This window comes from Metarhizium album, assembly GCF_000804445.1.
Source record: "Metarhizium album ARSEF 1941 chromosome Unknown scaffold_41, whole genome shotgun sequence".
Lineage (NCBI taxonomy): Eukaryota > Fungi > Ascomycota > Sordariomycetes > Hypocreales > Clavicipitaceae > Metarhizium > Metarhizium album.
Genome location: NW_024467615.1, coordinates 1 through 127,002, shown reverse-complemented (window position 1 = coordinate 127,002; position 127,002 = coordinate 1). Strand labels below are relative to the sequence as shown.

Sequence of the window (127,002 nt, the reverse complement as noted above, 5' to 3'; positions counted from 1 at the left end):
TAACACTCTAGTTAATTAGAAGAACCTTTATCTAGTTAAATATTTATTAAAAAACTACTTATTTAGCTAAATTAACTATTATTTAAGGAGCTACTAAACTAGAAGATTAATTATCTAAGCGACTACTTAATATTATAGATTAATTTAGCTATTTAAGCTCTATATTACATTATATAGCTAATAAAGCTAGCAATATAATTTAGGCTAGTAATACTGCTAAACTAAATTAGGAAATAGTGCTAGCAGCTAAAGAGCTAACTAAGCAAGCTTATATAAGCAGTTTTTTCTAAGGGGCCAAAGAGAGCCTATATATATTAAATTTGCCCCTAGAACTGCTAAAATAGTTAGATTTTAAGCACTATAAATTTAGCAAGGAATTTTAAAAAGCTGCTAAATAAGAATTTAGTATAAATTAGCAGCAAGAAACGTTTAAGCTTATTTAAGAAAATCTTGCTATATCTAAAGCTCTAGATACTACTTAGGTCTTTAAGTATAAGCTAGATAGATTTAGCTATCTAGTTAAGTTAAAAGCTAAATTATATATTAAAGGGGATTAATAACCTTATAACAAAAAAGATACTTATGCAGCTACTTTAGCTGCTAGAAGCTTTAGAGTTATTTTAGCTATTTTAGCTAAATTTAACTTAGAAGCTATACAGCTAGATACTATAAATACTTTTATAAACAGCCTTTTAGACAAAATAGTTGAACCTAGAGGACTTAAAATAGTTCCTAGGCATATAAATTATAAGGGACTAAGCTAACAAAAAGCTCTAGTTATCTTAAGACTTTAATATTAACAAAATTGCAGTAAAATTCCTAAATTCTAAGGATTTAACTAATTTAAGGGATATTTCCTACTATAAAAACCCTATTATTAATAAGAACCTTAAGCTTAATATAAGCCTAGCAAAAGCTAATAATATATATTAATTTTAAAGCCTAATTAGCTCTATAAACTACACTAGTGTTTAGACTAGGCTGAATATAGCTATAGCTTGCTCTAAGCTAGCAGAATACTTATTTAACTTAAGCAAAATATATATAGAATTAGCTATAAAGGTTATAAAGTATTTATATAATACTAAAAACCTAGCTATTTAAATTAATAGAAATTTAATAGTAGAGCTATTTATATTAGTAAATATAGCTTATACTAATAATAAAGGCTCTAGAAAATTAATATAAAGCCTTTTAATTTAACTATTTAAAGCCTCTATTATTTAGTTAGCAACTAAATAAGCTACTATAACAACTTCTTTTATAGAGGCTAAATTACTAGCTATTTTAGCTATTGCAAAAGAAACTATAGCCTTTTTAAGGCTTATATCTTAACTAGGCCTAAAATTAAAAGCTAAAAAACCTACTATATACTGCAATAACCTTTAAACTATAAGGCTAGTTACTCTAGACCTTTCTAGAGTTAAAATAGCTCTAAGGCATATTAATATATATAATGCCTAGATAAGGCAGGCTTATAAAGAAGGAAAATTCAATATAAAATACTTAAAAACCTTAGAAATGCCTACTAATAGCCTTATAAAACTCCTTATAAAGTAAAAATTCTATAATTTTAGACAACAGCTAGGCCTATTTAATATTAAAGGCCTTATTTTAGCTGAAGAAGCTATTAAAAATTCAATAAATTAGCTATATTAGCTATATCTATCTTTATCTATTTTTTATCTATTTATCTATTTATTATCTATCTTTATTACCTATTATCTATTTATTATAACTTACCTAGCTATATTTAATATATAGCTAAGGGGGTATATTAGCAGTAGATACTGCCTACTATAAAAAACAACCTATAAAAACAAGGGAAACAACTGCAATATATAAATTGCCTATAAGGAATGTTTATATATATTTTATATACATACAAGGATTTAATATACTTTATGCCTACATTTCTTTGCATATATAATTAAGGTTAAAAGAGGAATACTAGCTAGAATTTAACAAAAAGACTAATAAGCTATAAAGGCTAATCTACTTTATAGTAGAAAAGCAGCTATAAAAGTTATTTTTAGCTTCTAAAGTTATTTTAAGCTACTATCTATACTTAATTTAGCAGCTCTACTATAGAATTTACCTATAAATAACTCTCCTTCCCTCTAACTAAATAGAGAGGAAATTAAGTCTTTACAACTATACTCTTTAATATATACTATTATATATAATTTTATACTATATCTAAAGTTACTTCTATTATACCTTAAGAATCTCTATTATCTTATGCTTAGTAATTAACTAGATTACATAAGCTCTATCTATTATATCTATTATATTATAAAGAGTCCCTTAATTAGCCGACAATATGTATAGATAACTAGATTAAGAACAAGCTTGTGCTGTAACCTATATAGTGCTAGATTAAGCAAGCTAGAGCAGCTTGTTTAATACGTACTCTTTTAGCTTAATAGCTAAGAGCTCTAGTATTACTAGAATAACTACAGCTAGCACTTACTATAGCTTAATAGAGCTAGTCTATTATATTTAAACAAGCTTTCTAGAGTTGCAGGTTTAAGCTGCACAAAAAGAGAGAGTGCAAGAGATACTCAACCTAGGCTCACAAGAGCTACTGCCACCCTTAGGGGGTGCAAAGTATAGAGGGCACAGAAGGGGGCTATATTATAGTCTAAGCTATACTTAACCTTAAAGATGCAATATAATAAATACAATAGGCACTATATATATAGATAACTAGATTAGAGACAAGCCTATACTGTAACTTATATAGTGCTAGATTAAGCAAGCTAGAGCAGCTTATTTAATATATACTCTTTTAGCTTAATAGCTAAGAGCTCTAGTATTACTAAGATAACTGCAGCTAGCACTTGCTATAGCTTAATAGAGCTAGTTTATTACACTTTACTTTAGCTTAAGTACTTAATAGTATTACTTTCTTTTTTTTACTTATTATATATATATAAGTTTAATATATATTTAAAAAGTATTTAATAAAGTATTAATATAGTACTTTATACCTACTTAAGCCTATAGCTTAAGTCTATTATAAGTAGATATACTAGTTATATAGCTATATAGCTATCTAGAGTAATTAATATATAATATTATTTATTATAAAATACCTTACTAGCCTGCTCTAGTGTCTAGTACTACCTTTAGTAGTTAGAGTTTTGCTAGCTAAACTATAAAGTAGAGCGGGCACAATAAATACTTAAGCTTTGCATTATAATTCTTGTCCTTAAATAATATTTATTAACGTACTAGCAAACTAGGCAACCTTATTGTTGCAAGCTACTTATTTTGCCTAGTTCCCAGTTTACATCCGCTAAAAACTCCCTGCAGTTTAAAGGCGTAATGTAACTATACCAATATCTATCTCCATCATGCGGAGCTTGGGGGCTTTTCTCATTGCAAGCTAAGATGGTATTCTCGCTCTGTAATTCTCGTCGCTGCCTCTTACAACTACGCTTCTCTGTTTGGTCTGAGATATACAGCATGTCCTGCATTTCTTGGCGTGAGCTGAGCTCGTCTCGAAACAGACTAAAGGCAGATGAGTCGTGTGCTTTTGATGGCGTTATGTCGGGTACGAAATTAATAGCATCATCGGCAGGCTCAGCGTATTCTTTCCGTGCTCGCTTGGAAGGGTCTCCTGGGGGGTTATGAGGGGAACCATTGCCTCCACTCGAAAAGCTGGGGATGATCGGCGTACGACCTCTAGTCTCCCACGGGGAGGTGGCCCCTGAGACCGTCGATGCCGGGAGATTCTGAGACGCAAAAGGTTTCCACAAAAGCATCTCGGCAGCTATATTTTCAATGCAGCACATCTCGTAGTGATGACGCAAGGCTTTGCGATCAACAATCGAAGACAATTGGGCGACAGTATCATGATAGTCCAAGAGGACGTCGTACGGCATAAAGACACGAATTCGATGCGTTTCAGGATGAATAGAGAAAAGCCTGCAGTTAAAGGCCTCGTGGAGATGACTCAATAATAGAATGCCATTTTTCGACGACCAAGTACGATTCCAAGACTCACGCAGCCGCCGTGGACTGTATCTGCTGTCGCCGAAAGAGCTCGGAACTGGGTAGACGTGATAATGCTGCTGGGGCACAATATGGCATGCTTGCACAGCTGGGCCGACACTTGGCTTCATATACCACGATCGCCCTTTGCCTGTCACTGCGCATCTTGTACCTGCGCGGAGGCATGAATCGCGAAACCCCGCCATAATTTGCCGCGCTTGCTCGAAGGGAATGTCGAATGTAGGCTGAGCGACCATGTTCGTGATATCTTCAGCTTCCGCTTCCTCGATATTAGACCCGACATGTTTCGCTGGCGATACGGAGCCAGACGCAGAGCGTTTCGACGGGCTCTGGGACCCTCGAGATGGACGTATTGCTTTTCGATATAGAAACTGAGCGAAGCGAGGGTCACTAGATGCCTTGCTTGGGGGTAAATATCGTTCATCGTGACGGAGGCTAGGGAAAGGTATATGCTTAGCGCATCCGGCTGGACAAGATACCTATTAGCCATGAAAGTGCTACCGCTGAAACATGAGAACTTGCGTACAACGCAAATGAGCCGTGAGCGGCTCAGTATTTCCAATACCGCACTCTACATGTCGTACGGCATGCAACCGAGCTATAGGTAGTTGTGCAAGATCTGACAATAGACTCTCTTGCGGTGTGGAGACGGGTTCATCCAGGCATGAACCTGAGATCAGTCGGGGAGAAGAAATCGATGTAGGGGCATCGTCACTAAGTGGCTGCGAGTTGACACCAACAGAATCTCCGTATCCAAAAGCAATATTCGCCCAAGATTCGGCGCTCTCGTCGAGATCTGCCCTGGGGTCGATCGGGATATGGAAACAAAGGCGCAATTCGTTCACGATGTCGCGATAGGTCAGGCTGGTGCTGCCCGGCGGGTGGAACAGGCCTGCGAATCGGTCGCCTTCTGGGCCACAGAGAAGATGGACATTCCATCCAAGGGCGCGAGAATCGGGTGCTATCGCTTCACTAAACATGTTGTAGAGCTGCACGACAGAAGATCCTAACGTTACCTAGTAAACATGATGCTTCTTTTCAGTTGTTGACAGCAACCTCTCTGATGGAGCACAATTTTTTTGGCGTGGTGGACTCGGCAGCCCGATCATGTGGTGCAAAACCGTTGTCGAGGCAACGCCGCGCCCACCCCAGGTTCTAGCGGGTCGTGCTATTTGTGCGGCAGCATCGACACAATGCTATTATGCCTCCCTTGGAAGGGCCGCCGGTCATGTTGCGTCGTTGGAGATGCTTGAAGCCGATTGGAAGAAGCGTCCTGTCATCAAACATGACTTTGTCATGTGTCTCGAGGGAACGGGTAGGCAAGTAGCACTGGCGGGCGAGTACGAGGCAGCAAATTTACTCCTGAACTCGTGATACTTGTGCCCAGCACAGCCTGGAAGTAGATGGGAAGAAAGTAAACCAGGTTGTACATTAGCATGGAGTGTAGTGAGGTGATGGCAAAGCCACAGACGGATGTACGGTACGATAAGAACTTGGAAGGCATTGCCGGTTCCAGAATCATTATTGTCGATCAGCGGTAGCAAGCCCGCCCAGGCCGGCAAGGCCAAGTATGAGCGGCACCATAGTCCTCCACGACGACCATAGGTACTTGACACCGCCCCATGTAAGAGCAACAAGCACACTGGCCACAGAAGCCACCAGAAGAGCGTTGCCGCCAAGGTCGACGCGTTTTAAGGAGTTGCGAGCGCTGTCCTTAACATACTTGACCGTCAAGCACAGTGCCAGCATGACCCAGGCGACGGCAGCAATGGGCAGCTTCATGTAGAAGATCCATCTCCAAGAAGCCCTCTCGGCCATGAGGCCGCCAATAACAGGCCCAAGGACCACGGGGATAGTAGTGAAGATGAAGATGATGCCCATGTATTTCGGACGCTTCCGAAGAGGCACCAGATCGGCCACGGTGATGTTGACGAGGACATTTATACCGCCACCGCCGGTTCCTTGGATGGCGCGCCCCGCCACCAATGCGCCCAAGTTGGGTGATGCTTATCAAGTTCCTAGAGGAAGCGATATTCATTACAATGACGCACATATAAATGATCACCAGGAGCATAAGGTTGTGGCATAAAGCGCTTATACTGATTGACTCGCGACATGAATGTTGCTAGCAATTGGTATATGAGCGCCATGTACCGAGCGATTGGATCAGGATCAGGAACCTGGCGCGCACACTCATGCTAACACAGGCAGGCGGTTCTCGGGTATAAATAGGTGATGAGCGAGCGTATAGTAGATAGCAAGTCTAGCAGCTTGTTTTATTCTGTACCTAGATACTACACACACACACTCACATGAGCCCACCTTCGGAACTTCCACCTTAGAACTAGCAAGTGACAGTGATGAGAACAGGTCATGACTACTAATAGTTACCTTCCCAGCATAACGTTGCCATACCGTCTCTTTACACCGTAAGCCACACGTTGCCGCCCTGGGACACGCTGCCATACCGAGGCACACGATAATCAACAGAACTACAACTTCGGCAAAGGCTTGTCGCTTATGTGTTCTCTTGTAGCCAGTCGTCGCACCACAGCTCATTAGCAGTACTTCGTTGTTCCGGAGCCCACTGGAGCATCTTCCGCATGAATTCCAGGAATTGTCTTCTTTCGTCCCCAGAAAGAAGCGCCTCCAGCTCTTCTAGCGGTGTTGGGGGCGGTAGTTGAATTCCTCCAATATATGTGCCTAATAGGTTGAACTTGTTAGACGAAACCAAGACATGATGGATATATTGCGTATAGGGACTGCTTACCTTGATCCGAAAAGAATTTATTAGTGAGCTGGCCCCGTGAAAGGAGATCCTTTGGCGGAAGCCCTAATACCCCAATAATTTCTGCGAGATGGGCCCTCCTACGATACTCGAGATGTTCCCGGTCGATGGCATGGAATAATAAGTCACCCTCAAACAGATTCCAGGCCTGCATTTTTGGGTTAGAATAAGTAAAAAGAACCCATCCTAGGCGGCGGGCGACTTACCATACACCCGACATTCCAGATGTCAATCTTGTGATCCCAATGGCATTTTAGAATCACCTCAGGTGCCCGGTAGACGTGGGGCTGTACACAGGCGATGTTCTCGCGGTCTGCAAATACTGCAGCACCAAAGTCGCATAGAACTGGCGGGCCAATCCTGCCCGTGGATTTAAACGCCCGAGATGTATAGATAGTCCTCCCTTTCAACTCCTTGCGAGGGCAGGGAGCCTGTAGTTCTTGCCCCGCAAAGTCGGTTAAGATGGAGGGATCAGTGATGCAAAACATAATATTATCAGCCTTAATATCTGTTTTGAATAGTCAGTCTCTTGCGATACTATTATATAAAGGACGTGGGGTCCCGCACCGGTATGAATTATTTGACACTCGACGTGCAAATAATCAAGGGCAAGGAATATGTCTTTCAGAATATAGCGTAGGCCCGAGGGGGGGAGCCTTCGGGGGGAACTGCGACGGATGCCTACCTCGAGGCTGTCACCTAGCGGTGGATGGGCGAGGACTAAGTGTTCTCCATCTGGCCCGTTTACTTGAAAAGAGTCTAGTAAGGTTCTAATAGCGTTCCGACCTGCATGAGAAGATGGGAACTGCTCTATGCGCTTATATATAGATATTTCATTTTTAATACTATCACCAAGCGACTGGGAGCGTATAAAGACTTTGAGGGCGACATAGTCGTCCTGGCTATTATCTTATGTAAGAATTAATTTAGATAGACTCTATAAGCATCGTAACTGAAATACCTTAGATCGTGTGCTAGCCAGACTGTCGAGGTAGCGCCAAAGCCAAGCTTTCCAACTACTTGGTACCGGTCGGCAAATACTTCGCCAATCTGCACGGGGTAGTAACGCGCTGGGAGATAGTCTGGCAAAGTTTCCTCCTCTACTTTCTGTTCGGGTGGGATTCTAATGAAGTTAGGGTTGGAATATACACGGGGTCGCAATGGCGCCCTGCGACAAATTCGAGACAACGCTTTTGAAATGAAAGACATGTTCGGTGAGAGCGTTGGTTAGAGCGGCTTGGAGGAGGCTGAGGTCAAGAAATTAACTACGATTTGGAATCTTACACTAGTCACGTGACTTCAGCGGCTGCCTCGTGGCAGGATCTTGAGACCGGAGGGGCACCCCTACATATTGGTCCAGTAATTTCTCAACTGGAACACTAATACTCCGTAGACATAGCGAACTTTCGTCAGAAATAGTGGGCATCCTTTGACCACTGTCGACCTTCCGGGTCTTGTGATCCCTATGATTTATGATAGGAATTGCCTCAATCTTCACTAATGACTGACGCACAGTCCCCTGACCGTGATAGACCCGAAGTTGCTCTGTCGGCGTGGCCCATCTCTCGGATCAAATGGTCAATCACGCATGCAACTGGAGAGGAGGCAAGCCGCGGTGCTAGTCACGCTATGCCGTGCGGGCCTCTTAGCGCTAAGCTTGATTTGGCACCTTGGGCGCTTAATTCTGGTAGATCCGCTGCACTAATGCAGGAGTCGTTTGAGTGGGCGAGCAATAACCTTGGCCGTGCCAAGCTATAGCCACGGTGAATATTAATAGCGTCTCTACAACTCACCAATAAACGTGGTGCATTACCACTTACAGCGCTTCTTGAAACTTAGCTACGCGGCCTTTGTTTTATCGGGGACGCGCTGTCACATCACGCGTCAGCGAGATTCGTCCTCGATGTTGAGGAGTCAGGACCATGGTCATGTCGGTGTAAATTTCGCCTTGGAGCTTTGTACATACTATGTAGACCCTCTACCTGAAGCACATGAGAGGATTCTTAGAGAATAAGTATCATTAATACTAGCTCTTCTTTTCGATTTCAAAGTAGCGACATAATTAACTTACCCCGACTACATTACAAACCGCGATATATCTCTGTATATCTCTCCTTCTTTAGTCTCTAGAGCGCTCATTGGGTTTCTCGTTTTTCTCTTAACTTGAAATGTCTCGTTTCTTTTCTTCCTCGGCCGCGAATGCCAAGGCTGCTTTCAAAAGACTTCTAGGATATCCTCTTGAGAAGCTCGAACCACGGTGGAAGTTGGCTGTGGAGACTTACAAGAAAAAAGGAGGTCCTCGCGTTAGTTAAGTCAAGCAATATCTAATTTATTGTTCTTTCAAGCAAGTAAAGTGACGAACCTAGGAAAAATAAACAGAAAACTAGTCAGAATGTAGCTGATATTATAGTCTAGTAAGTTTGCAGCTCCACTATTATCTTTATATATTATACTAATACGCTACTCTCTGTTAGCTACCCGGCAGACGGCTCCAGTCCAGTCCATACCTCCCGATATAACCCGAGCGATACGAGACCGATACTCAGTGTTAAGCTTAAGTTGGCGGATGGCAGCTTTGCTCCGGACACCCATCATATCTTCAACGACGGTACGGGCACGGCTAAGAAGGATGATGATCCTGAGTAATCCAGGAAGGCGGTGGAAGAATGCTTGAGCTTTTCGGCGTTTCTATTTACATATAAGGAGAATTGATATTGTACTATATTGCCCCCTCTAACTTGTAAAAGCAGGAAGCTTGTAGCACACCAAGTTTAGACACTAAATACAAACCGATTGTAGTGCTAAACGCTCAAGTCCTAAAGGTGCAGCAATTGTAGTTTTACAGGGACGGCCCGTAGCACTACTGTTAATTTCGTCCGATTCGAAACTATCTAATAGCTGCAGTAGCGACTACTTTTTAAACTGCCTTTCTTCTATCCAATAATCGACTTCAGGTCTCTGAGGATCCAAGATCAATTTGGGGATCGAGGACCCAAGAGGTCTCTATACAAGAAGTGGTCAGGGGTAGAAGCCTCAGGCAGTCAGGGTCCTCGTGACCGTTGACGTTTTGTGTAACCGTGATGCTAGCCTAACCTACTTTATGTTAGCGTTATTAGCTTGTGTTACAGCTAGATGATCTTTACCGTGTAATATCCGCTTACTGTACCCTAGCATTGCTATTTTCTTTACTCTGTATTAAAAGTAACTTAAGTACTCTATATATGCTACGTAGATTTTAAACTTCTATTACTCTATTATGCTATGTGTTAATACACTTAGCACGTATAAAGAGGGTTCCCCAAGAAAGAGAAGGGGAATTAAAAGAGGCAATGCATACTTATCTTGCCGCCGTAAGAAAGTCAAATGTAGGATGCATAACACGCGCCAAGTATTCTGTTAGCTTGGACGGAAGCTGATCCGTCGCGAACAGCTCACGGAGAGCGACTCAAGTGCGCTAACTGCAAGTTAACTGACCAGCACATTGCTAGCTACTCTCTTACCTCTCTTACCAGGATCCTTATTCAACACGGCGCACAATTTAATACTACCTTTAGTAGTAAGAGCTTTGCTAGCTGAACTATAAAGTAGGGCGGGCACAATTAAATGTATTAAAACTTCTTGTACCTATCTAACGCTAGTTTGTAGTTTGCAGAATTTTCCCGGTTGTTGAACAAGCCTCAGAAGAAGAATAATCTGCTCGGCGGGGAGTACCCTCGATATGCCTTGCCTCGCCGAAGTTCGCAACAGCCGGTGCCCTCAACCCGCTTCTGCTCAAGTAATTCGAGCTAGTCAGACTCTACATTCGCTATTAGTCTCAATCTGAATGCTGCCGAATTTATTTTGTGATGTGCTCCAGCTTAGTTAGGGCCCAACCAAATCCGACCGTGTCTTTACTAAAGTGGGGTTCTCGAACTCCTCCTTAGGGGCGGATACGTCTTTGCCTTTTCATCCTCGACATCTATTCTACTTCATGATGGCCGAAAACGAAACGGCTTGCGGACATCTTGGAATGCAGCATCAACTCGTGCAGGACTGTTCTGGTACTACGCCTCCCGGCCACCAAGGCCGCATGCCCTTGACGCCGCCGGGCACTGCAGAACTACCCAGGCGAGCCGCACAAGCGCCCTGTGCAAACGCGTTGATTCGCCTACTTGACACAATCAACGCTCAAAGACAGACCGACGAGCCCGCGAGCTGGGTTGAAGTTACAGTTGAACGAGATTTATATCTATCACATCAAGAAAGAATCGAGCGATCATTCAGGCGAACTGATTACGACCCAAACCGCAGTCTGCTTAATCTTCGGATGCCTTCGCCTGTGCACGAGTTCTTCGCGAACATCCTAGCTCTTAATTTACAAATTCAACTTCATAGAATAGCCACCCAAGACAACGACACGGGTACTTTTGCCTCTAGAATTCGAATTGGAGGCTCGGCCACTATTCAACTTGCTGAGGGTGATTCTGAATTATTCCAAACTATTCAGCGTCAACCAGACGCACAATTTCGCCACGCAAATACCCAGTACCCAGGCGTTGTAATAGAGGTGTCCTACTCCCAAGATGGTAAAAACCTAAGGAAGCTTGCCCAGGATTACATCCTTTATTCAAATGGAGATATTAAAGCTGTTATTGGCATTAATATCAACTACACAGGGAAAGAGTCTACTGTGTCACCTTGGCGCCCGAAATATACACGCATTAAAAATAGCGATAGCGATATTGAAGAACTAGAATGTCAAGAGGTCATTTCATACGAGGTATGTAGACGCAGTAGGTATAATGTGGGTATAAAGGCTGACCCAGAAAGACGTTTCGATCCGTTGATGGATACGCACATAATGGGGAAAAACACCTCAAGCTCACACTCGGCGACTTTGCTACTGATGCATTGTCTACTTCACACAGTTTAGTGCCGATATCTATCTCTTACCGCAGGCTCTTTGATATAGTCCAGGAAGCCGAGGAGATGGAGCCAACCAAGGTGGCTAATGTAGCTGACAGTGTAGTCAAATCAAGAAGAGTAACAAGGAAACGGAGATTGTCATTTAGCTCCGCAGAACAGCTATGCTCAGAAGTCCAAGCAAAATACGCCGAGTCGGAGGAGGTTGTAATATCTCGAGCTGAACGAGATGACGAGGACTATGAAGAGCAGTCGACTAAGCGGCCGACTGAGCGGTCGACTAAGCGGAGGGGATAGACTTCTTGAGGCTTATTTCTAGAGAGTGGCTGTAAAGTTAATGCGCTGCTCTTGTTTGTAGATAAAACAGTATGGAAGGAAAAGGCGAACTGTAATGGGCAGAAATTTATGCACAGTTTAGTGGCAGGCTTGCATTACGTTCAAAACAGGCTGTTCAGGTTTGTTACCGTATAAAGTTGAAGTGCCGTAGGTGATCTCTAGGTGGTGTTTGCAAGATCATGTCTAGCATCAGCACCTAGGAATACACACTTTTTCTAGCCGACTTTCGTCATTATATATTAGCATTCGCCTAACAGGAAGCGCCAAGTAGTTTTGAAACTGCTTCGTCGATATTGCTGAGTTGGGGTCAGAAATTCTGCCGCAAAAATAGAGCAACTCAGCAATAAAGTCTTCAAAATCAATACGTGTCAGTCGGCTCTTGATATACTCGACACATAAGAACCGCATTTTAGGTGAAGGCAGGAAGGATCTGCCACTGCTTCCCACGTCGAAGCTTGGTCATTTGCACAGGCATTTTCCGCTTTGGTACCTGCATCCATACCACGATGACAGTCCCCCTGTCACAGCCAGGATTCATCTACAAAGACCAAATGGTATGTCTCAACCTCGAGTTCTCTGAGCATATACAGATAAGGCCCTGGATGTTATCATCTCGTTGGTGTGTGGTGTGGTGCATCTTTTTTCGTGGCAAGTCCTTCAGGGCCCTGCTGACAGCATTCTTTGATACGTTTCCGTTGAACTTGTTGAGGTAAGAGTCTACTATTTCCTCGGTATATAAGTCGGGCTCTTCATTCAGTAGATCATACAACGGCTTTCCTCATTGTGGTGTAGTGCCGTAACGAGGGCTGGTCACGAAGATCCGGGCTTGGAGCAACCAACTCAGGTTATCATACTCCATATAGTATTTTGGTCTCAAGGTCTTTGGTTTCTCCATCTGAAAGATCCGACCAACGAAGATGCCTGTGTGTGTCACACGACTGGATTACTGAGGCACAAAGGGGCTGGGGCCCCGTGCCTTTGTGCCTTTCATGCCCGGGCCCGCATGTGCCCCATGAGAGCATCGTGATAGGCAATCTTTGTGCATTGCAGCGACGTAGTCGTGGTGAAGACTACGTAGTCGTGGTGAAGGCTTGACCGCAAGTTTCGAATGCGGCTACGTCGGCCAGTGCGAGTTCTACGTCGAGGCATTTCCGCCGTTTCTCTCTCCGAATTCGTTGGACAACCTCGAGCTCGCATCAACCAGCCACTGTTCTGCGAACTTAGAACAGGATTTTAATCACCGAAACACCACCATGGCCAAGGGGAGAAAAGAGTCGTCACCATTGGCGCCGACATTCATGGTCTCTGCACCAGGGAAAGTCATAGCATTTGGCGAACACGCAGCCGTGTTTGGCAAGCCCGCCATTGCCGCAGCCATCTCCCTCAGATCCTGCTCCTTGTAGCCACCCTCTCAAAGTCCCAACGCACCGTCAAGCTTAATTTCAAAGACATCGGCCTGAATCATACGTGGAAGATAGACACCCTACCATGGGGCGTTTTCCATGGTCCAGAGAAGAAGAAGTTTTATTACTCTCTCGTCGACTCCCTCGACCCCGAATTGCTTGAGGCTGTTACACCGCATGCAGAGGCAGTATCCGAGCATCTTCCAGAAACGCAGCGAAAAATCCATGTACGATCTGCAACCGCCTTCCTCTACCTCTTCCTTTCATTAGGCTCCCCGCTAAGCCCTGGCTTATTTACACTCTCCGATCCACCATTCCAATATGTGCCGGTCTGGGTAGCAGCGCCAGCATTTGCGTCTGCCTGAGTGCGGCGCTGCTCCTTCAAATACGGACCCTTGCAGGACCGCATCCTGACCAGCCTTCCAAAGAAGCCCGGGTACAGATTGAACGTATCAGCCGCTGGGCATTCGTGGGCGAGTTGTGCACACATCGAGATCCCAGTGGTGTGGACAACGCCGTCTCTGCGGGTGGAAAAGCTGTGATTTACCAAAGAAACCACTCCGGACCGCCATCTGTCACTACTCTCGCCAAGTTCCCAAAATTACCGCTCTTCCTGGTCAACACTCAGCAACCCCGATTAACAGCTACGCTGGTGGATAAAGTAAAGGCATTTAAAAACAATCGCCCCGTAGTGACGGAGTCAATTTTGGAAGGAATTGGCCATCTTACAACGTCTGCACTGGAGCTTATTTCGTCTGCTGATTTTGATACCAGTGGACTGTCCGGCACTTTCGAACGCTTGGGAACTTTGATACCTATAAACTACGGGTTCCTGGTTTCACTAGGGGTCTCTCATCCTCGTCTAGAGCGCATCCGCGAGCTTGTGGACTGTGCAGATATCGGCTGGACAAAAACTTACTGGTGCCGGAGGTGGTGGGTGCGCTATTACACTTCTCCGACCGGATGCTAAAGCTGAAACAATTTAAGGGCTGGAGACGAAGCTCTCTGCTGAAGGATTTCAAAAACATGAGACTATCCTAGGCGCCAACGGAGTTGCGGTGCTTTGGCCCGCTGTGTTCAGAAGCGGCATTAGTGGGAAGGGCGGTGAAGAGATTAACCAAGAAATATTTGAGAATGCTGTAGGTGTTGAAGGTATCGAGCGATTAGTTGGAGTAGGAGCGCGTGAAGATCGAGAAGGATGGGAAATTCTAGACTCGAGCTGTTTGGGAGAAATAGGGATCAACGTACGACTGATTGACTTCTACACCAGGCAAGGACATGATGAGAATAGCAGAGCTGAATTATAATCGGAGGGATAGATTTAGTGGAGTTTAGTCCAACCTTGTTTTGGGTTTTTGTCCGATTTGTGTTAGGTTTTCCCCAAACTTTTATGCATGTGCAAAGGTTAGCTATCGAGACTCTGAATACATGTTTGTTGCGTCAATATTAGCCAGACAAAGAGCCAGACAAAGAGTGATCTGTGTGGCAAGCTGGCATCGGAGGTGATTTGCGTTCTCGAGGAGTAGCTGTAAGGCGTCTTGCTATTTTTTTTTTTTCATGTATATATAGTCGCTACTGATCCCTCTTGTTCTTCTAGCAATACAGAATCTTTGACATTCTACAAGATTATCTTTGAAATGAGCCTCTTTGTTCTCCAAGCCTTACACTGCAGCCCTTGTCACATCAGAGCTACAGCTCATCTTGAATCCTTTGTCGACAGACTAGAGCATGTAAAGGCTGGAGAGAATAACAACAGCTTGCCGAACATAAAGATGACAAGTTTTATTATATCCGTGACGAGCTCCCTTGGTGCAGCATGTCATGCTTCCCTGGTCATCCGAAAGCCTAGAGAGCAGCTAGGCAGTCTTGCTTGTCAGGACACCCTTGAACGCTGCCACGTCACATGCTCGCTGAGTTGATATTAACTGGAATACCACCTATCTGTTAAACGTCAGATTCGCCGCGAGTCGCTGTGGGAACCGGCGATATTTAGGTCATGGCTTATCGGCATACGCAGAGAGGCCAGTTTGCTACGTACGCAGCAACTGCTGTGCTGTCTCTGCAGCGTTACGCAGTAGTATTTTGAGATGATAACTGTTGGTCTAGAAGCGACGAACGGGCCTGCTCTTCATTCCCAGGCCCGTCACAGTTGGGTCGCCAACAACGCCCAACAACAGGTTCCACGACACAGCTCACGAGGCCACATCCTAGGCCGAAGGTGTTGGCAACCTCAAAAAAGGCGAGAGTGCTGGGTTGACCGACGCCTTATAGAATGAAGCTCTTCCTGCCTCAGAGGCTCTTCGAAACGAAGGACTCTGAGTACCAAGGCTAATTGTTAGCTTGAATGGAACCCTTGACTCCAAGCCTAGTCTTATCATTCCTTTCATAAAGCCGTGTCATCCATGACTGGGCGCCGCAGCGAAATTCCTGACTGTAAAGCATGCCGAGCTCAAAAGACTGTTGGCAAGATGAGCACGGATACATTCTTCGTTGCTCCATTCGTCACAATGTCTGTGTTAGTTGTGACTTCAACGCGTCACGGTTTTCAGGTACTTGGCCAGGCCGCTGCATGAAATAACAAGACGAGGGCCCGTCCTAGCCATAGTCCCTGTATTTAAGTGTGGCCGACATCTAAGTGCGCTCGATTGGGCAAGGACAGGGAATGAGAGCGGCAATGCAACTTGATCAACACTCGAAAACCCGGTAGCCATGCTGGAAAGCATATTGCGCTGCCATGCCATCAGTGCTAGATAATATTGCTCGGGCATGAACACGTCAAGCACACTTTGGTTAGACAGCACATGGATAGGAATATTCGTTCAGGAGCGGCTTCAAGCGCCGGCTTCCCCCCCCTTTCTCAGTCACCATCAGCGCATTCAGTTCTAGCGAGGCCACCTGTCAACCACGTACAGGTGAAGTTTATAGTAGCTCAAGTTCAAGTCGGGTAAGACAGTCATTCTCCAGACTACGACTGCTCCAAGACTCTAGTCCAATCAAACTTCCTCCAGCCTCGTTTCCACTCATCAACCCTCGCATCACCACGCACCCACCGGCCCTGCTTCTTGACGAGATGCGGTTCGGCATCGCAAATCCCGCCCAGCACTTCCCTCGCAAACAAGTCCCCCCGTGGCCAACGATCGGCATTCTCAACAATGTGCCCCAGCCCGCCATCGAGCGAAAACCAGACGTGAAAGTAGGGCATCTCCTTGGCGATGCTCCTCCTGAATGCCATTCTACCCATGCCGTCCCTGGCCCTGGCAGCCGTATCAATGACCTTTTTGTGCTGCGACCACTCCTCGTCACTCGATAGGATGCCTTCCTTGAAGTAGGCCGGGGCCGTGGCGCCTTCTTGGTAGGGAATAGGGGCGGCAACCATGGCGGCGTGCATCCGGCCATGAGGCGACGCGGCGTTCTCGTAAAAGATGACCTCGCGGCCTTGGTCGTGATACATGCGCGTGAGGCTCTTCATGAAGTTGCGAATCTCTTCCCACTCGTCGTCGTCGCATTCCAAGAGGTTGCGGTGGTGCGTAATGGGCACAATGACGGCGCCGCCGGGACTGACCTCGGGCTCCGTCGCGAGGGTGAGAAAGACTCGCGTTCCGAGAGACACGACGGGCGCCACGGGCGGCCGGCCTTTGTCTTCGTTGTGACACAGGGGGCACTTGTCCAGGGCGCGCGTCAGCTTTTGAAACTCGTTGACAGCCATGTTCTTCAGGTTGATCTCGCTCTTGTGTACGCGTCTGGCGAGCTTTTCCGCATTCTCGTCCATGTAGTCCAGGTCATTGTCGTATTTGCCGTCCTTGGCAATGCGTTCAGCGAGACGCAGCCCTTCGCCGCCAGATTGGTTCTTGGTGCGGCGCTCCTCCCTGACCATGTCCTCGACGGACATGTCGTTGTTCTCCTCCACTAGACCTCTCTCGCGACCGCGCCTGGTGTCGACGGCCTTGACTTCGCCTCTGGTGCCTGCTAATTGGCGGTGGTCCATGATGCCGAGGACGACGGCCTCGTTAGCATTGGGCCGGGGTCCGAGGGCAGCGGCGCGATTGTATTCCTCCTCCAGCTGTGCGGCGTTGGGGGCGCGGCGCAGCTTGGCCTTCATCATTTGTGCGCGCAGGCGATTGAGCGACGTCTGGTCCATGGCTGCTGGGCTCTGCGCTGCTTCTGCCCCTTGCGCTGCCATGACAGTGCCCGAATCTGCTTCTGCCGCAGCTGATTCGTCATGTGCCCTCGTCTGGTCGTCTTCTTGTCGAGCTCGATACAAGTCTCCCGTCGGCCCTTCCTTCTCCTTGTACCCTTGACCGTAGATGCTGCGCCGCTCCATCTCCTCCTTCTCTTCTCGTGCGTCATCAAAGTCTCGCAAACTGCCGTACCGCTCAACCGCGACGTCTTCGACTGGGCGGCCACTTGCTTGGGCAGTCGTGTACACCCCTCTGAGCTTGGTCATGCGCCATGAAGAACCAGAGTCACCAAAGACGTAGTCCACTTTTCTCTCAGCGGCGGCGGGCTGGTGCAGGTCCGACAGCGACGACTCTTGGTTTTGTTGCCGGATATCTTGATTCAGTTCGCGTGAGTGGACGATTCGCTTCGGCGGCTGCGGAGGCGGCGATGGAGGCTTGTTCCTCTCTGCACGATGTATGTGCTCGACTTCCATGGACGACGGTGCTCTCATCCAGGCGTCACGCACGGGAGCATCGGATGGGCCCTCGTTTCCCGATGGGCCCGGTTCCCTCTCGTGCCTGCGGCGTGAAGGGCGTTCCCGGCTGCTGTTGCCATGGTGTTTGTGTCCGGATGGACGGGAGTCGTCGGCGCGGTCATCGCGTGAGTGTCGGCTTCTCTTGTGTCTATGCTCATGGTCGTCTTCTTGGCGGTGACGATGTCGGTGATGCCTGTGCTGTCTGTCTCCGTCGTCGCCGTGGTCATGGTGCCGATGATGATGGCGGTGTTTGCCATGACGTTGTTGACGGTGTCCACCCTTGTCTGCCCTTTCAGCCTCTGCGCGCTCCAACCGTTCGGCGGCAAGGGATTTTTCAAACTCGTCTAGGCCGTCCATAGAAAGAAATAGGCTGGGCCATGGGCTCGCGACTGCGCAGTGAGTTTTGATGTCAGATGTGGATGAACTGAGCTGGGGAGCTACAAATGCTTTGCTTGGCCATGTGGAGGTGAATGAGGGTCTCGGGTGGACTCAACTCTCAACATACAATTGGTTGGGGCCACCACGCCAGTGCATGTGATCAAGGCTCTCATCCGGCATTGCCATGTTCCGTTCAGATGCGCAAGCAATCCCAAAGTCCGCAAATACAACAGCTCAACATCGCTTTGGTCAAGTACGGCCAAACAGATGAGCGCGAATCGTCGCCAAGCTCTGGATTGGAAACATTTTACAGTCCCGGACTCGTCCTACTCCTGCTCGCGATTCCGTTTCCATCACGCGCGTGTTAAGTGGCTATAGCTCTATGGTTGGCATCAAGGCGATCTTTGCAATGCACAATACTTTGCGCTGATCGAGTAATGCTCCCTTGCCGACTCCTGTCTCGCTCAGTTCCCCTTTCTCGAAAGTGGGCTTTCGCATGCCGATTACAGTTTGTGTTCCTTCACGATGCGGTCATACCGGCCTTTAATTTTCGCAGGTGCACGGTTCTTGGTCTCAATCTCTAGGCATTGCTGGTATCTTCTGGCAAATATTGACGTGGCCCCATGACCATCCAGTTTACTGTGAACAGCGTCAACGGCGTTAACGATATCAACAGTATCAACTGTATCAACTGTATCAACCCCAGTCCGCCCTCTATGCGAACGCCAAGAGACAATCTCCGTTCCGAGGTGCCTTGCAAGCTTGCCTAAGTCGCCCTCGTCCACACGGATCCGATTTTCTATCCAGGACTATACCGCCATCTTTCGTGGTTTTCTTTTACCCACCACCGTGTCACGAAAGCCGCTTCTTCAGCCCACTCGGCCGCCTCGGTACCGTATTTCTCTTCGACAGCTTGCAACAGTTTAGCAAAATCAAAGGATCTGATGGGATCATCTTCATGGGGGTCGTCTTCGAGATCACCGAACAGCCACTCCAAGTCCTCAATCAGGGGAGCCACCAGACGCCAGCGAGGCTCATCCATGCTGCGTACCGAGACCCCTTGACCACTGGGGCTCACGGCCGTGAGCTGCCACCGCTGCTCTGCATCAGGCGCCCGCCCCTCTAGTGACCGGATGAGTGACGGGGCCTCGTAGTTGCCAAGGAGGTCCCGTGCCGCCCGTTGCTGGGGCATCGAGAGCGAGCCGGTTTCAATGAGAAGGTCCAGTATGGTCGGTGCAACCGACATTGCCGTGACCGACTCCTGGATCTCAATGGCAGGCAGGCCGGGGTGAGAAAAGACCAAGGGTACCCGAAAGCCTCCAATGTTGGGGATTCCCCAGGGAGACATGCCGCCCGTCTCTGGCAAGGGAAGACCATGGTCCCCGACGAGCACTATCAGTGTCTCGTTGGTAGCGTCTTGTTCCTCTATCATGCGAAGAATCTTGGCAATCCAGCGGTCGACGTAGCCCACGGCGTTGAGATACATTGACATGTCGTTGGCGTAACTGCCACTGTCCTCCGGCGTAAGGGCGACGTACTCTTTGGCCTCCGGTATCTCGTACGGGTAGTGCGGCGTGCTGGTGAGGTGAGTGAGGAACAGGCGCGTATTGTTCTCCCTCGCCGATTCGAAGGCGTCGGCGATGTACTCCTCGAGCGCTTCCTCCTCCCAGCCCATGTAGTTGACGTACGGTCGGTGGGGGGGTTCAAAAACAGCCCGGTCGCCCTCCAAGTATTCCACGTCGATGAGACCATCTTCTGTGTACCCCATGGCTTTCATCAGTCGGTCCTGGCTGTCGTACTGGCCCGTCACCGACATGAGGAAGGAGCTGTTCCAGCTGTATTCGGTGTATGGTCGGCTCGCAGGGCCGCCGGCAGAGCCGTTCATGGCGTTGAAGAGGTTGATGATGTGTGAGAGGCATGGCTGGTACAAGTGGCTGTAATATTCGTGATTGCCATCAACGGCCAATGGGCTTATGCCGCAGAGAGTCCCCAGGCAGCTTTTCACCGTGTATGTCGCAGACGGGGTGCCGTGGACGGCATTGATGCCCCCACGACGCCTCCTCTCAGCGTGGTCAAAGCCGTCGTCGTAATCGCCTGTGATGAAGTTGGCAGACGATGTGAGATTTGCAAGTCGCTCTTCGACGTCATCGGGTATTCTTTGGTTTTTCCAAGTCTCTTCCAACTTCTTCCAGATGTATCCATCCTTCTTAAAGGGGAAGACGTCGTGGCGAGTGCTCTCCAGTAAAATAACCATGACATGTCGGATGTCGACGTCGGCAAGCTTCCCACGCAGGCCGCCAAGCAGGTCATTTTCGACGTTGGCCTGGCTCAAGGGATCTAGATCCGAGCTGTAGTGCTTTTTCTCAGAGTCATACCAGTCGCCAAACCCGGCCGGGGGGTCGTCCGTGTTTGGCAGCCAAGCCCAGCGACGGGGTTCCCCCAGCGCAGTCTTCCCCTCCCACCGTTGAATAAGATTCGGATTGTACACCGGAAGCAAGTTCGTCAGCGGGGAAGTGGTGCTGAGAATGTCGACGATGGGAAGGGCAACCGAAGTCCACGACAAGAAGATGAGAGAGCGCTCATTTGGCCTCAAAATGTACGCAATAGCCTGGGCTACGAGGATTGCGCCAGTCACGGCTTGGATGAGCCAGACAGCTCTTCGATGGCGACGTCTACAGCCCCGCGTCGTGTCCTTGCGCTCCGGGCCGTAGGGCTCCTCTTCGTCTCGAGGAACTTTGCCATATTTTGGGCGGGCCGGAATTCCACTACAACATCTCAACCCACTCACGACCACGGCTGAAGACGCCTTGATGACATGAAGCGCTACGCCGGCAAAGAAATAGGGGATCCCCATCAGCGCGAATGATGCGAACACGAGGCCGGCAAATGTCATCATGCAGGTGGGAAGGCCCTCGGCAAACGTCGACCATGTTGACGGATCTGTGATGATGCCGGCATTTCGCCAACGGGGCTCGGACCCGATGACGAGGAAAAATGCCGTGTTGATTGTTGCTACCGCCAGCTGTATCAGGGCCACGGTGGACGCGATGACGAAAGATGTAGCTTGCATGTAGCGGCTCGTGTTGCGAGGAGGCGGCCCAGAATGAAGAAGCAGCCTGAGCAAAAGTAAAATCGCAGTGTCTTGTGCGAACAGGCTGAGGGACCATATCGTGAGGTCGGCAGATGTGAGCGCCTTTCTGTGGACATGTATGTGCAAGCATTTGCTGGTCAGGGCAGAAGTAGCTGCGATGGAGAATACGAATCTCAAGGAGGCCGTGCCGACAGACAGCATACGATGGGGGCTGCAGAGGCAACGCCGAGCAAAGCGAGGTGCGTGGCTAAGAGTTGTATGTCTAGGAGACTGCATGGTGGTGAGTTTGGGTCCGCAATCTTCCTGACCTTGAAAGTCCTGTGCAATCGTAGCGAGGCTGAATGTTCCTTCGAGATGTGAAATAGGTCTTGGCCGCTGTGAAAGTAAGATGCATTATCCATTGGGCTGGCACCGTATGCCATGTTAACAACAAGGAGACTGGTGAGGTGCGGACGAGGTCTGGACATCTTCTCCAGCCGCAGTCTACACCAAGAGTCTAACGCCATTATGAATATGCATGCATTTTAACCATGGATTTAATCGGGATTTCCTTCGTGTTTGGAAAACAAGTCCACGTAGACCTGGGCAACTACTCGGAGAATTCACAAACTAGTAGTTCCAGTGTCGCGTGACGCAACTCACACCAGCAAATTGGCTGGTTGGCCATGCAAAGAGTAATTGGAGAGACCCGGGGGCCAGGTCCGATCCTAGTTTGAGACCAAGAACAATCGACTTAGGCTCGTGCCTCGATGCCGTACGCGTTGAGTTGCTCAGACGTGTTACCTGTTGCTTCGTCGGAACCAAGGCATCTAGCAACCAACTAGTAAAGACTCGACTAGATAAACTAGAGACAGTGGCGTTTGTCCGGACAAGGTGCGTGTAAGTAATGAGGTGAACCACCTCCAGATCGGCACCTTGGCATTTCTGGGCCCGAATTGTGGCTTCCCCAGATGCTGCTAGCGAAGTCAATCGCACAAAATTTGTGGCAGCAGCCTTTGATCCGCGTTTCAACGGACAAATCAATCCGAGACATGACTGCTCTGTTTCAGAATCAGGCGAATAGGATAACCCGAACCGGCGTCAGTTCGGGAAACTATCAAGCCCAGGGCTCGCACAACTATTGTCAAGCAAAACGCCTTGCGACGTCTCGACTCTTGGCTCACAACTTGGTCGGGACCGTACCTTTGTTGTGGGTTTTTCAACCAAAAAAGCCGTCTTTGACACGCGAATTGGGCGGTCCAGCAGGATGCCAGACAAGCTCCAAGACCAATGAGAAACGATGCCCAGATCATCTCAGCAAGCAGGCTGGAATGTGCATCACGAGCGCCGCATCGAGTCGCCGGCGAATGTTGTTCACCAGGTCCTCAAAACCTGCCGCTGGCGACTTCAACGCGGCTCAACAGCGAGACTCAAACCTCGTCCTCACCAGTCACGGAAACACAGCGCAATCAGAACGGGTCGAGGCAATTCTGTCCCACAGAAAACGCAAAAGGTCTGTCTCTATTACCAACCCTATCTTTACGCCAAGCAACGCCCCAAAGCTCAATCAACATGCGCGTAGCGGGGGCTTCCTCTGTAATCCCATTCCAACCGCTCCCCCGGTCTGCTATTCCGTACTAGTTGAATGCGCAAATCAATGCCGGGGTATCATTTGTCGTGGTATTGATTTCTGTGCTTCCGCTCAATGAGAGATGCATCGTCTGAAATCACAAAGTCCATGAAAAATCGAGGAGCGTCGGCCACGGTGCTGCTGCTACACCACACTCGGAGGATAAGTCGTGTCAAACACCCCAAGCCCTAAGCCCCATGGCGATTGAGTAATTCGCCATGTTGGCATCTAACGGGCAATCGTCCCACGCCGTCCCCTGTCACGGTCTTTTCGTCCATCGGCCCCCGTCACGCGCATCCAATCCTCCCACTCTTTGCTCATCTCCATCAAGACCGAGCCCATGACCGTTGCGCTGGCCATCAGACCGTGTCCTTCGCCTTCCATGACGCGCACTTCGCAGCGACGCATCGTCTTGCCGAGCCACTTGACATTTTCGACGGGCACTCGCGAGTCTCGGCTGCCGTGGTGGATAATCACGGGTCGTGTAATGTCAACGTAGCGAAATCCAATGTCGTGTCTTCTCTCCAGACAAACCAAGAGGTCAACGGCTGGATTGGCTCCTGTGGTGGCCAGCTCCCAGATGGCCTGAGTCAAGCGGGTGTCGTACGTCGTTTGCCGTTCCTTGTCTGTCGCGACATCAGTCGTCGACTCGGCGGCCGTCGAGCCTCTGTCCACAATGTTGCCCCCACCTGGCTGGATTTGGTCCATATTCTCGCTCATGTTGGGCGTGTCAAATCCCTTCCCTTGCTGTCTGCCTTCTGGCGCGTCCTTGCCTTGAGGGGTGTTGTTGAGGTCCTCCTTGTCGTTGACGGCCGTGGCATTGCGGTTGGCGGCGTTGACATCCCGGCCGTGGGTATTCGACTTTCGCTTGGTGCGACGTGAGTTCTTGGGCAATGAGCTCGTAATGGAGCTGCTGGTTGCCGTCATGAAGCTGCTGTTAGCCGCCTTCAGGAGAGGCGTTGGTAGAGCACGCAAAATCTTTTGGGACGTGGGAATAGCGTTGGTCGGGGGGAGCGTTTGGGATCCGCCAAATACGTTCATCTGAGATGGGGGGATCCATGGCGCCAAAAGATGAATGCGTCCGCGGATGTGCTGAGGCATTCGCAGCGCCGTGGCCAGAGCATAGATTGCGCCTGCCGAGTGGGCAAGAATGGAAAATTTGGTAATCTTCAACGCTTGGCAAATGGCATAGACGTCGTCTGCGCCACCGTCAGCAACCCGGACCGCTCTTCCACCACGCAAAGAGGTCGCGTCGCCCAAGGGAGGGAGGGGGGAGGGTACGTACCGGGCCAGCTCAGAGGCGTCGTCGTCCCATCGGCATATGGCTCACTATCACCGACCCCGGGGCGGTCAGGCGTAATGAGGCGCAGTTTCAAGGTCAAGGCCAGCTCGTCGTAGAAGGCCATGACGTACCTTGTCAAACCCATGCCGACGCAGCAAAAGACTGCCGATCCATTTGCGTCACCGACTTCTGAGAAGGAAATGACTCGGCCCGTCTGGGGGTGTCGAATTTTTTGAGACAGGCGTGGGGAACAGAGGTATGACTCGACCGCATCATCCACCGAGTCTGCAGATCCGGGTCGTTCGTAGCCCGCAGGATAGACTTGGTGAGCTTGCTGGGCAGCGGGTTCGGGCGAGGCGGCGGCACTCGTTCTCGTAGATTCGCTGCGGGGAGTGAGCGGGCCCGACAGGCGCTTCAGGCGCGAACTGCCGCCACGCTTGATTCGGAGGGCCTCTCTCGGAACGGGACTCAAGCGGCCGGACAACCGACTGCTGCTGCGTTCAGTGCTGTGGCTCTCCCGCCGTCTCTGCGCAACAGCGGGGAACGGCGCAGCTCCCTCGTCGTTGTCGTCGACAGGTTCCTTGTTGAAGTCTGGGCGGGGCCGGGTTGCCCTGGATGCCGACGCGGGGGATGCTGGGTAGTCGTCCGGGCTGAGCAGCAAGTGTTTTGCTGGTGTACCCGTCTCTGAGCCCGTGCGAGCATGCTGCTGGCGCGGCAAATTGCGGTCAATGACGTGTTCTTCGGCCTCTGGTATGGGCTTGGCTGCCGGGGCGTCGCCGTGCCGCTTAGATCGACGCGCGCTTGTGCGTTTCAAATGAGACCGCGACTTTCCCAGGCTCGACTCTCGCATAGGGATAGGCTGCGGCTGCGGCTGCGGCTGCGGTTGCGGCCGCGCGCTGCTCAATGGGCTTGGCCCATGCGGTTCCGGGCTGCCGCTATGGGAAGCAGGCTCTTCGTTGATGACGGTATCAGCGAGGGAAGAGTCCGGCCGGGCGCCGCTATTCATGGTGTGGTTCGGGGGGCCTCTACTTGGTTCGTTTTGGCCAATGGACCTCCCCTGCAATCGTTTTCTTTCAAGTTCTCTTTCGCCGACACGCTCCTTTGAACTCGTGTAGACGAGTCCCTTCGTGCTCCGAACGGATCTAGTTCCCCAGCTGTCATGCGACGGATGGTGTTTCAGCTCGGGGGACTCGGCAGATGTACGTTCTATCGAAAGGTTGCCTATGCTGTGGGCGTCGTCATTCTTGGACGCAGCAGAGGCCCGGGAGGATGGACGCGAGGCTAAACTGCTGGTGCGAATCAAGGAGCGCAGGCCCGAAGCGCTCTCGCGGCTGGGGCTTCGGGTCAAGGAGCTCCTTGAGCCTGTCAGTGGCGAGTAGCCGCTGGTTGGTTTCGAGGTACGAATGATGGGCGGACTGGCGGCGAGGTTGTCGAGGGATGCAGAGTCTCGAGCAGGATCGTCGGGCCGGCAACGAGTGTAGGCACCGTAATCGACGCCAAAGCTGCCGGTGCTGGGGCTTCTGGGGCCAGCGGGCAGGTCGAAGTTGATGGCGACGGGATGCGACTCGAAGTGGGCGCTGGCAGGTGGTGAGATGGCGCTGAGGCTCGTGATGAGGTTGGATATAACCTCAGGGGAGGCGGCAGCGGCGGCAGGGGCAGCAGGGACGGCGGAGGCGGGCGGGCGGGAAGTGCGCTGGAGCGAATTCCGGCGAGGGCTGCGAGGACTGCGAGGACTGCGAGGACTGCGAGGCTCTAGATGGCGTGGCTGTCTCTGAGAGAGGCGGAACTGGTGGTGGTTTGGGATAGGGGGCAGGTTCTCGTCGGGGTCGGCGGCGGCGTCGACGTTGAGATGCATTGTCACGCTTGGTTGTCTTTGGCTTAGCTTGGGCGGACTGGGCGAGGCGTCAACGGCCGGGCCTTGGTGCCCCCGTGATTTGGGCGCAGAGCACGGAGGATCAATGGATGAAGAATGGATCAATTGTATGGAGTCTGGTAACGTCGACGGCGGTAGGGTCCGGACGAGGCCAGCGCCAGACGGCGGCAACTTTGTGGGGGCGGCTGCGCCTCGGGCGTGCGGCCCCAACATTTTACCAGACCAGCAGAGCACAGCACAGCACAGCACAGCACAGCGCAGGTACCGCAGGCGCCGCACCGCAGTAACTACGTACCTGTACGTACCACAGCAGCAAGCAGGCGGGTCCATCAGGCGGCGGAACATGTCTGGTTTGATCAATCAATCCCTGCATCCAAGATCACCAAACTTCCGCGTCGCTCACATGACCAAAGGAAGAATGCGGTTTTGCAAGTCGCCTTGGCCAAAGCGACGATTCGTCAATCGTGCCCGCCGCCGCCGCTGCAACGTCATGATGCCAAAAGCGGCTCAAAATGGGACCACGCAGCCACCCTTCCCCAGATTGCCAAAATCCTGTTTGCCACGCCTCGCGCCTCCATCCTGGCCTCTGCTACGTCGTTGCCTGGCAGACAATCCGTCGTCGCTAAAAAGCGTCAATCAAGTCCTGAACATCAACAGCCTCTTCTTCTGCTTCTTCTTCATCTCCCCCTTCATCGCCAACGTCAACATCAAAACACCAAGCCGCGCGCGGCCCGCCTCGGACCATTCATTGCCCACAATGTTGGACCTCCTCCTCTCCATACCCATCCTCTCCTACGTCTTCTTTCCCACCACCGGGGCGTCGATATCCACCTCGGTCAACATCATCTTCTTCTACATGACATGGACCAGCCTCGTCTTTTCGCACCCAGCTCTCGAGCTGCACTTGTCCGGAGTCGTCGTCGTCCGCGTCATTTTCTGGCTCATCCCCTCCCTCGTCTTCCTCTTGTTCGACGCCGGCTTCCCCGGCCTCGCCGAGGGCTTCAAGCTCGGCGGCCGCAGCGCCCTGCCCACCCGCGATGCGCGCAAGCTGGCCAAGATGCTCGCGCTGGCCTTGCTCAACGTCCTCGCCTGCCTGGCCTCGGAGGCCGCCGTCAGCGTGGCATACACGTTGCTCTTCAAGCGGCACGTCTTCAGGATGAGCACCACCCTTCCGCTCCCCTGGACCATCTTCAGGCACTGCCTCTTCATCTTCGCCTCACGCGAGCTCCTCAATTTCTACACCCACCGATACGTTCTGCACGGCTCGTCCTGGCTCGCCCGCAAGCACATGGCATTTGCCCACGCCAACGCCGGCGCGCCCTTCAGCCTGCAGGCCTTTACCGATTACCCCCTGGCCACGCTGCTGCACCGCTGTCTGCCCGTCCTTCTGCCCTCGGTGCTCATCCACACCCACATGCTCACCTACTTCCTGGTCCTCATCATCACGTCCATCGAGGAGACGCTGGCCATGTCGGGCTACACCGTCGTTCCCGGCATCATCATGAGCGGCATCGCCCAGCGGACCGCCATCCACTACGCAGGCAAGGGCGCCTCCAACTTTGGCGCCTACGGCGTCCTGGACTGGGCGCACAGCACGAGCCAGGGCCGTGGCGTCCTGGACGACGTGCGCCAAGAGGCCGACAAACACCACGTCCAGGAGAAATCTGCAAACAAGGTGGACCATGGCGCCAAGACGGTGCACGAAGGTGTGGACTCGCTGAAGAAACGACTAGCCCGATCCAAAAACGACGAGTAACGGAAAACACGTTGGGCACATGCTTGGACGACGCTGTACTTTTGGACGCCAACACCAGACGACTAATTGAAACGAAAAAGAAGGGAAAAGGGACCACCTCAAGGGAAACAAGATGTGTAACATGACAGTGACGTGCTAGATACCCCAGATACAGTTTTTGCATAATGCAGACAGCAAGTAATGACATGTCTCGGCCAAAATGTGGAAGTTGTCGTGTAACCAACATCTATATAAATATACCAGTATAATGCCGCCATCCAATCGCCAATCGCAACAACAAGAAGAGGGAAAGAAAGAAGCAACGTGTCGTTTCCATCATCAGCCCAGCGCCGTCACCCTTCATTTACTCCAGTACGGCCCATCTATGTGTATCCAATGCCAATGCATGCCGGTCCCAGTCCTGTCTATTCCGTAATGTCAAGAAATCACGCCCAGCCATGCTTCTTTTTGAACCATTTCAGGGTTTCTAGCCCGCTCTGCACGCGCATGCCCACTCTTGCGTCGAGCACAAACGTCTCCCACGCTTTTACTTTTTCCAGGTGCTCCTGGCACTGGTTCGCCTTTTCGCGCCTGTAGCCGGCCACTTCGTCCGCTGTTCCGGCCGGCGGGTTGCAGCACTGCGTCCACGCAATCACGGCCAGCTCGTACGTGGCCACGGGCAGCACGTAGTCGTCCTTGTGGGTGCCCTTGAACACTGATCTGCAGCATCGAGTGCTATTAGCTCAGGAGGTGGAAAAAGAGAGAAAAGAGCAGGAAAAAGAAGAAAGGAGAGGCAGTAAGTGAGACAGTGATTGAGAGAGAGGGGAATAGAGAGTAAAGAGATAAAAAAAAGCCCCAGTTGACAACAACCTCCCTCTTACATAGAGAACCAAGCACAAAAAAAAAATGAAAATAAAAATAAAAATAAAAATAAAAAAACACTCACCCATCATACGCCAGGACATTGTCTTGGAGAATCTTTGCCGCATCGTCCATCTTCCCCTGCGCCCGCAACAGCGCCGCCATGCCAATCGCCCAAACGGCCACGTCGTCCCTTTCCCGCCGCAGGGCGCTCACGACGTCGGCGTCGGCGGTGCACCTCTCCCAGCCGAGGTGGGCAATGGCCTCGCCCACCTGCTCCTCCGACATGCGCTTCTGCCCGTTCCAAAAGTAGCACATCTCGACGGCGGGCGAGGGCCCAATGGCGTCGGCCAGGTCGACGCCGTGCGCCCTGGCCTGCTCCTCCCACTTTTGCAACTTGCGCTGGATAAAGGCCTCGAGCGGCAGCTGGCGGGCCATGAGGCGGTGCTTGCCAGAGACCTGGGGCGCCCGGCGGAGGTACTCGTGCGTCTTGGCCTTGTGCACCAGCGCCCCGGTCTCGTCGCCGGCGTGGTGGGCGTCGCGGTACAGCTCGAGGGACGCGCAGCCGGCCATGTAGTAGTACACGCCGTGGCTCCAGTCGCTGATCTCGAGACAGCGCAGGAAGGTGTCGCGCATGAGGGCCCATCTCTGCAGGATCATGGCGTTGATGGCGAGCTCAAAGTCGTTGACGGCCGTGACTTGCTTCATGGTGGACTCCTTGCCCGAGGACAGCACGTCGATTGCCTCGCGGACCTTTTTGTCGTTGGCGTGGAGGCGGGATTCCTCGACGCGCCACAGCCGCGAGTCTGGATAGCGGCCGCGCAGGTCGGCGAGGAGCTCTCTGCACTTGTCGCGTGGCGGGCCGACCGACTCGGCGTCTTGGTCGTAGTCGCCGGCGCTGGGCAAGATGTCGACGGTGCCCAGGAGGCTGTTGTAGTAGGCGAGCAGCATCATGCCGGCCATGGCGCCGTTGATGTTTTTGTGCGCGGCGGAGCGCCAGAGCATGCCGACGCCGCGGACCCGGTCGCCGCGGAAGCCCACCATGGACAGCATCCGCGAGAATGCCGGCGGCACCAGGCTCAGGATGAGCAGGATGAGCCCGAAGCACATGTTTGTGCCCGAGTGGATGAAGGCGTCGACGGCGTCAGTCACCTCCAGGTCCGTGTCGAGGGGGGCAGCCGGGGGCTCGCCGTTCGAGTCCCCAGAGGGTGGACGGGGAACGCTGTCCACATGCGTCGACGGCGAGGCGTTGTCGACATGGTTGTCCATGTCGCCGTTGGGGGTTTGCGCTCCCCGTCCCGGCGTTGACGAGCGCGAGCCGGCCGCCGCGGCCTTGGCCTCGACAGCCACTATGCCATCAAGGATGATAAAGGCCTTGCGCAGCTTGTAAAAGCTCTTCATGCCCTCGACAAGGCTCTCGTTGAGAACGCCCACGACGGCACTCATCAGCTGGGTCTGGGCGCGGACGAGCTCGTACTCGGTGCCCGGGGGGTACACCCTGCTCGCGGCGTGCCGGGAAACGGCGTACTTTTGGGACTTTTTGTAATCGGCCAAGGCCCTCGTCTCGCAGTCGGCCAGCTTGGCGGCCGTCTGGGCCATGACGTGCTTCTCGAAGCCGAGGATGGAGCGCATGAAAAAGGTGACTGCGGCTCCGAGGCTGTGGAATGACGACTCGCCCTTCTCCAGGCCTTGCCAGGCGCCGTCAATGTCGTCGTTCATGATGAGCCCGGTCCATTTCAGTGCGTCGGCGAGGTTTTCTCGCTCCCCCGCGACAAATGTTTCGGCGTTGAGCGAGTCGGCGCTCGTGTTGGCGCTGCGAAACCATCCGTTGAGAAGACTCATGGTGACGGCGGAGTCGCCAACGTCTGGTGCGAGATCCGCCTGGCTGGCGACGCGACGTGACGAGACGTGACGAGACGCAATTTTTTATTCTTGGCGGCCAAGGAGAAAACTTGACCCCGTCTCCTGGCCGGACTGGTCTGGTCTGATCTGGAATATAATGCTTCCCGATTGCCTCCCGAGGTAGATAAGAGGTCCTTGGGCTCGGCCGTGGGTAGCAGCCGTATTTGAACAAGCAAGCCACTGCGCCACAGGCCGTTTCGAGTGGTTCAAGACAGCCGCCGGGGTGAGATGCCGACTATGGAGCCCAGGGCGCACCGGCGTCGACCTGGCCGACGCCATTGGGGACCTTGGCCAACGTCCCGATCCATGCGTGGGTCGTCATAGTCGAAAGCCTGGCAAGGCTGACGCTCTTTGCGCGTGAAAGACGACGCTTACTGGCGCCTGTGAGTTCGTTGAACTCGTCGCCATCAAACACTCGCTGTGCAACATCCCCCATCCGAGACATGACTGCGCGTTGTATTCCGAGAGCACTACACTCGAGTTGCCGCGGCATGTGGTACGGAACATTCGAACTCTGTGCTGCGCAACAGACTTGTTGTCCGGTTCTTCTTGAGCTCGGCCTCACTATAGGAGACCAGGACTCGGAATGCTCCGACACAGTAGTTATATTGATCAAACAGAAAACTCTTGCAACGCCGCCAAATTCAAGGAAATCATCTAGTAGTGTCTATACGGGAGGGAGAATTCACCACGTCAACTAACCAACCTGCGGACACCTACCCTGTAGCAAGCTGGTCCGGCGCCGCGTTCTTCCGCCCCGGCCAGATGCCCGCACGGTGCACCTACTCCCAAGCTCATGCTCGCCATCGAGAGGTCGTCATCCGGCCACGACCACCTTTCTCCTGTCATCCCGAACAACAGATTCTCAGCACCCCCGACTCTTTTCGTCATCACAATCCCCTCGTGTCTCACCATACAAATCCTCAGTTCACTGAAACCTGCGCTCAGATGGCTTCAGACGCCAAGCCCGAGCCCCCGCCCGCCGACGAGAAGAATCCAGAGCAAAAGAGCACTGCGCTAGGCGAGGACGACGAATTTGAAGATTTCCCCATCGACGGTACACATCCCCCCCCCAATGCCCTGGCTTCCCTCCCTCTCACCTCGCCACCGCTCCATGGCACCAGGGAACCGTGGCTCGCCCATAGACTACAGAGAAACGAGCTGACTAAAAGCAGACTGGCCAGAGGACCAAACCGAGGCGGCCCAGGGAAACGGCGAGACGAAACACCTGTGGGAAGAAAGCTGGGACGATGACGACACGACGGACGACTTCTCCACGCAGTTGAAGTGAGTGCTGCGCCGACGCGTCCGTCGTCTTGATGACGAAAGAGAACCCCTTACAGCTCGTTGGAAACTAACCTGCGCAGGGAGGAGCTTAAGAAAGTCGAAGCCTCGAAGCGAAGATAGGATGAGAACGTAGAATGGACTAGATGATTATGAATATACACAATGGACCACGACGTGGAAGTGTATGTGTGCGTGCGTGCATGCTGCGCATGCGGTGATGGGCTTGCACCGGCTGGCTGGCTTTTGTTGACGAGCTCACTGTGTTCACCCCGACGGACGAGTGCGATTTTACAACTTGATTCATGTTTGAAACTAAAAAAAGCGACTTTTCTGATTGTTCTTGCCCGTCAATTGACCCTCAGCCACCATGTCTTATATAGTATTCGATGGCCGATGGTTTCTGGCTCGTCTGGTTTACTTACTCGAGAGAGCAACAACGCCAGGGAGCTCCTTGCCCTCGAGCAACTCCAGACTGGCACCCCCGCCCGTAGACACGTGGCTAAGTTTGTCCTCGACACCGTACTTGGCGGCGACGGTAGCGGTGTCGCCACCACCAATGATGACAATCTTGCCATTCTCGCAACCCTTTACGGCAGCGTCGAGGATGGCCTTGGTGCCGCTGGCAAACTTGTCGAATTCAAAGACACCCGCGGGGCCGTTCCACAGGATGGTCTTGGCCTCCTCGACGGCCTCTTTGAAGAGGGCGGACGACTTCTCGCCGCAGTCGAGACCCATCCAGCCGTCCGGGATACCATTGTCGTCCGTGGCGTAGCCAGACTCGGCATCTTTGGAGAACTTGTCGCCGGTGACGAAGTCAACAGGCAAGACAACCTTGACATTGTTCTTCTGGGCCTTTTCCATCAGATCTTTGACGTTTTTGGAGCCGGCCTCGTCGAACAGTGAGGAGCCAATGGGCATGTCGTTGAGCACCTTTTTGAAAGTGAAGGCCATGCCGCCACCGATAATCAGCGTGTTGACCTTGTCCAGCAAGTTGTCAATCAGCTGGATCTTGTCCGAGATCTTGGCGCCACCTAGGATAGCCAGGAATGGACGCTGAGGAGACTCGAGAGCCTTGGCGAAGTAGTCAAGCTCCTTCTTCATGAGGAAACCGGCAGCCTTCTGGGGCAGGTCAATGCCAACCATGGAGGAGTGAGCACGGTGAGCGGTGCCAAAGGCATCGTCTATTCAACCGGCTGGTTAGCTTCCTGCTGGAGAATTACCCCCCCGCCAAGGGAAGAGTGGGTTGTAAAATCTCACTGATGTAGACGTCACCAAGGGCAGTCAAGCCCTTGCGGAACTCCTCAACCTTGGCCTTGTCAGCCTTGGTCTTGTTGCCGTCCTTGTCCTTGGAGCTGCCCTCCTCCTCAATGTGGAATCGCAAGTTCTCGAGCAAAACAACAGCACCGCCGTCGGCCTTGTTGACAACGGTCTCAACCTCGGACCCAACGCAATCGGGAGCAAAGGTGACGCTCTTTCCCAGTAGTTTCTCGAGCTCGGGAACAACGGGCTGCAGGGAGTACTTTGGGTTGGGAGAGCCGTTGGGACGCCCGAGATGGGACATGAGGATGACCGACTTGGCGCCATGGTCGATGGCATGCTTGATGGTGGGGACGGCACCGACGATACGCTGGTTGTTGGTGATTTTTTTGTTCTCATCGAGGGGAACGTTGAAGTCGACCTGCATACTGGGTGATTAGCGCTTGCCTGGCTCTTGTTTTCGGCCACGCAGTTTCATCTTGCGACACTAAAGTGGTGGCTGAGAAACTCCGTTGCCCGCTTCCGCCGGCTCGCGCGGAGCATTGAAAGTCGACAATCGGTGCAGATTGAGGCTAGGAAAAAAAAAGCCCAGATACGTGCGTGATATCTCCTTGGTCTCGAGATCCCAAAACTACTACTCTCATGTCCATCTCGCGGGACGAGCCCATGCACTCAGACGCAGGGAGAACAGCTCATGGCTCCCGAACTCACCCGAATCAGGACTCGTTTGCCCTTGACGTCGACGTCGGTGATGGATAGCTTGTTGGCCAGGGACATGTTGCGGGATGCTCGGGATACGGTGAAGAAAGTAGACAGACGAGCTCGTAAGGACAATATTATGAGCAATGGGCTGATTTTACCGATGGTCAAGAACACGGAACGAAAGATGCGCCAAATGGAAAAGAAGCAAGTTTGAGCTATGGAGGGGTCGGCTCTTTGGCCGTTCGAGATTGGTGGGGGGGTGCAGAGGGGCAGAGGGGCAGAGAGCCAGAGGGGCGCCACGTGAACTTGGGCGGGGGCGCCGATTCCTCTACGTCCACATGTCCCATATTGTGGCCAATTCCCTTTGAACGAGAGGGAAGCACCAAAGATCCAACGCCACTGAGCTCGAGAGCAGTGACGTGATGCCGACGTCTTAACTGGCTAGACCACGTCCACTCGAGTTCAAACCTTGCTGGAGCTTGTGGCTGTCAAAAATCACCCCGACGCCGCCCCGTCGTTTGTTGCGTTGGTTGGATGCCGACGTCAGTCACGCTGAGCGGCTCGATGCGCGCTCGTCCATTTGTGAGTTTGTGCACACGGTTTCGCGGCCGAGGACACCAGACCCAACGTGAATGCTAGCAAATTCCAATTTGCACACACGAAAACTGTACATCAAAGTATGTATCACAAAACGGCCGGAATGCTCCAACGCCAAACCGTCAAGACGCTGCCTGTCCCAAGTAAAACGTCGAAATTGCAACCCGAATCAAAGACATCTAAATGTGTATGTGCCATGGCCAGTCCGATAGCAAGGCCCCATGGCCGTATTGACGGACCACGTGCTGCGGAATCCGCTGGCCATTCAATGTGGTGCATGTGGTGGACCGTTTCTGGTAGCTGCTCCATTTCACACGCATCTCATGCCCGATTTTTTAATGCATCTAGTCGGAGGCGTTGGTTAGAGACAAGTACGCCGTCCAAGCGATGCCAACAGTCGATACGAACGGCTACGCAGCGCAGATGCTAGTCAGTAAAATGGTGATTGATATGCCGAGGCCGGGGGAGTGGTCCATCATTCAGGGATGGACTAGTCAAACTTACCAGCTGAAACTGTACGGGCATGAGGCGGAAGTTGACAATCTGCACAGCCGGCCAGACCACATAGTTGGCCTTGAGGGTAGGTACATACATGTCGCGGAGCTTGCTGCTAATGGCGCGACGTCCACCACCTTCGGCAACGGTCATGGCGACAAAGAACAGGCCCACACCGAAGGGGGCATACACAAACTGATCAAACACGACGCGCTTCGTGGCTGGCCCAAATGCGCTGGTCTTGGTGATGGGGAAAGCTCGTTCAAGGAATCGAAACCATTTGAACTGAAGGGGCGCGACGCAGAAACCATAGGCCATGAAACGGGTCAACCGCTCAAAGTCAAAGGCTGCTGGCGGGGCCTTGGGGTTGGGAATAAAGTCGCGTTCAAAGTCTGCGCTTTTGCGGTTGAGTTCGTGGATCTCAATGGAAAACTCGTCCTTATCTGGGCCCAAGCTCTTCTGAGAAGCGCGTGTTCGTATAGCAGTGATGCTCTGGGCAACGGTGTCGGCGACGCCACCCAATATGGCATTGGTGACCATCATGGTCATGACTACATTTTGGGCAGTGGTTAGCCATGTCGGTGGAAATCATGAGCGGCAGGACTGTCTGTAGGCGCATGCATGCGTACGTGGTCGTTCTTCATAGTATGTATTGAATCTCGCCGTCAATCGAGCGATGAGGGCCATCTCGATTAAGAAGACGATGGCATGGAGAATCGGCTGGGAGAGAGGACGCGGGTTAGATGGACTGCAAAAGAAACGCCAGATCCAGGGACGCCACATGTTGACGTCGATGGGCTGAATCCAATCTCGAGGACGAGGATGCAGACAGTGGAGGCGTAGGCACATCCACGAGAACCGATACTTACTATGCGACCAAAGAGATACTTTTCGTTGATGGACCGGAGGAGCCGTCTGCTGCTGAGTTGCCAGGACATGGCGGGCGAAATTGGCGCGAGGGCAAGGGAGGATGAAAAGGCAGAAAAGGAAGGCGGGCCGAGACTGGGGACGAGAATCGCACCAGCGGGTGGATTCAGCGACTCGGCGATTCCCGATCGATGACGACGCCGACGCGGGCGGTGGTCTAAGGCTGCAGGTCGGACGTCTTTGTTGCGCGGGGTGAAGGAGGCAACAAAAGAAACAGAGGCAGAAGCGATGGAAGCCGCAACAGAAGATGTTGACGAGGCAGAGAGATTGGCGGCGATGGGGATCGGATTGCCAAGGTGGCCAAAAGGACTGACGACGGTCGGTTCAGGGTTTGTGGTTTGTGGTTTGTGGTTTGTGGTTGGTGGTTGGCGACGCACTGTACGGAGTACGGCCACCTGCCAAGCCGCCTGACCGCCTGACCGACTGCAGTGTGCACCGTCTGGATGGCACGGCGGCACGGTGGGGACATGGATGCAGTGACGACACAGTGGGGACATTCATCCTACGGTGGCTTGAGGCGCGTCTTTGATGCCTCCGTCTTTGCTTTCCTGCTCGAGATGAGCCGGGTTTGCAGGTGGGTATATTTCTATTTGACAGCTGCAAACATGTAAGGCCAAGTTTATCAAGGGCCAACAGTTGTCCTAGATCGTACGGAGTAAGTCGGCACAACCTATGAGCCGATTCGGGGCGAAAACCCAATGGGCGGAAAACAACCATCCAAGATGAACGAGTCGAGAGCACGCTTGCGCAGCTCCTTACTACCCTTTCTTTCGTTCACTTCTTATACGTTGACTACGTTTAAATTCGCATTCCTGCTCCGGCAGCTCATGCGTCTTCTTGACTCACCATCTAGCATAGCGAAAGGCGTTTTCAGCGCAGCTATGTTTTCAGAATCCGTCGAGGGTGCTCAACCGGTTAAAATCATTCTTGTCATGTCCTGCAACGATCTCGTTGGCAATGACTCGATTACCGCACCACTCCTCAATACAAAAACGGCAGTAGCTTGCAAGTGTTTCTTCTTGGTGTATGACTGTGGATCTTTTAGGAGGCAAGTCAAGACTTGGCATCACAGAATTAAAAAGATCAGAGCGTGCTTGCTTGTGATGTTGAGTTTGAATATTGATAGAGGGTAATTGAGTTTATTGAAACCTTGGAAGTATTCTTGTGTATTTTCCGTAGGTAGGAACTAAGCTCCATGCCCAAGTCAAAGCTTGGGGCATGGCATTATGACGCGGCTTCAACATCATTCATGTTGTGTAGTTGGTGCGTGGTCGGCGGACGCGTGCAGCGTCCAGACTGCCGCCCGGCTCTTGGGCATTGACAAGACAGTGAATGAAGCTTGGGGTAGGATGTTGGAGTGTTTGGGGAGTTTTACATGCGGCAGATTTGATCAAGTTATACGTCACTACAAGTCCACATTCCCACCCCCAGTGCCTGGCCTCGTTTGTCTTTCGGGAATGAATCTTCGCGCCATCGCAATTTACAAATGATTCATCCTCCAAGGACTGGACTACGTATGCCAGACACCTCGATGGACTGCCAACCGCACAATTTTACTGGTCGACGCGTCAAGGAATCGCAGCAACAGCAATATGGCACGCGTCCATCAATGTAAACCCGCTCGCAATCGGGCAATCGAGCAAAGAAAGTGGCCCAGATACCTCGTTCTCATGCAGCGCACCAACAAATAGGCAGTTGATCAAGTGCACGACATATACCCGCTAGTACTGGCACAATATCCAACCCCCTTGCTGCATTCCTGTCACGTCTTGTCCGCTCACGTAGAATGCCAGCATCTACAACACGCTCAACTTTTGACAAAATCTTGGTGCTGCAGCCACATGTACAGGAGGGATGGATCCAAACCAGGCCTGGCTGGAGAGTAGGAGGCCGACCACGCCTCCTGCACACATAACATCGTAACTATATAAAGGCAGTGTAGCCACCGACATGCTGGCACGGGAAGAGACATATAAAAAGAAGAGAAGCCAGCAAAAAGGGCCAAAAAGAGGGGGAAAGCAAGAAAGAAGAAAGACCTCATCACGAAGCAGAAGCAAAAACGACCAACAGGACTTGACACACCAATATTTTTACTCTTTCAGATCTTTTAAACACATATAAGACACACCTTGTACCAATTCTTTCTTCTTTCAAGCCGACTGCTCATCATGAAGTCTAGTCTTGTTGCCGTTGCTCTCGCCCTCTTGCCTGGCACCGCCGTGGCAGGTCCCGCCGCCGTGCGCCAGATACTAGCCATGGACAATGAGAAGGAAGCCCCTGGCCTCGCCAAACAGCAGACGGACGAGATTGACGATTTCGTGACTAGCCTGCGCAAGCGAAGTCCGCAGGCTCTGGATTCTGATGGCGACGGCATCGACGATGTCTCTGAGGAACCCGACGCGACGGAAACCCCAACTGATGCCCAAACGGGAGATTCCGATCCTGGGAACCCGGGCAACGATGGCGAGTCCGTTGAAAATGGCGGTGTGGATCCAGATCAAGCTCCGGTTGACGATTGCCCTATTACTTCATCTATTCCATCTGAGACTGACAATAGCGCTGTGACTGCTCCAGCAGCGGGAGCCGGTGACGGTACCGGCAACGCACCAGCTGGAGCCACGTCGCCGACGACAACAACAACAGTAACGGTAACGGCAATCCCAACGGCAGCCTCTGCTCCTGGTCGTGGCTTCCTGGGAGGTGGTTTCCCAGGAGGGGGTATCCTGGGCGGCAGCATTATTCCCGGAATTTTGTAAATAGAGATTAAACGCTGTACAGTGCTACCACAGGAGACGCCGTGGGCTCTGAAAGCTGCCGGACAGGTTTGGGATGAGAAATGTGACATACTTTTTTTTTTTTTTTTTTTTTTTTTTTTTTTTTTGGACCGCGTCATTGACTACGACGGTTTGCCATGCCATCGCTAGACGGCACGGCTGTCAGCCCGCAGGCGTCTCGTACTTTTGCTAGGAACTAATCTGTTGGCTTTTAAATAGCCCGTAGTCCGCCAACGTGAACCTAAGAATCACTTAAAAGTCAGTAATTGGTCATTTTGGTTCTGGGAGTTATTTGGCGCGCAGCCATGCTCCCTTCCTAGAGCATCACCATTGACATTTACTATATAAATGTGAATATTACTCGAACCCCCAAGTGGTCTCGTAGATCAATGGCTTAGATCGCGGCTTTCCGGTGGCCGAGGTTCCAGGTTCGAGTCCTGGCGGGATCGATTTTTTGCCCACACCACGGCAGTCCGAACTTGGTTTGCCCAGTCGCAAAGATAATTTTTTTAACGGCGTCCATCGATCGGTTGGTTAGTGCTATGATAATGCATGGATTCTCCTTGCCCCTTACAGCGACTCGAGGTACGTACTTGCAAGAGGTCCTCCTCCGAGCCGGCCCGTTATCGCGCTCGGCAGTCAAAGAGACAACGGCTACCTGGTGTTAGAGAGCTTGCGAGCATACAAGCATAGACGTGCAATGTAATAAAGATGATCCATCTCTTCTTGGCCAAGTCCGACATGCCGCATGCCCCAAAATACGCCGACGGTCCCGCAGTCCATCTTTTCCCGTCGGTAGGAGGAAGGAGCATCTGTCATTGCCATTGCACGTACGGAGTAGACGTTGAAAAGCATTCCACCGCTTCAACGTCTCGGTCGACCAAGCGTCGAGAAAAGCAGCATTCCTGGCTTTGTCCCCTCCGCCAGGACATGCCGCAAAGCAATAACGAGAGCGGGAATAAGGAAGAGACAGAACCATGGCGTTGGATTTTTCAAATCATGTTTCAACAAAGATGCGGCACGACTTTCTTGGCCCCCATCGCAGTGTCTCGTCGCCCCACATGTCTCACTCAATCAATCTGCGACAAGTTCGATGCAGAGAGCATCGTCTCGATAAGCCTACAATAGAGCCAAGCAGATCTGCCTCGGTGCCGTTTATGTAATCAAAACTTGAATTATCGGTTCCCATCCTTCGCAGCCCACACCCTCCTCGCTCTTCCCAGCTCTACGCAGCGGTCAGGAGTGGTGTTGGACTTCCAGCCCCTACAGGACAGGCGCAACGCACGACTCAAGCTGTTGTTCATTCCAAGCGCGGGTGTTTGAACCTTCAGCACCATCAAGGCAGGAGTTGTGCATTGCAAAACACGACAAAATCAGCAGAGACAGTGGGGAATCGAGCAGATGCAAGAGCAGATCAAAGACTTTTTGTTCCTCGGCATGATAGCCCTCGTGTAAATATCCGGGTGACATTGGCACGGGACCGTCCCTAAGCAACTCGGATTGGCAGCGTCTTCTCCTGCTGACCATGCCCCCCGAAATGCCCATCGCTGGGACTGTCAAGCGACGGGGCCATGATGCCGTGGATGGGCTCAAAGTCGGACTGCTCACCCAGTCCAGGCGGGGGGAATGCGCGATTCAGCCCCCAGAACACGACGAAGCCCATGGCCAGGCCGACTACAAAACTCAGGTTGTACAGTCGGATCCAGGCCGTCCAGGCCGGATCCTCAGTGGCATTGACAGAGGCCGCGAGACCGGCTGCAACAAGTCGTGTTAGCTGGCCGGACATGGACCTCCTGCACAAGTATGGACGGATGGATGCGTCTTACGGATCATGGGCCATGCGCCCATGGAAAAGGCCGCGAGGGCGCGCCAGTTGAATCCGCCGTCGTACCAGTAAATCGACGAACCGTCTCCGCGGTAAAGGTCGCCTATCTTGAGCTTACGTCGCCTGATGACGTGATAATCCGCAAGCATGATGCCGCTGCGTTGGCTGTCAGACACCCGCGCCGATTCTTCCTACTCTGTTATGGACTGTACTCACGTCAGGGGGGCCAGAAAGATGCCAAAGCCGCCGAGGACCTGGAGAAATTTGGCAGCAGTGGCGAGCAATTGCCACGGCCTGTTCCTTGTCAGCAGCTTGCCGGGCAACAGCCGCACAAGACAGCAGGGAGGTGAGAATTACTGAACGGCGATGCCAATGACGGCCATGAGGGCGGCTCCGCGTCGGATGTTGATGTAGCGAGGCCAAAGGCCGGCCATGTCCATGCCGCACGACATGGCGTTGAGGACGACGGAGATCTAAGATCAGCGCATGTGAATAGCCGTCAGCGGTTGCACGACGCTCGATATGCGCAGAGTCTCCGAGCTTCTTACAGAGAGCTGAGAAGCAACGAGGCCCAATCCGCCAAAGAAGACGCCGGCCCGAACGCCAGCGCCCGACCCGTAGTATTCCTGCATGGCGGCAAGCAGGTAAATGGGATTCCAAATGACGACGTCGCCGCCGAGGACGTCGCGTGAGGCGCTGGTAACCACGATGCCAATGATGGCAGTGACGGAAATAGTCAGCGGCGTTGCGACGAGCTGCGACGGCACCGGCGCCAATTGCCTCGTTGCATATCGAGTCCAGTCCGATTGGCCCAGAGTGCCTCCGCCCCAAGCTCCCAGAATGGCAGTCAAGCTGAACATGAAGGCCCATCCCAGGTTGGGTGCCGTCCCAGGCTCCTGGAACATGGCTCCGGGACCATTGGCCTGGCTGACAGACCTTGATTTTGTCCAAGTCAGCACAATGGCCCAAGCAGCGGTGTGTTGTAAACAACTCAAGTTCGGCCAATTTGGTCCTACCATGTGAGCAGACCGAAGGCGGTGCAGCAGAAAAGAACAAAGCAAACGGCGAACGGAAGCTGTAGCCGTTCGGGGCGGATCAGGATTGCCGGTACAAAGGCGCACATCCAAACCACCAAGCCGATAAAATCCTTCGTTTCGAGGTGAGAGCTGGCCGAAAAGGAGTTGGGCAGACGAGCGAGGCCTTGTCGAGTCTCGTGTCAGAGTCACGCCCGGCAGATGGCTTTGCATCAAGGCCTTGATGACCCATGGAAGAACTTACCGGGAATGACGGCTCCGATGCAAACTCGAGTAGCCTGGCCGCCCCAGAATGCCTGGATGCCGAACCACATGGATGCGATAAAGACGCGCAGGATAACAGGAACTGCCGGTTGGAGTCTGATTAGCTCATGGGCCCAACATGCCATGAACAGGGAACCGGGCGATGAACTGACAGTATGACCCTCTCATTCCCCACGAGAATCGACTGCAAACCGTATAGCCAATGTAGTGTTGGGCACCCATCCAACCACAGGCCACCGCGAGAAGACCGGTAATAACGCCGCCAAGAACCTTGGTTAGAACTGCACGTCAGTCACCGCTGGTAGTGCATGGACGCGCCAACCGGTACTTACCACGGCCGCGATGGCTTGTTGTGGAGTGAGCCCGAATGCCAGCAGCGTGCTTCCGACGCTCCAGGCCGAGATGTTCGAGCCCGAGACGGTCCAGTATGCTGTCAAGATGTCAGAGGAAACTGTTGTCGCAACAGTCAGGACAACCACGCAGCCAGGTGCCTTACCCATGTACGAGATGGCGCCATAGGTTCGTCTTTCCTGGGGAATGGGAATCAGGTCGCGATTACACCATGTGGTGTTTTCGTAGTTGGCGTCATCGTCTTTGGGACTGTTGGAGGCAAGCAGAGGTCAGCTGCGGCGAACCTGCACAAGGCGGACGGGCAAGGTAGGTGAATCATCAGGTTGTACAACCATTGTAAACGCTCCCTCAGGGACGTGTTTCGTCTTTGGTCCATTGCGAGAGGAAATTTGCCCCCGGCTTCTGGTCGCGGTCTTGAATAGCCCGTCGCCGATGCCGCCGCCGCCGTCGTCGTTGTCGTCATCCACAGCGGCGTCGTATCTCCCGACAATGTTTATAACGGTAGTGTGGCCAACACAGACATGCGGGCAGGGACCTTTGTGGTTTATCAGCTTGGGAAGGGCTATTATTGTGATATCCACCCAGGCCTAGAATGGGAAAGCTGAAGAGAGGAGTCTGCGTACCTGTAGGGACAATACGTAAAACCCTGTGGTTGACCGAGAAAGCACACCATGTCGTACCAAGGCAAGGTACGGAGTACTCCGTATACTATACATTCATATACCGGCTAACCCTGGCTCAAATCCTGGTAACGTTAGAGGGGCAAGGAAAGGCGTCTTCTGTTGGTTCAAAATTTGACCCTCCTTGTGAGCCCCAGTTTCGTCTCATGTCGGCCCGCACGTCATGTTCTGCATGCCGGGCATGTTTGCCTTGCCAAGTCATCCCACCGTCTCCATTCTCGCTTCCCACCATAGGACGGAGCGTTCGGCGGTTCCGGCGAGCAGGCAGGCAAGTTCGTTGGTTGGTGGGGGCCGAGGCGATAGCCATGATTACCTCCGTCTTGTCGTGTGAGCAGTTGAGACCTGGGCTTCTTGAAGAGTCCGCTTTGAGACTGGTCATGCCGGATGGGATCCCCTTGTCTAAGTTTGTTCTCAGGTGGGTAATCACATCCATGTAGCGATAAGTTTACATGCCGCCAAGGGATGGTGGAGGCTGTAATATCGCACAACACATTAGGTTCCCGCTGGGGCCTGCAGACATCCGCAGCCCCACGTGTTACCTTGTAACAAACATGTATTAAGTTGCATGATGAGCGTCACATTGGCGAGCTCCTTCGTACTATGTAAGTGGGAAACCAGGCGAAGGATTGCGAAAGCTGTCATTGTCGACAAGCGAAGTTCCTGTTGTTGACAAGGCAGAGGATCCAACGGCGGGACGTGATCCATTTGTTCCTTAAAGCAGGACATACTGGATGACCCGGTGACTTGACCTGACATCTGCGTAGCATCGCTGCCCTTCGACCCTGTCCGTACGCAAGGAAGAGGAGAAAGACATGATGCGGAGCACCACACAAAGTCCATTGTGGGACTGGTAACAATATACAAGAACGGGGCCGCAAGCTGTTCTGCGCCAAGTCATGTCAACGCCATAGTCTTTCCTGTGGGCTTGTAAATTTTTTTGCTTCCCTGTTTGAGAAGTGCTCCTTTGGCTCCCGCGGATACTGGGCAAGAAAGTACTCTACTCGCAGTTTTGTTTCAGAATACCGAGTGAATGTGCGGAGATGAGCTTGAGCAACTTCACATCGGCAAAGGAGTTCATTTGAGAAAAAGAGAAGACACTGTTGGTGCGACCGTCTTCCTTTCTACGGGCATCATATATTCGTTATTTCTACAGATCGAATAGTCAGATGCATTTTGTTGGGGAAAAATCATACGTCATAGAGACTCGTCGGCGCCTTTAAACCAAGACGGCTTTGTTGAGTGCTGTTTCAACATCGGATCGGCGAAAACCAGCGGATCTGCCTAGGCAAAAGGCATTGCTGAGCAATGCTAGGCAAATGAGTCACCAAGCGTCGGGGGAGGATCCTTCGAATTTTTGTTTTGGAAAGGAACCATCCCGGAGGTCAGCTTGTGTGCATTAGCACGGGCTTGTCCTCGTGGTGTGTTGTCGTTTAAATCACCCGCGGTGCCGGCGGCAGCCACAAGTTTGACGTCTCTCTCCACGAGAAAGCACTCGACATCCTGCATGTCAAACCAGTCGCCATTGAGCTGTTTCTGTATATCGGGGGAGAAATCTGACAGAGGGACAGATCTTGCCTGCCAATGGCGGGATCGGCGCCTATAGGGACCCAGTTCCGGCGGCCAAGTGTAGTGGGTTCCGGCACCGCCAAGTTGAAAAAAGGGAACCGACCTCCAGCGATTGCCTAGTTCGTTCTAGATGATCTCGGCATGCAGAGCTGCGGCAAAGTAGGCTGCGAGGCAGCCACGGCCATTGCTGGATACAACAGTCCAAACTTTCGCCGAATGCCTTCAGCCGGAACGGAAGGATTAGTCAGCACCAGGTATCCGTGGTAAAGGATGGCCATGGGTAGTTGATCCATGAATGCAGAGCACTGGACGGGAAAATCTGCTTGCGAGTCTTGCGTACTTGGCCGTGTTGCAGGCTGGGGTAGCAAAGATTGCATAAAGAGCTCCGGATCTCATGACGGCTGCCCGAGCAGACTGTTAGCGACACGTGGTTCCTCGATTTTGCATCTGTTTTTTACAGACTCGCTTGGGCTTGATTCCCCTTAATCGTCGGAATTGGTGGTTTTGGCCAACCGCAAGCATTTCTCCAACGTCTCCCGAGTACAGCTCAGATTGGCGTGAGGCGCAAGAACACCAGATTGAAGAAGAGAGTCGCTCAAGGTGACAACGGTGGTGCTCATGTCCTCAATGGCCTGCTCTAGTTCAGATACATTTTGGGTCAGGAAGGATATTCTGGATTCTTTGCACAGGCGATAGGCTCGTTGGGCCTCACGTATCTGTCTCTTCCTCCTCTTCGTCCAAGGCAAGATGGGCAACTTAGCAATGCTGCTGTTAGAGCGAGCCTAATTTCGTGACGACTCACTTCTCTTGATCCCTCCGGGCCAACGCTGGGTTGTCTCTCTGACGCAGTGGTCTTGAAAAAAGACGTTGCAGCAGATTGGTGTCTTGGAACAAACGTAGGCTGCGGATTATGACGACTCATCAAGTTGCCGAGGCCCCCGGCATCAGCTCCACACAGGCTGGCTCCAGTCTCACGGTCAATATCTAGGTCGAACGACGAGGGCCGTGGGGAATCGCAAGCAGGAAAGTTGGTTAGAGTGTTTGGGGCAGTCGGAATAGGGTAAGTGCGCGCCGACAGGATGGCCATGAGGTCGCTGTTGGCCATGTCGACATGAGACGGTGCAGGCCGAGGTGTCGACAGGGCGGAGGCGGAGAGCTGGTCCGGTGCCGTGCCTGCAGCCCGCGCCGCCACGTCGTCGTTCCTGTCTCGGCTCACTCGCTGGTTGTCGGAAATAATCACGTTGAGACTATCTGTAGCCGGCGACAAGGGGCAGGCATGAAGTCGGGTCAAGTTGCCGTACAAAACGGCCACGGATCTGGTGTCGGCCCGAGGGCTGGGTGGGCAGGGGCGACCCTTACTATGTAGGATGAAACACGTGACACTAATGCGCAAGAGCCAGGCATGGCATGCATCCGAATAGATGCCTTTCTTGCTAAATTATCATGCATGACAAACATCCACCCATCGTCTATAGACAGTGTACACACACTCCGGAGGCCTACATGTATCGATGCGTCAGCGTCGGAGCGCGGGAGAGGCGAGACATGGGCCGAGGTGGCGGCCCGGGGAAGACAGCCGCAGGCGGGACTTGGACTGATTGGTTGGCTGGCTCCATGTGCGGGGCCCCCGCGCGCAGAGCTGCCATTCTGGCCTGGCTCTCCTCCGCCCTTCGGCTTCGTGTTCTCCTTCGACGGACACACGCAACACCGCACCACGCCGCCAGCACCACCGCAACACCTCCAATCACCACTATGGCAATGAAGGCGCTCCTGTTTCTGTTGATCCATTCGCTGGCTCCGCCGCCTCCGCCGCCACTTTCCGCCGCCCGACACGTCCCGCCGTAGCAGAGAGATGCTGTCCCGGCGCCGCCACACGGCGTGCCGTCCAGGAAGTCGGCCCCCGTCACCCGACATGACTGCGAATCCGAGTTCGATCCTGACCCCGTGGGAGAGCAATTCATTTGGCAGCTGTTGAAGTCACAAGCCGACGCACTCGCCGACCGGCCGGTCGAGTTGAAAAGCACCAGGCTGCATTGCATGCTGCGCGACGTGCATTGTCCCGAGGCGCATGTGGTGCCGTTGTTCCCGTCGCCACACGACTGTCCATCAGGAAGCCGGACATCCGTCGGGCACGAGGCTGAAGATCCATTGCACGATTCTTCCGGGTCGCACGGCCCAGTACTCGCTCTGCAAACACTGCCGCTGCTCGATACCTGGCACTGTGACGTGCAACAGCCGTCGTTGGAAGGATCGCACGCGGCGCCGTTGACGAGCTGGCAAGTTGCTGGATTACAACATCGACTGCTTGCGCCGCAGCCCGCTTCTCCTCCGCAGTCGCACTCCTCGCCAGGCTCGACGACGCCGTTGCCGCACACTCCACTTGAAATCGTCCTCACATTCTCATTGTCCGACAGACAAGACGTGCGGATGAGGTTGCGCTGCATTGCGGTGCAGATGGTGGCAATGGTACATGGCGAGAACTCTGTCATGCTGGTCGAGGCCGCCGGGTTCATGATATATCTCCCATTCGCGTCACAAGCACTCCCGCTGAGAGGGCAGCATCGCTCCGAAGAGGCAGAGCGGCATTCTGCCGTGCAGTCATGGACCGCTCCAAAGTTGTGTCCGAGCTCGTGTGCCAGGACCTGCCACTCGGATCGCGTCCTAACAACCACATTGGCTCCTGGCGCTCCCCTCGACTGGCTGTCGCCTCCGTTGCATGCGGTTCCGATCCAGGCGATGCCGACAGTTGAGCCGGACGGACATGCACTGAACAGAGACCAGACTGCGTTGCCGTCTGGTCCCGTGCTGCGTTTCCAGCTGGTGAGGCGCTGGAGCCGACCTGAGATGTCTACTTGGCCACCGCAATCCAGATTCCACGGCGTTGAACTCGAAGCACCGCTGCTCGGGCAGTTTCGGTCGCTTATCGTCAGGTTTTGTACCCTCAACGACATGTTGAAGCTCCGCTCGTACAGCCCAGACGCAGTATTCACAACCGACAACACATGTTCGCGGAGCTGGTCCGACGATTCGAACTGTGCTGTGTAGGAACAATCCGTGGCGATTCCAAGCAGTGCAATTTTCCGCGACGTGGGACAATCGGGAGGCGATCGAACTAGGCTGCCGAGGTCCAGACCACTTAAACCGCCGCTCTGGCGTCTCGCCATGTCCTTGTTGCCAGTCGCCAGACCGAGATGGACCTTGTTGAAGTCGAGTTCGGAAATAGGGCACGTCACATTATTTTGCTGTCTCTTTTTGAGTTCGAGGCCGAGGTATGGCAGCTGTGAAGACTCTGTCCATGCCACCAAGCGCGGACCTGAGCCTGCTTCAATCGAAACATCCGGCTCCCCGGGAGATCGTGTTCTTCGGTAGGTGGAGTCCTGCACAACATGATACTCAATGCCGTTGATGCTGAATGCACCTTCACCGAGTTGCTCTCCGTCCCTCACAGAGAACGACATCCTTGCCCATCCCGAAGGGGACACTGTTTCTGCCTGTCTCCCTCCGTCTTGCTCCAAGCGTGCCGTGCCGCGAAATGCTAGGTGGCTGCCCGCCGGTATGGTGGCAACCGACTGTGTGGACCCGTCCGCTCCAACATGACGTACAACAACGGGGTGCAAAAAGAGATCGTCATTCCGTTGCAGATCCAAGATGACCTTCTCGTGCAGGGCGCCGCGGATGAAGAAGGACATTCTTACACTCTGCGATGCCGATCTTGTGACGAGCTCCGAATACTTGACCCCATCTAGGCGGAATACCTCTCGATGGTTGTCATTGCGGAACGATTCGCCTGCAGATTATGAGATTTTGTCAACACAGCCATGGGCCAAGAGAAATAACATCCAAACACCACACAGTGAAACACGAACCATTGCTATGCCGTATCAGCAACAAAAGTATGACCCAAAACGCGGGCAATAGATTGGGTATCTGCATTCTGTTTGAACTGCAGCGGGGAAGAAGAAGAGAAAATCATCCCGGCCCGGTCTGACTGTTCACCAGGGACAAGGTGAGTGGCAACGCATGATGATATATGTTTTGTTAGAATCTGGCGTCGCATTCCGGGCGTCGTTGACGACGAAGGACGAAAGAAACGAAACTTGGCGGCCAAGAACTTGCATAGCCTCCGCGCGAGGCCTTTTTTTTTACGGCCAAGCCAAGGCGCAGACATGAAGAAACGAAACTTCGGGGTCTATTTCGTGCGTCGTCCTATTTCGTGTGTGGTAAACATTGGGTCTCTCTCTCCAAGCCCTGCTTCTTGACTACTGACCACTGGCCAACGCGGCCTCTGGCCTCATTCTCCCGATGGTTTTGAGACGGCGACTGCTAAATGGCGTAAACTTGGCCCTCCGGCTTGAAGTGCAGGTCCACGGACGGGGACAACCAGCTACGGGAAATACCATTTACCATTCATGTCTGACCAGACAGGAGGCTCAAGTCACAGTCAGCCATGACTGTAAGCTGCATAAGGGATCGGCTTGCTACCAAGAACGGACGACTACAGGTCGAGTCGATTCTGACATGAATTGTCAGCAGCCAACATACGCGGCAACTCAGCCACCACACACAGCTAGTAAGCCTGCTTCGGAAGCCCGTTCCCGTCGTGTAGTCTGGATGAGCCACGCGTCCGTGATCAACGCACACTTGACCCGAAGCTTTTACAGTTTCATGGTTCGAAACGGGTCTTGGCGGAACCACAATATTGGAGTAGTGCTCCAGTCTCCGTCCAAGGGGACGACGCCAAGTAGGCCGATAAATCCGGGGACAATTAATATTCTGAGAACTGCAAGTCTCCTCCCGCCCACGCCAATGCCGCCAATGCAATGCCAGTACGCGTACGCGCCAGTCGCCCGGGTCCACGTCAGGTTTTAGTCCTGCGTCTTGGGTGCTGGCTGGAGTCTTGGCTGCCGACCAAGGCCTTCGAGATAGACTTCCGTGCGCAGATGTGTGCGAAGCCTTGGCACCGCGGCCTTTGTCGCAATCCTGTTGCGTCCAAGGTACAGTATTATACTCCGCATGGTGGCTTGTTTTGCTTTGCTTCATAAGCGTATTTGTCAGCCTTTGCGACGAGTGCAGAGTTGTGAGTCGGACACAGCCAACTGCTGCCACGCGTGGCACGGCATGAGGAATCTGGTTTGCAGCCCTAAACAAAAACTCTGTTTCTCGGGCTAGCAAAGTGCTCGTCTCCCGCGCGCGTATGATGAGGCAGGCCCTGGCTTCACGTGCCCCATATTCAGAAACATGGCGCAGCGCGGGAACGCTTGCCTGCCCGTGTCCCAACGCTAGACTTGACCAGGACATGCGGCAACTCGATGTAGATGCGGATTTTTTCCAAGACAATATTATCAAACTCTTCTTTGTTCCTGTAATCTATTGTCGCAGCACACCTGCTTATATGTGCTTGACTGTTAAACGGAAAAGCCTCAACTATATGACTAGCTGCAATACATAAAGGTTGCAGCTATCACAATAGCCTAATTAGCTACTAATAGGCTTAGGCGCTAAGGTATTAGGGCAATAAGGCCTAAAGGGCATAAATCTCTTTATTGCCTAGTTAAGTTATATATATAGGCACTATTTTATATATAAAACTCTTATTAGTTAGGCCTGTCAAATTAAGAAACTAAGGACCTTAAGACTATATAATGTTATATGTAAATATAAGTAATTTGCTCTGAGCCATGATCAGACAGACCAAGCCCTTGTTACATTGACGACAGCTTTGGCCGACAATTTGCTACCGAAAACCGACGATCCAAATCCACTGTCCCAATCAGAAACCAGTTAACACCAGGAAAACCAAAAGGCAATTTCCATCAGGCTTTGCGCAATAATGTCGGGTCGCCTGTGGTGTTGGGGGGAAATATGAGCTCCTCTTATGCGCCGGTGTCCTTCATTTGATTGAGCATCTCTGCAACCTCCAAAGCTGCCTGGAGAGCTGCCTCAATAAACTTGCGCCTCGCCTCCGCCGCATTCTCAATGCCAGCAACTTGGCTCCCGTCCTGGGTTAACGAGCCTGCACCATCAGGTACCTGTCTGCTGGCAGAGAGCGCCATGCAAGACGTGGCAGCACCTGGCCAAGTTAGCAGCAGCACTAGAGTCGGCCGTGAGGAGCAACAGGGACAACTCACAGGCCAGGGCAACAATCCCAAGGCGGACCATGGGGAGTAGCACAGATAGTTTGTATGTGTGTAGGTGAACTGGAGAGAGGTTGGGCGTTTGGCCTCTTCAACAGTGCAAAGAACACCGGGTAGATATAGTAAGGGAATAGACTGATACAGCTCGGATTTGTGGCCGCGAGTCAGGGATGTATATTAAAGAACTATCCAAAGTGGCATATACTCCACTATTAGGACATGTAGTTGGTAAAGAACATGACGAAGCGTCTTGCCAGAATGTTCCTAGGGGTCCAGGTCCCTCATCGGCCTTTGTTAGACTACCGACTTATTGCGAGGTGCCCTGATCTTAGGACCATGCTGGATTTATACCGATATAATCAGGGACTAGCATATTGAATTGCTTAAATAGACGGGCTGTGGCTGGCACCTGACTTGTGCGGAGCTATAACCCAGACCCTACGCAATATGACAGCAGAGAGCGATATAACAGTACATGAACCCCGAGAAGGTGACGAGATTTCTCTCACCAACTCTTGGGACACGACGCTGGAGGTATACGGCAGTGAATATACCTTTCCTTTGATAGAACAGTACATCAAGGTGAAGTGTGCTGTTTCCGCACAGAAAGTTGCAACAGCAGTGAACAAGGATAGGTTTGGACGTTTCTTGGACGTGCAGGTGAGCTGTAGATGGCCCCTTTCCGCAGGACATGTATATCATGACTATGTCTATATTGGGCCTGTGCACGTGTAAGCAGGAACCAAGGCGATATATATGTATATTTATATATTACAGTTTTATTATAACTCTGACCTGTTAAGGAGTAAGTTATCCGGCACAATATCACTAGATATATTGGACAGCAGATTTCTGCTATACAATGTTACGCAAGTAATAAAAAAACCCGAAACTCGGCCATGTTCTCCAATAGTGAATGTCAGAATAAGATATCTAGCTACTTGCCCCATACAAGCACCTACATCGCCTCACCAGCGACCTTCTTGTGCCGGTGCCTAAAGTTCCGCGGCTCGTGAGATTGTATCATAATGGCAGAAGATGGTGAAAATGGTCTCAACCACGGCTGTTCTTCGCTAGCTGTCTGCATCATGCCCAGGAGCGGTCCTCCAGCACACGCTGCCTCGTATCTACGAACGTAGCTATTCGTTCATCACTTCTCAACGAGGACCTTCACATTGTCCATGTGGGTCTTGAAATGAGCAAGCCTGACGACGGGCCAGGGCAAAAGGCAAACTATCAGCTTACTCTGGTTTTCGGAAATGAATTCTATAGCATTGCTGTGGGGATGTAGCCATGACTCGTGGCATTCCGAGTTTTGATTTTTACAATTTTTATGTGAGCAGACAGGTCGATATCAGGGAGAAGACGATGCTAAAGAAACACCTAGTTTAGAGCAGCCAGTCGAAATATAAATTGCGTGGAATGGTCTGCAAATAGTGCTGGCTTTTCACACTCTTGACCTACTACTGTAGCCGAAATTCTACGAGGCATTTGTCCTCATATTCACTACACACACAGCGGATCGGCGGAGCTTTGCAGGCCATGAAGGCCTACAAATTCATTGCAATCTTTGTAGGGCAGGCCTTTGCGGCTTCAAGCTCGGATCTCGAAACACCGGGCACCTTGAAGGGCACAACCGCAAACGCAGCCAGCGAGCTGCAGCTCAGTGGTCAAGCCACTCAAGTTATTCGAGATGACGCAAAGGCAGCATACCACGACTACAACCCCAGGAGCGTCAAACGCCAGATTACCACGACCCCAGCAATTGTGTATCGTGTAGACACATTGTCCCCCAAGCAAGTCAGGGCACAGGGAGGATTCCCACCTCGGCAGTCGAGTCTGTACGTTGCCGACTTTAGCATCTACGCGCACTCACGAAGTACCCTCACTCACGGGCGGTCGCCGTATGTTTCTACCTCGATCCGTCCGCAGGGGGCGGAAATCTTCGCCGCCCCAGGGCGGGCTTCCTGGCTGTACGAGATTCATGCCACGCCGAATTTTATAGATACTTTTACTTCGCTTGGAGGGGCCGAAATGACGACTTGCGGACAGCCATACTGCTTGCATAGAGCCGAGCGAGAATTCCTGGCAACCGGCGGCATCCGATGGGACCAGGTCATCAGCTCTACTCGTCTGCGTAACGGCAGAGACACACCTGGGAAAGATAGAGTGGTACGGCGCAACAAGGACTACAATGCCATCTACAACGAGCTCAGGGCCGGCGGGCCGCAGTACCAGCTTGCTGGGTTCCCCAAAGGTCACGAGGCGTGGACCAAGGAGCGATGGAGTCCCTATCTGGAGGCAGACATCTCAGAGAGCGGCCTCAGATTCGCAGACGAAAGTGGCAAGGCGGTAGGATTAAGCAGAGACAGTCCGTTGCAGTTTGACATTACGTACAAAGTTGGCAAGGCAAGCGCCTTCTATAGGCCTTCGCCGAAAAAAAACAAAGACCTGCCGCCGTCTAAAGGGAAAGGACAGGAGAATTCTGTGCTTTGCCGACGGTCAGGACAGACGTCACAGGATTGCGACGACCGCCGAGAAGAAGAGGTGGCAGAGGAGGAGCCCCCAGCAGGTGCTAAGCAGATCGAGGCCGCCAGACGGGCTGAGAGCGTATCAGACAAAGAGTTTGTCGAGCTGGCAACAAAATACGAGCTGAGCAGGGTGCCATGGGAGTGGCAAGCAGAGGGTATAAAGTCGCTCTCAGACGTCCGAACAAAGCTCCTTGCGTATAGGCCGATTGAGCCGACTTCGCCAAGATTACGTCCTGGAAATGGCGGCGCAATTATGAAGGTTGTCGGAGAGGCGGGAGAGGCCTTATGGGTAACCTCCGTTGTTCATGCCTTCGTCACAAACTCAACCGCCTTGGGCCGGGCGGCGGCCATCACGGCCATCATCCCCTTTGTGGGCTGTGCTGTCAATACTGCGGCTGAAGTCGAAGAGAGGGAGGACTCTGCCATCATCACCATTGACTCGGCCTTGTGCTTCATTGGTGATGCCTTGATTCTGGGCGGCCTGGTCCCTCTTGGTTTTGTTTTTCACTTGGCTCGAATCATTATCCAAGCCTTTACTCCCCCTCCTGAACCTCCAACCAAGGAGGAGTTGCTCAAGGTCCGCGACGAGCTTTGGAATCATTTTCTCCATGAGCATGTCTTTAGATACATATACTCGCACAGCTACAACGACCCGAAGCAAGAGTTTGCTTTCAAGTTGAATAATACTCTTGCCATCACTTCAAGGAGCGTCGTGTCTGAGGCCGCGCAGACCATCGGCGCGCTTAATGCTAGCAGCGAAATACACGAGTCGTACATGGACTCGGAGCCAGGACTGGATCCAGTGAAGCTCGAGACTGGCTCACGAGAAGCCATTGGAAAGATAAGAGACTCTTTGGCTGCTGAGATTTTGCGCAAGCAGCGCGAAGTAATACTTGGTATCCCGACGGCTTTACACGAGGGCGAGGCCCTCTCACTTAGGGAGACGGGCGAAGCGTTCAACACGAAGTTCATCACTCGTCTGACAAGCCGAGAGACCGTCGAAGCGTATTCGCCGCTGAAGTGGAAGCAGTTTTTCTTGGAGGGACTTTTAATGCTCGGACCAGGTCCAGGAGACGCTTTTTTGACGCCGCGCATTGAGGAGTACCCCTATCAGCATGCTCGCGCGCACTTGGTCAGGGCTGGAGAATATCTGAAAGCTGTGCCTGTAATGATGCCGCGCATTTTGGATACCGCCTTCGTTATTGGCCAGTCAAAGGGACTGGCAGATATTCACCGGCGCCTTCTGTCAGGGCGCGATTATATCAAGCAGGAGGCGAAGAGATTGGGGGGATTCGATTTGCCAGACACCTCTGTTGATGTGTTTGCTATTCTGCAGGCAATCGACGTCGCGAAAGTGCTCCAGGGTCGGCTCAAGGAAGAGAACATCACCAGGGTCTTCCCCGTCGAGAATGACGAAGCATGCCGCGGACTGCAACTTCTACTTGCTATGAAATGCGGCAGGCTTTACGAGGATGCAAAGCTCGAGGCAGCCGAGAGGGAGAGGCGAAGAAATCCCTGGATCCTTAGTACCGAGCCTCCCGAGGGACTCGTCAATCCACTCATTCCCCCTATCCCACGGGATCCTGACGGATTTCTCGTGAGCCTGATGCTTGGAATTATAGATACAGTTCTTGACGTGGAATATGATGAATCGGCCAACGGTCCACTGAGAGACGAGTTGGACAGGATACAAACACGTCTCACGAAGCTTCGAGAAATGGTACAAGATACCGTGGCCTTGGCTAGCTTTGGGCAGAAAGAATCAAACCACAGAGCACCCCAACTGGTGTAATGCTACGTCTCACGCTCGTCTAAGCTGCCTCGGATATCAAGGGGAGCAGACTTTCCGTGGGCAGAGTCTGGTCAGGTGTTGAACTGTTGAAGCAAGAGCTTTTTCGCAGAGTTGACAGTCCCCGACGACAAGGAAATCCGCGGCAGGAGGCGCGGTGTTCTGGCTGCCATCTTCAAGTTAGAGGAGACTTGAGCAGGATGTTTCGGTCATGCAGCCGCCACTGTAACTAATGTAAGTTCACTGTCGTCTCGCCAGCTGCTCGTGCAAAAAGAGTAATACATCACATCACCACCGGCCTGGGAGATGCAAGGTCTCTGCTCATTCTTGTGAGTGACGTGATGATGTTGTGCTGGCGGATGGTCCAGTCGCAATACGTCTCCCATGCAGTGCGGACACGGAGGTCAGTGACGTCCGATGCGTCAACATAGTTGGACACAAATTTCCGTCGAGGAATATCCCATGTTCTCACACCCACATCCCGGACACCCCAGACTGAATTGGCTGTCGCGGCAGAATGTGCCCGTGAAGTCGGCGTCGCTGCTCAGGCGCGAAAACCACGTTAGCGCTTGGTTCCCGGGATGCGACGGCGCATGGTGACATTGCCGGGAAACTTCTGGACGTTGGGAGGGCAAGAATCACGAATCATAAAGTGTGTGTTGTGATCACTGATGGTGTGAACCGGCGTTGCGGGGACTTCCCGAGGCGGTCAACTGTGCAGTGGTGCCTGATTTGGGTTGTGGTGCCTGACCGGGCCCACCAGGACGTGGAGCCTGACCAATCATTCTGCGCGAACACGCAACCACCAAATTGGCCCTTGATTGTCGACTTCGCGAGCCTCTTGCGTCGCTCACTCTCGCCCATGCCCGCCCGTCTTGACGGCCTTGCGCTCGTTCACAGCTCTTGGAGCATCCCTTCATTATCCGCGCGATTTCCCACTTCAGCCGCTCACTCGTTTAATCAAGCCGTCTACCCATTCGTCTCTCTTCGCATCCCGCAGCGCCAGCCTGCACGACCGGTTGACCCTCCTTCGTCTCCACCTGGCGACTCCCTCGCCGCCGTCAAGTTAGTTTCGTCGCATGCGCATTCCTTCCCTGGCTGCGACGGGCCTGTCGCTGTCTCAGCTCGGCGCCTACCACGTCTCCGCCTCCGTCCCGCCGCCGAAACGAGACGACACGTCCCCCATCTGGGCGACGCCTCACGATAGCTACTCGTCGTCAATCGGTGTCCTCGGCTGCAAAATAAACACCAATCGAGTGGCATACTGGCCGCAGCCCGTCGACTGCGACAACATATGTGTCTCCCTCGAGTACCGCCAGCGCCAAGTCTACCTCCTCCGCATCGACCAATCTACTGGTGCCCACGATGTCAGCTACGATGCCTGGAACTACCTCCTCACCGGCCGATCTGCCACCGATGACCCAACCTCGGGCGGTCCCGTGGCAATGCAGTACCGCAATGTGGATGCGTCAAAGTGCAAGTCCCTCATTCACACCAAAGACAACAAGCTGCCCCTAAGCGCCGCCAACAGCATCAACTTTCTCGCGAGCTGTCTAGCCGAGCCCAACAGCTGGGTGGCGAAAAATTACATGCTCATCAATATCGTCGACTCGATTTGTACTCTTGGCGTAGACGAGCGGTGCAAGTTGGACTGGCCCGAAGCCAACCAGCCGTCTTGTCCGCATACTCTGGGCAACCTGATTTCACTCAAAGACGCCCCTGTTTACAATATTCAATATCCATCCGGGAAGAAGGTGGTCGCTTCGTCCGGCGTCTCTGCACCCGGCGGCGCTGAAACCAATCCTGCCACTGAGGACAATGCTGCACGGCATGTCCCATGTACTTGGAGCCTACTAGCCTGGTGGCTGATTTGGTACTTTTCTGATGCCATCCCTATTGATTAAGCTTTGTTTTGTTGGATACCCTTGATGCACTATGCATATTTATCCTTTACGCCACGTGCTACCACAACAATTTATAATTTCGCCTTGATAGCTTTCTCTCGATTTACTGCTATTCCCATACATGCATATCCGCTGCGACATCGCTTCGGCAATCCAACTGCATTGGTCTTGACGCGCTTTCGACCAGCATCCTGTGCATGGCACAACCACTCTCCAGAATACTGCAAGTATTGCCAAACACTCCGGTCACCGTAGCGGATTTTACTCACACTTCGTTTTCCTGCGAGTCGAAATGAGGCATAGGGCGGTTCCGTGGCGACGTCGGTCCTCCGCCACCATGATTGACAATGTTGGACCGGCCGAAGCCACGGACGGTACCGTCGAAAAAGTAGTGTTTTTCTCACAGCCACTTCGGTGTTCAAACCCAACTACGTACCCAAATCGTGGCCTCAGGAGTGTTCAGCGGCGGGCATCTTTTCCCGCCGACCTCGAAAGCATGTTACGCGAGGTTGCATCAGTCAAGTCATCTGACCAGCTCCCCGTGCCGTTGGTCATCGCATTGCCAGCAGCCACATTCAACATCAGGGTTGATATCTAGAAGATGCTGCGTTGTTCCGGCTGTTCATGTCCCTGCTGCCCTCCATCAGACCAATCCCAAGGATTTGCTCCCACCTGGAAGTCGGGTCATGTCCGTCGTGTCGGTCTCCTGATGCCGTCTGGCGGGGCCCCAGAGGGTTTACCGGAACAAACTTGCAAAGCCATGCAGCTTTCTCGTCAAACTTTCTCCAGGGGGAACCAAGGGTAACGGTCTCGCTCTAATAAGGAGCCATGCACAGACCCATAGTGAGCCAGTAGACCGCAAACGAACTGCATTGCAAATGGGCAAAACCTTGCAAGCTTGGGTCAGCCAGGCCAAAATCGATATAAAACCTCCATATACTCCTTTGAATCATGTCTGTTCTGGTCCGTCAGGAAGTCCTTTCAGCATCACCTAGTTTCTTCCTCATACCTCGCATTAGACATGATGATGTACCTTCTTACAATATTCACTGCTGTTGTAACAGCAACAACGGCGAGTTCAGCCTCTGAACCCCCGAGCAGTATTCCCGGAAATATCACCGCCATCACTGACAAGCTTCTGTTCGACACCACGCTTCGCGACTTTATCGTGCTCCGGGAGAATAAAACGCCTCGGACAGTAGACTGGACAAGTGATGGATGTACCGGAACGGCGGACAATCCGTTCAAATTCCCATTTTTGCCTGCCTGTCAACGACATGACTTCGGGTACACCAACTACAGGGCACAGAAGAGGTTCACCCGAAGCGGCAAGCGGAGAATCGATGGTCAATTTCGCACAGAGTACGTCCCGTCCTACGCCGGGTCGTGTCACGAAGAGAACGATTGCTAACGCCATCTTGTTGGATCCCTAGCCTCTACTTTCAGTGCCAACAGGTCAAAGCAAGAGGAGTCTGCAAAGCTCTAGCAAATATTTACTACGCCGGCGCTCGGTTATTTGGTGGCAGAGATCAGAAACCCGGAAAGCGTATGGATCAGGAATCAGTCTCGGAATACCAGAGGTTGATTGAAATTTATGAGGAGGAAGTCCGAAAGGCGCAGAATTCGGGAGATCTTCCCTTGCTCAAGTGACACCGAATATCTTCAAGAAGCAGCTCGTTTCGATATGGCATGAGATAGTGCACAACAGTCGTTTGACATGTCGGACGACTATCGTGCTACACCAGTACAAGCTGATGAGACAATCTCATACTTGTGGGTTGAACCGCAGCTCTGCACATGCGTGATTGTACGGCCTCCTCGTCGAAGTCAAATTTAAAATCTGTGTCTTGTAAAGACGTGAGTCACGCCGCCATCTATGGTCATTTGCCCCTTCTACAGCCTGTCGCCTTTCGGTATCTGTGCTCGGAATCCAGGCGAGGCTAATGTCTTCATGCTGTATGTTAGGAAGTGTTTTGTCGCGTTGATGGTATTTGTAAGCATACAGATTCTTCTTTGAGGCCAAACATGAAGTCATGTATGGTGAGTCGAGCTCGAATCTTGCACCATGTATTTCCCCCGTACCCTAGACAAGGAGAGTGCGTGTAGTCGTTCGGTCAGGACTCAGCTGACTTTTCGGCCCTCCTGGGCTCTTTTGTCTTTTCAAGGGGAACATGACGGGTCTCGAGCTGCTCTTGGCGGCCCGCGGCTTGTTATTTGTATTCACACGGGAGACATCTCTCAAGTGCAGCCAACTGGCTCCTAGGCCAGCCAGCTATTCTGATCGACTGGAGTGACTAATTTATTCCATTTCTTTGCCGTCAAGTGGTTGTATGTGCATCATCATTTCCATATCGTTTCGGAGCATCTCAACTCTAGTCTTCAACCTAGTTTGCGAACTGTCCTATATGAGACTTCGTTGTTGGGCAAATCACAATTCGGCAAACGATGCTTACTGCTCCGGGTCACAAAGTCCATTCATGCCGGCGTTAGACAAGTGTACGTGAAATGAGCTACTTGCTCCATGCCTCGTTACCACAGCCCTCATTAGACTCCATCCAGGTATGCAGTACACCAGAGAGCGAATGAACATTGATATATGGACTTACGGCAAGAGTTGTTGGGGTCACCAAGAATGCCGAGCCGTATGAGATGCTACGATAGACTAGGGTCATTTGAGCTCTGAAACATTTTTTCAAGGTGTAACGCTGGGATATCTACGTGACGCGCGGAAGGAAAGTAATCCGCCTCTCTAGCCAAGCTTTTTCCGCCGCAATGCTTCAAACTCGTCAGGCAGTCTTTTTTTTTAAACTTGTATTAGTGAAGCTTCAGCAATAGTGAAGTCAAATTTGCATCAGCCCTTCTGTGCGGGCTGGTATTAAAATACGCGGAGGACCACAGCATAATAAAGAGCCCTTGTTGATAAGAGGATCGTGCAGGTAGCTAGGAATTGGCGTGCTGAATGGGACAGAGAAAGCCAACACTCCAGTTCTGAGGCCCGCTCATACTGTCTGAGATGCTGAGCCGTCGATTACTCCTGTTCTCGGGCCCGGAATCCGGCGTCCCCCGACATCCCGGCGGCAAAGCTGTTGTGCTATGCCGTCACGGTGACAGCCAGGACACTCGGCATCGTCCATGTCCCGAGGCCAATTTGTGGCCGACGGAAAAGTTGCCAGGCATCCAAGGCACTATGACATCCCTGCATTTGACTTATTTCTCCACCGCCACGGCCGGCGTAGACTGATGGCATGCGGTCGGACAGGAATGTTCCTACATACATGATACAACAACTGGTTCTTCCGGCTTATGCACGATACGACAAGGCTCCACAGATTGTTGGATTGTCAAGTCGCCTTCAAAGGCATGCCACGCTTCCGCCTGGCCCTGGATCTATCCGTTAGCTTGCAATACAGGCAGCCGCCTTGATCGGTCTTCAGAGAGTTGCTATGGGCGCTAAACCGTGATCAACCGGCTATTGGTATGCAACTTGGAGTAAATGCTTCTCATTCGTAAATGCAGGATATAACCCATAACTCGTAATGCAATTTGGCAACATCAGCTGATGCAGGATGCGACTGGTAATGAACGAATGACGAGAATGCCAGCCGACGCAAGATGCAGCCACGGGGCTTCTATGGTTGAGTCGTATATTTGCCAAGGGGAATCACCGCCCACATGGATCTGGTTTCTCGTCGCCACGGCTGTGGGACTTCACACAGGGGAACGTTATAAATTGCCGCATGATTCTGTTCAACTAGGGATATGGACATGTCTTTGGGTCTCACCGGCAAAGGCTGTTCCATCGCCCAGTCTCCGTCTACGCTACACCGGCTTTGACCTAAAACTCCTACATGACACGACACACCTGTCAAATACCTTCCACCCTTGCCAAAAGTCGAAGCCGCCAAACAGTTCTGATTCGGAGACGAGTCTCTCACCCGATCCTTGGTTACTTTCGTCGTGAGTCGGAACCGGTCAGATAGAAGCTGGCCGGGATTCAAGTCAACAAGCAAGCTGCCAGCGTGCAGGATAAAAATCAGGTTCGGAAGACACATCCTGCCCGCAGGTGTCCTCACGAGGGCCAATTCTTGATGAGCTGTGGTCTCGACAGGGCCGGCGCTTCCACTACGATAGTCCTGTAGGCGTGGAAGCCAGATGCCGGTCAAGGAGCCGGAACGTGCCTGCAGTTCGTAACCCTTGGACACTCAGACCCCTCAGCCCGTTCTTATAAGAACAGCAAACAGACACATCGGACGCCCCTGGTCTCCGCTTCGACCACAGCCATGCTAGAAGCCGGCAGTCCGATGACTCGGAGACGCCAGTTGCCGTTGCAGCATCTCCTTTCACTTCTCTTTATTGTTTCTCTCCCTCCTCTCTCTGCTTCACAACTGGTTTGCAAGACCTTGCACCGTCAGCTTGTACAGGGCGTAGTATTGCATGGGCTTGACCCCACCGTTATCGGAACAGTACCTACCCTTGCCATCTGGGTGGCTGCTGCAGCAAGCAAAGCCTTGACCGTCGTCCCCGGCTCGGATGGGTCTCTGCAACTACATGCTGAGATAGCTGAGATATCTTGCCAGTGCCGAGTCAACTCGGATGGCAATCTGACCATTTTGTTTGAAAATTCCGAGTACGCAAACAGTTTCGAACAGTACTTGGAGGCTATCGCTTTAGCGGGCTTCACAACCCCTCGTCCGTATAGCCCATGTTTCGAGGAAGTCTTTGGCGAGCTCCTTGGCGTTTCGCCCGCCGTCTACAAATTACACAACTTCAGCTCCCTTGCAGAGGTAGATACCGTGCTACCAAAGAATTGCCCATTGTCCAGGCTCGGAGAAACCTCATCTGCTCTCGGCAAGGCACTGTCATTCATCTGGTGGGACGACGACAAGTACGGCGACGATAAGCGTAACCACGTTAGCGTCGTAAGTCGTGAAGGGCTGGACTGGAGATCCAGTGATTGTCGCATCAGGGACCGTTCATTGGGATGCCATGGCAAGATTGCGTCGCTACACCACGCTTCTCAGTCGCGCGATCTATACTCTCGTCACTTCTACGCTCCTGCTATCTATTAGAAACCTCTAGAGCGACGCTTTAGAGGGCTCTGACCGCTTCAGAATGCAGGATTGTCTGATCGCGGCATTTAATTGACCTCGAACCTCTCTTAGCAATCGTTTGGTGAGTAGTCATATTCCAAGTCTTCGGTAGGCACCCTTATGTTCCTCCCTCGCAGGTATTATGCAACAGTTGTAGGGTAGTATCAAGGCTGTAGTAACTTTGTCCAATGTCCGGAAGCGTCTTTCGTTGACTTCCCTGCATTTGATTGAACAGTGCTTTCTGTGCTGCTGAGGTTTGGCCGTCTATACGTAGGAACAAGAACTCTCTGGTTCCTGGCGCAACAAGGACTGAACGAGTGTACATATAGACTACAGAAATAAAGGAAAAGGAAAAAGAATGTATCTGTCTAGATCGTTACTCTTATCACGCACTATCTTCACCACGCTCTAGAGCGTCGTGACAACCTCGACCTAACTTAGCTGTAAATACAGGAGACAGGCGTTTCGTTAGTGATAGTCCTCGACACAAACTCTACGCACGTCTTCTTATCAACATTCTCAACACCACCGACAAAGATATTCCAAGGACCGTCTATGTCGTAATTGCAAGCCTGGAGGTTCTTGCCATCGAAAAGGAGATTCCCGGTGGCATCGATCGACCAGCCTTCTAGTTCGCCGTTACGAGGGGGGCCGCCACCATCTCTGGTGTAGCCAATATGGCCACGGCCTATAAGAGCGAAAGATTAGAAACAACACGCCTCGTGTAAAATTAGATTCAGATTACATACCCATTGCCGACCGATCAGCATAAACCTGCTGAGGCTTGCCACCGTCCGAGTACAGGAACAGCTGGGAGCCCTCGAGGTAGAAGGTGGCTCGGGTGATAGCGCCACTGCATTTGACGTCTTGCTTGGAAAGATTGAGCAGCAAGATGCCCTTTGAGGCGCTGATGGAGTTGTAGTGAAGGACAGGGCTGCCAGATCGGAGGCTTAGGACGTCAAAAGTCTGGGGGCGGGGGGCACCCAGGGCCGAGCTAGCCAGAGCGAGAAAGATGGCGTTAAACTTCATGTTTGTGATTATAAGATCAGAGGAAATAGATCAAGATATCTGTTGTCAAATAAAGTTGTAGGAAGTCGATGGTTGTCTGGAACGAACCATTTGGGTCTGCTTCCTTGAGCACCTTCTTATACCCACGTCTGGCACGACACGGGTTGTATGAAGCCAGGATGTGTCCAGCACTCTGATTCCAGAGATCTTCACGGACTACTATCGAAAGGATTTTCTTTTTGGACGCCGTGTTGAACATGGCAGTTTGACCTAATGCGGGACGAGCTAGCATGTGTCAAAAATACGAGGCCAAGAGGGACTCTTGGCCGGCATTAAACTCAGAAGGTCCAATAATAGCATATATCAGTCATGTGCTAATAATATAGGAGAGCAGCCAGCTAGCTGGGGGTTGGTGAAGGCAAGGATTGGCAGACGTCACTTTTCTGACTTGCTGCTGCATCGTGCCTCGTGTCAAGCCCCCGTAAGTTGACGGGGTGGGTGGGGTTGTGCATTACAGCCTGAATGACGCAGAAAACCCCGTCGGAAGAACTAGTGAGTTCGACAGTTGTAGGGCAGGTTTCCTCGCCCGCAACCGCAGCGATCAATACGTACGTATATTGCTGGGCGTGCCCTTGAATATGACCCTGCAGACGGTTTCCCTTTGAAAAGACACATGGCCGATCTGTGAGGTAGCCCTTCTCGGCAACCCTTATACGAGGCCACGTTTGTACCGTGGTGTTGTTGCAAGGTCACAGACACCACCTTTGATGTGTGGGCGCCCTTTGAAGGATACGAGGAGTGCGGCAGGTGTCGTTCGTTATCCCACGGACTATGCTTACTACCGTGGACGAGGAAGAGAAGAACGCCATCAGTCAAAGTAGATTTCCGCCGTGTTACGTTGTCTGCTCGGCCGGAAAAGCTCTCCAACTCCCCCCAGTTCTGGATTCTGTTGAAAAGGGTTCGGAAAATACGACTTTGATACGTGGTACTGTTCATACGTCACGGTATGACGAATCTACTAGGAGCGAGTGAGCTCTAATGCTACCTTTTCAATTCAACTCATCTTCATGGATAACTAGACCATACCCGCGACTTCAAAATCCGTGCCCAGATCCATCTCCTCAGCGTCCTTTGTATCTATTTGGCCAGTTTCTTCCAAACCACAGGACTCATTCAAGCCCAGATTGAATCTCATCACATACATACACTCACTAGCCTTTTCCAAGATGCGTCTCAGTTCCATTCTTGTACACTTCTTCCTTGCCGCCACGACACAGGCTCACGCCGGCGCCGGCCCCCTTGTCCGAAGTGTTGAACCAATCTCAGGCACGTTCCAGCAGCTCATTGATCACAAGAACCCCAAACTCGGAACCTTTTCCCAGCGGTTCTGGTACAGCACGGAATACTATGCAGGACCCGGCTCTCCCATTGTGCTACGTGCCCCCCCTGAAAGTGAATCCAGTGGAGATATCAGCAACTTCACGCTGATCGGCAAGCTTGCCGAAATCCTCGGCGGCGCAGCTATTGTCCTAGAGCACCGATACTGGGGTGGAAGCTCGCCGTATCAAAACCTGACCATAGCCAACCTCCAACATCTAAATCTTGACAATGCCATACAGGACCTCACCTACTTTGCCAACAACGTCAAGTTGCCATTTGACAGCAAAGGATCTACTAGGCCAACTGAAGCCCCTTGGATCCTAGCTGGCTGCTCGTACTCAGGTGCTCTAACGGCATGGACGTACGCTCTAGCCCCGGGTACCTTCTGGGCTTATTACTGCTCGAGTGCTGTCGTCCAGGCCATTTCTGACTTTTCGCAATACTTTGAGCCAATAAAAAAGGCCATGCCTCAGAATTGCACCACAGACATGCAGAGCGCCATCCGATACATTGACGGTGTCCTGTCCACTGGGTCTCAAGAGGACAAGCATGCGCTCAAGTCCAAGTTTGGCTTGGAAGCCCTCACCTACGACGACGATTTCGCGAAAGCCCTTGTTACTGCTCTTCAGAGGTGGCAAGGAACCATGTTCTTCAAGTCCAAGACGCGCGATCCCCAAAACATGTTGTACGAAATGTGCGACTACATCGAGGTAGGAATAGACGTCTACGCCACCCGTTATTCCGGGCCGGCGCTGGTGGCCCCATTGTCTCATTCCTGAACATGTTACTGGCAATGTCGCTGCTATTCCGTTCAATGTGGTTCTGACCCCCCCGTTTCATTTTCCAGAACGTATTTCCCAACAAACCAAGTGTCATGCCGGGCGCCGAGGGGGTTGGCTTGGAAATGGCCCTCGACGGGTTCGCGCGGTGGTCCAAAAACGAAGTTCTCAAATGTAGGTCGTTTCTTGCGCGGTAATCAAGCAAGAAGAAGCTTGCCTGACCAAGTTTTCGTCAATAGCCTGCTCAGTCTCTCCTTACTGGAAGGGCCAAAACACAACGGCTTGTTTTGAGAAGCACAACAAGACGAATCCCATGTTCACAGACATCTCGGTCGGCAACGCAGGCGACAGGCAGTGGCAGTGGCTTCTGTGTAACGAGCCGTAAGCTACCAGTCCAAGGACAAGCCTTTTCTCGTACAGTAATTCGCTGACGACGGCTTGGCCCGTTGTCTAGATTCCAGTGGTGGCAGGTTTCCGGCCCCAGCGAAACCACCGGCCTCATCTCCAAATTCCTTACTGTGGAGTACCAAAAAATGCAGTGCGACTTTTACTTCCCAAGCGACGGTGAGTATACCAACGGCCTGGCGGCCGGACGAACCGCCGAGCAGGTCAACAAGAAGACTGGCGGCTGGGACATGGGCGAGACTAGGCGTCTGATGTGGGTGGATGGAGAGTATGATCCATGGATCTCGGCCTCCGTCTCGGCCCCCGGCAGACCCGGAGGTCCGTTGAAGTCGACGGATCAGGCTCCCGTGTGGGTGATTCCCAAAGCAGCGCACTGCAACGACATGATGGTGGTCAATGCCGACGTCAACGCCGACATGGCGAGGATTTTGGGTGAGGTTTTGGCCAAGATGAAAACTTGGGTAGATGAATTCTACGTCGAAAAGGGCAAGACGCGTCCGTAAGGCTGTCTCGGCGCCGAATGAGTTCCCTGCAGAAGAGTATTGTTGGGTAGGTACATGCAGATTGCTTACTGAATCGGGAGTGCAGTATGTCAGAGTTTTTGATTTGAGTGGGTAATATTTTGTGCCAACACTATGTGAGTTGGGTTTATGCTTTAACAAGCTACAAAAACTATATCCCGAAATCATTTTGTATACCAGGTCCCGCTGCAGAATCTGGGGATAAACATTGAAACTCGCCTAGAACAAGGGAAGGAAAGAATAGAGTGATCGAATGACGGATGAAAATATAGCTTGCGGGGAAGATATCATTTTAAAAAGTAAGCTTATTTATAATTAGTCAAGGAAGAGGCAATCCGCCTCAACGCCTACCGAACACGAACCACATGGAAGTGCCTGAGAGGGCTAAGCCTGCTTTCACACTGTGGAAGCCAGCGCTGTCGTAAAGAAAGTTAAAGGAACGCATAAATTGTCCATGGACATGGTTTATAGTAGGACTCTGCTTCTTCACATGCTTGCCAGAGACGGAGCGCTTGGAGGCGTCATGCACGGTCATCCTTGATCAAGTAGCCAATCCAGTAGCGCGACGCCACCACCTTGCTCGTTGCGAGCCAGCGCCGACAATAAGTCATTAGTCTTCCTAACTAGCTATGGAGTAACGTAGTTGCTAGGCTCGCGTGTGACCTTTGTGTACTCTGCTTACAACACCCATCTTGACAATGCTAAAGAACCTTGCAGTGGCCAATCTCGATTCTGCTAGGCTTCACAACCGAAGAAGTCCCCATCCGATGGGAATTTCATCCCGGCAACCTAGGTGAGACAACGTCTGCTAACCAGAACAGTGGAGAGTGGCGGACGCAGGCAGTCTTTGCCATGGATGGTTGACAAGATGAAACTCGACCCAACGCAACTAAAAGAGCAAGCTCCCTAGTATGGTTCCTAGCCATGTAGTAAACTGACTAGCAACTGAAACTTCCAGTATTGATGCCGTATAACTCCTAGATCCTATTGGGTAGCCAAGCATTGCCTACCGGCTTCCCGTAGCTCAGGACGAATAGTCGCCGGGCGCCGTCAATTTGAAAATTTTGGATGATGCATGGAAGCAGGTCGGACTAGGAGGTAAGTCTAGTGCGCTTGTTTCATGGACCGGCTAGCAATATGAGCAAATGACATAATCTGAATCAGACGGCGGTTCCAGACTGGTCATGGTCTGAACGATCGATAGACACAGCTGAGGCCTTATTCCCTGTTCTTTTCTTCTCGGGCAACTTGTCACCCATGGGTACAACGCCGATCATCCGCCGCCCCCTTCTAGTTCGTCTCTAGTCTGACAATGACTCTGAGCAAAAACATAAAGAGGAAGGAGAATTCTTGTTTGTATAACAAGTTCCGTGAGAGGGACCAGTCGGGGCGCATGAAATGGAAGCCTGCAGATTTATGAAGCTCCGAGGCTGAACTTAGATCGGCATGTACGCAGCCAGTCGCGATTTCTGTCAATGTCACCCGACCAGACCCCCAATAACCGTCTCATGAAAAGAGCTGTGTCACTTCGATCAAGGCCTTCGGCCCCGACCCTCATCGCTGCTGTGTATAAATAGGCCTGCTTCATGTCAACAGCCTTGAGAGGACCAAACACCCTTGATGCGGCAAAAAGAACATTTAGTCCAGTATACTGTCATCGTTTTACTCTAAGCCTGCTGTCTCAGCAGTTGCTCCAGTCTATGCGTTGCCAACGAAAACTGGAGTCGTTGATACTATAAAATATAAAATATTGAGACGAAGCAGCATTTGTTGCTATATAACTTACTGAAGAGCGCGGCATCCGACAGCCAACCATTTCGAAGCATCTTCGCCTCTTCCATGTACTCAGCCCTTGCTGTATCGAAGCATCATGAAGGTCCAAACGCGGCATGTACTCGCACTTACCGTGCTGCCTGGATGTCAGGCCATGAGCTCATTTCCTTGGCGCTTTGGCAACGCACCCGCAAAAGGGGCCACGGATATTACTTTTCCGATCAAAGTAGTCGAAGCAGACCACAACGTGCAGTGGTACTTTGCCCAGCAGTTCAGATTCTTGAACAAGGGCATGGGATACTGCGGGCTACAGCCTCAGGACGACGCGAAGGGAAAATCCAGGATTCGGGGCGTCTTCTCGTCCTTCACAGGGGGGACAACGAGCAACGACACCAACTGTGGTGACGGTGCTGACGGCGGACCTGGTGTTAGCTGCGGCGTCATCTTTGACCACGACTACTCCCACAAGGTGAATATGGTGGTCGAGAACGGCGGCGGCGACAAGTGGATTGGAAAGGCCGTCGATGCCACTACGGGACAAGAGACGCACATAGGGTCGTGGACTTTGCCGTCGGGGAGCGGCAACATCAACTTGGGCGGAGATTCTGGCTTCGTCGAGAGGTTTCTTCACAACGACCAGCCGTGCAGTCAAATTCCCCGCATTGTCGTCAACTTTTACGACCCGACGTCCAAGACCTGCGGAGCTGGAAATTCCTCCATTGGTACCCCAAAAGAGTACGACTTCTGCAAGGGACAAAAGAACTGGACCGAGACTCAGTTTGCTGGTGGAAGGACGATCGGTATGGGCTTCAAACAGGCTGCCGTCGTTGAAGAACAAACCAGCGGCTCGGGGCACGCCCAAGACAAGGATTCATCTTGTTGAAAAGAATGAGATCAATCATCGTTGATTATTTCCTGGGTTATGTATGGTAGCTCGGTTTCGGTATAAATGAAGAGAATTCTCTCCTAGTCGCCTTCGTCTGCACGTTTCTTCGTGGCCTGCATGATAACCTTGCCGCATATGCACAGTAGCATTGATGTCTTTGCAGCTTGCATGAAACCTGGACTAATAACGAGGCGCCTTTGTATAAAAGCCGGCAAAAATATCAACCGCAACAGTGTTGCGGCCGGTGATTTGTGACTAGCTGCAATGCACAAAATGTGCAGGCCTCGTGGCGACCTCATTTGCCACATGTAACAAGGGCTGGTCTTAATGATCAGGGCTTGGAGCAAAAGACTCATATTGCATATAATATCATAGGGTCTCAAAGGCCCTTAGTTCCTCCACCTGAGGGACCTGACCAACCAGGGCTGCATATACATAATAGTGCTTGTGTGTGTAACCTGACTGGGCAACAAAGGGGTAATGCCCTTTGTTCCTAATTGCCTTGATGCATTAGTGCCCGAGCCCACTGGTGGCCTATGAGGGCATCGTGATAGCTGCAACCTTTGTGCATTGCAGCTAGTCATGTGGTTGAAGCTTTTCCGTGTAACACCACACGAGGGTTCTGTCAGTCATCTAGGTTAGGTCACACACAGAGGCATCTTACTTCCTGTATAGCTGTCGTTGGTCAAGTGCCTTTAGATTTAAGAAAAAAGGACCGTCAGGCTACGCGATAATTTATATAACCATCTCGCGGAGATGATTGCACTTATTGGTCCCGTACCTCGGCAATTAATACAACGACAAAGAGACATGAGGCACTGGTGCTGGGAACCACGTGTCCCGAACGCCAAAGGGGACATGTGTAACAATGCGGAAGATTATTTTGGCGGCCCTTTTGTCGATGACCATGGTGAGTGACCCCGGTACATGATGACTTGGACGGCCATTGACGAGTCTTCAGGTAAATTCATGTATGAGTTCTTGATTCCTTTTCATCAGCAGTTGAGAAAAGAAGTGCCGGACTGTATTGTTTCTGAGGACTTGGCGTGCTTCCTGAAATCCTTTAAACGAATGCTATGTTAGCTCCCCGAGGAACGGGCAACAGCCAGCAAACTGGCTCAAGATCCATGGCTGCTTTCTTGATCCTCATCATAGGTGTTTGGTGTTTTGGTGTTTGTCCTTCTGTGTGTGTGCTTTGCTTGCTCGCTGTTTAGCAATGCATCTTCTAGATTTACAAGAATAGTACAAGCTTGCTTCTTAGACCTGACCTCATCACGATCAACTCTACAGTTTGTCAAACAATCCCTCTGGCACGCTCAGACGCTATCCTACCAGTGACTACTCAGCTATTGTAGAGGCTATTCATGTGCAAACCCCGATGAAATACACCATGCAGTCAAGGATTCATCGCCGAAATGAGCCCGCGAGTCCAGCTGAAATCAGTCGGCACAATGGCATCATCGCCCGGCGGCACGCCGTCGCGGTCGACGGCGTAGGAGAAAATACCGCCCTTCCGCCCTCCCGCCGGCTGCCACTGTGCGTATTGGTAGGCCCTGCTCGTTTGCATCGGGGCAACGGCGTCACCCCAATCGGCACCGTGCTCCTCGTAAAACGAAAACCCAATAAGGTACTGCTGGCCCGTGATGTACGGCTTGTACGTGTCAAAGGTGTGCTGCGTCGAGCTCGGGTCGCGTCCGTAAGACTGAACCAAGACGTAGTCAATAGTCGAGTTTACCGCCTGGAACAGCGGCGTATCGCCATCCCGGTTGGTGTCGTAGATCAATAGCTTTCCAGTCTTAGACCTAGGGCCGAGCGATTTAGAGAGCGCCTCAAACACACCAGTTGCCTGCTCGAGCTGTGAGCCGTAGAGGTCTCTTTCGACGTCGACATCCAGGCCATCTAGGTCGTAGACCGTGACGAATGTCTGCAGGATATGCTCGGCCAGCTTTTGGTAGCCCGCAGGCGTGTTGGAGTAGTTGCTGTTTAAAAGCTCGCCGACGTTGATGGACCTGACTACCTTGGTGCCGCGCCCCCTTAGCGTAGGCACGTACTTTTCCTTGAGAGCCGTGTAGAATGCGTCCGTCTCGCTGCCCTCGGGAAACACAAAGGCAATGTCGAGGCAGTCGGGCAGATCGTTCATTGAAACCTTGTTGACGTCTGGATTGCTCGCAATGTCTCTCCACGACCGAAAGTATGCAGCCATGATTTGATGATCGCTCTTCCTGTAGTCGAGGATCTTCTGCAATCCCGCGCCAGAAGCGTGCGAATTGACCTTTGGGCATACTGACGCCGATCCGGCGAATGCCGCCGCAGCGCCGAAAGTGAGATGAGCAAAGATTGAAATCTTCATGACTGCCCTGCTGTGGGTTGTAGGCTGTAGCTCTGACTTGGGTTGATGAGAAGGCGTGCTGGGCGGCTCCGTCAAGACAGTTAAGACCGACGAGTAACGCACGAGTCATCGGTTAAGTACGAATATTCGCAGAGGATATGAAGTAACGTTCTCAATGGCGAATAGTGCAACGTAACACTGCTACAATTATGTGCATTATTTCAAGCGTGGAAGGGGGCAACCGACATGAGCCGGGTAGCCGAGCGCCAACTCGCTCGTTAGATTCATACGCCTTTCCTCGCCACATGTCTTTGCGACCTCGTGATGCTAGTACATGGCGGTGCTAAGCTCTAATCAAGGTCCGAAATGGCCTGAAGACTGTAAAGAGGGTGCTCAACTAGGCAGGTACGATTTCAAAAGTAAAGTTCGTGTAGATACAGCAGGTTGTTCGCAATGTTTGAAGATGGAAGATACTCGGGAGTGTAAGAAAGGAGCAATACAATAGGTCAATCGCTGGAATGTATATAAGCGGTTGCAGTACCTTGCAACGAGGAAAAGACGAGACAAATAAGCTTTATTAGACACGGAACAAGGAAAGACAAGCATAGTAAGGTTTACGGTCGTGCACGTCATCTTTACCGGGCTGGATAAGACTTGTCTCGTTCTTTCGCAAGGACGGATGCCGAATGTTGTGCACTACCTTAGAGCCCAGACTTGTTCAATGTTGATAATTAGATGTCCGAGATAGGGAGCATGTGTGGAGGGGGTTTCAGTCGCGCTGATGTCTTTTTCAATGACATGGAGGGTATTTACAACTTGCTATTTATGCATATGAAGCGTGGCCTCTGTCTACGCCACTTTTATGCGCGACAGTATCCCAGTCTCTCTTCCTTAGCCTTGCACTGTTTTTTTGTACTTCAACTTGTTGGTTCAAGACGTCTGAGCAGAGCACTAGCCTAGGCCAATACCCCAGGAATAAGCCTTCCCAATCTCTGCCTGCTTCCTCCCGGATACGGGAATACGATGGAGGGCCGCAATTCCACCCGTTTCGTATTATAAGGGTAGTCATGTCTGGGCTTGACATGGGGCGTCAAAGGTTCGCAGTTCATTCCAAGAAACCCAGGCCCTAAAGTCCTCTGTTGATCGGCTTACTCGAACACCATACGGCATAACGCACGCTCGTGACGGCTTGTCACCTGGGAATTGGTCGGTCGGCTTCCATCGATAAGCCATATCGTTGTCCATTGGAATTCACATCGCCACATGGACACGTGGCTACCAACCGAGCCCAGTTAGCAGCCTAGAAATGGCGTGCCTGCACGAGTCGGCGCCGAAAGGCCAAACCGCAGGTTCTATGAGGCACGATGCAAAGTAGTTCTTCTCGGGATGGAGGCGAATAATGGGCCAAGAGAGAGCTGCCTAGAGAGCGCCTTCATCGAAGAATGCGAGACTGGTTCCGGCGTGGAGTTGTAAAAGCTTTGCACGGACCGGTTCCTATGATAGAGCTCACGCCGGCCTCCCGTCCAGCGACACGCATCTCATTTTCAGGGCGCTGTCTGGTTCGCAGTCGTTTCACATGGCATGATTGGACGAGTTCAGGCTGAGGCTCAAGCGATAGCATTTCCCCGAGACTATATGCACACTAGAGTCTCAGGTGTGTCGGTCGATGAACTCCTTCCCATGCCTCTACACGCTGCTTCTAGAAACAACACTTATTCAACAGCTTTGACCCTGACGGCATCCTGCTCAAGTGCAAGCAGCGCGCTGCAGTTTGAAACCTCCCGGCATTAGCTTCTGGAAGACTTGGGCTGGATCGTATTTCTTTGCAACAGCCCTAAGGTTTGCCAGGCTGGCTGCCCCGTATCCGCACAGAGGTTGTTGAAATGGCGCTGCGTAGTTGATGTACAGAAACGGGTGATACGATCCGTCCTGTTTAGCAATAGCGGAGGTTGTCTCGACCAATTCTCCCCTTGCCTTCTCCATCATGTTATCCAACCGAGGGTCCGTCCAGCGAGATGTCAGCCACAGAACTGGGCACGTTCACGTTAGTCTGCATTCGCCTCGGGATGGTTCTGACTTTTGTGGTGGCGCAGCTCGTAACACGCACTTATCTGGTCCTGAGCAACATCCTGCAGACCAAGGCTGTTGCCACCGCGCGCAGCGGCGTAGGACTGCTGGATTTTGGGCTGCGGGATGAAGGATATCATCCAGTCGACCTCGTTTTTGCGCTCAAGCCCGTTGTATATATCGTCTGTCGCGTCCCAGATTCTACGCAACGTTTTGTAGTCGTTTCTGAAGGTTAGAGTCGCCGTGACCTGTCTGCAAGGAGGGTCAGCAACTATTCAATGGCGTCGAGGCGGGAAGGCAGGTCCGTACCGAAATCCCTTTGCTTGAAACTTGCTCACTTGATGCACAAACTTGGCCATGCTCGTGTGACGTGCCGTGTTCATGATCCGATTAGGCATAGCAAAGAATGGTGCCAAAGCCTTGGGGCTCTCCTTGTTTTCGGTGTTGCCGAAGGCGGCGTTGATGATGCGCCCACGCCCACCACTCAGGTAGACCGTCATCAGCTGAACTGCCGTACTGGTGTCGAGATGGTTATCCCGGGTAAAGTTGACAAAAGTGGCACTCATTCGGTCTAGGACTACCGGGCCAGTTGCCTCCGGCCCGGTGAGGTTGACATAAACTTCTCCTCCCCAGAGACCCGGGTAGTCGAAAGCGGCAATGTCTACCCTGGTCACGATTCCAAAGTTGGTATTGCCGCCCTTGAGCGCCCTGAAGAGATCCGTATGGTGAGTTTCATTAGCATTGACAATCTCCCCCGAGGCCAGGACCACCTCGTAGTTGACGATGTTGTCCACCGCCCAGCCTTTTTTTGGTTGGAAAAGAGACTGTCCACCACCGAGTGACACGCCGCCGACACCGACATCCTCGCATATTCCGCCGGGAAATCCGATTCCAGTACCATCGAATGCATCGTACGCTTGGCCCCAGGTGACGCCGGACCCGAGCTTCACGTGGCTGCGGTCGGCCGCCAAGCTCGTCAGGTTGAGTCTGCTGAGGTCAACCGAGACTCCTTTGGAAATACTATTCGCACCCGGATTCGCGTTGTGTCCTCCCGACTTAACGGCGAACTTGCAGCCATGGCGGACAAGAGCCTTCAAGGCTGCAGAGACATCTTTCGAGTGCTCAGGAACGACCACACAAGCCGGGTGCAGGACCGCTGTTTCAGACCATCGAGCATTGACGAGTCGGTCGTACTCGCTCTGATGTTGGTTGTACACCTTGCCAGGTAATGCGGCGGCGAGAGAGCCGCACTTTGGATCGGGAGAGTCAGTCATCGTCGTAGGCCGCAATCATGGCCCGAGAAGCGGTCAATGTCAATGTCAATGCTTACACATTCCGACAGCGAGTTGCCGTGCACTCGAGCAAAAAGGCCACACACCAGGGCTGTCGTCGTTTTCATGGTCAGTGTCAGGCGCACCGATGTACTGGCAACTCTTTCGTCCTTGCCGTTGGCTCAGCTGTCGTGATGCAGTGATGGTGCGGGAACCTCGACGACCTTTTATATCCGAAACATCACCATCTCACGGCACAAGGCAGCGAGTAGAGATGGAAAATTTCAAGGATTGACAGGCCCACTGCGGGAGGACCGGGTCAGCCGGGTCAGCAGCCTCGTTCGGTACAACCATCTGATGCCCAAGACCGTATTCATGAACAGAGGAGTATTCTCAGTTTCTCTTAGTTGCTTATCGGACGAGGCTAATAATGAATAATGCCTCCGACCGCCAGGGGTGCTGCATCCCGCCGTTATGCAAATCCGCCCAGGCCGCTCCAAGCTGCCGAGCGGACTGTATTTTCACCCTCAAGTATCTATCTATGCATGGCCTCAAATGCTGCCCATAACAAGCTCAGGTCCTCAGCACCGGCCCGCTGCTTGCCAGTACAAGGCGAGGGAAGACACTATATACATCCACCCAGTCAAGACAGAAGAACGCACTCCGCCTCGACGCTCAATCCTCGACCGAAGCTGGTCAGGGATCCAGGCCCGGCGAAGCGGCATGAATTGCGAACAAGAGGCGGCAGGGCCGGCGAAGACGGCATTGACCCAAAAAGGCAAGCATAATCAGGGCATTGTACTGATTGTGCCACCGCCGCCCACAGTAACGTGGAACGCGGCTATTGTGACACAAGAATCGTACGAACAGTATACTCCGTGCGAGTGTTGATAATAGAGGTCCCACCTCACCATCTTTGAAACATAACACATTACATGACGCAGAGCGTGAACCCCTCATCCTACCGCGTTGCCGAGGACCCAATAATTCATACGACGATGATCTATGCCTGTATACCGCGTGTGAGCCTCAAGGCTCAAGCGATTGCCGTCTAGCAAAGAAGGCTCTCTACAAGATGGAACTCCATGTGAGCTCGTCTGGGCACGACCATGGTCAAATGCGGGTTGTGAACGCTGAATCGAATGCGGGCTTTGCGGTGATGCGCGGTCAAAGTAGTGTGTGCTGAAATAGCCGAGTCGCCACGTGTGAGTACGTTGTGAATGATATATACAGGGGTCAAGCGTGTATTTGCAGCGAGAATATCCCCCAATGGGTGAGCAGGAGGTTGGATTGTCATTGGAACACTACTCCGTATCCCTCCATGCTATCAGTCGGCTGGTTTATCAAATCAACCTCAGCGTCAAACCATTGCCCGCTTCAACAAGGCGCTGTGGTTTCTAAAAGTCATGTCAGTCATTTCATTATGCCAAGACAGCAGGCCGACATAGCTGCGCCCACATGTAGGCGGACAGGAGTTGAAGCGTCATGCTGCCTCTTTGTATAAGTCGTTGCTGCCGAAATGACAAGAAATACAATTCACAGCCTATTTCATAATCTTCTATTGCTTGATATTTTACCTACCCTGACGATGGTGCACAATTTCGTCATGGACATGGCGGAAATGCCAAAACAGGCTACTGGGATAGCCTCATTAAAGGCCATGCCAGGGACTTTGTCCATGGTTAAGTAGACCTTAGCATGAAAGATATCCCATCTTACACATCAAAGCAGGGCGTTTATTCAAGTCGGTACCTTTGCACACTATCTCCTGGCTCAGTTTCCGATGGTCATGGATCCGCAGGAAATGGGTGAGTACGACATTGGCGGCTTGTGGATGCGCTGGATGCGCCATTTGCCGCGCACACGATGCCTTCCAGGGTCTAAATAACCAAGGATGCCCATGCTTAGGGAACAGAAGTCAAGCTCACGGAACGCAGTCCTGGCCATGGCAGTTCAATTGTGAGCGATGGCGGGAGCAACCGGCCAAGACGAGTGGCACCACCCCTAGATAGACGGACGGCCTGGCAGGACAATCCATCTGGACAATTCATAGGCCAGTTGGTCCGGATCCTGCCGTGTGAAACTCAGCCACCGGCTCAGATACAAACTGATGTCTAACGTTTGAAGAATACCCCGTTGTGTGAATCAGAATAAAACGCAGCAAGATTCGCAAAACTACGTACGTCCGAAAAAGCCTTGCCCTGCGTCTTGGTGACTCCTGACACCAAAGAGACAACTCAACGCTTACAAAACACTGTGACTTGGCTCTTGCTGCATGCAGTGAGGGAAATGAAGTGCCAAATTTCGTCAGGCAAGCGTAGTTAGCTTTCGCTCCCAGTACGACGAGCAAAGTCGCTGATTCAACATCGAGACCGACAAGAACCAAGCCCTGCCGTGGCTGTAGGTTAGTAGCAAAGCACACAGCCTTCGTCGGATGGCGTTTGGGCTTGGAGACCATTTGGGCCGCGCAACGCCGCATGGATCTGTGGCGTCATCAACCAGAGCATTCGTGCGGGCTATTGCTCGTAATGCCTATGTTCATTCTGGCGGCAGAGACCAGCGAAAGGGGCTGGGCAAGGGCTCGTCGGCGTCAAAGGCAACGTCCTCATGTCCCGCCAGCCAACTCGTGAGACATGACCCCAAACACGATGAATCGGCGCCCTACCGTGCCTTGAGGTTATATCTTGTTTACTCACCCCACTGGACTCTACCATCAGCAAGCAATCATGTCGTCGTGACAGGTTGTCGTTCTCACTGGCAGAGTCGATTGTATTACGACATGGCCTCACTTGGGGGACAGTATCCAACGTCCCATGCAAGTCATTTCTCCGAGAAAAACACAAGTCCCGAAGCGCCGCCATGGCCAGCAAGGAAGACGGTTCGCACAGTCGTGTGCATTTCGTACGTCGGGGCCGATCGATTGCATACTCTGGCCATTGAACTATCATATGCTGACTGCGTTCTCCTTCCGCCGCAAAGCTCATGGATCATCGTTTCCAACAGCACTATTCTCTTCAACAAGTGGCTTCTGGACATTAAACAATTCCGTGTGTTTACTCTTTTCCTAGCATGATATCGATGTATCATACAACGGTTGCCAAGAAACAACTTACTAACGAGACTCTAGATTTCCGTAAGCCAGCAATCCGCCTCGTCGAGCCCAAGTTGAACTCTTCTTTGCCGTCGACGCCTTCAAAGAATCTCGTAAACTGCATGCAGGATGCCTCAGCTAACGAGTCCCGACCAGCAATCCTATTGACCAGTTGGCACCTATTATTTGCCACTGTCGCGACCCAAGTCCTAGCACGCACCACCACGCTCCTAGACTCGCGCAAGAATGTTCACATGTCAGCAAACACCTACGCTCGCGCCATTCTTCCCATCAGCATCTTTTACTCCCTCTCTCTTGTAACGTCAAACATGGCCTATCTGTACCTCTCGGTTCCCTTCATCCAAATCCTCAAGACCACGTCACCGGCGGTGATGCTATTCGTTGCCTGGGCGGCCGGCACCGCAAGTCCTACTCTTGCCACGGTCGTGAACATTCTCTGGATTGTCGGCAGTGTCATGCTTGCCTCGACCGGCGAGATACAATTTTCGCTCGTGGGGTTCCTGTATCAGATGGGGGGCATTTTTGCCGAGGCAATCCGGCTGATACTGATTCAGCTTGTACTGAGCAGCGATGGGCTCAAGATGGATCCTCTAGTTGGACTGTACTACTTTGCCCCTGCGTGCTGCTTGATGAACGTCCTGATTGCCCTGCCTACCAGGGAAGCGGTGGATATTTCCTGGCATGCGGTGCAGCAAGTGGGCATTCAACTACTCTTCCTGAACGCCTTGGTTGCCTTCATGTTGAACGTTGCAAGTCTTTGCCTGGTAAATATGCCCCCCGTTCGCCGTTTGCGGCAAGGATACCACCGCCCCTTGATATGGGCCATGGCCATAGCTTGCCAGCTAACAGACGATAGATTGGACAGACGTCCGGCTTGGTCATGACACTGACGGGGATCTTGAAGAACATCCTCCTCGTTATTGTGTCCGTGATGATTTGGAACACGCAAATCACGACCATTCAGGTTGTTGGCTACACGAGTGCCCTTGCTGGCTTGATGTGCTATTCGTTGGGGTACAACCAATTAGTCAAGATGAGCCAGGCCGGCGCAGCGCGGATTCGCAGCTGGTCGGGAGCACATTCGCCCAAGGGCCTGCCTCGATGAATCCAAAGACGTGGCGGTCATTGCGATGACCTTTTTCGTCATGGGCAGTTTGGTCTGCGGCCCAGAATGGGCAACCATCACAAGCAAGACGCACGGATAATGCGAGCCAGCCGTACAATCTAGAGCACTCGAGGATAGACGCTCAGCATGAGGAGCCTGGGTTGTCCAGAAAGACAACTCGATGCGGGGAGAGAAGCTAGCCACGTTTGAATTCGACAGTGAACCATTGATCCTTGATTTTCATCTTGACATGCCAAGAGGCCTCGTCGTCGGACTGCTAGAAACGCTGGCTGCTTCGGGTTTTCGACACGAGATGGTCGCGATGCAATGATGAAATTGAAAAGACCGGCGCTAGGCAGCTAAATTTCAGTGCCATTCCAGTCTAGTCATAGCTTTGGATGGATAGCTTCAACAGTCCCATCTTAGCCCCCCGAGACTTGGACCTGCACCGGTCCAGACTTAAGACTTTGACACGTGGCACGAGAGCGCCTGCAAAATCCATTTGATCGTTCATGACTCGTAGCCTTTTTGCGACATGACGTGTTGTTCCGGGGCTACATGGCCCGAGAAGTTTCAAGTGGCCAAACTAAAAACGAGGCGACGCCTCAACCCTCCCCTCTACAGTCTACACCGTGACGGCGTCCTTTACACATTGAAGCTTCAAGTTCTGACAAGATGGCGTCGTACAATGACAACGGAGACGACCAGCAGCGCACTGCAAACCAAAAAGACCTTGTTACGGTGCTCACTCCCTACGGGGCTTGTCAATACAAGACCGACTGATTACCCGGATCGTCACGCACCTTCTTGGTCGAGACTGTGTCCAACCACGACGAAGACGTTGAGAGGAAACCGTAGGATGCTGTAAACCATGGCTCGGGACTTGTCCTCGACCAGTTCGCTCTTCAAGCTCGCCATGGCAGGGAAGTAGGCTCCGATGCAGGCTTCAAGGAGGCAAAAGGCCCAGAAGACCAACACCTCGCCCCGGAGCACGACGGCCGTGGCCAAGGCGCAGGCGGCCAGCAACACCACAGTCAGGACGACATCAGCCGAGTCCTTTGATGCGGCCGAGGGCTGCGCAAGCCGCGCAGCCAAGGCAGATCCGGCCATCATGGCGCACATGAAATTGGAGAAAATAAGCCCGAACGGCAGCTCCCCCGACGAGCCGGCTTCGTTCCGTGCACTCTGCAGTGAGGCAGACCAGAAAAAAATAAAGAGATACATTGTACCCTCAAATACGCAGGAGATGAGGCCGACGGACAGCATGCGCCCATCCCAAGCAACGGCCCCGAGGCCGGATCGGATGCCGTCCGTCGCGTCGGAGCCCAGCCTGGAGGCTCCGAAATTGTCGCGCTGCACACCCATCGATTAGCAGCAGCGATGGTGAAGCGTGCTCGGGCGAAAAGCCTACCCAGGTCAGACATATCAGCGTGCCACAAGCACAGCAACAGGCCATGGCGATGATAAACGGCCAGATCCGTGTGCCGGACGCCGCAACAACCGCGTCCCCCAGCACACCGCACGCCATGGCGACGAGGCAGCTGATGGTGGTCATTGCACTGAAGATGGAGCCGGGCTGCAGGGCGGAGGCTTGTAGACCTCTCTCGTGATAGTCCGACATCATCCACGCCTCGAAGACGCTGCAGAGAAGCGTGGTGCCGACGCCGCCGGTGAATCGTCCCGCGAACAAGATGGGCAGGTTGTCGCTCATCATGGTCAGGCATGTTATCATGTAAAGAATGCAGTATAACACACAGGCCTTTTTGCGTCCGAACCCATCTGCGGCGCCACCCACCAAGGGTGCGCTGATGGCACCGGATATGAAACCGACAGAATACAAGGTCGCAACCATGCGCTCCGAGAGATGCTTGTCGTACTTGTACAGGGCGTATAGATGCGGACCCTAGACACACGTCAGCACAGCAGAGGGCCGCATCTGACGGACTGCCACCGACCTGCAGCCAGTCCGCGGCCACGGCCAAGGTATATGGCAGCAGGAAGTTGAGTTGAAACTCGCGAACTTGGGTCCCGGGCCGCGTCCCCTCGCAGCCTTCAACGGCCCGCTCACTGCACGGTGGCGTGGCATCGGGTTTCTGTCTTGCTCGTCGGTGCTGGGACCAAGCTAGGTACGTGTTTGCAGCGGCAAACACAGCCAGGTTGGCCTGATAAAATCCCATGCTACCCGGCCAAGTTTTTCGGTGGTGCTTCAATCATCCGGCTCGAGGCAGCTATGTTGTCTAGAGGGGATCAGCACAAGAGACTATCGTCGAGAGAGTTGATCTGTTTTCACCCTGCGGTTGACGTGGAAATGTTCCACCTGTTGGTAGGCAATTTCTTCTTTTTCCTCGCCGAGGTCAACGTAGTGGTTGGTATTGCAAACTTGTGGGTGTAGACATGGATGACTTCATAAAAAAAAATCGATACGTCTCCAAGGTACTTGGTATGGCAAACTTTTGGGGGCAGACATGGATGACTTCATATAAAACATTCAACGCGTCCCTAGGTCCTTGGTCGAGGACCGAAGCGCGACACCGCTGACTAGAGTCAAGGGCAAGCCCTTGACGGGGCGAGCCCGTCACACAAGTGCTCTTTCATCAATCTGCTACATGTAGCTACGTGTGAGTCACCAGGTATTGCTGCAAGTGCGCTGGTCTTCCCAGGTGGAAAAGTTCAAGCCTCGGCTTGTTGATCTCCCTGCCCGTCTCGGACGCTATTGTATTAGCACAACGCGGGCTTCACAAGTCCCCTTTCCGGCTGGTGCTTCTGACGTCACCTTGCGCTGCTTAAACAAAATCCAGTCCATTCTGCGTTGGGGCGGAGGCGAGGCATGCTTTGGTCTAATTGTCCTGCTCGCGAGTTATGCCAGAAATCGACAAGATGTCAACGTGATGCCACGTTAAGCTCCGGGGCCGCATGGCGCCAACAGGGGCATCAAGGATTGAAAGCCAAGAATAGAAAACTTTATTCGTCTAGTAACTACTCCTCCATACAAGAGGGTCATTTCCTCGTCATGACCTGCATTGTTGGCGCGCTTGCACAAAGACTCCGCGCTTAGATTGCCGACGACTTTGGACTTATTTTGTCTAGTTTTGCTCTGTCGCGACTCGCTGTGGTGTTTTTTATTTCCTGCTCTCTTTTTTTCTTTTAAATAAAAAATCTCCGAAAAAATCTTCATTCCCTTCTGACCGTCTTTCCACCGCTGTCAACATGGGCATCGGCAGATCCTACCAACACATTCTCATGATTGCAGCAGTATGGGCTGTACTGTTTTTCATAGCGTATTTAGGCCTTGTCCTCAACCAAGACGATGTGAACTTCATAAAAATGCCCTTTACACGCAGCACAGTTCGACCCCGGTCCGCAGTTCGACCCCGGTACGTCTTTGTCGATCTCGGAGCCAACCGCGCCGACTCGCTCGATATTTTTCTGCAGAGGAGGGAAGCCAAGTTCCAGTACGAATTCCCTCGACCCGAGTGGGCTCGCCACGACGAGGCTGGTACGTGTTGTCTATACTATACTGCAGATATTCTGGAAGCACGGCGGATTGACGTGGGAGGACAGATATCTACCTTTTCGAGGGCAACCCAGGATTCAACGAGGCACTTGTCGAGGCCAAGCAGCGATGTCTGCTGGAAGGAATCAACGTCAACATCTTCCCCTCTACTATTGTGGACGTCAGGGACGGAACGCGCACCTTCTTCTTGGATACGGTCAACCACGACCATGACTACTGGGGGTCATCCACGTACGCTCATCACCAGGATGCCTTGAAATCTGGATCCAACGGAACCGAGTTGACTGCCGTTGATATCTCGAGGTGGCTGTTGATGAACACGCTGCCCCACGACTTCGTTGTGGTCAAGATGGATATCGAGGGCAGCGAATACGACGTCATTCCGCACATGGCGGACATGGGCGCGTCGAGTGTCATCGACTACCTCTTTGTTGAGTGGCATTACACGCTGCCCGAGCAGGACGCAATCCAGAGGGCGCAGGTAGCGGCCGACACGTTGGTTGCCAACGGAGTAAACATGCCTCATTACGATTCTCCCTCTTGAGCTGTTTGCCATTTGACACGGCGCGTTTGCTGCGGAAGAGCGCCGTTATAGAGTGCCCGAGTCGGAGCCCTAACCCTGCCCGGCACGTTGCTTTTGTGTCCAATGAACCCGCCATGGCAAAGTGTTTTTCTTGACTCACACAACGACAGCTGCGAAAGCAATGAACTCCATAGTCTTGATGGGTTGGATAGCGGCTGTGTATCCTTCATGGTAGCATATTGAGAATTTAATACCCCCACGTCGTCGTTCCTAACCCTCGTGAGGCTGTGGGAAGATGCATGCCGGTCCAAAGGGGAAAGGAAGATTGAGTAACTATCCGTGGACGGATTGCTGTGTGAGACCGTGGCGCCACGGCGAGCAGCCACCGTTCGGTACGGAATCGAAAATACGAGGAAACGGCCCACATGATGGTTACTAGCTGCGCCTGCGCGAGTCGAGACTGTGTGATGCCTCAAAGGGGTTTACGCTCTGCTGTTGTGGCTAGGGGGGACGTTGGCTGAGCGGTTCTCGCGTGTTTACTTGGCCGGGCCGGTATTATTCTGTTCTTTTACTCGGTCTGTAGTCAAGGCTTGAATAGCTATCTTGTGTTTTTTGTGTTTTTCCCGTCGCAAAATGTCGGCCATATTGGCGAGGCACCGACTACAATTCCTGATGCGCTACAAGGCCATATCGTCTAAATGGCGAAGAGCCATCATGTTTATAGTCGCCGTCTGCGCCTCCATGTCATTCTTGATGCTCACACTGAAACAAATCAGCCGGACATGCTACGGTAGCTCTTGTGGTTTCCTGGGTCTGGGAGAAGTGCTGAGCGTGTTCAAACACGACCCAGCAAGATGCGGCCTGGGAAGCAACATCACCAGCAGCGCTGCAGCGGGATCCAGATTGCCTCTCTACAGAGACGAAGCGTGCCGAGGCTTTCCGGATGCCTCGAATGTCTTGCTACTCGTCAAAACCGGCGCCTCTGAGGCCTATTCCAAGCTTCCGGTCCATCTCCTGACAATGCTCAAGTGTCTCGCCGGAAATTTTCTCCTATTCAGCGACATGGCGGAAGACATTGCCGGCTACACGGTTCACGACAGTCTGGAAACTGTGCTGTCGACGGTCAAGGATACCAATGGGGACTTTGACATCTATCATCGGCAAAACGGCTGCCCCATTGCACACGAGCAATGCAACGACGGCTACGACGTGGGCTACGAGGGGTGGAATCTGGACAAGTACAAGAACGTCCACATCGCAGAGAGGGCGTACGCGATGCGGCCAAACTATGACTGGTACTTTTTCATCGACACCGACACGTACGTCAGCTTTCCGACCTTGATGGAGTGGTTGCCCGTCGTCGACCCCAACAAGCTGCATTACATTGGCCACAAGAAGTACTCGGGGACCTTTCCGTTCGCGCACGGCGGCAGCGGATATCTCATGTCCAAAGCAACCATGAGGCACCTGTTCCTCGGCAAGACGGGCGTGGGAAACAAGTATGACGAGCCCACCGAGCGCAGCTGCTGCGGCGACATTATGTGGAGCGAGATTGTGCTCAACGAGACCGGCCTCACTCCCGAGAACATGGTGTGTAAAGGCCCTCCCCCATATAGATGTCTCGACGAAGCAAGGAGGGACGCTGACTCACAGTGGCAACCCGTTAGTGGCCCGTCATCAACGAGTTCAAACCACGTACGTTTAGCTACTACGACGGCCAATGGTGCCAGCCTCTCATTACATTGCATCATGTCAACGGGGAGGAAATCAACGACCTGTACGCTTTTGAGAGGAAGCAACAGTTTGCGAAAAGCATCACGATCAAGGACGTGTACGACCGGTTCGTGGCCAACCATCTGCGTGAATCACGTTCAGACTGGGACAATGGGAGCGAAGACGTCTACTACCTGGATCGCGAGGCTAAATCATACGGAGAGTCGGAGCTGGACAAGGCCAAGACGGGCGACTTGTCTGCACAAGAGCGCGAGGCGCACAAGAGCTCTGCAGGCTGCAAGGAAGCCTGTTACTCCCAAGAGGACTGCTTTCAGTGGAGACATCGGGATGGCATCTGCGGCTTGGCATATGGCAAGATACGGCTCGGAGATGCTGTCAAGGGGGACGGCGATGAAGTGACACGATCGTCTAGTGGATGGCACATGGAGAGGATCAACAAGTGGGTTGATGAGCAAGGCAGTTGCCATGAAACGTACGAATGGCCGGTGATGGATGAGCCACGGAATGGGTATTCGAGGGCATGACAATGAGTGACTCGACTGGGCCGGCAAACAATCAAGTTCCATCCTTTTTCTTTCCTTTCGTCTTGATTCCTTCCAAGCTGAGCAGATAGTATGTGACAGCCCTGCCACGGGACAGAAGCAGAACGAAGCTCCGTGATGATCAGACTGGACTGGCTTCGAGAGCTGCTCTGCGAGGCGGCGTCGTGGCACCCAAATTGCTGATATTGCCGCCCCAAAGTTAGTTTTGACGAGGGCTGGCGTGACTCGGTCGCAAGCTAGCATTGTGCCAACAGTTGAGGATCAATCCACACGCCTGGACAAAGGGGCGGGAATATGCGGGAAGCGAAGCCATGCCGCAGGATGGAAGAAGCCCCGTCGTCCACCTCCAGCGAGCAGTAGATGGATGGCTTGATTCACTGGGCCCAAAGGCGTTTTGCTGGATGAAACACTTCCCCTTGGGGCCCAGCTACGTAAATGCATGCGATTCGGCTTGTGGGATGCATGCTCTAGATTTATAAAACATGAGGCCCGCGTCATGCCATGGAAACCTCACAATAGCTTCCGCTTCATTCCCGTGCAAAATTCTGTAGGAGCGGTTGTAACAGCCACCGCCACCAACAAATAAAGGCCATCCTTCAGCGAAGCGGAGGATGAATAAAACGCCAGCCGGCCCCTGATTGATTTCACAGCCCCCTATTCTCCTCCCCAGGCCTCGAGTCACCATGATTACACGCACCTGGTCCATCACACACACAGCACAGCCAAACACACACTATACCTACCTTGCATCGAGTAGAGAGTCCAAGTTGTAATTCCATTCAGTCCCTGCTCCTATACAATGTGGAGCTAACTGGCTCGCAGTACGCCGAGGAGCCTCGTGTGATAAATAACTCGCCGGCATCGCCCAATACTCCAACTCCGACCCACGCCCGCCCAAGATTAGGACTCGCAATCGACACATGCAGATACCGCGGCCAAAGGCTCGCAATGAAGATCCCGAGATGGGCCAAAGTCGGCCTCTGCGTAGCGGGCGCGCTCACCATGTACAGTGTAGACACCTTTCGCCACAGGAGATACGGCAAGGTTCAGCATGTTGAAGCGCGTCCCTTGCGCACATACGGCGACGGGACTTGTGCCGACGGCATCTCAGTCTCGAGGGCGCTCATCGAAAAGGCAACGACGATGCGACAGCAGTGTCAAGACTCGCCCTCGCCGCTGCGGGCATACGGCACCTGGGGCTCACGGGTTGCGACGGTCACGACTCACTTCTCCAGCCGTCAGGATCCCCAGCGTTTCTACCAAAAGGCCCTCGAGACCCATCTCCTCCACAACCTCGTCCACGGCTCGCAGCTCCACGTCCTGTGTACGCCCATCGTCGACCACATGTGGAACAAGCAGGCGTTTGTGCAGTCCGTGCTGCTGAGCGAGCTGGCGAAACCGCCGCAGGAACGCCTCGAATGGATTTTCTGGGCGGACCGGGACACGGTCGTGCTCGACTACTGCCGCCATCCGACCAGCTACATCCCGGCAAAGGCACACCGCCGTGGCTACGGCCAAGGCGCGGACGAGCGAGACATAAACCTGCTGATAACGCAGGACTCCAGGGGGCTCAACGCGGGCGTCTTCATGATTCGCGTGGCAGAATGGAGCGTCAACTTCCTCAGCGACGTTCTTGCGTTTCGCCACTTCAGGCCCGAGGTCGAGCTGCCGTTTGCAGAGCAAACGGCGATGGAGCGGCTTCTCCAGGAGGACCCGTACAAGAGGAACGTCGTGTACATTCCCCAGCATTGGCTCAACTCGTATGCCCTGGACAGTGCTGCGGACTTTGCGGGCCGAAAGGACGCCGAAGGCTTGGAGGACTGGGTTGCGAGGCGCGGCGACTTTCTCATTCACTTTGCGGGAAACGACGACAAAAAGCTCAACATAATAGAGTATGCGGACGTGGGCGAAAGGATATTTAATATCTGGGAAACGCGCGACATCTTGCGGGACATCACGATGGATATAGAGCCGTTCTGGGGAAACCACAGCAACGAGAAAGTCTGAGAGGCCCCAAAGAAGCCATGGATCGAGTGAATGGTGGAAATCAGGCATTGGTCGCAGCGTCTATATATATCAAACTATCCAGGGTGACGAAACCCTTGTGCAGAAATGGTACTAGAATTTGACGACAAGTCGAATAAGTCCACCAGCTCGAGAGAGACGAAGCAGTCAACAGCCCATACCGTCAGCGTCAGCAGCAACCCTAACCCTAATACGCCTTCCACTGCGGCCGTGCCCCTGAGCCGGCCAAAAAGCAGAACACATCCATCACGAGTCGGGATGCTCTCCACCCAACGTCCGGCTCGTGGTCGTGCCGCTACGCATTCGATAAATGCCTCGCTCCAAGCCCGTTGACGCTAGCCGGCCTTTCCTTGGTCTATTTGCGGCCCAACGCCGCCATCGAAATAGTGCGTCAACATCTCCAGTCCAGACCAGCCACCAGCAACAAACCATCCGGCGGCACTCAATGTGGATCGTAGACACTCGGCATCTCCCATCGAGAACAAGCCACGGCCCGGTAACCCTGAGATGGCGAGAGCCCATCATAGGGCTGTGAAGCCGAAACGTCGTCCACCACGGCCTGGCGTGTCGTCGCATTCGACATTGGCATCACGGCAACGGCAGCGACTCTGGGCGCCCACAGCAAAGATGACTCGGAAAAGCCGCCAGTGCTGGCTCCGGACCATGGCTCTCGGACTTGTGCTCACGATTTTATTCTACCTCGGTCGTTTGCGCAGCTCTACCGCAGCTCCTCTCGGTCCCCGGACCAGCCGCGGACGGGAGGCTGCAGGAAACAGCACGCTCGGGTTCGGCACGATTTTCTTCATCAACATGCCAACTCGGTACGACCGTCTCGATGCCGCATCGCTCCAGGCCTATCTATCCGGCATAGACATCACGGTGGCCGCAGGAGTAAGCCCGGACATGGTCAACGACGTTGGCATGCCACCCACGCACGCGCCGAGTGCGCTGTCTCATGGGCAGAAAGGCTGCTGGAGAGCACACGCCAATGTGAGAAGTCTCTTTGTCGCGTCAAGTCGGGACAGAAACAGGCGCGGCCATGTTAACCCGTCCTCAGATCTGGTCAAGGATGCTCCGGGAAAACACGAGGGCCGCTCTCATCGTAGAAGCCGACGCCAGTTGGGACGCGAATCTCCGCGAAATCATGATGAATCTCAGCGGAAACCTGACACAGTTCCTGCGACACATCGAGGCGCAGAGACTGCCAAAGCCGAAGCTGAGGAGCCGGCTGCACCACCAGCCCGCCGACGCTGACGCTGACGCTGCCTTGTACGCGGACAAGGACAAGGAGGACGACCCGTGGCACAGCGACTACTGGGACGTCCTCTCCCTCGGGCACTGCTCGGAAGAAACGCTCAACAGCAACATCACGTGGATCTACGACGACGCCCACGTGGCCCCGGGCATGGAATACTTCGGCCGGAGCCTGGGCAGGGAGAGGGTCATCCGTAAAGCCGGCCACCAGGGATGCACGACCGCGTACGCCGTCAGCCTTCACGGCGCGGCCAAGCTGCTGCTCAGATCGGCCGCGGATCTAGACCAGGCCGTGGACATGGGCATGTCGAGCCTCGTCCAGAGCGGCCATCTCACCTCGTATAGCGTGTACCCTCCCGTCCTCGCTCAATGGGTCTACGTCGACGGTATCGGCATGGACCAGCGCGGGTCGAATAGCGACATGGGAGGCACGGCAGGGTTCTCGATTGGCGCCGATTCCGATCCAAACGAGGTGGACTGGACCGATGCGAGGAGGACCGGCAGCGTATGGACGCCCAAGAAGTTCCCGTCCAATGCGGCCTTTGAAGACATGGCCCTGGAGAGCGCGTGGCGGCAGATCTTTGGAGACGCTGACCCGTTTGCGGGAATGACAGCTGCATACACATTCTGATCGCTCGACTGACGCGGGCGAAGGACGGGGTGGCTGTAAGATCATGCTCGAGGCAATCACCGTGGCAGAGGAGTCGAGAATTATATGGGTGATATAAAATCATGTGGCTTGAGAAACTACAAGTTGGCAAAGACGTCATTTTTGCTAGCGATATTTTCGAAAACGCCTCTCTACAAACTGTCTACTCAATCATAAACACCACGAGATTTTCAGCTCGCTTCAATCATAGCCGTCGTTGCGCATGCACATGGTGAGACGGAGGGAGCTGGCTGCAAGGAAACAGACTATCAAACTTAGAACGAGCCAAATACTCCCACTAGAAACCAAACCAAATTGCATGTCTCCTGTCAGCAGCAGCCGTACCCTGGCTTGTCAATCTTCTTTCCGGCCGTACCATTACCTCGCCGCCTTACTCCTACGCTTTTACCTCATCCAAATCATCAATCTCGTCATCCTCATCTGACTCTTCAGCCTCTTGAGTGCGCATCTCGTCCGAGCTACTACCCGCCGTACTCTCGGAATTCGCTTCTTTGTGCAAAAAGAAAAGGGAATTGCTACACGGGCATGACACTTTGGCTACACGGGCATGACTCTTACACGGGCATGACTTTTACCACTTCTGATTGGTCGCATACTTTCTTGGCCCCACAGATACTTCCTCGGAAAGGCGGTGTAGCCAACTTCACTAACAAGCTCCTACATCACCATGAATTGCAGTCACTTATCGTTGTGGGCGCGATTGGTCTTCTGCTATCTTGCAAGCCTGCATTTCGGATTAAACTACCGTCCTTGTACTGTTAGCCAGTAACTGTCAAATACTGGCAAAAGACGTGATGTGGTCTACTTAATTTATTGCCTCACAACGATACAATCTGGATCTTCGTCATCACTCTTAGCCAGTTCCCATTGACTCCTTGTCCTGCGAATGTTTCGTTGCGTCCTCCGTCCACTGTACCGCACGCCTGTCGTATTCCCAGCATTTAGGACTTTAGAAGGTCTACCTGGCCCTTGCTGGGCTGAGATGCCAATTTGGCCACCAGTTTGTGTGATGGTTTCTCGAGTAGCTTTATGCACTCTCCTAGCAAGAGTTGGCTTATTGAGACTTCCTGGCGGTCGACCTCGTCGCCCACTTGGTTGATTATCAGATCGGCTACTTGATGTAATAGCTAGGCTTTCTGGGATAACCTGCGCTGTATTCTTTGGCCTTCCACGTAGTGCAGTGGCAACTTTCGGGTCAAGAATTCGTCGGTATGGATCTTGAGATGCCGATTCCCGTAGTCGCCAGCGTGGGTGGACCTCCCATTTAGTGAAACGTGTGTCAGAATCTAGCTTTGCGTAGACTTTATGATAGCATGGGATTCCCAGCTCAATAGAGACCGTACAGTCGTCGTCGCAAAGTCCAATAGAGTCGGGGAAGGGATTCTTCCCCGTCGGCAGAAATTTGCGAGCAATACAGTATTGCTTGTTGATTAACCCAAGTCCTTTCGATGACATGGTTGTTCGTAGTTCACCAAGATAGTTTCCCATCGAACCTAGGTATTGTGGAGCAGTCAGGACATCATCCTGTCCACAGGCATCCTTAAAGGCACGTTCTTGGTCATGTATCATATCCTGCATTGCCTCGACGAGTCGGTAGAGGTGGCTCATGCCATTTAATAGATAGCTTTTGATATTATTGTTGCTTGCTTCTGTGCCGGACGTAACTCGGATTCCGAAGTTACGATAACGACGGATAAAGCAACGTGCCCATTGAGCACTAACAGGCATATAAGTCGAGTAGAGGTATTGTAAGATCGCTCGTTGGTCGTCGAACTCTTTACAAAGATCTCTCCATGCCTGCTCAAACGCTTCCTCAGTCTCGGCATAGAGAACCTTTTTCCACATTAAAACAACGCCTTGGTAAGTATGAGGAATCTTATCACTACTCGACCGATCTTCGATCAGATGCTTATCTGTAGTGCTCAACCCGCCATCCGCCTGTGAGGGAATGTCTTCACTGTCACTAGCGCTAGGGCTAGTAGTACTGTCCTCACGTTGGCCCGTCCACCTAGTCTTCGATTTAAGCAAAACGTTTGAAAGGATATGATGAATACAAAGCTGTTGCTGTGCATTTGGAAACTGATCATTAACGGCAGCTTTCATAGCCTTGTCGAAGTCTGTGATGATGACATCTGGTTCCCTGAGTGAGTGTTTTGTAATGAGCTTGCGAACACTCTCTGCAAGGAATTGGAACCCCTCCCTCCTCTCGTTATCTATTAAGCCAAATGCAGCATTGAACACAGTTCCAAGACAGGTTTGGCCAGTAGCCTGGAATAAAGGAAGCTTGAAGCGATTAGTGTTATATGTGTTATCAAAGCTAATAACCTCGGGGAAGCGCTTCCACATCTGTAGACAGTACGGAAAGGTCCAGACAAGACCAAGCAGTCTATCTGGATCATCATCGGCCCATTTCGCGATGTATGGGATCTTCTTCTCATCAAAGAGTTTGATCAATGCCGCAGTAGGTGTATAGCCATTTAGCTTCTCTCGGTTAATGAACGAACGGGCATTATAGATATCCTTCCGCAGGAGTGTTGTATCGGGGAATTGCTCCTCAACCATAGCAGCTACATCACTGGCTCGAATACCCGCGCGACGGCTTGCTGACTCGATGGTTGCTTTAACTGGTGTAGTAAGGCGGCGGTGGGAAACATGCGCAGATGGCGTAATACTCCGTTCATGGTTATGCTGGTGATGTTTCGGGTCTCTATGTTGTCGAAGAAGCCACTTGCCTTCCTCTAGGGCTTCAGCAATTATCATCCATTTGCAATCACACTTCCGAGACCTTCGGGTTCGAAGACCAGAACCCCCCGAGGCCCGAGATTGTCCAAACCGGTCGCATTGAATGGAGTACCTAATCAACCGTCCCTTATAGGAATATTTATTCCGCCGAATAATACCAAATCCGTTCTCCTTTGCAAATGCGTTGGTTGTTTTAAAAAGAACTTCGGCCGAGGGCGCTGGGTCGCCAGGGATTATTGGGTTCGGAATTGGCTCCGGGGCGGGAGATAGAGACTGTCGCATAGGCGAGGAACTAATATTTTCGGGCGTCGGTGATATTCGAGGAGGTTGTGTGGGTGACCTACGAGGTGGAGAGTACGGTGGAGGAGAGTCATATGCTTCGAAACTTAATGGTGACCATCCCCATCTCTCTCGCCAAGCTTGTACACGTTCGTATGATCGAGCAAGGTCTACAGTTAGCCTTCGACCTTCGCCGGTAACCTCTCGTACTATGCGCATTGCGGACTCGAACTCGGCTCTTGTCCTTGTTGGGAGATGCTGGGCGGATGGGGGTGATTCGGGAGGTTCAGAGGCGAATGGATCAAATTCTGGGCCTGGTATAAGCGCTCTGACTCGCTGGCTCCATCTTTTTCCACGGAAGAAGTCATTTTGAAGATATATCTCATAGTCAGATCGAAGGCCCCATGCAGGCTCATGGCGGCCCTGTGAACCATGGGGGTGTGGGAGACTTGAAAGTGTTTGCGGGAAAGAGGCGAACAGGTTATCGAGTGCATTTTCGTCCCCGAGGCCGTAGAACTGACCGATACTCGTAGCAGAGCTACTCGCGGATTGTGGTCGGTCTTCAACTGTGGAAGGACTAGATCTGCGTCGCCGACTGGATTTGTGTCGCTTTCCTCTTTGTGATTGATCACTGGGACTAGGGCTCCGCGACCTGCGAGGAGGTGTGCGAGGCAAAGACATTGACGTCTTGAGAAGAGAACAAGATTGTAGTGAAAGAATTGGTCGCTATCTCTACAGCATAGGGTGCCGTATTATGGTTTATTAAAAGCTACGAAAATGAAGAAAGCAAGCTCGAGGGGGTCGCCCCGACTGCGCGACCACTGGGTTGCTGCGTAGTAGCTTAGCCGAAATGAAGTAATTTACACAGAAGCAAGGTTAAAATGGCCCAGGTACTTGCGGCTGAGGTGGCAGAATCCAGCGTCGTTAACAGAGACAATGCGACCAATCAGAAGTGGTAAAAGTCATGCCCGTGTAAGAGTCATGCCCGTGTAGCCAAAGTGTCATGCCCGTGTAGCAATTCCCAAAATGAATTAGACACGCTCATCCACAACAATCAGACCACTATCTGCTTTTTTTGACTATGCCTTCAGGGTCGGACCATACTTGGTTTGAAGTGGCGGAATGCGTCATGATGTAGATCATACAATGGTTAAACGTCAAGTGACCGACATGTATTACGCATCTCGGAGCTCGGCTGCCCTTTAGTACTTATGCGTCAATATGCCAGCTGAATTTGTCCAAGGAGCTCATATTTGTTCAGCCTGCTCTGCAACAGCGTAAAAAAGCCCAGATCTCTCCGTGAGGACCAGGCGAAACAAATCAGCCGGGACTCCAAATCAGTCGCGTCGAAATGGCTTCGCCAATGCCGATGAAGCACATCGAGAGAAAAGATCTCTATACCAATCTCGAAGCGCGTATCCAATATCTGCATTCCTTTTTGACTTCTCAAGCAGTACGTCGCCCCTCGACCGCCGGGAGCGAGCTCGTTAAAGGCGAAGAGAACTCCATTCCATTGACGCTCCGCAACAGATGACATAGAAGCGCTCATTTCGGGCGCCAAGTACATTAAAGCGCTCGTCCCTGCCGTCGTCAACATTGTATATCGAAAGCTCTTACAGTACGACATTACTGCAAGAGCCTTTACTGGCAAGAATACAACGCAGGGCGGCGAAGTCGGAGAAATGCTTCACGAAGATAGTCCCCAAATCATGCATCGAAAGATGTTTTTGAGAGCACACCTTAACAAGCTGTGCTCGGACCCCAGCAAGGTGGAATTCTGGGAGTACTTGGACGAAGTTGGGTAAGTTGTCCCAAGAGGTGGCCATTGGTGTCGGCCAGTGACCTTGTGCAGAGTACGTTTTCGTGGCTAACGTTAGAATTGCCAGCATGACGCACGTTGGACTCGGGAGAAGGCACCCCTTGCACATCGAATATGTTCACCTCGGCGCATGTCTAGGCTTTATCCAGGACGTCTTGACGGAAGCAATCTTATCGCACCCGCGACTGCACATGTACCGCATGATCGCGCTGGTCAAGGCTCTGAATAAGGTCATCTGGATTCAAAACGACTTCATGGCTAGGTGGCACGTAAGAGAGGCCGATGGATTCGGCTTGTTGGAGAGTGACGTGTCCATTGAGAAGGAGGGGTATCTTCATGGGAGGCAGATTTTGGATGACAAGCTCATGGCTGATGCCAACACAAGGCTGCCAGCAACTCCCAACGTAGGTGAGTCCGGGAAAAGCCAATGTCCATTCTCGAAAAGCCTTCCCGGTCCATCGCCTTTAAGGAATAGTTTTGAGGCAGAAACCTGCGACGCTAGCTTGCGCATGCCAGAACTACCCCAAAGTTGAGTTAGATAAGAGTAGATAGTCTGTGTCGAGGAATGAGGCACAAGAGCGACTCCACAGGATCAAGACGGTATCTGTTCCTATGCAACAGTTTTCGTTATAAATACCTCTAGTCCCTCAATAATGCAGTGACCGTGGTACGAACTATTCCAGCAGCGCCAAGTCACCGCTGAAAACTCCGAACAAGCTCTCAATCTCTGCGGCCACAATTTTCAATTCATCTGCAACTTGTCCAGTAACAAGCACATAAGCATAGAGCAAAGCATAGTCGTCCTCAACAACAACGGCACTGGCCTCGTTCTCGGTGTGACACAATCTAATGCCACAGGCACTACCCGATCGAGTCCGGTCTAGGTTCGCTCTCAAAGCTGCCATGTTCTCTTCTCTGAATCGAGATATTTTGCTCAGAAGACGGTCACGGTTTGCAAGTATATTCGGTATCGCATCTGTCAATGCATACTCTAGCGTCATCGAGCTAGCCACGACCTGAAAGATATGGCAGACCCGATCGCATAGAACAGCGCGCTCTTCGGCCGTGGCTCGGAGCAAAGCCTTTTCGCCCGGCGTTAACCTCGCCCTCGGCTGGGTCACCAGGCTCATGGCAAAAAAGCTATCCAGGATCCTGTTCGCACTCTGCAAGATCCGTCCATTAGCCTGGAATGGAAATGGACCACGTAGTTCGAATTCAGACGCGGCTGACTGGCGAAGACCTTCGAGGCGGTCAGCATATCGTTGCAGGGCAGCCTGCTCACCAGATTTAAGATAGCTTTGGGAGCAGTCAGAACGCAACAGAATCGCCAGCGGGCCCCGTCTCCATATCAAGCCCATCTGAAGGAGCAGAACCGATATGCCTTCCTTGAATTTCTTTCGAGCAGATATAGGCCAAATCACTCGACACACAATCAAACCCCAAAGAATGCCGGTTGTCACTGAAATCGCTCTATGCTTCACAATTTCCATAATGAGAGGGTGCACCCCGCCCTCGTCGTCATCCGCATCGTCCACTTTCTGACTGAGGCTATATGCGTAAAGGGTCGAGACATTGTAAGCCAGGATCGTCATTCTTCCCAGGGGGGCTTGGCCGCGTGCCACGATGAGATAAAAGTTGAAAAAGCTTATGGCCCATCCCAGAATAGCTAGCACGACGGCGTTCCCTTGGCTCAGGTTCCAATTGATGATGGAAAAGGCCGCACCGAGAAAGGTGCCAACGAATCGGGACCAGCCTGTCGTGTTGGAAGCCCCGACAGTCATGGAACAAACAATCATAAACGACAGCAGGCCCCATTCCCCACGGTAATGATTATATGTAGGCCGTGTGGCGTCCAAAAAGGCAAACATTGCCCATAACGATGCTCCAATTCCTACCTTGATACCAAATAAAACTAAAATTTCTGTCAGCTTCAAAAATGTGGCAATTTCCCAGGGCAAAGACTTACTATCGTCCCGGGCCACTCCCCTCAGAATTTTCAGCAAAGTTCGTGATATTCCAGCGAGCCATTTATTCTTATCGGGAGCTGCCTGCCAACTGTACGTATCCCTCCGCTGCAGCATCGTCTTGGTTATTCCCCGGGGTGCGTACGGTTTCTTGATCGGCTGAATGAGGCTCTCCGAGGCGGACACTTGGAAGGGGGGAGCAGACATGCTGTAGCCACGATACGCTTCAGCCCTCCACCACAATAGCCACATCCAGCTTCGCTTAGAATGATGCTTGACATATCTCAAATCCTCAATCATGTCCATATATTTTTGTATTTCCTCGCCAAAAGATTGAAGGCTGAAGCTGAAATGTCCACAGGCTGCTGCCATTTCCTCCAAGGCGATGTTATTGGAGCTGCGGTAAGAATCTGAATTCTGTGCAACTAGGTCGTAGACGCATTGCAAAGCGTCAGCCCTAGATTCTGTAAATGTAGCCAATGAGGCCGTCAAAGCCGAGCGAAAGCTTTCATTAATGTGTATTTCGTGCTCGGGTGGACCGCCGAATACGGGCTCCCGGAGAACAAGCGAAAGGGTCTCGGTCAGAACTTGCATTGACGGTCGAATCATGTTTGCAAATATCTCAAAAAGATCAGAGGCGAAATGCGAGGGATCGGTCGCGATGCTGTTGAGCAAGGTTTGTTGTGTTTTCGCAGCACTCCTCAAGCCTCCAAGAGATTGCGCCAGCGTCTCGATGGCCTGCACTATTGATCGTTCCACGACGCAGACTTTCTCGCGACCAAGACAGTAGTGTTCAAATTTCGCTTCTCTCAAATTCGTGACAAGTGTGACGTGCACTTGTTTGTACACAGACGAGGCTCTGGATATGTCGCTCGGGTGGTCATGCCACGCATCACCTCGGAGAAAACTCGAGTTGACGGGGGTCAGCACATGGCCAAGTGCCATTGAAGCCTTCGTCATTGACGTCCGTAGCTGGGTTCTTGCCGACACGGGCCAGATTAACAGGTTGACGGCGGCAGTGCTTGTGATGCCCATGGCAAGCATTTTGAGAACCTGTGCTATCTTTTGATTGGAAAAGACGTTGTAGACAACGGCATTCTCCTTGGTGACGACAGAAATGATGGCTATTGAAGCCAATGTGCTGCCAACATTAACAAGAGGGTTGTTCATTCGTTGTTTCACCCAGCCCATGAAGCCAAAGCCGCCTCCTATGAAGACAACGATGACCAAAGCATGTGCAACTGTTACCAGGCCCATCCTGGCTCCCACTATGACTGAGACCACCATGGAAAGGATGGAGATGACTTCAGCGTACGCAACGGCAATGATGGCGACGAGAATGGCCTCAATCATGGAGCCAGCAGATCTTGCAGCATGGAAATACACCGTGATGGTGGCCACGACATGTTTGCCATCAGGCCTGCCCAAGAAGTCGGACAGCGGCCCAACGAAGGTAGACAAGCTGGCGAGCGTGTAGGCAAAGGTGCATTTCAACACACCGCGGCCTTGGGGCGAGTCGAGCCATTCCACGGAGCGCATTAAATGGGCTGAAACAGCATTTCCGACTTGGCTGTAGTGCTTGAGTGTACGTGTTGGCTGGGGAGAGTGCGGCAATGGGGCTGTGTTGGCCGGCGTGTCCGAAGCTTCCATGGTGGGCAATAATGAATGTTGCGCCATTTTCGAAACTGTTGGACGATATTACTGCAAGCGTTGTAGAATCATGCTGCGATACGCGAATGTCAGTCTGTGCCAGCGAAGAGGCCATACGGTCCGTCGACGTCTTTTCGGTTGCTCGTCTGTGGTTCCGGTTGATGTGCGTGAGGTGGTGAAGTCTGCGTTCACCAGGTTGCGAGAAAGCACGAGGGACGACGTCTGGAGGCGCACAGCACAGAGAGGTGCTGCAATATGTCTGACGGTCCCAGATGCAGACGAGACGACGGAACTCTGATGCATAGATGATGTTGAATGTGACTGAATGCGCACGGCCGATGTGCCATTGACCCGTGGAGCCATGTCCAGGCTGGAGCTGTTCGCGCCTGATGACAGATTCACAATGAACCAGCGACGATCAACTGATCGACTCGATGTCGCCCGTCCTTGTTCCTGGCCCCACTAACTAATCATCGGACCCCAGTCGATTGTCCTCAGGCCCCCACCAACTCCAACCCTAGGTCCATCAATACCCACTGATTATTGCCGACAAGCCGTGACGCCTCCACGACAAGGAACCCAACTCTCCCCACCGGAACAATTCTTCGAAGCCCTCGACGGAATGAGTCACTGCCGTACAACAGGCCAGCGGTGGCCTGCAATGGAGGCTGGCTACTCGGTAGTGACCAAGCAACCTTGAACAAACGGGTCCAAACATTGAGCAGTCACCACAGAGTTAGGGCCATGACAAAAATTGCGCGCATTCAATTGTAAACTAACGTTAATAACAATTTCTCAAAGTCTACCACGTCCGGTAGGGGGAGAAACCTCAATGGCTCATCGACGACTTCGGCTCGACGCTTTCTCCATCTCGACGGTGGGCAGAAATGAGATGCAACTCGTCAGCTTCGACATAGTTGACTGTAAAAGACTTCTGGTACCATATACCATTGGCATCCTCGCCGGCAACCTTGCCACCCATTCCATATTGGGAGCCGCTGCCGCCTCGCCCAGAGTTTGCCTCGTTGTGGGTGTTGTCGTCGCTTCTTCTGTCTGCGTAGTATTGCTGAGTTGTTTCCCTGAGCCGGGGGAACAATCGAACTAACAGCATTCGAAATGACGGCATGCAGACGCATATCATGCTAACGTTGATCTCGGTGTCAGACCAGATGCCAACGTCGAAGAAATCCCAGGTTGGGTTTTCGGTGCTATAGGAGAAGGTGATGAGAGACCTCAACCGCAGAATGCTGACTATCGTTACACTATCAACGTGTGCACACCGGTTAGCAAGAGAGACGGCCACGCGGCACTGGGTTCGAGGTCTTGGAAACGCACAATGCGCCGACGGAAAACATGGCAGCCACTCCGGCCTTCTTTTTCCATCCCAGCCTGACAGTTCGCAGCTGCCACAGAGGGATACCAAGCATCCACAAGTCCAACGAAATGCTGATGATGGCATTTGACCAGGTTATCGCATTGATATTCAGGCACCGGCCTTGGTGCTGGCCATCCCACATGACCCAGAAGTGGCTGATGGGCTTGCACTGGAAGATGGCCACCAGAACAAAAGCCAGGCCGAAAACAATGTCAAAAACAATAGTGCCCCAAAGTAGGCGTCGAACGTCTCTGCTTGGGAAGATTCTCATGTAGAAGAAGAGCAGTGCGAGCTTTGCGAGCGACACCTCGGCAAGGTAGACTATTTCATCAATGTAAAAGTACAGGCTAAAGTTGGTGATTTGTTCTGGCGTCAGAGTCCAAATATCTCGGCCAATACCGTTGACCGTCAAGAAATGGGCATTGATGACGGTGCTTGGGATCCCAGTCACAAGAGTGAGCAGAGTGAACCAATCGTCGAGGCCCAGCTCAAGGCGCGCATAGAGTTTGAATGCAAATCGTTGCAAAATGAACAAGGCGGCTATGATGACGAGAGTATTGCTGACAACTTGGTACGTCTCTGCCTTGTCTCTTATCGGTCGGCTACACGCTGTCTGTGTCGTGTTCAGGGTGACTACAAGTCTCGTGGGTTAACAGAGGAATCATGGCCACGTCCCGGGTTAGAAACGAAGCCACATACCCAAACCCTCTCTGATGGTGCAGTTCTTTTTGACGCAGCTTGTCATGGCGTCATTAATCATGCTGCTTTCGCAAATGCACGTCTGGTCTGTCAAGCTGCAAGGCGATTGAGACACAGCTGCGAACAGGCAGTGAACCTAGGTCAACAAGGCGCGTGAGTGTCATAATTCATGATTTAATCCGCCTGAACTGTGTGCAACTGGTTCTGGTCATTCTACACTCACTGCGCATTCTGGCATTTCACCTATGGCGGCCAGGAACCCATCCGTATCAACGCAACAAGCGAGTTGAAGAAAGGCCAGTCCGGCCAAGAACCATGCGATGGCCACCATTCTTCGTCTTAAAAGCCTGCCCCTTGACTCTTTCAAGACCAAAACCGTGATGGTTTCGAAAAGTGCAATGCGCGAAGAAGACGGGCTTGGTTCGCGGCGGCAGAGGGAGCGAAAGCAGCGTCTATAATAACCACATTGTCACACAGCGACGTCGACACTGGGAGACACGACGGTGATTATTTACGATGCAAGAAAAAGCAAGCCTGGTTAGAATGTATACGAGGGGTTTTCCCGACTCGCTCCAGGGAGAACTCGCAACAGACAGCACCAGAGTCACATCACACGGTTGACGTGAATAGTATTCATACGTGCAAAGAAGAAAGGAAGCAAGGGTCCCCGGTGAGTCGGGCCCCGAGTCTCATTCAGCTGCACAGTGACTCGAGGGTGTGGCGAGCCTAGGTAGGTCGTCGACTCGTCGTTGCGTGCGTTATGTCAAGCATCTAGGCTGCAATTTTTATCTGTCACCCGGAACTTTCTGCGAACCAAACGTCGAAGAGACAAACTAAACACCCGAACGGGAACGTCCTCCGAGCTGTGTGGACCATTGTTTTTATGGAACCAGGGGCGGCTTTTTAACAGCCGCTCTTGAAGCTAAAGCAAGGGACCGGATGGATGCAACCGTCCATGCATGTCCTCGACCCTCGTGGCTGTGCTGCAAAGGCGGGTGCAGGCTCGATGTACGTCTATGCTGAACGTACGCCTTTGTCCAGCGAACAGAGATAGCGACGTCTTTGGTGATTTATGTCGACATGTTGGCCGGCCCAATAGAGCCCCAAGACAAGGGTCGATTTACTTGTCCACGGTGTCATCGAGTTGGCCGATGCTGCATCGCCTTTTTACGCGTGGAGAACCTTGGACACGGCAAGATGACGGACCAGACCAGCCACAAGTTGGGATTAGTTAGAACTACCTAGGTAGTTCTTAGTTTGACACTTCGCCCTGGCGTCAGTGTTGACAAGTATCGCCGGCAAAACTGCTCCCTTGCCAGATTAGTATACAACCAACGGTCTGCCGCTTAGCGATTGGCTTCAAAGCTGGCTGCAACGCGTCTTAATGTCGGTGGGGGTCAGCACTTTGAATCGGATCCTCAAAGCCGGCCTTTCTTACTGCCGCTTCGATGATTGCTCGAAGGCGCTCGGCGTCACGCGTACCGGCATCTAGTGTTGAAGCATTGTGCGGAGAACAGGAGCTCGCGAGAATCATCAAACCTGCTATTCGGCATTGATGGCAAATACGAATGTGCTTCACGTCAACGCTGGACCAGGGAACAAATCCGCCCAAGGATCCGCGGGCGGCGAATCCACGCGCAGGCCGGCGTAATGCCCGTTCTTGGCAGAAGGAACATAAATGACAGAGTTACCGTTGTATTTATTAGGCCTTTGTAAGCTAACTCCGTTGCCCGCAACGCAAGGGTTCAGTGGTGGCTTTCGTCAACTTCCAAACTGACCGCCGACACCAGCACATCCGCGTCCCGACCCGAGGCACCGAGTCACGTCAAAAAGGACAATATGCGACGAAATGAGCTGAGGTATCCGCTCATCCGGTCGCCCCGCCCAGTCGGTGTTGAGTGTTGCCTCGGGCGTGTTTGGAGTCGCCATCGGCGCCACCGGATTGATTGATGGGACGACGAGAGAAATTTTCATCGTCGACACGCAGCTACCGGGGTTGTTGGTTGCTGGCATGGGCAGAGAGTGAATGCCTCGGGAAGTCTGGCTCTCACGACGGGCACGCTTCAAATCGGACGACACCAACGACTACTCCGTCGGGACTTTAGCATTGGACTGCCGGCATGTTGCACAAACAATGGCTACGGAGTAGATGTTTTCAAAATACTCGGTTCGCATGCGAGTTCCAAATGACGCTGCAACACCAAGAACAGTGGAGATGCCACCAGACCAGACTCTGTCATGGTCCATGGACATGACGGATTAGCCTCGGTAGAAGTCGATCAATATCTGTGGATTCGCCGGCAAGCCAGGGCCAAAGGTTTGGTTTGCAACGAGTCTGAACCCCGCATTCTTTGCGTAGCCCGTTGTATGCTGGGTGATACCAAAACGGATGGATCGACGTTGATATCTGCCTTTTCCCGGACTCTGACCCGGCGACCGAGCATCCACACATCGACACATCGCCATCACCGTCCTCCTCGTGCATGCCCAGAAAGAGCAGCCAACCATGGCAGGCGGACCATCTTTGGCTTCTTCGGGAGCAATTCTAATCGTTGCAATCCTAGCAGCCTTCTTTTACGCTGCAGAGCTGCCTCGAGCCAAGGTCGTCCTCGGCTTTGGACGAAGGCAAAACCGCACCGTCATCACGAACCCCAACGACTTCCATGCCATTCCCGACACCGTCCACTGCGAGGACCTTCACTACCACGAGCCCAGCAACCTCCTGTTCACTGCCTGTGAAGACACCGAGGACACTCGCTATGCCTGGTTTCCCCCTCTGGCGCACTTGGATGACCCCAACGTCGGCCTCAAAGCACAGGGCAGCATCAAGATCATTGACCACGGTGTCCGTATAAACTTGTCCTGACCCTTCAAAGCAAGCTTGTCTTGGCCATGTTGACACAAAGATATTGACGCCCTCGTCGCGCAGACAATGAAGGCCAAGAAGCTCAAGTTCACCAACTTCAACGGCCCCTTTGTTACTCACGGCATTGACGTCATTGACGACCCCGACAAGCCCGAGGGCAAGGCCGTCTACATATTCGCTGTCAACCACCTCCCGAACCCAGCGTACATGGACAACAGCGATGCGAACGAACCTAAGGCACGCTCCATCATCGAAGTCTTCTACCATGACATTGGCGACGATACCGTCGAGCACATTCGCTCCGTGTGGCACCCGCTCATTACGACGCCCAACGACATTGTCGCCATGTCGCCGACTTCCTTTTTCGTCACAAACGACCATTTCTACAGGGACGGCGTCATGCGCGACATAGAAAACGCCTTCTTCGGCGCGAAGTGGTCCAATACAGTCTACGTCGAGTTCGCCGAGCTCGCCGACGGCTCGTTCCGCGACAGCGATCGTCAAGTCAAGGCTTCGGTCGCGCTTCGTGGTTTGCACAACAACAATGGCCTTGGTCACGGTCCAACGCCGTCCGAGATTTTCGTCACCAGCGCCGCCAGCGGCAGGGTTCACATTGGCGACATCGTCTCCCAAGAGAATGGCGACGCGTCCCCGCGCATCACCATCAAGCAGTCTGTAGACTTCGATTCATTGGTGGATAACCCGAGCTGGTTCCGCGATCCCTATGCGAACTCGACCTACGATGCGAGCCGTCTTGTTGTACCTGGTCTGACACGAGCTGTTGACCTGCCCAAGAGCCAGCGTGGTCCTAGGGGAGCAGACGGCGTCATGGTATGGACGGCGACTCCCTCCCGTCGTGATAAGACTGTCGGCGTTGGCAACAAGGAGACGTGGATGAAGCAGCTTGTCTTTGAGGACGATTCGACCCGAATCCGAACCGCAAGCGCTGCTGTTTTAGTTGCCATTGATCCGGCCCAAGAGAATGGTCAGCGCAAGGCCTGGTTATTCGTGACTGGATTTCTTTCAACCAGCGTGGGAGCAGTCAAGATTGCCTTGTGAAGGACGAAGCGCGCCCTGCACCACCTATGCGGCCATGAGGGGACAGCACCCGCGTAGCCGCTCAGGTTGGGGTTTTCCAAAGCAAAACATGTATGTCGAGGGAATTTGGCGTTGGCGAATACGACTTTGACTGCTCATGAACGGAAAGAAGGAAAGAAAAGGAAAAAAGTAGGCGCGGCCGGTGGTGGGTCATTGATGTCGGGGAGCCAAGCCATCGGGGACGTGACATGATATGTCGGGGCTATTTTATAGCCATGCCCATGAGTCATGAACTCGATCGACGTCTTCCTGCTGCTGCCTGTGCTCGGTATATAAACAAGACTGTTCAGTGTCTGTCAAGCTGACGATATGTAAGCGTCTGTGCCACCGTGTAGTGTACCCCGACTGCTGCCCTGGCGTGTGCTCCGACAACACGCCTCGTGGCCGGCATAGACCGGACACAGCGTACCTCTGTCGCACGCCGCGTTGCCTGTTGCCGTCTCCGAGTTGTGTGGTGGCAATGGCATCCAACTACCATGCAATTGCGCGCCCACGTGCGTGGCTCATGGCCGCCTGCTCGCCAACGGGGACAGTTGCGTCGCTGATGAGCCAGCCAATGGGCAAACGAGGTTTGGTTTTTTCCCATTGTTGTTTGTCTGTCAACGTAGCGACGCCAAGCCCGCTGTGGGAATTTTGCTCACATGCCGAAAGCAGCATAGCGCGGCTTGAGCCCCGTGATTCTCTCGGTGCCACCTTTTCGGCCGTAGTCGGCTGTTCAGTTCATGTGGCGGGTGTCTGTGATTCAATTGGCCGAACCGGCTGACCACTGCCGAAAATTGACAGGAGCTCAAATCGTCTCCAAACGAGATCAGCCATGGACACTGGCGTGTCCTTTTTTTGTTTCTTTGTTTCTTTTTTTTTCCTTTTTTCGTCTTCTTCACCATGAGCAAATAGACTGCGAAGCGAATCCTTGGCCATGGATCTTCATGCACGACATCGAAAGAGGATGGATGCTGGGTTGTTGTATTGGGGCAAGTCCGTGCCCGCATGAAACACCATGCTTGGTGGGAATTCTACACCGTCTTGGCTGCGGCACCGGGATTTAAACTAAACTCTATTGGCTTCGACTGTTCATCTGAGCGTGTTCCATGGGCCGACGACGCGGGGCCGTGGGCACGGGGAGTGAATTCCCAACTTGTCCAACATGGCCATGGGCTGTCTTGGTCACCGCCCGCTCCCTATGCTAGGTTTCTTGTTGTATAAATGCTCCGCTCCTCGTGCTTGAGATTGTACTCTCCCAAGCCATGGCTGGCCAAGTCGCCATTCTCGCACCATCGTCCTCGTTGGTTGAACATGCCCGGGCTACGGTTCGCCGGCCTTGCGCCTGTCTTGGTCTTGTGTAGCTTGCTTGCTGGAAGTGCCAATGCCGGCAGCCTGGCGGATATCGACCATGTCGTCCTCTTCATGCAAGGTAACCGGATTGTTCATGATTCCTCGCGTGCTCGTGCGCGGTCCACTGAGTTGACTCGGGGAAACAAATTCCTTAGAAAACCGCGCATTCGATCACTATTTCGGGACCATGGCTGGTGTCCGCGGTTTTGCTGACGCCAATCTTCAGACGAACAACGGTGTCCCTGTCTGGAAGCAGCGCACTACAAAGCAGCAGACCACCAAGACGGATTTCGTGACGCCGTGGTACCTCAACTACCTCGGCGGCACCTGGCCTGAAGCTACTCAGTGCATGACGGCCGGCAGCAATGGCTGGTTCGAAAACCACGCCGCCTGGAACTTTGGCTCCAATGACCACTGGGCAATGAACAATACTCCCTGGAGCATCGGGTTCTACAAGAAGCAAGACCTCCCTACTCAGTGGGCACTGGCTGAGAACTGGATCGTCGGTGACATGTACCAGGTAAATATCTCTGCTTCGACTCGTTGCCTGCCGCGGCGGCCTTGAGGATTAATCATCAAGTAGGAGTCCGTCATCGCCTCCACAAGTCCAAATCGTGTCAGTTGGATCTCGGGCTCCATCAATGTCCCTGGCTCGCCGCAGAAGCCTGACCAGGGCGGCAACCCCTACATTGACAACAACGAGACTCCTGGATGCGAGAGAGGAGGTATCAACTGCTTTCCACTCAAGTGGAAGACTGCTGCCGAATACTACCAGGAAGCGGGCGTGTCTTGGAATGTGTTTCAGGACGCGGACAACTTTGACGACAACCCATACGCCTGGTTTGATCAGTTCCGCAGAGCCCCCCGCGGCTCTGCTCTGTACGATCACGGCATCAAGGGCTCCTCTCTGGCCTCGTTCTACGACCAGGCCGCCAACGGCACCCTGCCCGAAGTGTCGTACATCGTCGGCCCCATGCAACTGTCGGAGCATCCTCCCTACTCGCCGCACGACGGCGCCTGGCTGCAAGACGAAATCACGCGCGCCGTGCTCCACTCGCCGAAATACAACAAGACTGCTCTGATCGTCTCGTACGACGAGACGGGCGGCTGGTTCGACCATGTCGATCCATACCATTCGCCAAGGGGAACCCCCGGGGAGTGGCTGGATGATCCGCAGGGCAAGGTCGGACACACCTTTGCCGGCCCCGGCTTCAGACTCCCATTCTACATCGTCTCTCCGTGGACCCGAAACGGCGGCGTCTACACGGAGCACTCGGATCACAGCTCGCAAATCATGTTTGTGGAGAAGTGGCAGGCTGCCAAGGGCAAAAACGTCCAAACCAGCCAGATGGTTCCCTGGCGCCGCGACAACATGGCCGATCTCGTCAATGCCTTCGACTTTGCCCACCCAGACTACAGCATCCCCCGCCTGCCCGCCGCTCCCAAACCACACGTCAACTCCAAGGGGCAGTACGACGGATCGTCCTACTGCCAGTCCAGGTTCCCAAGCCCTCGGCCGCCGGTGCCGTACACGGGGGACGGCGTCATCGCCGATCTCGCCACCGTGGTCGAGCACGGCTTCAAGGCTGTCCGCGGGAGCCTCACCGAGGGCCGCTACCTGGTTCTCGAGACGGATGGGCAGTCTTTGACCGACGCCGGTGGAGAGACGAGCAAGGACGCGACAGTCACGAAAAGCACCCCCGACCACGAGGACATTGCGCACAGGTGGATCGTCCATGCCGTGCGAATCGGGGGCGATGTTTTCACCTTGCAGAGTGCGAAAACCAGGCGGTACCTCTGCAAGGGTGGGAGCCTCTGCGCCGACGTAGAGAACGCCGAGGCCTTTGCGGTGCAATTCACTGCCAGCAAGGGACATGGCTGGAAGCAGTGTGACGGGGGACGGTATCTCTCCGCAGAAGGGGGAAAATTGGATTTTACTGGCGATCCTAGGTACTGGAAGGTTTTCAGCGTCAGCTACTAGTTTCTGAGTCTCGGCAAAAAGGCGCCGCTGGGAGCCGGGGTTTATATTTTGGAATGCGGACATTTTGGCTACACAAGTATCCGGCATGCCTGTTCTTCGAACAGATTGCCGGCGTGTATGCGATTTCATCCTTGCAGCACCAATGCCGACCGTCTTGTCACGGAGCCTAAACACTAGAGCCAGACGGCGAATGTAGATTATGGGAACCATTTCAGATGAGGTCCTGGCACCGATGACTGACTACCCGATCAACCTGGATCCCGCCGATCTTTCCGGGGGGTTTGGATGCGCAGGAATGGAGCAGCGCGTTTCTCAAAACAGAGCATGGTGCCAGTTCCGTTTTGCAGGGCAGAAAGCCAAGTTGTTCATGTGAGAAGCTGCTGGGAAAACGGTCGACATGGACAGGGGCGCAGAAACGGCATCGCGTGCGACTTCCGTGCTTTACATCTACGCCCTCCGAGTGGTATAGGCTCGCGAGTTGGCTGATAACGGCGCGCCGTGAATCACCGGTGCGTTCGTTCCCCAGACATGCGGCGAGAGGACCTAGGACTTGGACGCTGTTATGATGAGCGGCCAGCTCTCGATTCTGCGGCCGACCGGGGCTGGATGTACTAATTGCGAGTTTGCGAATCTCATGGCGCAAGATAAGAGGTGTCAACTGGGTCGACGACCCGAGACGCGGGACACCAGTTGAAACAATGCCGGGGACAAGACGTAATGCGTACTCACTTGTGAAACACGTAGCGCTGTGCTCCCGGAACGGTATATTCGCACTTGTCCATGACGCCAGCCGCATTCATTGGTCTAGACTGTAGAGTGAGATTAGGGACCTTTGACCATACGATATCATGCGAACCGAGTTCCATTATTCCAAGACGTGCCATCACCAACGTGACCCAGCCGGCGCTTGTTACAAAATGCGTCCGTGATAGCTATAGCGCCCCGATTCGCGTATCCTTTCCAACATCCCGCTCTTATGTATGCATGGGATGTCGCATTCCCTGCGAAAGTCCAAATATGCTCTGAATGGCTTCCATCCAAGTCAGGTCTGGGCGTTGCGAGGCCCAGCCTCCTTCACTGCCTTGTGCCTCCGCTCTCCAGCCTCTCCAGCAGCCTTGTCCGTGGCGGCGCCGTGCGTAGAATCTTCTGAATTCGCTATTTGCTTCGTGTCAGGGCTGAAATGGGCCAGGAAAAGTTCGACATACAACAGACACCGATTAGTTGGACGTCATCTTCGCTCACGTCGCGGTCCTTGATGCGGGCGTCTTCGGCCGTGCCATCCGGCGACATGTTTCTCCTCTGTGCTGCGGCAGAAAACATACTGACGCCCAGTCCTTCTTTGCAATGAGAAATTCGTCAAAGATTACGAAGCTCAAGGTTGAGTAGCAGAACAGCCAGGTACGGGAAGCTGCCGGGAGATGCACGGTGGCCGGCGGTTTCTGACGATCTGGCCACGTCACGACTCACACGTCACTTTGGCGTTGGAACAACGCTGGTAACATGACGTGGTGGCATCGAGGCCTGCTTTGGATATAACTTTGTCGGCACTCAAGTTCTCTTGCACTGCAGTTCTTGCCCTTGTGCCTAGGCTCTCGTGGAAATCAGATCAGGGCGAGTGATAGGATGGGGTGGCGTATGATTCAAATGGAAGACGGCGATGGCAGCTACATTGGGAAACAGCACTTTATCATCCAAGTCTCGAAACATGCCATTGAGCTGGCGAAATGACCTCGGCTGTGACCGGTTGTGCTGGAGAGCAATACCATCAGGCGATTTTCAGGATAGTGATTCCTTTCGGCCGAGCTCCATCCTAAATGTTGATGGCTTGATCTACTTCTGGGTCTGGATAATCTGTCAACAGACCACGCAGACGCCGAAATCATGCGACAGGTAGCACGCTGTGAAGCGACGATGGGTTGATCTCGGCTGACAATGGTCCTGCTGGAGGATCTGGAGACGCTGCTTTGATATTACTTGAAACTATATGAGACAGGCAGCACTTGGAAAGCCGAATGTTCCAAAGATGGACGTCCTCGTCATGTTATATGCGTATTAATGGTCCGATATCGACGCCAAGGTGCCGGTCCAATATCCGTCCTCGTAAAGATGGTTCAACTACGGGATGGCGTTCAAATTGTGTAATACCTGGACGCCGGAAGCATCTCGAGGAGGCGGGACTGAAGTTGCCGGCACGATTACCATTCACCCAGACTGTCTCTTCGTGTCGTCCGCTTACGAGTTCCGCGCAGTATTTTACTTCTATATGTGGTTATTCAACTTGGCGTGTCGCGGCTTCCTGGCCGCTTGCCTGATCAAGTGCGACGCAAAAGTTCTGACGTCACACACGAATCATCAAAGCAATGCTCTACTGCCTCTGGGAGGGCGCAGAGATATTGGACTGAACCGGAGTGATCATTGCTTACTTTTGCACCCGCAACGTAGCATATGCTAATCAGCTTCGGCATCATTCGATTCTTGTCATCTCCCACCATGCCTCGGCCCTCAAAAAGACCGAGGCAGTCCACTTCCGCTGGCCGAGCATCTTCGACTGCAATACGAGAAAGGGATCCAAGTCTCTCGAATGAGGACGAGAGCTCAGACCAGAGTAAGCCGATATCGGGCAGCGTCCTCGAAGCAGACTTGGATCCCGTCCTGCTGGATGACGACGTAATGCCAGAAACCGGAAAGGCTTCAGCCGTCAGAAAGTTGACGAGCGAGCCAAACTCGCGAGCTGACGGCGGCTACAACTCCCTCAAGTCATTCCACGGCCAGTACTACTCCGGGATGGCGGTCGGCGGATCTCACACTTGGAACTACGACGGCGGCGTGTGGCAAGAAGTCAAAGCCGAACCGGACTTGTGGAAGGTCAACTACGAGACCAAGAAACGAAGAGCCAAAAAGGCTCCTGAGAGGAGCGGCGCGCCCGTAGGCACAGAGTACCATTGGCTAATTGTTGCACACCAGGTGAGTTCCAGGAGATCAAGGCCAGAAAAGAGCTAAAGTGAATCATGTCTGTGCAGCATGTCCGGAAACTCGACGCGAACACCTACGAAACGCACCTTGAGGGATCGAAATACAAGCTAGCACATAAAAGCGCAACGTCCGACTCGTGGTCCATTCCCACCGTCAAGGGACAACGAGATCGCGAGTTGGAGCTGTTGGAGGACGCCAAGCGACGCGTTCGAGGGTTGCCACCGGTATCAGGCAGTGAGAAGGTCAAGACAAAGACTGTTGAGGAAGGGCAGCAGAAGCTTGATGACATGTTCTCAAAGGCTAGCTTCAGCCGGGGCGGGAAACGGAAAAGAGGCTGATTTTGGAACCGGGACGCACCCAGACTATTGCTAGCGTGGTCAATTTGGACGAGTCCTGGTCCATGGTTCCTGGACGTTTCTGTGTCCTGAAGTCTCCGTAAAATTGATTGAAACTTAAGCCGCGACGCGAAATCATGACGTCAAGTTGGTTGCGTCACTTCAAACATTCATCAAACATCATCAAACATCATCAAACATCATCAAACATCATTAAACATCATTAAACATCATCAAAAATCATCAAACATCATCAAACCCATCGAGTCAACCACGTACTTTTGCCCGCGAGCTTGGGCTGGTCTCTTGATGTTTTATCATCACATCCAACGCCCTATTTCTGTGCTTCTGTCTCTCTTCCGTCACGCGGTTTGTCGTGCTCCCACATGTATGCCGCCATGACTATCTTGCAGCACATCCACGCCATAGTCGATTATTTTCTATCGTTTGTGAAGCTGGTGAGTTGCAATAGAATACGACTCCCGTAGTCGCATCACTTTGACCACCTGCGTAGGAGCAAAACGCGGAGATTGGATGGCCATCACTCAATCGCAAGGTAATAATTGGAAGCTTTTCATTCGTCGTACCAGACCCCCCTAACTTGAACTGCAGACCGGACAATTCGAGCGCGAGCAGCAGACACTATGGAAGAAGCTCAAACTGATAGTTCTATTCAACCCCTTGATGGAATGGATTGACCGCACACATCTGATGCGTTTGTACATGCACGAGGAGTCCCTCGCAGAAGGTCTGTATCAAAAGCATGCCCTCATTGCTGTATGAATAGCGGCTGATGGAAAAGTGCAGGGCAAAGAGAGAGAAGGAGCTCGTCCAGGAGGCGCGTCAAGGCCTTTGTTGACGCATACGGCATCAACATGCACGAGTTTGAGCCCACAGACATCAGTCTCTATCCTACTTTCGAGGACTTCTTCACCCGTGCCCACAAACCCGGGTCACGTCCGATCTGCGATGCCGACGACCCTTCCCGCGCCGTCGTGGTAGCCGACTCGAGAGTCGTCGTCTACGACTCAGTCAGCGAGGCAAAGGCTCTATGGATCAAAGGCAAGAACTTCAGCCTCAACAACTTGGTCGTGAACAATGAAGTGGGCGACAAGTTCAAGCATGCTGCCATCGCGAGCTTTAGACTTTCACCACAAGACTACCACCGATACCACTCGCCCGTTGAGGGCACGATACAAAGGTACCAGAGCCTACCGGGCGACTACTACCAGGTCGACCCTGTGGCCTTGCAAAGTCACGTGGACATATTGACGCGGAATCGACGGGATTTTGTCGTCATAGATACGAAGGAGTTTGGGGAGGTGCTGTTTGTTGCCATCGGCGCCACAGAGGTCGGAAGCGTGCAGTAGGTTTCGAGGTGCGCAGATTAGACGGCAAGACCGTGGCTGACGAGTTTAGAATTCACGAGAAATACCAGAGAGTCGGGGAGCGCGTCGAGAAAGGGGACGAACTGGGCCTCTTTCAGTTTGGAGGCTCATCCATCATTGTTGCCTTCCAGCACGGCCGTATCCGGTTTGACGACGATCTGCTGGCGCTGAGTGAGCGGAAAATCCAGGTCTCTGTGGAGGTTGGCATGAGCCTGGGATGTGCTGCGTGAGGATGTGATGTGTCGTTTCAGCTGCTTCCAGGACCAATTTGACCTGAGCATGTAAACGGGCGCCAGCACTTCTGCCGGTGTTGTTGCTGAGAAGAGGCTTCCGTCACTATTTGGAGAGAGAAACGTGGAACAGATCCACCGAGCTGATTGGGCATTTTTATCTCCTAGAACTCAGCCATCCTGTGACACCATCCCGCATCTATTGTCAACTTGGTTGTCTTCCCAAGCACCCAGCTAACATTGCTTTGGCCTTTATGGGTCCTTGCCATGTCGGACACGAGGTGGGGTTTCGTTGGCAGTTGATAAGGTTTCTGGCTCGAAGGGGCCACGAAAGTATGACACTTGCCCAAATAGCCTGTTGTGCTAGGTATAACCGACTTGGCTTGTCGTTTCTCGGAAAAGGGGTAGTCGTGAGCCGTAACACTGATATCACGGATGCTTAAAACGGCAAAATGATGTACGCCTGTATCCCAGTAGCGCAGGTGCAATGCAAGAGCTACAGATTGCAATGCGTGAAATGGGTTCCAGTCTGGATTTACAATACATCGTCATCGTGGACCTGACAAGCACCGGCGCGACGATCAGTCACTCTCTGGGCGCAGTTCTGCGGATACAGCTCCTACGACCCTCGTTGGCTCAGGCAATTGCAACAAAGGTTCAACAGGCAGATGATCTTCATTAGGTGGGGTTGCAAGGGTTTTCTTCCTGTTCCTAAAGCTGGAGTCGCAGCGTGACATGGCGGAATCCTCAAGGCGCCACGGTGCCGAGATGCAGCAAGAGATGCTTGGGTACGCGCAACCTTCAATATTGTCAAAATCTAGGCCTCAACTTCTGCGGACTAGCTCTTCGAGGGCATGAAGGAGTAGCCCCTTCATAGAAATGCTCAAGACAAGAGTAGTGTTGAACATGTTGCGGATTGATTAAGTACTTGTCAAACTATATATCGTGTGAAGTGAATTTCCTCAAGCCGACAGCGGCAAAAGAGCAACATGCCTCTGCTGATCGAACCCATAACAAACTGTGCCATCCAAGTTTCTGGACGAATACTGACTTGGGCATGGGGAAATCAGCCCGCCCTAAAATTCAGCGCTTTGAGGTTGAGCCTTTCTCCAGGGACGCCACCGAGTTCAACACAGCCAACAGGGTCAATACAGCAGCACGGATGCTCGACAGCCACTTGGCCCGGGTTTTATCAGTTGCCCATCCGGGGGCATCGTAGGACCGTGAGGCAGGGATATGAGATACGTCGTGCATGAAGTTTCAGAGAGACAAAGAAAGATATACCATAAAGCAAACCGTGTAGGACATGACCTAGGCAGTCCTATAGGTAGGCTGCTGCTGCGCAGCTCGGCTGTTGACGGTCGGGTCGAGCTTGTTCATCATGTCGGTGCGATGAGGACCGGCCGTGTTCGGGGCGGGTTTAGGCGCAAGAGGTCGAGCTCCGTCGCCGGCATAGCCAGAGTCGACCGTCGGATCCAGAGCATTTGCAGCTCGTGTTGAGTGCGGTCCATACGTGCCCTGCGGAGCGTTGTTTGGCGGTTGGCCGGAAACCCCAGGAGCCACGGAACCTTGCTGGACGGCATCTCCAGTCTTGGTGCTGTCTACCCGCGGATCAAGGACGTTGGCCAGATGGGAGATGTGTCGAGGCTCGTGAATGTTCGGTGCAGCGGCCCCTCTCTGCGCTGATGGATTCATCCCTGGGCCCAGGACCCGAGCACCTCCAGATTGGCTATCGACGGTAGGATCCAACTTGTTGATAACGTCGTGACGATGTGGCCCTGCCGTGGTTGGCGCCGGGCCTGGCTGGTTTGCGCCCTGAGCTCCCGCCATTGTTGGTGGTCCAGTCATTTTTGACGTTGGTGAGCCTCCAAGTCGCTGACCAGTCAATGAGAGACGTGCGTTTAGATGAGGGTATAGAAAAGCACTATCAAGCGCTGCGATAGGCACTGGGTAGGTTATTCCCATGGATTCGTACTGGGGTAGTAGGCTGGTACAGAAGCCCGTCCAATGGGCAGGAGTCAATAGTGCCAACCACCACGAGCAACACCGGCTTGTTTTATAACTTCTGTTTCAGTCATTTGGTGCCCTTTGTTGCCATGTGTGGTCAGCCTAGGCCGTGGTGGAAATCGTGTTGTCATAATGACACGCGACTTCTGGAGCTTACAAGTGGCCGCCATTGCTGTCTCTCGGGCATCAGCGACGTCATCGGCACTGGAAATTGCGATCAACATTCCAGAAAATGATAGAGCCGTGGTGGGCGCCATCTGTCGGGCAATTTTGGTCGTTATAAACGGCCGACTGTGTGGCGCGCCATACATCCGTTGCGTACCCATGACGTTTCCCATGCATCAAGTCGCCACGGAATCTGCCCACCTTACAGCTCAGCATGATATCATCCGGCAGTTTTGGGTTTTTCCTTTTTGTTTTTTTTTCTTGGGTTCATCTTCTGACGTCAGACCAGTGTACCCTTGGAAAGGTTGCCGTCCGTGGTATCCCGCTCAGATCGGTGGAATATAAAGAGGACCACAGTTGACGGCAAGGTGCGTTGAAACCAGACCAAAGATAAATCCTAAGCCATTCACTCGATTCATCATCTTGAATACAGCTCACAAGTCCCAACTGTCAATTAACCATGGATTCCGCAAAGGAAGCCGTTCGCAAAGTTGCCCACCCAACTACGTCTAGTGATGATAAAGGCGGCACTCAGGACAAGCCCGGTCTCGAACGAGACTTGGAACCAAAGCCGACCAAGGTCCACCTTCAGGGCGCAGAAGGGCAAGCTCTTTACACCGCGTGTGGGAAGCTCAAAGGCAAGAAAGCCGTCATCACCGGTGGAGACTCTGGAATTGGTCGATCTGTGGCGGTTCTCTTCGCCATGGAAGGGGCCAAAGTGGCAGTCGTCTATCTTCCTGCCGAGGAGGAGGATGCACAGCACACAAAGGCTCAGGTCGAAAAGAACGGAGGAGAGATTCTTCTCATCGCCAGCGACCTGAGCCACTCGGTTAACTGCAAAGACGTGGCCGAGAGGATCAAATCTACATTCGGGACGGTCGACATCCTCGTCAATAATGCTGCTACTCGGAACGAAAGAGGCAGTATTTCTGACATCTCCGAGTACGTTTGTACACAAGCCACGTGAGCCCATTTCACATGTACTAACTTGCAACAGAGAACAATGGGCTTCGACTTTTCGCGTCAATATTGATTCCTACTTCTATCTTACCAAGTTCATTTTACCTTGCATGGCCAAAGGTGGCTCTATTATCAATAGCGCCTCGGTGGACTCGTACATCGGCGTCCCTAGCAGACTCGACTATGCTACGACCAAGGGCGCTATTATTGCCTTTACGCGCTCATTGTCTAATGATCTCATCAAGAAGGGCATCCGTGTCAATGCCGTTGCCGCCGGGCCGGTTTGGACACCGTTGGTTGCTTCAGGGGTCGATAAACCTGGACAGAAAGGACACGGGCTGGGGAATTGGACGCCAATGGATCGAATTGGACAACCGGTCGAGGTTGCCACCAGCTACGTCTTTCTCGCGGGCAATGACAGCCAGTTCATGAGTGGGCAGACGCTGCATCCCAACGGAGGCATTGTAGTTAATGGCTAAATGTTTGGGAATATGTTCCGTACTCTATCCTATTGAGTCACAATATGGAATACTACATGCACTTTTGATTGACGTGTCAATGAGCAAAACGCCATGCATATTTGGCAGTCACGCCTCGACTGACACTCGACGCGGCCCTACTAGCTCATAGTTCGGGAGTACTATATAGTCTCGTATTGTAAGAAACCCGGCTTTTGCTGCCGTTTGATCATGTAATACTACTAGACCTAGGGCATATGTGAAGCACGCCCGGGTGCATCTGCTATGCCCGAGTCTGAACGCCCTTATTTTCACGGCCACGCAGTTGCAAAAGACTGGAGAAAACAAGCCGCTATACTCATCGCTTGCCTCGCGAGAAATCATAGCGACGAGATCAATTATAATGACGCGCCGCTCAGGTTCATCTAGTTCGTCTAGTGGGCCTTTTGCCGAAACTGGTGGGCTGTCGAAGGAACTGTATGCGAAATAGATGGGGATTTGGTTGTACTCACTGTTAAGGTCACAGCTTGCATCACATATCACGCGAAGCTGCCCCTCCGGCCCGGACAAAAGTTTGAGTGTGGTAAAGGTTAAACCTGTTGTACTCACAGGTAGCTCGCGACCAGACGGAAAGACGTTGCTGTAAGCCGCCAGACGTTCAGCTGAATGAGCCCCTCCCCGATCATAAGCTTTGAACAGAACGAGGAGAAGATGGAGGCATAGTTATCATACAAAAAGGCGTAGCCAGAATATAAGGTACACATGCTTTGGTCAACCTGCTTACGTCGCTCAACGGTAATCGTGAATGTCCTTGTCAGTATGTTCTTTGCGTCTTTGCGTCCGACCCCCAAAGCTCCGTGGGTTCCGTGGTGCTACACGGAAAACGCCCAACCACGATGCCTTCAATCGGTCATGAGACCTCGCAAGGGCCACAACGTCTCAACCACAGCTCACAGGGTCAATCGGGGATCGTGAGCTTCAACGTCTTAATGCCCGAGGCAGCCTAAGGCAGTAGCGGTGAGGGTGATATAGATGACTAAGTCAGGTTACACACATAGACTGCCTCTTGTATATATATAGCTCGTAGGTCGAGTCCCCTAGTCTGTTGAACCTAGGACCTTTGAGACCATTCGAAATCATCATCATTTCAATAAGAAGCTATTGCGAGCCCCTGGTTACAGGCCCTCGTGACAGGTGGGTAGTTGTGCAAGCGGCATCTTGCTATTCTACGGTTTACTGGGCCACAGTAGTTCACGTAACACATGTAGTAGCTGCGGCTACAGGTTTCATTTCTCTAGCCATCAGCAGCTAATGGCCTGCAGCGTAAGAAAGGTAAACGTTGACCAAAAAACTACTCCCTACGAGAAGCGCAAAGGGGGGCGTGTTGACGCAAAAGTGGCATACTTCGTAGAGTGCGGCATGGTGCACGGAATGATGTATGCACATATGTCGATGCAAATTGAGCAGTTGCTGTCAGGCGATTTGAGCGGGCGTGATGGCCGGTGGTGGTTCCCAAGAGCAAGGGTGAATCGAAAGTGAGACTGTCTGTTCCGAGGAGATGCCTGGTTGACACATCACATGCATTGAATGATTGGATGATGCACCATGATGCATCAAGCGGATCCGCAGTTCCCGCCGGGCGGAACCGTGCCTAGCGCCTTGGCTTCACGCCGTTTGCTCTGCGCCGTTTGCTCTGCGCCGTTTGCTCTGCGCCGTTTGCCAGGGCCCAGGGCACGCTAAGCCATTTTGGGCATAAACGTAAACAGCCTCCTAGGAGTCTACAAACGGCTTCTTCAGATACATGCATTCACAAGGCATGCGTTGGATCGCTTCAACAAATTTAAGGGTCTCTGAACAGGCGAGGCTCCCACTGCATTGCATCTGGCCAGAGCGCACCGCTACGGATAAAGACGTCGGCCTCCTCCCCAACCATCTGTGCTCACGCATGTGTGAAATTCTTCCCAACATCGTGCATTTTCTTCAACTTTGACTAACTATACCTGCCGAAAGGATCTTTTTTCTTCACCCAACGTTCTTCATCCTCCGGAAACTTTCCATGACTGCCAAGCCATCCCGAGAAGTGCTGCTGGAGGCACTATTCGACCATCTGGTCTTGCCGCCAATGCTTCCAGCAGCACCAGATGACGAGTCTGTACCGCTCAACTGGGAGCTCACGGAACGCCTACTAGGTGCTTGCAGGCAAATCAGGTGTCAAGAGTCAGAAAGCCTCTGGAATACCGTCGAAGCGGCCTTGCTTTTGACGCGAAATCTCAACCGAGACTTCGTCTCCAAGGAGGAACTAGCCATGGCACTTTCCGAGATTGCAAGAGACAAAACCGCGAGGTGGATTGTTCTTCATGTTGTGCAACAAAACGCTATCCTGATCATCCATAAGGAAAAGGGGTACGTACTTGAAGTTGCCTCATTCAGACCCTCCGCTAACGAGTTCCGCAGCGCGGAAGAGATAGTTTTTGAGGCGTTTGAAGCCTCCGCTACTGCTTCAGCAGTACTCGAAACTGATTGCGCCTTGCAGTGGATCTTTCCCGATCGATCCACGGCGATATCTCTGTGTGAATTTAGCAAACCCACATTTCAGGATGCCCTTGCAGAGTTCTTGGAGCAAGCCAGTGAAGTTGCATTCGATCAGTTTGCGGTCCGAGGCCACAAAGGGGACGTCAAGGTCGTCGAGTCACGCGACACGCCGAGCCCGGCGCTTATTACAGAAATGCTCATGTCATTTCTCGAGGCTTCAGGAAGGGCGTTTCCGGTCCACGCAGTTCAAAAAAGGGTCAGAGATGACGTCGTACTGGGATCAAAGGAAACCCCTTGGAGGAGGTCTCCCTACTGGCTCGGACTTCGAGTTGCTATCCAGCGAATTTTGCTGACTTGCAACAATAATGACCTTAACGTCAGTCAGGTCTATTTCAAGTTTCTCATGTCCATCGTATTTGCTCGTCTTTTGGCGGAAACCCACACAACGCTTCACCCTGAAAAGACCATCATGTTGCAGTCAAAACTGTGCCGTCGATTAGCCAAGTTGCAGGCTGGCATGTCGGAAGCTCCAGCTGCACTTAAACAGCTGTATCAACGAGAATTTTCAAAGTCAAGTCCATTTTTTGAATCGACTCTAGCGGACGCGAAGCGTGCTGTTACTGCTGTCTGGGATGCGCACAAAATGAAAATAACTCGCTCTATACCTGTTCTTCCAAGGCGTGCTCCCCAGAGCGATTTGGTTTTGAAACTGGCCAACAGTGGTGAGACTTTGGCAAAAATACTGGCTACAAGATTTGATGCACCCGAACAACAGACTTTTCTCGGAGCTCCTTCGCTCGTCGAAGGAACGGTGACTCAAGTCAATGAATTGGCAAATCGATCTGCTTCGCTCATAGTTCGCGCCAGGACGGCAATGTTATCATTGGACGACTCAACTGCTTCTTCTGCCGCTAAATGCATCAGAATATCCCAGGAAATAATGGAGTACAGGGAGGCAGTTGGCACACAGTACTCTGGCGATGCGATTCTAATGAGCCAGTACCTCCTCAATCTTTTTGAGCTTTGGGTAAACATGGACTCTCTGGCGACAGTTATATGTCCTCTTCTGCGGGCTTATCATCCCGTTTTTGTTCCAGAGGCTCTCGATGTACTTTGCCTCATGACTAGAAACGACATGGAACGACTTCGCTACGTGCAAGAATATCTACTTGATCGCGTGAATCGCTGCAGCGAAAAAAAAGGGACTATCTTTAGTGACCCGAATCATACAACAGCTTTCCCTGCCTTGTATCTCCGGGACAGCCAAAGAAGTTCTGATCAACACTCGCTCAAACGACTCATCCAAGACGCGTCCGCAGAGTCGAAGGACTCTAAGAGAAGGGAACTAGCCCGACTGATGTCCGAGTACGAGAAGTTGTCATCTGAGATAAACCAGGGGGTTTGCTCTTGCACTCGCATGCCTGACGGTACGCTCGATGTGCGCGGTTGCACGAGGTGCTGGAAATCGCGTTGTCGTAGGCGACTTAAGATTGGGATCTACGAGGCATTCCTTCCTGAAAAAGAATCATCTCAGGCTGCTCTTTTGCTGGAGCTCCACATGCCTGAGTACCTTGAGGCGTACCGAAATGCAACATGGGCATTGAGGATGCTTGCGAAGAACTCTGCCCCACGGAGTGATGCAGCCATGAAATTAGCAGACTTCGGTCCTCTGCAACCATTTCGAGTCACATATGACCCGGACTGGCTGGTCTTGGCATCTCGGAAAAAGTCTTTTTTACAGACTCACTACCGCGAGCTGAAGCTTCCCAAGTCCGAGGCCGAGGTATTGTTGCCCTTCGGCCCTACTTTTACATATTACGACACAAAACACGGCATATGGGCTGACGAGCATAACTACGTGCCTTGGTTTCATCACCTACTGGGCTCCTGGCTTCCTACAAGAATTTTGGACCCCTTTGCTGACGCTTCAGTCTATATGGATAAGACAGAGCGCCCAAGCTCGTATGAGATTGCGGCACACCAAGATGCATGCCCTCGAGGCATGTCCACCAACGAATTCACGGCATATCAGCGAGCCATCTCTGGCACACACAGAAGATGGATGGTACTTGTCTTCGAACTCGGGTCTACAAACCTAAGCCCAAGCAACCAAACGACGCTCCAACTTTTTACACGTCTGGCACTGCAGTCCGGGCCAGCCATGGCAGACCAAACGCTGGGGGCCCTGGGCAAAGTTCACTCAGTTTTCGAAGATGTTTCATTTTGCGAAAAATTGGAGCATCAGATTACACTGCATCTGAGTGGGTTGGATTCTGGACGAAGAGATGTGGTTTGCATGAGCATTCTCACGACATTTACCCTCCGGTTGTACTACTTATGCCCAGATGATTTCAGGCCAAATGTGGACAGCTTGCTGCGCAGAATTCGCAAGCTGATATCACTTTGGATAGTGCAGCTTCGAGAAGAAGTAAGGTGCACAGACAATGGAGAGGCGGCGAAGAAAGCGTCGTCCAGCGCGTTTTGGGCTTCGATTCTCTGCCGACAGACTTTTGAAGTTTTCCTGACCGCCCAAAATGAGCTTTATTTTGGAGAGGAAGAGGCTCTTCATTTCTTCCGAGCGTCCATTGCTCTGTCAGAGAGTCTCATTTTCGACCTTGATGACTTGTCTCCCTATCTCAGGCAACTGCTCACTCAGGACTTGTGTAGGGCTTACTCTATGCGCCACAAGATTAGAGAATGGACAGTCGCAAAAGTTTCTGCATTACAGAGAGCTATCAACGAGACTTGGACGGATGCCGGGAGCCTAGAGCCCCGTTTATTTTCAAGCTGGGACCTTATTGATGATGGGCATTGGTTTTCGTCGAGGACTATTAAGACGGGAGTGACTGCCTCGCAGGCTATTCACTATCACGCCCTGCAGGGACATCTCTTGATTGACGGCAAACCTTTGGGAAGATTACCAAGCGAAATTCGAGGAGACAAGAGTATATCGGAACTTTTCCCGGGACAGCACCTTCTGACAAGACCTTCTGGTGTGGCTGGTATGGAATACCAAATCGTCAACAGTATCCATAACCACGAGGTCCACGTTGGATTGAAGGGAGGCAGAGTCGTCATTCGTGCCAAGTTCATGGGCAAGATTATAGAGTATGTACCCCGCGAGGTTTTCAAGAGCAGCACAACGTCAGACTTTCCTTCCGGGCTGGTTGATGGCTGCGTGCACTGGTTGAGCTTGCAAACGGGCGAGCTTGAGATGCGTCGAAGGCCGAACATATGGACCTCCAAGCCATCAAACTGGGTCTTGAATGTTCATGACAGGACGGCCATGCGCCAACGCAGCCAAGCCAAAGGCGGAACGTGTCTGGTTGAGCCCGGGTCGGAACTGGGGAGACTCATCACAAATGTCTTCAAGGACTTTGAGAGCCCGGGCAATCTGACAATTTTCCAGCCCACAACTCGCAGTGGCCGGCTTTCTGTTGAGATCAAACGTCTCGAGATATCGTTCTATGTGAATCACAGGGGCTTTCTAGAATCGAAGCGGCTGCATTCCGAAATCGATCCAGTACAGAATATAGGCACATTCCATGGTCTCCAAAGCAAGCTTGTGCTGCGGAGAACGTCAGACTTGGATCGAAAAAGTGTCATAGTTCCCTTTGGATACTTCCGCTGGGAAAGACATGGACCACACGTTTCTGTCAAAATCTTGAACAACGGAACCTATGTGCTTTTCACCGTTGATCCACTGTTGGGGAGACTGACTTGTGCTTCCGAGCCTGTCCTGTTTTATTATAAAGCCTTGCTTCATGCAGTGACATCATTTCCAATGCAAGACGAACTCACTAGCCGGACGGGAACTGAAGAAGCATGCCTGTGCTTAACCTCTGCCCAAAGCCAGCCATGGAGACCGCTTGATGCTGCTTCCAAGACGTGGTTGTCTGTCATTATGGATCTTAGCCCGAAACGCAAATTTTATCCGGAAAAATGGAAAAATTACCAAAACGTGTCTTGGGACGACAGCTTGACAGCCACAATCCAACACGAGCAATTGGCTTTTTACGCCCGAAATATACTTTGGCAGTCTCAGGCATTGGATATCCCAGAGAATGCTGTGGAAACACACGACCCGGTTAAACTAGCTTTCCCGAGTTTGCACCCTCTCACTCGTCGGGGTATTATTCGCCGGCAGCTTTATGAACGGACGAGGGACTTTTCCGATGTCAAATTCCTGTCCCGAACCAACAACAGTATGTTGTACAAATCACGCGGCTCACTTTTTCAGTCTGGACATAGTACACAAGTTTATCGCGCTGTCAAAGAATTACGCGAAGGATCTGACAGTATCTCGGATCTTGATGCCTTGACCCCTATCCTCCAGGGATGGCGAGTTATCGACGGCTTCCAGAGCACCTTTGGTACCCTGGATATTCAAAGAAATCTGAATGCCAAGGCATCTGAGTTGTTTGGACATTTGGTTTCAAGGATAAGGTTTGCAGGTGGCGAGACAGATTACGTTACTCATTTGAGTGTTGCACTTTTTGCATTTGGCGATAAGACAGACATGAGAGTCATTGACTGGCTGACGGCTTTTGCAAACAACGGCAAATTGCGAGACATTGAGCCTCCAGAGATAGATAGGTTCACGGATTTCAACCCTCTCCAGAGGAGGCTGAAAATGTCCCCAATGGTCAAGTTGATCGAATCTTCCCAAGCGTCCCACGCCACTTATGTATTCAACCATGGTCAAAGTCGCAAATCTCGCCGCACAAAACCGCTAAATAATGACGAGTATGAGTGCTGCATCTCACGAGAAGCTGAAAGAGTGGCATCTTGGCTGGAAAAAGTGTGGCCTGATATTCCCACGCATACTCGATTTGAAGAGGCATGTGATGAATTGGAGGTGAAGTACGTGGACGCGGCAAAGACGTGGACGTGCCTGGAGCCAGAATTGCAACGTCTGTTACAGAACTTCATGTTGTCGAATTACTCACAGACTTTAGAATATGAAGCGCGAAAAATACGCGATGAGTGCGGAAACGCTAAACTGTCGGCTCAAAGGGCCAGGTCCTCTGCGACGCCCGAATCCTCGACAACTTGGGCGACGCCTCAAGCTTCAATCTTACCCAGGGCTGCTTATGGCATTCCCTGTCTTTCTCAAGTGTTCCAAAATTCTCAGGCAGAGATTGAGAACTTGCCTACAGGTTCACAGTTGACCACCCCTTTAGTATCTGAAGTCTCTCATCGTGCCAAAGACTACGATATTCTCGGGAAACTTCCAAGCATTTCAAGAGAACTTTCCACGCTTCATGAAATAGTTCAGCCCTTCAAAGCCTCCTCAAATCTGATCCAGCACCAGTATGGCCAAGACCTCGAGGAATCAATCGCGGCAATGGCTTGGGATCTTGAGCAGCCCCAGCCGCAAGCTCCTGCGCTTGTCTTCAACGGACAGGAGTTGAACAATGAAATCGGAAAAACAAGGAGTGACCTATTTGAAATGATCAGCAAGGTTCAGACAGCATTATTCCGTCAAGACGCTTGCCATTCGTGGCTCAAAGCTGGTCACTTATGGCCGTGTGACTCTCTTGCTGCCATCCTCGAGCAGCTGCGTCTTGATAACTACAAGCAGCTGACTTCACAATTCAAAGCGTCGCTGGTTAGTCTCGGTGTCTTGGTCACCAAGTTACAGCACCTTCTACGAATGAAGGATGCAAAAGCCTGTGACGACGCGAAGAGACTCGACGAGGAGCAGAAGAACATTGGTAATTCCAACTGGGCTCCAACGGACTATCCAGAATGGCTGCTACTGGAAATTGACAACAACATCTTGATCAGACCTGTTCAGGTAGATGTAGCAAAGGCCATCATATCTCCACGCTCGGATCAGAACTCCGTTCTGCAGATGAACATGGGCAAAGGTGAGGATGTGCTGACATGTTTCTCGTTGCTTGTCCAGGTACTGGTTGGTTACTGACATCACCTTCAGGGAAAACATCTGTCGTTATGCCAATGGCCGCTCTGATTCTGGCAGACAAGACCAAGGTTTGCAGACTGATTGTTCCCAAAGCGCTCTTACTTCAAACAGCACAAGTTATGCAAAGTCGAATTGGGGGCCTCGTTGGTCGCCAGGTTCGTCACATCCCCTTTGCGAGGCGATCACCTTGCGACGCAGCGACATTGTCTCGGTATAGGGCCATTCACGAAGAGATGCAGGTCAGCGGCGGTGTGATGATTTGTCTCCCGGGACATGTGCTATCTTTCAAGTTGAGCGGGCTCCAACGACTTGCAGATCGCCAGCAGACGATTGGAAGTGAGATGGTGAAGATTCAGCGCTGGTTGGACAGCACTTGCCGCGATATCTTGGATGAGTCTGATCTAACCTTGTCGGTTCACACCCAATTGATTTACCCCAGCGGAGATTTAACTGTTGTTGACGGCCATCCCTTTCGTTGGCTGGTGATTGAGGATCTTCTAAGCTTGGTTGAGAAGCACGTTTTGAGTCTCCAACGTCGATTTGATGGCAAGATTGTCGTCGTTGAGAGACCTCAAGCATATCCCATTATTCACTTTCTGTCTACGGAGCCTGAAGACGCACTGAATCAACTTCTTATTGAGGATGTCTGCAACAGCCGGCTTCCACAACTTCAGGTACTCAAGTCAAACTCCAAGTATGCTAGACAGCATATCAGACAGATCATCAGCGGTGCTACGGTATCTTCCTCGGTGTGGGATCATGCAATCAAGTCTCTAAAAGATGGGGCCTTTGGATTGAAGGTTCTCTGCCTGATTCGCGGACTTATTTCAGAAGGCATACTTCTGCTCTGCTTGAAAAAGAAGTGGAACATTCAGTACGGACTGCACCCAGAAAGACAGCCAATTGCAGTCCCTTTCGAAGCCAAGGGTGTTCCCTCACAGGCAGCCGAGTATGGACATCCAGACACCGCACTTATCCTCACATGTCTAGCGTTCTATCAAGACGGCTTGTCCAAGGAGCAGCTGAGGCAGGGACTGCAAGGAGTGGTGCAATCAAGCGACCCGGCAGCGCAATATGATCGATGGATTAGCTCATGTGCCTCACTGCCTCCTTCTCTTCAGCACTGGAATCTCGTTGATCCACAAAATGACGTACAAGTGGAAGCTCTGTGGAAGTATCTAAGGCTTGACCGCACGGTCATCAACCATCACATGAACACTTATGTATTCCCCGTCCATGCAAAGCAATTCTCAGTCAAACTTCAGGCGTCGGGCTGGGACATTCCTCTGTTGCAATCAAACGAGACGGGCAGCTTAACAACAGGCTTCAGCGGAACGAATGACAACAAGAGGATGTTGCCGGAGACCATCAAGCAACACGACCTACCGAAATTACTTTGCACGAATGCAGAAGTGCTGTGCCACTTGCTCGAAACTCGAAATCAAAACTACTACCTTGCGGCACAAAACGGGGTTAGATTTGACGAGAGAGGAACGTTGAAGTTTCTCTGCAACAAAAAGATACGGGTGCTTATAGATGCAGGGGCGCATATTCTCGAAATGCAAAACCTTGATGTCGCTAAAGCGTGGCTGGAAATTGACACTGAGGCACAGGGCGCGGTATTTTTTGGTGAAAACAGCCAGATCTTGGTTCATTCGAGGTTTCAGCGGGGTCTAATGCCTCTCCTCGCAAGTCCCTTTGCTAACGATCTTGAAAATTGCGTCGTGTACATTGACGAAGGTCACACGCGTGGAACAGACTTGAAACTGCCTGTCAACGCAAAAGGGATGGTCACTTTGGGTCTGGGACAAACAAAAGACCAAACTGTTCAAGGTAGGTCAGGTTTCTGATAGAAGCGTCGACGAGACCTCATTTCTAGTTCACCCAGTTAACGCGTCGGCAGCCGCAATGAGACTCAGGCAACTCGGGACAACGCAATCAGTAGCGTTCCTGGCACCGCCGGAGGTGCATCGGAGCATACTTGACGTCCGTAGAGCACACACGCATGAACCACCACGGCCTGTTATGCCTACTTCAGTAGACGTCGTCCGCTGGCTGCTCGAGCAGAGCTGCAAAGCCAACGAACAGATGATGGGCCTTTATTTCTCGCAGTGTCAGGATTTCTGCCGCCGCACTGACATCTTGTGGAAGTACCCTGAATTTGAAACGGACAAAAAGCACCTAGACGAAGTCCTCAAGGTCATCCGACAAGAGGAGCAGCAAACTCTACAGCAGATGTACGGTCCAAGTACGCAGTCTGAGCAGGCTGGCCTGATCAAGCTGGCCTCTCCACGGCTTCAGCAATTTGCCCTTGGTGTTGCAGAGCGAGCTCGATATAGGCAGTCGATCTGTTTCTCTGCCTCCATGGAAGTAGAGCAGGAGAGGGAAGTCGTGTTTGAAGTCGAACAAGTTCGCGAAAAACAAAGGGGGGTAAGGCATAAAGCTCTTTCATTCCCTGGACTCGACCGTTTCATTGTGGATTTTATCAAAACAGGCGAGCTCGACGGAAAAGATACGGGCAAGGAAGCCCCTTTTCTGCAGGCTTTCGAGTATGTGGCTAGGACAAAGATTGGGAAAAGTTTTGGCGTCAAGGCTACCACCTCCCGTCTCTTCGTCTCCAGGGAGTACACTCGTACGATTGCCGCTGGTGGCTTAATCACACAATACGAAATCTTGGTAAGTTTCAAAATAATGCCCCTCTCCATCATGCACACTGCATACTGAACGTCATCAGCGGCCCGTACATTGGATCCTGTGGAGTCCGTCGTCAGAAACAGCCTTGATTGTCATCCCAGAAGAGGCCGACATTATCATACCTGCTCTTCGCAAGATGGACACGCCGCTTGTTTGGTTACTGGGCTACTCGGCTCCAGTGACAAAGTCAATGCAGGTCTTCAACTCCCTCGAGTACTTGACCGTTCCGACGTGGCCAAGGAACTGTCGGCTGCCTACTTGGCTCGGCATCGAAGTCGGCATTCTGAGCGGCAGGTTGTATTTTGATTACGCAGAGTACAAGCCTCTCCTCACATGGTTGGGCGTGCTTTCAGACGAGCACAAATCCGAGTCTTCTTCTGGCCTCGGCATTGGCGAACCCCTTGAGTTTCTGCGTGAATGGGTTACCTGTAGGCGCCAGACAGACGACATTTCAAACACCCCCGTTGGGTTTGTGTGCCTGCGTCAACAGCTACACGAGGGCCATTTTTTCTTTGGGAATTGCTACACGGGCATGACACTTTGGCTAC

The 127,002-nt window shown here is 52.4% G+C and overlaps 40 protein-coding genes across 40 annotated transcripts; 20 read left to right on the top strand and 20 right to left on the bottom strand.

The window, feature by feature from the left end:
* Positions 1-5,541: 5,541 nt before the first annotated feature.
* Positions 5,542-5,901, bottom strand: MAM_08055 (multidrug resistance protein Fnx1; the record flags this gene model as incomplete). Its single annotated transcript, XM_040826853.1, has 1 exon — positions 5,542-5,901. One exon carries the CDS (start codon positions 5,899-5,901, stop codon positions 5,542-5,544), a length of 360 nt encoding a protein of 119 aa, XP_040675191.1.
* Positions 5,902-6,538: 637 nt separating this feature from the next.
* On the bottom strand, positions 6,539-7,296 carry MAM_08054 (Protein kinase-like domain protein; the record flags this gene model as incomplete). The annotated part of the gene is made up of 3 exons (XM_040826852.1): positions 6,539-6,723; positions 6,791-6,956; positions 7,015-7,296. 3 exons carry the CDS (start codon positions 7,294-7,296, stop codon positions 6,539-6,541), a joined length of 633 nt encoding a protein of 210 aa, XP_040675190.1.
* Positions 7,297-10,781: 3,485 nt separating this feature from the next.
* Positions 10,782-12,007, top strand: MAM_08053 (uncharacterized protein; the record flags this gene model as incomplete). Its single annotated transcript, XM_040826851.1, has 2 exons — positions 10,782-11,567; positions 11,618-12,007. 2 exons carry the CDS (start codon positions 10,782-10,784, stop codon positions 12,005-12,007), a joined length of 1,176 nt encoding a protein of 391 aa, XP_040675189.1.
* A 4,407-nt stretch (positions 12,008-16,414) lies between these two features.
* MAM_08052 (complexed with Cdc5 protein Cwf19) lies at positions 16,415-18,499 on the bottom strand (the record flags this gene model as incomplete). The annotated part of the gene is made up of 1 exon (XM_040826850.1): positions 16,415-18,499. One exon carries the CDS (start codon positions 18,497-18,499, stop codon positions 16,415-16,417), a length of 2,085 nt encoding a protein of 694 aa, XP_040675188.1.
* An 820-nt stretch (positions 18,500-19,319) lies between these two features.
* On the bottom strand, positions 19,320-21,812 carry MAM_08051 (sulfatase domain protein; the record flags this gene model as incomplete). The annotated part of the gene is made up of 1 exon (XM_040826849.1): positions 19,320-21,812. One exon carries the CDS (start codon positions 21,810-21,812, stop codon positions 19,320-19,322), a length of 2,493 nt encoding a protein of 830 aa, XP_040675187.1.
* A 1,636-nt stretch (positions 21,813-23,448) lies between these two features.
* Positions 23,449-26,357, bottom strand: MAM_08050 (hydrolase; the record flags this gene model as incomplete). Its single annotated transcript, XM_040826848.1, has 2 exons — positions 23,449-24,419; positions 24,506-26,357. 2 exons carry the CDS (start codon positions 26,355-26,357, stop codon positions 23,449-23,451), a joined length of 2,823 nt encoding a protein of 940 aa, XP_040675186.1.
* A 775-nt stretch (positions 26,358-27,132) lies between these two features.
* MAM_08049 (Sterol desaturase family) lies at positions 27,133-28,131 on the top strand (the record flags this gene model as incomplete). The annotated part of the gene is made up of 1 exon (XM_040826847.1): positions 27,133-28,131. One exon carries the CDS (start codon positions 27,133-27,135, stop codon positions 28,129-28,131), a length of 999 nt encoding a protein of 332 aa, XP_040675185.1.
* Positions 28,132-28,556: 425 nt separating this feature from the next.
* On the bottom strand, positions 28,557-30,813 carry MAM_08048 (Outer membrane protein, IML2, mitochondrial/Tetratricopeptide repeat protein 39; the record flags this gene model as incomplete). Its single annotated transcript, XM_040826846.1, has 2 exons — positions 28,557-28,830; positions 29,057-30,813. The coding sequence occupies 2 exons, from the start codon at positions 30,811-30,813 to the stop codon at positions 28,557-28,559; spliced, it is 2,031 nt and encodes a 676-aa protein (XP_040675184.1).
* A 1,008-nt stretch (positions 30,814-31,821) lies between these two features.
* MAM_08047 (dss1/sem1) lies at positions 31,822-32,280 on the top strand (the record flags this gene model as incomplete). Its single annotated transcript, XM_040826845.1, has 3 exons — positions 31,822-31,930; positions 32,049-32,160; positions 32,241-32,280. The coding sequence occupies 3 exons, from the start codon at positions 31,822-31,824 to the stop codon at positions 32,278-32,280; spliced, it is 261 nt and encodes an 86-aa protein (XP_040675183.1).
* A 294-nt stretch (positions 32,281-32,574) lies between these two features.
* MAM_08046 (Phosphoglycerate kinase) lies at positions 32,575-34,194 on the bottom strand (the record flags this gene model as incomplete). The annotated part of the gene is made up of 3 exons (XM_040826844.1): positions 32,575-33,341; positions 33,418-33,838; positions 34,129-34,194. 3 exons carry the CDS (start codon positions 34,192-34,194, stop codon positions 32,575-32,577), a joined length of 1,254 nt encoding a protein of 417 aa, XP_040675182.1.
* An 866-nt stretch (positions 34,195-35,060) lies between these two features.
* On the bottom strand, positions 35,061-36,149 carry MAM_08045 (Mpv17/PMP22; the record flags this gene model as incomplete). Its single annotated transcript, XM_040826843.1, has 4 exons — positions 35,061-35,126; positions 35,221-35,762; positions 35,841-35,931; positions 36,081-36,149. 4 exons carry the CDS (start codon positions 36,147-36,149, stop codon positions 35,061-35,063), a joined length of 768 nt encoding a protein of 255 aa, XP_040675181.1.
* A 2,157-nt stretch (positions 36,150-38,306) lies between these two features.
* On the top strand, positions 38,307-38,894 carry MAM_08044 (uncharacterized protein; the record flags this gene model as incomplete). Its single annotated transcript, XM_040826842.1, has 1 exon — positions 38,307-38,894. The coding sequence occupies one exon, from the start codon at positions 38,307-38,309 to the stop codon at positions 38,892-38,894; it is 588 nt and encodes a 195-aa protein (XP_040675180.1).
* A 1,504-nt stretch (positions 38,895-40,398) lies between these two features.
* MAM_08043 (Permease, cytosine/purines, uracil, thiamine, allantoin) lies at positions 40,399-42,762 on the bottom strand (the record flags this gene model as incomplete). Its single annotated transcript, XM_040826841.1, has 10 exons — positions 40,399-40,667; positions 40,739-40,893; positions 40,954-41,031; positions 41,095-41,210; positions 41,286-41,673; positions 41,754-41,937; positions 42,016-42,117; positions 42,188-42,305; positions 42,368-42,635; positions 42,686-42,762. 10 exons carry the CDS (start codon positions 42,760-42,762, stop codon positions 40,399-40,401), a joined length of 1,755 nt encoding a protein of 584 aa, XP_040675179.1.
* Positions 42,763-45,114: 2,352 nt separating this feature from the next.
* Positions 45,115-48,321, bottom strand: MAM_08042 (ADAM 8 precursor; the record flags this gene model as incomplete). Its single annotated transcript, XM_040826840.1, has 3 exons — positions 45,115-45,264; positions 45,435-46,014; positions 46,136-48,321. 3 exons carry the CDS (start codon positions 48,319-48,321, stop codon positions 45,115-45,117), a joined length of 2,916 nt encoding a protein of 971 aa, XP_040675178.1.
* Positions 48,322-50,505: 2,184 nt separating this feature from the next.
* Positions 50,506-50,791, bottom strand: MAM_08041 (uncharacterized protein; the record flags this gene model as incomplete). The annotated part of the gene is made up of 2 exons (XM_040826839.1): positions 50,506-50,702; positions 50,761-50,791. The coding sequence occupies 2 exons, from the start codon at positions 50,789-50,791 to the stop codon at positions 50,506-50,508; spliced, it is 228 nt and encodes a 75-aa protein (XP_040675177.1).
* A 1,517-nt stretch (positions 50,792-52,308) lies between these two features.
* MAM_08040 (Heat-labile enterotoxin, A chain) lies at positions 52,309-55,089 on the top strand (the record flags this gene model as incomplete). Its single annotated transcript, XM_040826838.1, has 2 exons — positions 52,309-52,607; positions 52,836-55,089. 2 exons carry the CDS (start codon positions 52,309-52,311, stop codon positions 55,087-55,089), a joined length of 2,553 nt encoding a protein of 850 aa, XP_040675176.1.
* A 1,076-nt stretch (positions 55,090-56,165) lies between these two features.
* Positions 56,166-56,990, top strand: MAM_08039 (Cerato-platanin; the record flags this gene model as incomplete). The annotated part of the gene is made up of 1 exon (XM_040826837.1): positions 56,166-56,990. One exon carries the CDS (start codon positions 56,166-56,168, stop codon positions 56,988-56,990), a length of 825 nt encoding a protein of 274 aa, XP_040675175.1.
* A 1,024-nt stretch (positions 56,991-58,014) lies between these two features.
* MAM_08038 (p15 like protein) lies at positions 58,015-58,640 on the top strand (the record flags this gene model as incomplete). Its single annotated transcript, XM_040826836.1, has 2 exons — positions 58,015-58,352; positions 58,424-58,640. 2 exons carry the CDS (start codon positions 58,015-58,017, stop codon positions 58,638-58,640), a joined length of 555 nt encoding a protein of 184 aa, XP_040675174.1.
* A 3,877-nt stretch (positions 58,641-62,517) lies between these two features.
* Positions 62,518-63,109, bottom strand: MAM_08037 (uncharacterized protein; the record flags this gene model as incomplete). Its single annotated transcript, XM_040826835.1, has 2 exons — positions 62,518-62,768; positions 62,830-63,109. 2 exons carry the CDS (start codon positions 63,107-63,109, stop codon positions 62,518-62,520), a joined length of 531 nt encoding a protein of 176 aa, XP_040675173.1.
* A 1,205-nt stretch (positions 63,110-64,314) lies between these two features.
* On the top strand, positions 64,315-66,155 carry MAM_08036 (Peptidase S28; the record flags this gene model as incomplete). The annotated part of the gene is made up of 4 exons (XM_040826834.1): positions 64,315-65,178; positions 65,316-65,421; positions 65,487-65,628; positions 65,702-66,155. 4 exons carry the CDS (start codon positions 64,315-64,317, stop codon positions 66,153-66,155), a joined length of 1,566 nt encoding a protein of 521 aa, XP_040675172.1.
* Positions 66,156-68,043: 1,888 nt separating this feature from the next.
* MAM_08035 (uncharacterized protein) lies at positions 68,044-68,829 on the top strand (the record flags this gene model as incomplete). The annotated part of the gene is made up of 1 exon (XM_040826833.1): positions 68,044-68,829. One exon carries the CDS (start codon positions 68,044-68,046, stop codon positions 68,827-68,829), a length of 786 nt encoding a protein of 261 aa, XP_040675171.1.
* Positions 68,830-70,228: 1,399 nt separating this feature from the next.
* Positions 70,229-71,182, bottom strand: MAM_08034 (chitinase; the record flags this gene model as incomplete). The annotated part of the gene is made up of 1 exon (XM_040826832.1): positions 70,229-71,182. One exon carries the CDS (start codon positions 71,180-71,182, stop codon positions 70,229-70,231), a length of 954 nt encoding a protein of 317 aa, XP_040675170.1.
* A 1,725-nt stretch (positions 71,183-72,907) lies between these two features.
* MAM_08033 (FAD-binding, type 2) lies at positions 72,908-74,502 on the bottom strand (the record flags this gene model as incomplete). Its single annotated transcript, XM_040826831.1, has 3 exons — positions 72,908-73,191; positions 73,269-73,480; positions 73,538-74,502. 3 exons carry the CDS (start codon positions 74,500-74,502, stop codon positions 72,908-72,910), a joined length of 1,461 nt encoding a protein of 486 aa, XP_040675169.1.
* A 2,776-nt stretch (positions 74,503-77,278) lies between these two features.
* Positions 77,279-78,716, top strand: MAM_08032 (DUF250 domain membrane protein; the record flags this gene model as incomplete). Its single annotated transcript, XM_040826830.1, has 3 exons — positions 77,279-77,546; positions 77,627-78,375; positions 78,468-78,716. The coding sequence occupies 3 exons, from the start codon at positions 77,279-77,281 to the stop codon at positions 78,714-78,716; spliced, it is 1,266 nt and encodes a 421-aa protein (XP_040675168.1).
* A 660-nt stretch (positions 78,717-79,376) lies between these two features.
* MAM_08031 (major facilitator superfamily domain containing protein 5) lies at positions 79,377-80,893 on the bottom strand (the record flags this gene model as incomplete). Its single annotated transcript, XM_040826829.1, has 4 exons — positions 79,377-79,468; positions 79,520-80,069; positions 80,128-80,619; positions 80,672-80,893. 4 exons carry the CDS (start codon positions 80,891-80,893, stop codon positions 79,377-79,379), a joined length of 1,356 nt encoding a protein of 451 aa, XP_040675167.1.
* A 1,030-nt stretch (positions 80,894-81,923) lies between these two features.
* Positions 81,924-82,774, top strand: MAM_08030 (uncharacterized protein; the record flags this gene model as incomplete). The annotated part of the gene is made up of 2 exons (XM_040826828.1): positions 81,924-82,212; positions 82,278-82,774. 2 exons carry the CDS (start codon positions 81,924-81,926, stop codon positions 82,772-82,774), a joined length of 786 nt encoding a protein of 261 aa, XP_040675166.1.
* A 612-nt stretch (positions 82,775-83,386) lies between these two features.
* Positions 83,387-85,011, top strand: MAM_08029 (uncharacterized protein; the record flags this gene model as incomplete). Its single annotated transcript, XM_040826827.1, has 2 exons — positions 83,387-84,343; positions 84,421-85,011. The coding sequence occupies 2 exons, from the start codon at positions 83,387-83,389 to the stop codon at positions 85,009-85,011; spliced, it is 1,548 nt and encodes a 515-aa protein (XP_040675165.1).
* A 966-nt stretch (positions 85,012-85,977) lies between these two features.
* MAM_08028 (galactosyl transferase GMA12/MNN10 family protein) lies at positions 85,978-87,036 on the top strand (the record flags this gene model as incomplete). The annotated part of the gene is made up of 1 exon (XM_040826826.1): positions 85,978-87,036. One exon carries the CDS (start codon positions 85,978-85,980, stop codon positions 87,034-87,036), a length of 1,059 nt encoding a protein of 352 aa, XP_040675164.1.
* Positions 87,037-87,717: 681 nt separating this feature from the next.
* On the top strand, positions 87,718-88,939 carry MAM_08027 (LPS glycosyltransferase; the record flags this gene model as incomplete). Its single annotated transcript, XM_040826825.1, has 2 exons — positions 87,718-88,044; positions 88,112-88,939. The coding sequence occupies 2 exons, from the start codon at positions 87,718-87,720 to the stop codon at positions 88,937-88,939; spliced, it is 1,155 nt and encodes a 384-aa protein (XP_040675163.1).
* An 849-nt stretch (positions 88,940-89,788) lies between these two features.
* Positions 89,789-92,680, bottom strand: MAM_08026 (uncharacterized protein; the record flags this gene model as incomplete). Its single annotated transcript, XM_040826824.1, has 1 exon — positions 89,789-92,680. The coding sequence occupies one exon, from the start codon at positions 92,678-92,680 to the stop codon at positions 89,789-89,791; it is 2,892 nt and encodes a 963-aa protein (XP_040675162.1).
* Positions 92,681-93,350: 670 nt separating this feature from the next.
* Positions 93,351-94,351, top strand: MAM_08025 (uncharacterized protein; the record flags this gene model as incomplete). The annotated part of the gene is made up of 4 exons (XM_040826823.1): positions 93,351-93,452; positions 93,619-93,800; positions 93,877-94,226; positions 94,335-94,351. The coding sequence occupies 4 exons, from the start codon at positions 93,351-93,353 to the stop codon at positions 94,349-94,351; spliced, it is 651 nt and encodes a 216-aa protein (XP_040675161.1).
* Positions 94,352-94,492: 141 nt separating this feature from the next.
* Positions 94,493-97,432, bottom strand: MAM_08024 (60S ribosomal protein L19; the record flags this gene model as incomplete). Its single annotated transcript, XM_040826822.1, has 2 exons — positions 94,493-95,730; positions 95,785-97,432. The coding sequence occupies 2 exons, from the start codon at positions 97,430-97,432 to the stop codon at positions 94,493-94,495; spliced, it is 2,886 nt and encodes a 961-aa protein (XP_040675160.1).
* Positions 97,433-98,261: 829 nt separating this feature from the next.
* MAM_08023 (uncharacterized protein) lies at positions 98,262-99,552 on the bottom strand (the record flags this gene model as incomplete). Its single annotated transcript, XM_040826821.1, has 3 exons — positions 98,262-98,694; positions 98,768-99,440; positions 99,507-99,552. The coding sequence occupies 3 exons, from the start codon at positions 99,550-99,552 to the stop codon at positions 98,262-98,264; spliced, it is 1,152 nt and encodes a 383-aa protein (XP_040675159.1).
* Positions 99,553-102,012: 2,460 nt separating this feature from the next.
* Positions 102,013-103,431, top strand: MAM_08022 (serum paraoxonase/arylesterase family protein; the record flags this gene model as incomplete). Its single annotated transcript, XM_040826820.1, has 2 exons — positions 102,013-102,351; positions 102,436-103,431. 2 exons carry the CDS (start codon positions 102,013-102,015, stop codon positions 103,429-103,431), a joined length of 1,335 nt encoding a protein of 444 aa, XP_040675158.1.
* A 1,332-nt stretch (positions 103,432-104,763) lies between these two features.
* On the top strand, positions 104,764-106,783 carry MAM_08021 (extracellular phospholipase C; the record flags this gene model as incomplete). Its single annotated transcript, XM_040826819.1, has 3 exons — positions 104,764-104,881; positions 104,958-105,322; positions 105,386-106,783. The coding sequence occupies 3 exons, from the start codon at positions 104,764-104,766 to the stop codon at positions 106,781-106,783; spliced, it is 1,881 nt and encodes a 626-aa protein (XP_040675157.1).
* Positions 106,784-107,825: 1,042 nt separating this feature from the next.
* MAM_08020 (uncharacterized protein) lies at positions 107,826-108,073 on the bottom strand (the record flags this gene model as incomplete). Its single annotated transcript, XM_040826818.1, has 2 exons — positions 107,826-107,938; positions 107,989-108,073. The coding sequence occupies 2 exons, from the start codon at positions 108,071-108,073 to the stop codon at positions 107,826-107,828; spliced, it is 198 nt and encodes a 65-aa protein (XP_040675156.1).
* A 1,200-nt stretch (positions 108,074-109,273) lies between these two features.
* On the top strand, positions 109,274-110,094 carry MAM_08019 (uncharacterized protein; the record flags this gene model as incomplete). The annotated part of the gene is made up of 2 exons (XM_040826817.1): positions 109,274-109,747; positions 109,804-110,094. 2 exons carry the CDS (start codon positions 109,274-109,276, stop codon positions 110,092-110,094), a joined length of 765 nt encoding a protein of 254 aa, XP_040675155.1.
* A 395-nt stretch (positions 110,095-110,489) lies between these two features.
* On the top strand, positions 110,490-111,709 carry MAM_08018 (Phosphatidylserine decarboxylase; the record flags this gene model as incomplete). The annotated part of the gene is made up of 5 exons (XM_040826816.1): positions 110,490-110,549; positions 110,606-110,647; positions 110,704-110,839; positions 110,899-111,457; positions 111,511-111,709. 5 exons carry the CDS (start codon positions 110,490-110,492, stop codon positions 111,707-111,709), a joined length of 996 nt encoding a protein of 331 aa, XP_040675154.1.
* A 1,311-nt stretch (positions 111,710-113,020) lies between these two features.
* On the bottom strand, positions 113,021-113,539 carry MAM_08017 (uncharacterized protein; the record flags this gene model as incomplete). Its single annotated transcript, XM_040826815.1, has 1 exon — positions 113,021-113,539. One exon carries the CDS (start codon positions 113,537-113,539, stop codon positions 113,021-113,023), a length of 519 nt encoding a protein of 172 aa, XP_040675153.1.
* An 802-nt stretch (positions 113,540-114,341) lies between these two features.
* Positions 114,342-115,320, top strand: MAM_08016 (NAD(P)-binding domain protein; the record flags this gene model as incomplete). The annotated part of the gene is made up of 2 exons (XM_040826814.1): positions 114,342-114,823; positions 114,879-115,320. The coding sequence occupies 2 exons, from the start codon at positions 114,342-114,344 to the stop codon at positions 115,318-115,320; spliced, it is 924 nt and encodes a 307-aa protein (XP_040675152.1).
* Positions 115,321-127,002: the final 11,682 nt, after the last annotated feature.